We start from the raw sequence: 121,896 nt of genomic DNA, 5'->3' as shown, positions 1-121,896 counted from the left end.
ACCAATGTGCAGTTGCATGTGTGTGTGTGTGTGTGTGTGTGTGTGTGTGTGTGTGTGTGTGTGTGTGTTTGTGTGTGCTTGCACATTTGTGAGGCAATTGTTTGGCAGAGGCATTTCAGGCACATGGTTAGGCTGTGTGACAGAATCACAGAGAGCAGATAAAGACAGAGAGAGAGAGAGAGAGAGAGAGCAAGAGAGAAGAAGACAGAGAGAGCGAGAGAGAGAGAGAGAGAGAGAGAGAGTGGGGAGAGTCTTCCCAGTCAGTGTGAATCTCTCTCAGCCTACACAATCTCCCAACACAACCTCGGGCTCAGTAATGTGAATACGCTGCGAGAGAGAGCTCTGCCTTCTTCACGTTCTGCGCTTCCACCTGCTCGAGGACACACTCACACCACACACTCCTGGTGAGTAGACATCCGTATGTGACTGTTACTGTTAGCGTTTGCCTCTGCCACACTAATGTAGAAGATACTGTATATTTGAAGCTGAGGGCTTTCAGGGGGTAGATACTCCTGTTAGATGAAAGAGATTACCACTGTGTTGTCATCTCCTCTCGTACCATCAGTCCGTTATCCTGAGGTAACTTGTTGTCACAGAAGCTAAAATGAGCCATGAGGGTCTTTTGACTCTATAATCTCTTAATTCTTTTAAGCTGTAGACTTCTTGCAGCCTCCCAGCGGGGGTCTGGCTTTAACTAACAAGACTTTTACTCACACATGAACACACACACAAGCAAACAGCCGTCACTGCATGACATCTCATCATTTCCATGCTCTGCAGAAATCACAGTTAGAACACTAAAATCTGTCAAACTGACGAGCTCTCAGCATACTGATCTGCATGTATTTGGGTGTAAGTAATGTGCAAAGCAACACACTCACTACACATAACTGCTGTTGTTCTGGGCTGCCTGCAGAAACCCAGTCACCCTGTGTTCTTTCCTTCCCACTCATTCCAGTCATTTCCACATCTCCACACGTGCAAAAACTGGGAGGGAAGTATATAGAGAGCTCACTTTCACATATCTGTCTTCATATGAAGAACATTCAGCATAAATTGAAGTACTACTTACTTATTGTTTCATACAGAAAATGATTCATTTTGCTTCACATATTTAGTAGCATATTCCAGGATTTCCTTCTAGATAAAGGAAAAGCTACATGTTTGGAAATATGCTTAATTGCTTTCTCTCTATGAGTGCAATGTTGAGGCAGATATCAATCTCATGTCTGTTAAATCCAGAGATGGCCGAGCTTATCATAGAGACAGAAATCAGCTTGGTTCTGTCCAAAAGTTCCCCTACCAATACCTCCAAAGCTCATGAATGAACATCTTGCATGTAATTGTTTATGGTTTACAGTTAATGGTTTTGGAGTTCAGTGCTGGAACTATTTCTGGCACCAGTAGCTGAAGAGCCAGATCATTTTATCAGGAGTTGTTCAGGACCAAACAAGGCCTGACAGGAGAGTAAATATTGAAAGTTTGGACGATGGCAACAAAAACAACTCCAAATATAACGATGATGTCATGTATCTGGATATGTAAACAGACAACTGTTTGTTGATACATTACTAATATAATCACAAATAAAAGCCATATCAGAAAAATATGTCAATGTTGTTTTTCAGCTTGTTCTGCTGCCCCTGAGGGGCCAAAAACATGTCTTATGAGAAAGACATTAATCATTTAATTTCGCACACTAAAAAACTGAATATTTAAAAAAAAAATTAAATTCTTGAGCAAATACAAAAAGTATGTTGAGCTTGTGTTTGAAAAATTTGATTGTGGCTCATCAGGCGAAGTTATTGATGACTCTGCAATGACTGAAGATACTCGTAGTTTTTTGGCTTGGAAATAATAAAGCAAATGTGGCAATATCCCCAGGATGGCACAATAAAACTAGATGTCCATTTAAAGTTGATAACACTATATGGAAATCACCTGAGAGTTAATTAAATGCCAGTATCACCCTGATACTGGTGTTTAGCAGACCATGCTGTAGGCTAGTTAAGGCCTCTGTGTCTGTTAATCCATCAGAAATCAGATTAAGAAGGACGGAAGAGCAGGGATTAGGAGTGAGGAGGATGTTGGCTGAATGGCCAGACAGACAGCGAGGTATTGGGGTCATGTCATTGTGAGTCTAGCATGGATCATGGACAGAGCTCTGAGAGATAGACCTGAAGGGATTTTACTCCAACTCTGTCTGCACAAAAAGATTTTACTTGACTACAGTGAATCAGGAAATCTTTGAATGAAGAAGTGTCATTTTCCCAACTCTGGGTTCCACTGTGGGTAAAGTGATTTTTACAGAAATAACATATGTTGACAACAGTCAGGTTAAGAGCTGTTTATTACAACTCTGGAGTACGTTTTTGTTTTTTTCTTTTTGTCATGGTTGGTGAGCGATGACATTTGGATTTAAATGGAAACAATACAAGACATCTGGAAAACCCAATGTCTGCCTTTTCAAAACTACAGGGGTGGGCATCCTAACTAACACCTGCTAACTGAAGTGAGGTAGAGAGAGAGGTGCTAACAACTGTATCTATCTATTTCTGGAGCGCTATTACAGCCCCTCTGTGTTGAAGTAAAATAAAGTGACTTTGGGGAGCGCTTGAAAATATGAGCAGACAATATTTTGACCCTTTTATTTATCTAAAATATAGCTCTATTGGAGACACAAGGAGTAACCTATATATGTATATATATATATGTATATATAAGCCAGACAAACCAAAATTCAAAATAGCAGCAACTCGCAATGACAGAGGCACTCTGAACCAAAGACAGCTCACTGTAGGTTTAGCTCATCCAGATGGCATGACATTCTGATGGTCCTGAGACAGTCACAGTATGAAGTCACTGTTACTAAGCCATGCATAAAAAGGACAGATTGTCCTCAAGCACGTGCCCTAATTTGTTCAATTCATTATGTCAAGATAAAGAAATATGAAAAGAGGTCTTGGACAGAGATCAGGGGAGACAGTGGGATGTAGCCAGTAGAAGGCTGTTATAGCAGGATTTTTAAATTTGGCAACAGATAAGCAATAAACACTTTTTCCTTTACACATGGTCACACATATTGTACAAATTTGTTTCAAGAATACTGATCTCAAAGCTATGCCTCTGAATGTGACTAGTTAAATAGTTCACACCAAAATTAAAAAATGCATTTTTTTTTTCTTACCTGTAGTGCTAGATCAGTTTATATTGTTTTCTTATGAACTACTGAATTATTTCAGCCGTAGAGATACTTGCCTTTTCTCCAATATAATGGAGCAAGATGGCACTCAGCTTGAGGTGCTCAAAGCTAGTTACTGAAGATAATCCACAGACCTTCTTGTGAACAGTTTCATGGGAACTTTTTTTTTCTTGCAAACTATATTTAGCAGCTGTATCACTACGCAGAAGAAAGAGTGCATCTACGAATGGACAGGAGGCTCGTGCTCGTGACAGTGCGAGATGTAAACATGAATGGCGTTTTCAGCTGAGGTGTAACATGAGCGAGCTCAGTGGTGCTAGGTGAGCTAGCATTAGATGAACTGTAATGAGAGGTAGCTTTCCATGGGAACAGTTGAGAAGTTTGGGTCTATGACCCAAGAAGCGTTGGAAACTGCCCAAACAGCTTGTGTTGTACTGTGACTGTACCTTTGGCAAACCAGAGCACTGTAATTACTGTAGCTGTAATGGCCTCCACAGTCTGGTGTTGACTCCCTTGGCTTTGTCCTCCATTAGCATGTGCCTGTAGCATTTAGCCCTATCTCTTTTCTTCCTGGTGTCCCTGCTCGATCCGGCCATTGCATCAGTCTAGGTGCAGCTTCTCAGGTTTTCTAGCATAACATTAACTAGACAGCAGCTTTTCTTTAGCTCTTTTCAGTTGGCTCACTGGTTTATGTCTAAATGTGTGTCTTATGTGTTTGACTGCAGGTCACATCTGGCAACATGTCTGACCATATGTTTACCCAGTGTGACTGACAAGTGTTGAGGGTTTTCTTCCCACCACTTTTTTTAAGGATCAATGTGTCACCTGCTGCAAACACACATGCAGACTGTCAGATGCACACAGTGTCATGCTGCTCCAGCTGTGATCCAGGCAGCGGTTCTATTTTTAGCAGGCAGGGATCAAGCCTTCAGGGTGTCAACAGATGGACAGGTTGACCAGCAGCATTACCTTCAGCCTCTCTCTTACTTTCCTTCCTTACGGGCAAAAGCAATTCATACATTTCTGTTTTTTCTGCTTATTTAGTTTTCTTACTTAGAAATTACATCATTTTACAGTCAAACTACCCGAGAACCAAAGGACAACTCTCTATGATATGCTTGCAGCAGACACTTTGTAATGTCCAAAATTCCTCAGCATATGCCACTGCATGCTTGCTTGCTCCTTTACTGAGATCCAAAGATGAATATTATGTAACTCCTTGTGTCTCCAATAGAGAGACGGAAGGACAAATCCGAAATCTTATTGTCCAGTTAGAGGCTGGTCTGAACACAAGCATACACATTCCAATAAGCTAACAACAAGCTTACAGCTAGCATGCAGCTTGTACATTACAACAGTCCAGAGTTAGCCTTTACATTTGATGGTTGCAACAACCTACATATTTGACTAGTTGCTGATGTGCCATCTCTGCCATGTCTGGTTAGGATGAGGTCCAAAAAGTACTTCTTTGAGGTGAGGAAGTTTCCTATGCCAAAGACTCACTTTTTAACTTATCCACAGCTGACCATTCTACCTCAACAACACCACTACATCCACCTCTGTGACTGACCAAGAGTCATAACGTACACTGCAGGTTTGTTAAAGTTAAACATAGACACAGGGTATGGTAATACATTTTCAGAATCATAATAAAAAATACTTCATTTCTTAATGGGGAAGAGTATTTAAGATTCCTGACTTAGGTAAAAGCATAAATACAATACAGGCAAGTAGCCATACCACACAGTGTAAATACTCCACTAGTAAAAGTTACAAAATGACCATCTGACCATATGTCAATTAGTCATTCTATGTAACCTTTAATATGTGAAGAAAACTTTTGCTTTCTCAACGTGCTTTCTCCATGCCTCCACATGCCTCTCTGTGGATCTATCCTGCTCTCCTTAAAGCCAGACTGCATTACTGAAGTTTGAAATTTGAAGTTTTGCTTTTGTTTTTTTTTTTGTTTTTTTTTTAATTGGAAGTACTGAGTATCTGACTGGATAAATGAGACATGTTAAGAATGTATGGGCTCATTTATGCTCAATGTTACATATGGAAAGTCAGACAGAGATGTATGGAGCCTTGTGTCTGTTGTCTACCTCATTTCATCCATATTTGTGCATGTTTTCTGAAAGCTCACAGATTAGATAAAACAAAGCAGCACCACCATGAATGCAGTGTAGTATAGTATAAGCAAGATAGAAATTAATGAAAAGAATTCTTTGTCCACATGTCGGGATGTATATGATGGCAGCACAGACCTCTGCCATCTACAGTGAGGTTTGCAGCTTGAAACAGGCTTATCTGTTTTCGTGTGCAAGTATTATCAGCAAAATGAACATAAAGTATGAAAAGTAGAGGCAGTCATTAGTAAAATGTTGGTGTTTCAATATCATATATGTTTTTTTTTTTTAGATTCATTTTTTTTTGCATTAATGTGTACATTGCATTTTCTAGCTATAAATGTTTAAGGCTGTGCTCATTTAACACCTTCATATTCTGCTGGGTAGTTTAATCTACAGTAATGCATCACATTCTATAAGATATCTGTACGTTTGTAGCATGGCTGTCTAGTGAGAATCATGTATGTTTAAAAAGTCAGAAAGAGAGCCCTAAAGAATTTTCACAATTCATAAAGAAACACTTCATTCTTCAGTTCAGCCCTGTCTCCTAGAAAATATGATTGCATACAACTCATCTGACACAACAAATCTGTTTTTGAGGAGAGTGTAACGTGGAGTAAAATACGTTTTCTATGAACATAATGAACAATGTTGCTAATTAATGTACTGACAAGTAACAAAAATGAACATATCAGCAAAATGTTCTGTGATAAGGTATTTCATTTATTTTCCTCTAAAAAAGGCAATCTAGCAATATACTATCTACTCGTAGTCATTACTGCATTACTTATTTATTATTGTGTCAACATTTAACCAAAATCACAATCTTTTCCAAACATTATCAAACTGCTTTTGTTGCCTGAACTGGACAACAGACAGGAGTCAGGACACAAAGCCACCACTCTGATGTTAAAGTTCTGCACTGGTGATGTCCACTGTCCACACTGACCACCTCTCTGCGATTCCAGCATGATACATAAATATAGTTTATCATTAACTCAAAGTTGTATTGTTTGAACATATTCCAGGCAGGAACTATGGTGTCACCACAATGCATTCATGAAAGCAATTTCTTACAAACATAATTTGTAGAAATGTTATACAGTTTATCACCAACATTCATGATCAACATATCTGGAGAATCATGATTTTCACTGGACAGGAGGGGTTTTAAAAAAAAAAAAATGCAGTCTGTGACTGTAGCAAATAAAGTGGAGTAAAATGTACAGTATTTGCCTGTGCATTCCTCCACTGGACATTTGAATAAATGACTCATGCTGTCATTACCACTGACAACAGTCTTGTTGGACTGGCTTGTAATTGGTGTGATAGGAAAGTCCTGCTATATAACATATGGTGCTTTTCCACTACATAGTACCAGCTCTACTCTACTCTACTTGCCTTTTTTTGCATCATCAATGCACGACACGCACGGAACACCCTGAACAGCACAAACAGCTAAGCTATTGTAGCGGCTGCAGTTTTGTATAATTTTTTTTATTTCCCAAAATGGTAAACGGAACTGTGGTCGCTAGGGGAGGTGCAAACGTTCCTCACCTTGCTGGTGAGACTCTGCGGCCATCTGTGCGTGAAGCAGTGCTGCACTCAACTTCCTACATTTACGCAGTCACCTGAACTCCTTATCATCCGACAGAGAGAGAGAGGAAATGTTACCGGCGGGTATAATACATCCATGGTATTAGTAAAAACTTTTTCACAATAACCTTGTTATTGACCGCGCGCTGCCGCACACTTTATGAATGTTACGTGTTGAAATCATGGTGCACACCAGAAAATGGGCCTCCCCAAAGTGGGAGTGTCCCATGGCGTCGCTATGACGACCAGCTACACTAAGCTGGTACTATCTTCTAATGGAAAAAGGCGAGTAGTAAAATTAATTTAAAAAAGTCTTTGTCCAGCCTTTTTCTCTGAGACATTTAGCTCAGTATTACATCGAAATTTTGACCATTCACCATTATTTTTTCCTCTCTGTCTGCATCTTTATTTGTATGAAATAATCAGCTTGAGATAACAGTAAGTAAGATACAAACGAAAACTTAAACTGCCTCAACTCTGTTTTTATTATCTGTTCTCAGAGCTTTGAAACCTCAGAGAAGCCTATGAGCACAGCTATTTCCAAGTAAGAAGATTATCTATTTATCTATCTGTCTATTTATCTATCTATTTATCTATCCATCTGTCTATCTGTCTGCTTATTTATTTCTTTGAGATGGAGAAAAGTTATTGAAGCAGCAAATGTTTCCTCTGGAGATTCATGTAGATTTTGGTTTTACTTTGAAGATGTGACGCTTTCTTTAGGCGTTTACATACAAATAGCATAGTATACACAGTAATTATGGCAGATTTTACTCTTTGCAGAAAATGAGCATGAAGAAAACTCAGTTTTAAAACAGCCAGAGTTTCAATATGTGAACTGGGATTGGATAAAGACAACGTTGGTTGTGTGTTTCTGAACCTGTTTTGGATTCCCTGTGACCAAAATGTCGTGGTAATTGTATTTGATTATGTATTTTATAGCAGTACAGATTACATAATTCCCAACAGTTGTACTTAAGCAGTACTTTCTGACTACAGGCTGAAATGCATGCAGATGAGCATGTGTTCCCTGTGTGACATGACTCATGTGCCTGGGCTGTGTGTGGGTGGAGGGCTGATTTTAGTTGCTATGTGTGTGGGTGTGTGGAGGGCTGAGCATGAATGCGTAAAAATATAAGTGCCTATCTGAATACAATATGGTATTTACAACAGATGTGCAGTGACATGACTGGAGTTCATGTGATCCCCCTGCTCCTTCTTGGCTACAGTACTATATACAATGAGGACTGTCAAGGACATGTCCATTCACCCTGTCCGCATGTACTTATGGTATCTTTACCCTCAAGCAACAGGTGATCCCTTCTTAAACTAAATCCATATACTTAATATCTGATTAAGACAAAGCTATATTATGCAGGATTGTTGTTTATATTTTGGAATATTGCATGCCATATTTGGTTTTTTTTATGGCCTTTTGAGTCTTGAATGTCTGCTTCTTCTAGTCTGGTACCTTATTTCTCACCTTTTTTACAGTTTTTTTCAGTCGCTTTGGTACATTTCTTGAATCATCCTCGACATTTGCTAAACTGTAAGTGCATTTCTCAAAACAATTCATACAAATAGCAAAACACCATGGATTACCTGCAAAAGACAGTCTCTTGCTCAAAATCCTTAGCGCATCTCTCAAAAGTAAATATCTGTGTCTATGAACATGTCAGTGCCATCAGAATGACAAGTCCTTGTGTCATTGTGTTCGGATAAGATTTGCTTAGTCATGTTGTCAATATAATACTGTACTCTGGAGGGATGTTCTGATGTTAACTATGGCTAAAGTTTTGATGACAATTATCGTAAATTGTAAGTTACACCTCAGTGTATGTGGGAGATTGATTGCAAGAGACTGGACAAGATTTACATTTATGCTTTTACTGTTTATACTGTAATTTGTTGACAGACCATGTCATTGTGATACAGATAAGAAAAGACAGCACTGCATAGCAGAAAGAAAAAAAACAAAAAAACAAAAATAGAAATGTAAACATAGGACAATTTCCTTAGGGGAAAACTGGACATGCAGTGCTGTAGGAATTACAGAAAGTATACAGTATTACAGTACAGTGCCTATTGTTAGATTACATGTTCTGTCGACAAAAAGTCTGAATGATTGAGGGCACAGTTGCTCTTCCAACATTTGGCTGCACCCTTCGACCAGCCTCAGCCACTGTAAGCCCATAAATTGAGAACATGGTCTACAAGTATGGCTCTTATCTCATCAGCAACGTGCATATGTCCTCGGCCTCTTCTGCCTCTTCCCCTGTTTTGCCTCCCAACTCCTCCGCCACACAGCTTCACTCCTCTTCTTCTTCCTCTTCTCTCTGGCTCTTGACCCTGTCCAATTCTTTGTCCTTCCATTGTCAGACATTGTAACATTGTGTTGTGCTCCGGCTATATATATATATATTTGCCAGTTGATGGTTCATGAGATGCACCTTTGAGCTAATTCAGAAAACCGGTTGATCATTGGTTGATCTAATGCCTCACACATTCCCCTTCGTTAGAGAAAGTCAAGATTCACCTGGGAGCAATTTACCAATTCAGGACAGATTTAGAAAAAAAAGTCTAATGGAAATGTGTACAAATATGCTTGACATATTATGACAACTTGTTCAACCATTTTGCATGTAAAGACTTATGCGATGAACTAATGCCTAAATGTTGTGGGGGGTGAGACTATTCAACCCATTATAATACATTTTGATCAACATGACATGAGCAATTGAAAATGTAGGAAACAGCAGAGAATTGTACATAATCATTTGCATGAATGTACCAAAGCATTTGCAACTTGTTCAAAGAAATGAGAAACTGCTATTTTGATGTGCACAAGTGACACAATGATGTGAAGTTTTAACAAGAAGTTTTGAGAAATTCAGGTCTGATCTGAGAAATGTACCAAAGCAACTGAGAAAAGCTGTAAAGTCCAAACCTCACCACAACCTTGTGGGGGTACACACCCATAAACGTTTCAAACATAGCAAATAAAGAGAGTCTCTGCAGGAAAAGACACCGTCACTCACTGACAGCCAAAATGCCTGTGTCCCATGTGTCCCATGTATGTAGTCTGCCCGAATGTTTGCACCTGTACGGAAAGTCTGACCCATGTGTAGGCGTGTATTGCAAAGAGGGGAAACTGGCAACACAGATGGTGAGATGATGAATAGAATCCAGATTGTAGAAATGAACGTGCAATTTCACTTATATCACATGCTATTTAAAGATCCACTCTATTCAAGCCAGCAGTGTTATTTATGTGTGTGCTACGCCATGAGCACCTTTCAAATATATAAGCCAATTCAAATCTCAAAACAAAGTCCTATTATTATTTCATCAGCGGTGTCTCAACATCACATTTCCATCACAGTCTGGCCATTCTGGCCATTCTGGCTCCAGGGAGTGCTGAGGAGCAGGCCAGGCTGTACTGGCCCGCACGTACACTCATGGTCACTGGTGAAGCGTACTGCAGCTTTTAAATGCACACATCAAACAGCATAAAATAAATTCAAAGATATCTACTTATATGTACGTTATTGTGCATTTAACACCAGGTACGACTTTAAGTTTACCATGACAACACTTAAATATCATATAGCTTCAAGCTGTGATTTTGGGGTTTATGAGTCAATTGTGAAAACATTTTATGGACTTGCTTCAATATCTGATAAGACCATTCAAAGTAAACTCAGGACTGAAACCTGAGGAGAATTAATCCAAAATGCTGGGATCTATTTTCCCAACCAACGTCTGTATGTGGGGCCCATGTTGGTCGTAAATTGGCTGGAAAATGGGCCCTATATGCTTACAGGTTCCAAAATGGCCCTATGCTTATTGCCCGCATGGGTGTATTTACTGAGGTGGGCCCCACATGGGTTACGCAAGGGTAAGCTGGGTACTTTGGTGCCAAAATGTGCATGTTATCTCGGGCCCATGGGTAAACAATGAGACCATTTTGGAACCTGTGGACACTCCTATATGGGGCCCATTTTTTTAGCCGATTTACTACCCACATGGGCCCCAAATATAAACGTTGGCTGGGTTGTAACAGAACTTTTTTTTCCCCAGGACCTCAGATACAGATGACAGTTTTGATATTGGCCAGAGGTAGGGAGTGTAGTTGCATCCAGTTTTGGCCTTTTTTTTAATTTTTTTTATCATGATGACTTAAACACTTTTTTGTGATTATGTTCTAATGCATTTCCAGCGCTGATATTGGCATAAAATACATCAAATACTTAAAAAAAAAATCTTTCGGTCCAAAGTTTTCTTTGTCACATACATCAGAGCCAGTGAGGAGAATTTAGAAGGCCCTTACCTGGGGTGCAGGTTTTAACATTGTGATATGGCGCTCCTCACACGGACACTGAAATGGCTTGACTTGAAAGAGAGGGGCAAGATGTGGCTGCACAGGTCATTACTGCCTGTTCAAGGTGGGAATATCATGCTGTTATACTTTCGCCATTCTGTACATAACATCCGATCCAGAAAGGAGAGGCAGACTGGTCTCGCCTCTAAGCCGGGAATGGAAATAGTAACAGCGCAGAGGTCTGTGGAAAACGTAACACTGGAACGACGTGACCGTGGGAAGTATGTGTGTGATGTTTTTAGAGTGTGTTTATGCATGCGACCCACCACAGGAGATTTATAAAGCAGCCTTTAGCATAGCGGCTAATTCAAAGAAGAATTGCGGCCATAAATGTCCACTGTTAAAACATTGAGGTTCGGGAGCTCCTTACCCTCCGAGCAGAGAACGAGATCAGCTGTCATATAACAGAGAGGTTAAGTGTGTCACACTAGAGACAGATGTTTCTGTGTGTGTGTGTGTGTGTGTGTGTGTGTGTCTGTGTAAAGTCACACCTGTCATGCCTCTTTAGATCGCGGGTGTATAACCACACACTGGAGCAAAATCATGCCGCTGTCAGCTGCTTTTGTGTGAAAGTGCATATAAAGGGGGGTGGGGGGGGCTGCAAGACACAGGCTGCCATCTCTTCACCACAGCTTCATGCATTACATTTACCTTGACAAAGAGATGCTAAAAATGCCACAGATAGCGTTGATGTAGTCAGTGTGAACGCCACTACCTTGTAACTGCACATGAACTCGTGTATCCCCTGTGAGGAAGCAGGCAGCAGTGAACATGAACAGGATGACATTTAGCCACCTCAGGTGCTACGAGCAGCGTGAACACTGGCACCAAATAAATAAACATGTCCCTGCTGATTTATCACTGAGGATCATGTTGCCTCCTCCAGTATGTATTTCCAGGAGCCTGCCCTGTCCCTGCCAGTCAGCTGATCTCAATCTTCTCTAAGTGATAACAAGTTTATAACAGAATACAGTGAAATGGAGTTGATGGAGCAAACCAGAGGTGTGTACTCCCGCACATGGCCAGTCAAGCTAGAGATAACCTGTGTGTTAGCTGCGGATGTGTCAAGAGGTCAGAGAAAACAATAAGCCTTTTGCTGATTAATCAAGTCAAAGTTCATTGTTGCCCATTCACAAAGCACACCCCAAAGGGCTGAGTTCAGTTTCAGTTCAATTTCAGTATGAATTTGATCAAGTCCAATATCAAAAGTCTTAATTAGCCTCTGATTCGATCAACAAATCAATTATCCACCCCACAATGCAAACTCCACAAACTGCTGCTGAGGAAAAAAACTCATGAAGAGTTCCACCAGTGCTGTATTCAAAGGCCTGCAAAAACATCCGCATTTAGAGAGAGGAAAGAGGAGGATACAAAGGAACTGACATATCAGCCTGTTCTCGTTCCAAATTCATGAAATAGCACTGTGACTGTGCTTATGGTGTAAGACGCAAAAAGCCACTCTTCACGTGCACATAAAATGCTGCTGAATGGCTGGATGTTATCACTTCCTATCTTCAGGGCAGAGAAATTACAGTATAACAGAAGAAAACATATGGTTACAGAAACACACACAAACATTCTAATACACTGTATGAATGTCCCTAAAATGGAATTCAAACCATAGATCTGAGTTTGCAGTGAGATCAAAGTTGATGTCAGCAAGTTTGAGTGGATCACTGGCTCTTAGAGGCGACATAAGAGTTATGGCCAGTGTTGGGGGATATTTATCTAAGTGTTACATAAAGTTCACACTGGGGTGAGTTGGACTTTGAATCTGTGGCTCTTGAGATGTTGAGGGATCACAGGTGGTTTGGGTCAGTGGTCTGGTTTGGTGGCCACGGCTGAAAGAAGAGGTCTTCTTATTTGATCGTTGTTGTCTGCAGGCCATTGTAAATCTCTAAATGAGTCATTGGTCAGCATCCCTGGGGGGTCAAACGAAGAGCTGGTTCTTGTACCTTGATGGTTGTACTGCATCTGCATTCCCCTCCAACGCCCCTTATATTAGAAAAAAACCTGCTTATGGGGCAGCTGTGGCTTAGAGGTAGAGTGGGTCATCCACCAATCAGAGGGTTGGTTGTTCAATCCCAGGCTCCTCCACTCAACATGTTGACATACCCGTCCAAGATACTGGACCCGAAATTGCTTCTGATGCTGTGTGATTATGGGTGAATTGTTACTGAGTACCAGGTGGCACCTTGTACAGTAGCCTCAGACACCAATGTGTGAATGTGTGTGTGAATGGGTTAATGTCACATGTAGTATAAAAAAACTTCGAGTAATCAGAAGACTGGAGAAGCGCTTTACAAATGCAGTCCGTTTACTGCATTTTCAAGTGTTTGTTTGCATAGAGACACAGAGAGGGGACATAGAAAGGAGGAACAGATGAGGAAGGAGATGAGGGGAGGCAAGGAGAGGAAATTGTAGGCAAAGGGAGAAGGATAGGAGAGGGCAGGGAAAAGACAAAGCTTCCAACTTGAAAAACAATCTGTTTGTTACAAGTCAGCTTCTTTGGTTCCCTTTCTCTCTAATGCAATTTCAACCCCCAAAACTCCAGATTTTTTTTCAGGAGTCTGTTGTTCACTTCACGTCTGTTTGTGATGTTTTTTTCTACACTTTACCATGTGCCTCCTTCCCCTTATCCTAACCATCGGTGCCAGCATGTGCCTTTGTTGACGTCCTAGCATTAGCTGCTATGCTCTTGTGTTGTCTACACATAACAACAAGCAGTGTCATCCCACCATCTGCTTATGTTGACATCATGGTAGTGCCATCCCAGAAAATCAACCCCAGACGAATATCTAAAACGTAATGGGTAGGCGCAGAAGTCCGCTGCAAAGCAGCAACATGTGACGACTTGAAATGAGAACAAGTGGGTTCCCTTTCTGCCTCTCTGTTTTTTTCCAGCACTTCACTATTACTGCTTGCTTGGCTTGCTGAGTCCTCCTTCACGTGGCCCTAGATGTGTTTTCAGACAGCACCATGAGAGATTTCTGTCCCCCCTGTGCAGATAGTTAGCTGCATGTTAACCTTGAGTAATCATCAATACAGAACAGCACCACAGTCATAGTACATTCCTTACATTGTGTCATTGTGCCATTCCTCAGGCTTGGATCATGTGACACAGCCATGCTACTTCTCTTTCTGGCTCCCTAACTGTCAAGGCTGATATATGCACATCCATATTGTGTGTTAGAATGTACTCTGGTAATGACTGGTTGCACGAACACAAACTGTTCAGTTGAACTTTGACAAACTGGAAGTAAACATCCTGTCACAGTATGTTTGTGTCAATTTACTGTATAAAATACAAATCAATTATGCAATATCACATGAGAGAGAGTGCTGCTTTCTGAATATCAGGACATCTGTGATTCAGTCGTGGGCATGAGGCTGCAGGCAACTGGACTGGGCTGTTGCCAAACAACACATAAACGTTCTTGCACACTGCTTGCTACTTTGCGTGGATCGACACCTACACGTTACTGCAGGCCAGCCACTTTGTGTCCTGTTCATTTATCTGTATGTTTGTGAAACAAAAGTCTGTTGATAGTCGGTTTGGTGGCATTGTGTGATGCTGATGAGTTAACAGACAGCAAACAGTGAAACCTAGCATACCTGGATGTTTGCAGTGAAGTATCCAGGCTTCTTTTCTTCCCTTTTGTCCTCTGTCTGATAACTTTTTCTGCTCATCTTTGTGGTGCAAAGTTTGTGATGACAGTCCCTGATGTAAGATAATTAACGGTTCAGAACTCCTGTGAGGTGGAGTGATACATGCAGGATGATACAACAGTTAGTTCCAATCATGCAATTTGACTGGTCGAGAGGCATACCATGAGTGCTGATATAGGAGTACAACATCACTGGGACTGTTAACTTTTAACTCTGCATGTATCACTCTGCGTCACAACCATTCAAAAGCCGTTAATTAGTGTTAGAGTGAAAGTGGGATATGTTTATAGTATGGTGTAAGCATAGGTTGAAATAGCTAGTTGGCGCTGTTCACGTAGCTGTCAGTTGGTCAGGTTGAGGGAGGAGAGAAGAAAAGAGGAGAGGGAGGAGTTGGGGGCAAGCAACAAAGGATGGGGATTTTTAAGCGTGGTTTAAGCTGACTGTACATGCACTGAAGTTACTAAAAGTTATAAGGAATCCCAGGAGGGAGCAGCTTTGATGGGCGGGTTTTGGTAAACTGCTACTCACTGGGGGTAAACCAGCTGTTACAGATGTTACAAGGATGTGCAGTGAGACAGGGACACACCCATCTGATACTGTCAACAGCCTGAGACACACATACATACACACATGCTGGCTGATATGGGACTCGAGGTGACGGAGATCACGGCAGTGAGCGGACACACTGCAGTGACGAACTGTCTGATCAGACTAACTCATCTGAATCTCACAGTGTCTGTTACCAGACTCTGATTCCATTGAAAACACAGAGATAAATGTTCATGATACTAATCAGCTGCTTTGTGCATAAAATGCAGACTGAGCTAATACCGATTAGCAAGCAACACAAAATGTTTGTGTTGCTAGGCAACAGCTGTCTCCAGTGGTTGCGGAACTATTTGTGTTGGCAGAGCCAAAAAAATCATTAAATAAACAAACAAATCATAATCTGTTGTTGCTTATCTTATATCTATTATATTATTATATTATATCTAATATATTGTATCTTATATCTTCAGCAATTAGCCTGCGGCCTTGTGCCTACGACCGAATCACAGCCCTAATGATATACGAGCACAACATCACTCCCTCTGGTGTGATGTTGCTTAATTATACAACAGTTAGTTCCGACCAAGCAATTTGATTGGTCGAGAGGCATTCCATGCTAGCTGAAATAGCAGTACAACATCACTGGGACTGTTAACTTTTAACTCTGCAATGTATTAATCTGCGTCACAACCATTCGAAATCCGTTAATTAGTGTTAAAGTGGGATATGTTTTTAAAGTGGGATATGTTTATAGTATGGTGTAAGCACAGGTTCAAACAGCTAGTTGGCGCTGTTTACGTAGCATTGGGGTTACTAAAAGTTATGAGAAAGCCTAGGAGGGGGCAGCTGTGACGGACAGGTTTCAGTAAACCGCCGTTACATCGATGTGCAGTGAGACAGGGACACACTCGTCTGACACTAAACACAGCCTGAGACACTGACACACACACAAACGCTGTCTGATACAGTACTCTAGGTAATGGAGATCACGGCAGCGAGCGGACTCACAATCAATCTGATCAAACTAACTCATCTGAATCACACAGGCTGCCAAAGTGTCTGTTAACAGACTCTGATTTCACTGAAAACATAAAGATAAATGTTCATGATACTAAGCAGCTGCTCCGTGCATAAAATGAAGACTGAGCTAACACAGATTAGCGAGCACTGTTCAGGAAAATGTTTATGTGTTGCTAGGCAACAGCTGTTGCGTCCAGCAATTGCAGAACTATTTGTGGCGGCGGAGCCAAAAAAAATCATTAAATAAACAAACAAATCATAATCTGTTGTCGCTTGTTACTATTAACAAAGAAAAGACACTTGTAGAACTGTTGTATGAAAGCAATATCACACTCGATGTCGTGTGTTGTGCTGTATATCATCACGGCTGTGAATATCTCCAGTCTCGTGCCTATGAACAAATCACAGCCATGATGATACACGAGGACAACATCACTCCCTCTCGTGTGATATTGCTTAATTAAAAGTCCCTGTTATACTTTTATCAGCACTCACACAATGCTTCTTGTCCAATCAAACTACTTGGTTGGACCTGTTGTTTAGACTGAATTATATTGTTTAATTCTTCATCTACTCTCTGATAGAAAATCCTAACATCATGTACATAAAATGTAATGGTGCAGAGTTAACATAGCCTCAATTAGTTAGCTTTTAGTCACTTTACCAGTTTAAGCATACGCTATATTTACATTTCCATCACTTTACCTTTCTGTCAGACAGCCTTTTCCAAGGGAAACTGTAGCCAACATCAAAAACACCAGACTTCATCAACAAAAACAGTTATTAAACATAGCAGAACACTGAGTCGCTGGTCCTCCACATTGTTAGTGGATGTGAGGCAAAGCGATGCAAGTTCTCAAATACAGCGTATTTTTTATGTTTCTCACACCAACACTATCCACTAAGAAGTAGTGTGTGTGTGTGTGTGTGTATCAAAGGCTGATATATCTTCTTCCTCTGTGCCATAGGACTCCATTGTCTGGTGCACTCCCAACACATCAGTGAGCCACACTGTTGCACTGGCTGACATGTGCCTTCATTACCTCAAAACACAAACTGCAATTTATTTTGACTGGTGTGGCGCTGTATGGAAAAGAAAGAATCACATCAGAATCAGAATCACGATCTAAAAAGATTTATTGTCAAGCAGGTTTTCACTTGTAAGAGATTTGCTTAGGTTTTGGTGCAAACAATGAACATACAATGGGCACACTGAAAGGGATGAAAATGTTTGTGCAGAGATGTGCAAAAAATATTTAGCATGGACTATACAAAAGTTAACAGTCGAGCAAATATGCAATGTGCAAATTCAGGATGATTATAGGGGCTCTACAAAATATTAGAATATGAAGATTTTCTCTCTTTCAGTAGAAAATTAAAAGGCTCTCATCATTAAGTTTTTATTTAGAACATCCTAAATAATACCAACAATTTCTTTGTCTTTACTAACTGGCCAAAAAAAGTCTCTGTTGCCCCCTCCCCCATCTGTTTTCATGTAATGGTTTGGTTCTGTTATAATTTGTAATGTGAAGTCAATTTTAGATACTTTAAAAACTACTGTAGTGGCATGGCCTGTGGCGGTGGGGCCCAATGTGATATCTTTGACTGTCGTCTCTCAGTAGATTGGCTGATTTAATAAGCAGCATTTTTGGCGTTGGCTTTGGGATATATGTATACCACAGTGAGAGAGAGGTAAAACGGGCGGACTGACACCACCAGTAATTCAATGTCTGGAGTACATATTGTTTTTCTGAAGGTAATATTATTGCACCACTGCTTGTTGACATAGAGGCAAACCCCGCCTCCTTGTGATTTCCCTGTTACGTCATTCTCTCTGTCTGTGCGCACAGGAACCCTGAAACCATCAATCATTAAGTCCGTGTCACAGTCTTTGTTGGAAAGCCAGGTTTCAGTCAGGGCCAGGACACACTCATTTCTGTACTCACGTAGATGGAGCACGTTGGCTTGAAGCTCATCCGTTTTATTGCTGAGGGACTGCACATTCGCCAGAATGATAGTTGGTAGCGGGAGGTGGCTCATTTTCTGTCGCCGTAACCTCAGGCGAACCCCGCCTCTCCTGCCCCGCTTCCGTGTTTCAGCATGTTTCAGACTTTGATTATTTCTGTAGATTAAGTTATTTTCCAGTGTTTTTCTGTGTACATTGCGAGTTTTTACACAGCGGTTCATCGCTGCCTCACCTGGCTTAGAAACGGCTTAGAACGGCTGAGAAACGTTTGCCGTGATGAGAGTGGCCACAGAGGATACGGACACCCTGTAGCAGCTGAATTCAGCCAGAGCTAACCTGCTAACCCAGGCAGGGCTGTCACAGCAGGCAGCAGCGCTCGGCCTAACCTGGGGAGATGAGGTCTGCACTGGCTTTATTCAAACTGCTACTGCTGCTGACTGAGGGGCTGTCTCTACGGCTGCTAAGGGACTGTACTTTATTTATCAGAGGCCGGGGTGGCTGTGGTGTAATTTTTTTTCATCTTTCATCAGTAAACGTTTTTTATGGAGGGAGGGTGATTAATTAGGAAAAACATTTAGAGCTTTAGTGAGTGTCGAGATAAAAGAAAAATCACCCTAGCCACTGCCCTCCTCTGAAAAAAATAACCTACAGTTCCTTAGAGGGTTTGGGTCATGTTTAGGTAGGGGTAATACATGTGGACATGTGGATACAGTGGACGGGGTAACAATCTTAAACACAACAGGCTCCACACAGGGCTGTGTGGACACTAGAGGACAGTCACAGTGGGCATGGACCGCACAGACCCCTGGTCCTCTCTGCCTGGTTCTGTCCTATGGAGCCACAGTGAGCCACAGTGAGCCAGGCTTTGCTGTGCTCTGTCTCTTGTACTGCAGCCTGTGCTGAGAGACTCCTTCAGTCTACATGTCAAAGTAACCTTTTGACAAATAGCTCCCCCATATGTAGTATTAACATTAATAAATAGTCACAATAGCGTATTATTATTATTACTTTATATGACATGAACACGAACTGCTGCATTCACATGTTACTCACAGTCTCACAGTAAGTCTCCACGTGTCTTTCAGTCAAAGTCAAACTATGTAAAACGTTTGAAGTATTTTCTCATCTGTTGACATGGCAGGTTGTCATTGAAATTTTTCAGGTTCTTTTGGCTCCACTTCTGCTTAAGCTCCATTATTATTGTTACATTGTTGTTTGTCACTTGCTTGCGTGCTTTTACATTAAGGGTCTTGAGGTAGGAGCTCTTTGCCTATTTAAAATAAATATAGATTTTTTTTTAGATTTTGATGTGTCCTCTCACTTCCTCCTCGTCATTCATTCTCTGTCATTCTGTGTCTGTCCTGTAGGCATCATGGAGGAGGCTGACCTGCTAAAGGAAAGGCTGCAGGCCATCACGGTAAGGACTGGTCCTGTTCTTCTGGCACTAACAGGAGGAAGCAAGGATACAAATCATATTGGTGACACATGTAGAGGGATGCTTTGATTGGATGACTTCAGCTACTTGTTAAAGATAATCTCCACAGATTAACAAAATTTAAATAATTTTTTTAATCTTAAATGCAATCAACAGTAAAAAGTAAAAAGCTAAAAATTGGCTATAAAAGAATTACATCACAGTTGCATGACTTAACATAACTCTCTTAACCAAAACAAGGCTGTTAAACTGCTGCTTTTACTGAATCAGGTAAGCTGTTTTTGCACAAATAATGTAACTACTTTTAATTTTAATATCGAGTCATGCTGACAATAGAAAGTCATAACGTGCCCCATATCATACCTCATGAAAATATTGGATGAAATTTACTTGCTAACATGTCCTATGAAATGTACCTAAATTCACCTAAAATACACACCCAAAGTAAACTGAAATTTGTTCTTGTTCCACTTTTTATGTACATGCATGGTCTCATTTGAATGGCAACACTGAAATTTTTCCCCCAAAAGTCAGAATCACTGTGAGTGCCTCTGTTGATGAGTTATATCAGTTTCAACACACTAAATAATACTTTTTTGTTTGTTTCTTATCTTCAAAAATATTGAAGATAACTTCATAAATATTTCAAATCTTGAAAATCCCAACCCAGCACCCTCATGTCTGGTGTGATTTTTTTTTTTGGTTAATAATTTCCTGTAAGAGGCAAACTGCAAAGGCCTACTGTTAAAAGACTCATTGATGTCTAATAGGGTTGCAAATTGTAAGCACTTTCCATAATCGATTAATTGGTAAAATTAATGATCAATTAATCGTTATTTGAAGAAAAACATAAAAACTTTGCTCACGTCAAACAATACCAAATGCATTTTATCCTCAGTCAAAGATCATAGATCATATTGCATATATTTTGATGACATTTTATAGCCTATCAATCGATTTGATTAATAGTTATCATCTAGTGAATTGTTTTAACATAATGTTCTTAAATCCAATGGTAGAGATAGCTCAATCATGTTGACCCTAAGTTCAACATTTTTCTTTAAGATATAGTGACTCAAAATGTGATCTATCTAACAATTGAGCAGGATCTACCCTGTGTTTTTTCAGTATCTCATAACTTTCCCAGTTTTTTGTTGCCCTCGTCTTAGCTATTTACGAATGTGTTGCAGGCATCGAATTCTGAATATGTATATGTTTAAACCAAAAAACAAAAAACAATGAAGTTTATCAGTTTGAACATTAAATATCTTGTCTTTCTCCTGAATTCAATATGCGTCAAAAAAAAATTATTATGTTGTTATGTTTCTTCTCCCTTTCTTCCTTCTCCTTCCTCTTTCTCTTTTCCCTCTCTGCCATTTCTTTTTTCTGTCTTTTCAATTCCTCCCTCTTTCTTTTCTCATCTTCCTTTTTCTCTTTCTTCTTTCTCTCCTTCCTCTTCTCCCTCTCCTCCCTCAGCCTTTTTTCTTTCTGCATCTTTGCCTTCTCTTCCTCCTTCCTCATCATTGCCTTTTTCTTGGCAAGCTCCTGGAGGTTCATGTTGTCCTGCGTCACGAGCTTGATTTCCTCATCCATTTGACCAGTTTTCTGGTGCAACTCCTCCTCCTTCTTACTGCTGATCTTCAGCAGCTCCTGGAGGCTTTCTCAGTCAGGAGTTTGATAACCTTCACCTGGCTTTCTCTAGCTCCTGGAGACTGACTTGACACTCCTGGAGGTTGGTGTCTTGCTATATCAGGTGCTTGATGATGTCTTCCATTTGGCAGACTATGTTGTGCCAACCTTCTCTGACAAAGCTCTCCTCCTTTGCAGCCGGCTCAGGCCTCATACGAGCTTCCACAGCAGTAAGTCTTACTGTCCACTCTGCTTAGCTGTGAATGATCTATGTCTTTTTCTTGAAACTTGGTCTCGCAGTCTAAGATTTTGGCCTCAAGAGCATTCTTTTTGGTGGTTAATTGTGCAACCAGATTGTCCTTTTCCAGGCGAACTTGGCGCAACTCTCTTTTGTGGTCGTCTTGCAGAGTTTTGACTTTGGAGTTTACCTCCTCCACCTTTGCTGATCACATGTTGTCCCATTCTGCTTGTTAGGCCATTAAGTTGGCTGAGGCAGGTTTGAGGTCACTGACTTCCTTCTCCCAGCTCTCTCATACTGCTGCTCTTTCCAGAGCTCAGAGACCCAGTTAAACTCAACACTCCAGTGGTGTTTGACTTCCACTGTGTCTTTCTGTGCTTTACACTGTTGTTGCTAAAGTGAGCAGATCAGTTCATCCTTTTCCTTCAGCAGAGAATGGGTCTCTTTCAGTGCTTCAGGCAGACTTTGCTGAAGTGAGCGAATCACTTCATCCTTTTTTCTTGCCAACTTCTTCTTTTCACATTCTGCCTCTTTCCTGATGGCCCTTTCTGACTTAAGAGCCTTCAAGATTTTCTGTTTTTCTAGTTCCTTGAAGGCCATCTGTTGCTGCAGAATAGCAATGTCCATGGGCAGCTTGCAGAAATCCCTTTGAGATTCCTCAAGGGATTTGTGTGCCAGGAGTGGGAATGAAGGGTTCTCTCACTTGCACCTCCTGAGCTGTCTTGGTTTTGCATTTTGTGGTCCAGGTTGCTCAAAGTCACAAACGTAATGTGAAAAAAGGTCTAGTCAAGGTGTATGTTAGACTGTGTGTGAGGATCCTAGGTGGCAGCAACCGCCCCAGGGCGTCGGGTCAGGACACTTTTTATGTTCAGGTGTGCTTTAAGGAGAGGCAGAGTCCATAATAAAGTTCAACTGTTTATCTGAATTTTGAGGATGTACAGTATCTTGTGTAGAGTGGTTTACAGTGCGTGGTTTCTGAAACACAATCACAACAATACAGATTGATTAGAAATAAAATACCTAGCTAGATAACAACTGAAATGCAGCTACTGCAGATTAGCAATGATTTCAGATCAACATTAATGAAATTAAATGAATGAGAAGGAATAAGCATGAATCAGCAGTACTCCACATTCTTATATACAAATTAGAAGGACGTACTTTACTGATCAATTAACATTCACCATGAGATATTTAATCAACAGAGATTAGCAATACAGCAACATAAACTTCACTGATAGATGCTAGTTTGCAGTTAGCTCCGCTTAATTAGCTATCAGCTATTTATGCAAATTAAACATTCACAACAGAGAAAAACCACTCTTTAACGACCTAAATACACTCTTAATAACTCTAACAGAGTGCAACGTAAAGTAAAACATCACCATTCACAGTTCAATGGAGGCATGGCAGATAATTCAGATGATGGTCACTCTGCAGAGCGGTCTGTGTATGGTGCGTTCAATGACTTCACAGCTGTGGTAATTTACAGTTGCGGCAACAATAACAAGGAAAAGGGGCATGCACAGAGATAACCTTTTGTACACAAGGTCAACCTGTTAAGGCAGGCTGGACTAGATCAGTGGAGGAATGGTTGCTAACAAGTGGCTTAATGACACTTCAAAATGTCATCACACCAACCCGTGCTGAACACAGTTTAACAACCTTGTAGTGGCAGCGATGTTACGTTACTATAAAAAAAATAAATAAATAAAAAAATCCAAAAGGCATCAATGGCTTGTGGAGTTTTTGTCATAGCTGGATAATCCCAAATATAGAATGGTACAGCAACAGTTAAATCATTTCTTTACTTGTCAAAATCAAATAAACAAGAAAAGAAATGGAAGCCTCTAATGCCTATGAAAATTCACAACATCCATACACACGTATCAAATGGGAAGTCAACTAGGAAAAGATGGATACACTCCTAAGTTTCTAAATGTTTTTCAAAAGAAACCATCTCACTTTTACTTTATCTGCATCATAATTTTATACAGAAGCAATCTATGCACTGCAGACAGCCATCATATCATTGTTGCCCAAATATGTGATAGACCATATGGAGCTAAATTGTAGGCCTTTGAGTTTGCTTAACAATGATAATAAACCTTTTTGTAAGAAATAGAATTAAAAACACTTAAAATAACTTGTATGCCAGATAACCCACCTGGATACAGACAGTTTTTAGTCTCTGTGAGGGTCTAAGGACAGAGGGATGCAGTATACTGTAAAGCCCTCTGAGGCAAATTGTTATTTGTGATAATGGGCTTTATGATTAAAATTGACTTAACTTAATCTAAGTGCAGCTTTTATCTAATAATATGAGGAGGCTTCTGAAAATTATGGATAAGTCCTGCTCCCTCCAACATCAAATAGTTTCAGCATTGATGGATGCTGTGAGTATGCTGCTGTGGGTACCTAGCTGTGATTACTCTGCCATTGAAACTTAGCTGTGGTTACCCTGCAGTAGGTACTTAGCTGTGGGTACGCTGCTTTGGTGACCCTGTTGTGGGTACTTAGCTGTGGTTACCTTGTGGGTATCTAGCTTTGGTTACCCTTGCAGTGGGTACCCAGCTGTGCATACAATGCTTTGGGTACCCTGCAGTTCAACACTGTGTCTAACCTGCTGTGAATACGCAGATGTGTGTGTCCTGCTGTGGGTACCCTGCAGTGGGAACCTAGCTGTGGTTACCCTGCAGTGGGTATTTAGCTTTGGTTACCCCGCAGTAGGTACCCAAGCTATGCATACCCTGCTGTGTGTACCCTGTAATGGATACCTTGTGTAGCCTTCTTAAAGGGAGTTTTTCAAATTCATCAATCAGAGGGTGTGGAGGTTCATGAATTATGAATGTAGCATTCCTGCTGGTCTGTGTGGTGTACAGCTTCAGTTGTCTCTGGAGGTTCCCTTTAGTCTTGCTGGCAGTGTTAACTATTTTTGTGAGCTTGTAGCCCCTAAATTTCCACACCAACATATGATCTACCCTTTTTACTACACTGTAATTAACCATCTTCAGGACTTCTTTGCACACATCAGCACCATTTCTATTACTTTTCACTATTAATTTTTGTAGAAAGCAGTTGTCAGTGTTGTGTCAGAAATAAGGTATAAGGTGAAGAGGCAAGGGCCCCGAGCTGCTCAGGATTTTCTGGTTATCATACTGTGATCTGCAGGTTGAGATGAGTGCTCCACCTGCATACCCCTCATCTTGCATAACCCTCACCATAGTGCCAGGTGTATCCAGGTGTGTCCAGGTGTGCGTGGACCTGCAGCATGTAGGCATCATCCACTCCAGTGTTGAGCTGGTAAGCACACTGCAGAGGATCTTTGTTTGTGAGCACACTGGGCCTGATATGATCAAGGATTAGTCTCTCGAGTGTTTTCATGATGTGTCAAGTTGGCAGTGGCCTTGAAGTCATGTGAGTCAGTGCAGTGTCTCTTTTTGGGAACCGTGACAATACAGGATGTGTTCCACAGTGCAGGGATCCTCTGGAGACGCAGGCTCATATTAAATAAAAGTGGGTGAGGATTCCACACAGCTGTATGGAGCAGGTCTTCAGTAGTCTAGGGCTGATTCCATCCGGTCCGTCTGCTGTCCCTGCTTCAGTCTGTCCAACTGTCTCTTGACCTGCCATAAGTTTTTCCTTAGATGATGTAAGGGTCAAAGGGCGGAGGGATGTCATATGATGTAAAGCTCTCTGAGATAAACTGTGTTTTGAGATAATAGGCTTTATAGAGAAAATTGAAAATTGAAATTGGTGAGGTGTTCAGGGCACGTCCCCCTGGTAGGAGGCCCCGGGGAAGACCCAGGACACGCTGGAGAGACTATGTCTCCCAGCTGGCCTGGGAACTGCTCGGGATCCCCTGGGAAGAGCTGGACGAAGTGAGAAGGGAGAGGGGGGGGCTTCCCTTCCTAAGCTGCTGCCCCCGCGACCCGACCCTGGTTAGGCGGTAGACAATGGATGGATGCATGAATGGAAATTGAATTGAATTTTGTGAGTGAAATTACACGACTGACACATCTGTAGGATTAAAACTTAGGTGGGGGGTTAGATGAACAATTCACCAACATGTTTTTTTCCCAATTTTGAGCTGGGAAAAATGATTGGAGGCTTAACTGGTCCACTGTCCTTTCTTCCCTTTTTGAAGGAAATGGCGTTCAAAATCTGTGTGTTTGTTTTTTTTAATTCAGTGTGTGAGCTGAAAACGTGCTGTGTGAACTGACAAAAAAGGGAAGCTTTTTTTAAATAAGTGGTGAAACAGGTGTTGATGTAGCAGTGAGCTTCTGTCAGCATGCCTGTGCTAATGCTCTCATTATCATTAATAACCTGCATGTTCATTTCAGAGGTCATGGGCCAAAGTGAACCACGGTTGTGCATTTTGTGTGTTCATGAAGTTGTGAAAGTCTCAGAGATTTTTTGTCAGTGAATGTCCTTGTAAAATTGTCCCCTCTGTTGAAATGTATTGAAAGAACAGCTTAGAGGGATCCATTCCAATCTCCTGCTAAAACAGTCCAACAAACAGCGAGGCCAAACTGGGACACATCTTAGAGCCCATGCTGACTCCAGACACCTGCAGAGAGTCACTGCCACAGTAGCTTATAAAGAACATGGTCTCAGTCAGCTCCAAAATACACACTGTGCCATGCAAGCTTATTTTAGGAGAGCTTTGATCTTGCATATGGAAAATACAAACCCTGAGCTGCCCTCAGCCCCTGTTCTATGGAGCTAATATCCATGGTCAGCAACAGAGTGCTGTGCTAGGTCTGAAAGCTTGTATTGGTATAATGAAGTCCTCAGAGTTTTTGGCAAGGATGTGACTTTGGGCAGAAAGACATAGTCTACATATACAGATACTAGATCTGTTAAGGAGCCTTGGGCAGCTACAATTATTTTGCCAGGCCGGCTATCATTAGTACAACTGCAGCCTTTATAGATTTACATGAAAAGCTGGTGTTATGGCTGCAATTACCAGCATGAAAGGATGTCCTGTTGAGTGATTTTTAAGGGTATTTAAAAGCATGCATGTACTTTAATTTTTAAATCTTTTTTTGTGTCATTCCTTGTGTCATTCCTAAGTTGTCTCACAGTTTCCCAACCCAACACAATCAGAGTGCTGGAACCCCACCAGGACTAAAACAGCAAGATCACCTGTGATAATCAGTGCTCACCTTTGGTCAAAGAACTGTCCACTGCATGGACCCTGCCCTTACAGGACACCAGGACAACCCACCACAGATCATTTTAAAAGACCCCTAATGTCACAAACATGGACTGTTCATGGACAGAAATTGTCCATCTAACCCCCACCTAGTTTCTGAGTCCTACCAAACTGGTAGCTGTCAACAGTGTAAAAAAACGAGACGCTCCATCACCCACACGAGGAATGTGTTCACTGTAAAAGCTGTCGTCTCACTGAAAACTAACACTGAGATGTGCATGCTCAACACCTCTATGAGGCGGGGTGTAGGCACTTATTCTGGGTGCACTTTGTCACCCAAGGGCCTCGATGAGGAAATGGACATTAACTCTATATATATATATATATATATATATATATATATATGTATATATATATATATTTATATATTTATAATTATAATTATATATGTGTGTGGGTGTGATAGAGTGTGTGTTTGTGTGTGTGTGTGTGGAGGAGAGAAGAAGAGGAGTGAGAGAGGTGTCGGGTGTCGGGGGCGAGAAAGAAAGGACGGGGATTTTAAGCGTGACTTGAGCTGACTGTACATGCATTGCTGTTACTGAAAGTCATGAGGAAGCCCAACAGAAGGGGGCAGCTGCAGTGGCGGTTCTAGACCAATTTTACTGGGGGGGCCAAACTGGGGCCAAGGGTTTTGTCAAAGGGACACATTCAACCTGGACAAAAGAGACAAAGACAAGCATTCAAGCATTCAAAATCGAAAATCTAATCTTACTAGTTTTAATCTAATCCAAAAAGTTTAAATAATAATAAAGTAATATAAAGTACTGGTGCACAGTAACATTATTCCAGTTACAGCTAAGCCTTGTTTGAATATGTTAGTTACAATTTTCTACAATATTGCAAAAAAATAAATAAATAAAAAAAACAAAATAAACCATTCTCGTTGGCTTCAGCAACAAACACTGGTGACAGATAGAGACATTCATATTTTCACATTGGCCATTGTAGTGATTTTCAATTTTTAAAGTGATACTGCTTTATTGAGTGTTTTTACTGGTTTTAATGACAGGGTCAGTTTGATTTAGAAAGGAAGATGACTCTGTGAATAATCAAGGTAAAATCCCCCTGAATGTTTGGATCTGTGAAGAGGTGAGAACACATTTGCTGGTGCATGGTGAGTGGCCAGTTTCCAACGAGCTAAACTGCATCAGAGAAACACTGATTTGTACTTTGAAACTGCTTTATTCAGTATTCTCGCTGGTCTAAATCAGTTGTTTTGAAAAGGAAGAGAACTCTGTGGATAATTCAGCTCTTGGTAAAAACCTCCTGAACAATGGGAACAATGGGCACTGAGATAATTCTAACCAGGAGAAGTTTCAGCTGGTTGAAATCCTCAATACCATAAAATTCCCCTAAATCTTCCACACAAATCTTCCTTTAAGTCCGGAGACAAAGTCTTTCTCAGGTGATTCATGCTCTTCTGAATTGGCATAATTGAAACATCTGCAAATAATTAATTTAAAATATGTTTGTTTCAAGCAATATAACTAGCTGCATGTGTGTGATTTAGCGCTGTATATTTAGTCTGAGCAGGATGCCATGATGCAGCACTGAAGCAGAAGACATTTCCAAGCAGAACTTGGACTGTGGGTGAGTAACTGCAGGATGACAGAGCTGCAGAGGCAAACCTTCAGAGTTGTGGCAGTGGGTGTTGAGGTGTTCCACTGACATTGAGCTGACCTGAGAGAACAACAGAGGTCTCGCTCTCTCTCTCTCTCTCTCTTTCTCATTTGTTCTAATATTATCATATGTGCTACAGCAGGGGTGCCAATAAAACGCAGATCATGATCGACTGGTCAATCTCAAAGGTAGTGTGGGTAGATCTCATGGCATTACAAAAAAAAATAGATGTTAGCCTATCATCCATCCTCACCATGGAATTTGGCCCTTGATTGACCTGCAGGGCAGTCAGTCTGAAATCTCATCTTTTCTAACACACGGGTCACCACGCATGCGCGGTCAACTGTGCGATTTACTGCAAAACTCCTGCGAGCTAATTACCTAGTTCACCTTCCAGTTTATTTATACTAAAGAAAGGGTATAAAAAATAGTGGGGGAGCTGGACCAAGTAAGATATCAAAAACTTACCACTTCCATCCGGAATGGGAGGAGGACTTTTTTTTCACAATGTCATTTTCGAAGTGCATTTGTCTGATCTGCCGATCTACCATCGCTATTCTGAAGAAGGGAAATGTTGAGTGGCACTTTGAGACTGTTGATAAAAATGATGACACTTCCATCCAAAAAGCAAACTGAGAAGGGGAAAGGTGAAGGACCTAAAATCACAGTTGTCTGGACAGCAGTCATTTTTCTCATGGCTGGCCTCAAAAGCGAAGGCGACCACTGAAGCATCGTTGCGGGTGAGTCACTAAATCATTAAGCACAAGAGGTCCTTCAAAGATGGAGAGATGATAAAAGAGACATTCATTGAAACAGCTGACTCGATGTTTTGGGACTTTAGAAACAAAACGGAAATATTATCTTCAATCAAAGCTCTCCAGCTATCAAGAAGTATAGTTACACAGTGCTGTGAAGTCATAGCCGAGGGACAGTTCTGGAACTTACTCACAGAGGAAAAGTACCCAGACATGAGAAAATGTGCCACCTCCTTGACTGCATTATTTGGCTCCACTTATTTATGTGAGTCAGTCTTTTCCCACATGAAGATTATTAAGTCCAAATACCGTTCCACCATGACTGATGATCATTTGGAAATCTGCTTGAGGCTGGTTATCAGCAGCTACTGTCCAGGCTATGCAACCCTGGCTGATTCCATTCAGTGTAAGTCATCGGTAATGATCAAAAATGTGCGGAGTTGTATTGTGCCATACAGGTTCATGCAGTTATGCAAGGTACACCAACCTAAATTGTATATATAAAGTATACTCAGTATATATATGAATAAATATATGTTTAGCATTTATAATCATTTCGACTTTGTCATTTTAAAATTAGCTCCCCTGTGCTACAGTGTAGCAGGAAATGTGTCTCTGTCTCCATCTCTCTCTGTGGACAGAGCTGACACAGCCTGTCTTCACTGGGCAGCCAGGTCTTTCTGTGTCTGCTGCTCTCTATAGCCAAGCTGTGACCACTGAGTCTGTACATAGTCAATGTCTTTCTCATTTTCTGATCAGTCACGCTGCTCAGATAGTTGGCCATTGTGTATTGTCTGTTTAGAGTCAAATAGCATGGAAGTTTGCCTTGAGTATTTGTTATGGATATCCAATAGTTAATGTAATGTTCTTTTTCTTTAGCTATAATTTGGTTGAGCCAGATTGTGTGAGGGCTGTCCTGAGGCCTTGTGCTGTTAGAGGAGGTGAGCCTGACTCTTCTCTATGTTCTCCTCTTGGCAGTGAAGAGCTTTGTAGTGGTAGGAGTTGAGGTCGCTTGCTTTTAGGTGTTTGTGGAATTTAATGGCTCTTTTTTAAATCTTAATTAAAAGGGGAAACTGTCCTAGTTCAGCCCTGCAGCCATTGTTGGGCGTGTTCCTGTGGACTTTGAGGATGCTCTTACAGAACTCAGTGTGTACGGTTTCAATTGGGTGTTTGTCCCATTTTTTCTTGTCCCATCAAGTTCGGATTTACAAAAGGACCCAATACATCACTACCATACAGTACTATTGGTTTGATTATGGATTGGAATATTTTGAGCCAGATTCTGATGGGTATATAAATGTTTGAAGACTTTTTTTAAAGACCTTTCTCCCCTTGTCTCTGAGATCATTCAGGGCCAGATTGAAATGTCCTGTAGAGGTAATGTTTAGTCCCAAATATGTGTAGATGTGTGTCTGTTATATGTCGCTTCAGCCCAGCAAAAACCTAGTTGGGTTTCCCTGACATCTGGGTCATTTCTGGAAGACCATAATCCTAGTCTTCTCCAGATTAACTGTCAGGGCCCAGGACTGACAGAAGTTTTGCAGATGATCCAGTTGCTGTTGTAAGGCCTCTTAAATGGAGCCAGCAGAGTCAGAAAGGGTGAGGCCGGGAATATCTGATTGTTTTGCCAGATCATCAACATAAATGTATATACATATATATATATATATATATATATATATATATATATATATATATATATATATATATATATATATATATATATATATTGTATATATTCTCTATCTCTTCCTTTTGTAAATACAATTACATGTCTATGTCTGTCTATATATATTATTTCCCTCCCCTGTACTGTGAGCATTGCCAACCCGGAAAAAATTCCTTGTTCCTTATTTGTTGAACTTGGCCAATAAATGTGATTCTGATTCTGATTCTGATTCTGAAATATTAAACAGGGTGGGGCTGAGACTGCAACCCTGTTTCACCCCTCTACTTTAGGGGAAGAAATCTGTTTCCGTATTACCGATTTTCACAGCACATTTATTATTTGTATACATTGTTTTAATTATATTATAGATTTCCCCCCTACACCTTTTTCAATTAATTTCAGGAACAGACCATTATGCCAAATTGAGTCAAATGCTTTTTTGAAATCGACAAAACAAGATTCTTCTTGTTTTGGTGGACATGTTTATTAACAAGGATGTGGAAGGTATAGATATGGTCTGTAGTTCTATGTTGTGGTGTAAATCCAATCTGACTCTTTCTCAGGGCAATATGATCTCTGAAGTCGGAAGTCGGAAGTCTTGCAGTTGGCAGTTGAGGATGATGCAGAATAACTTCCCCAGGTTGCTGCTCACACATACCGTATGACTTGATAATTGTTCGGGTCCAATTTGTTTCCATTTTTAAGGGGCAGGGGTTGGGTTGGTGATGGTTGGGCCTGCAGGTCTCTTCACTGCCTGAGCATAGCTCAGTGGGCGGAGGTTGTTGGGATTTGGGTGGAGCTCGAGGAGGATCATAGTTGCCCTGGTGGGGTCTTTGTGGGGCATGATGAGGAAGATGAGGATAATCTGGTCTCCAATGGGGTTGTCTGGATGAGGGACCAGTGGGATGCCTTGTTAGTCTAAGGGGGCTGTGGGTTAAGCTGCTCCTTCTACGGGGTGTGGACTGGTCCCTATTGAGACCGACGTCTTTCAGCGTCTGGGCGAAGATGGGGACTGTGTTTTTAGATAGGTGGGCGTGATCGTAGAGTCAGCTGATATCTAGAGTTGGGTGGTGGGCAGGTGGGCAAGGTGGACGTTGGGTCTCAGGACACAGTCTTTGGGCATGCTGCTGTTGATCCAGTGGATGGTGTCGGGGTGGAAGTCTTTCCTTGGGAGCAGGGTTGACATGACCACTCTGCCGTTGGGGAAGGTGGTGAAGGCTTTCTCTATCACTCTCCAGAGTGACTACGACACTCTCTCCTGCTGGTTCCTCAGGTTGTTGGTGCCAGTGTGGATGATTATGTGGCTTGGAGACACTCCTCTGACAGCAGTTCCATGGCATGTTTGGACACCAGATTTTAGCCACTTTGTGGGTGGGGAAGTGTTTTTTGCCATTTAGGAATTTGCCATTGGAGTCTATGTCCTGTTGGGCCCTTTCCTTTATAAGGAGAAAGTCCCACTCAAATTGTTTGATGTTCCCCCGCACCATGACAGTTCCATTCTTATAGATATTGACTGTCATCATGACAGTTTCTGGGTCTTCCTTCTCTTCGAATTTGAGTTTCCAGCTATTGCAGATCCACACTTTCTTCACAGAGGCGTAGTGGGCACTGGTAGTTGAGTGCCATGCTAGTGGTTGGTCTGTGAGGAAGATCAGATTGCTGACGCCTCCACTCTTGTATAGATCAGAAAAGAGTGTCTCAGCATTTATCCTCAGTATTTTCTGCTTGCAGTTTCAACACTAAGCTAGCTTGATGCTTAATAGTTATTGTTGTAGTATGTATAAATCCCTTTGTAGCATATATGACAATCTCACTTACTTGAGTCTGGGGTCCTCTTCTCAGCTTGGTTTTAGTTCACCAGCAGGACAGTGGAGTTAGCTGTCAGTTGGCTGTTGGTTCTGCTGAGCCTCTCAGAAGTTTTTTACCCCAGTTTTGCTGTTTTCGCGCTTCCAGGAAGGAAATTCTTCTCAATAATTATTTCCTCTTCTTTCTTCTTTTAATTTTGTCAGGAAACTTGAAGTTTATCTCATTTTAAGACTGAAAAGAGTGAATATCTTTAGGAGCTCTTGAAGATAGCAGCTTTCTCTCTCAGAATGTCAGAATGTCTCTCTCTCTCTCTCTCTCTCTCTCTCTCTCTCTCTCTCTCTCTCTTTCTCTCTCTCTTTCTCTCTCAGTGAGTCTCTCTCTCTCTCTTAGTTTAACCCTTTGAAACCTGGAACAATATCAGTTGGCTTGTGCTGCATTCAGACAACTTTTACATGCATTAAAATCTTTGAAACTTGAGTAAACTTGGGTAAATTGTTTGTTTTTTTAAACACTGTTAATAAGGCAATTGGCAGCTTGCCAAGAGATGCCCCACACATGATTATAAGTTTTAAAAACAAAGTAGGCAAGCAAAATTATTGAAAGCGGCAGAATCTGAAAAATGTAAATGAATGTGCTCTCCAGAATGATTATCTGTACTTATATGTAACCTCTGGTATTCCCTTTAAGATATTAGGAAAAATACACAGTATTATCACTAGATTCCTGTGAAATGGCAGACGTCTAAAAATAAAACTGGTCACTTTACAACGAAAGAGGGAGTTTGATGGACTATCAGCATCCAATTTATTTCTAGGCTCTTACCTCTCTTCCACTGACAAATTGGTTCAGCGGAAACACCTCCACTCCATGGCTTAATATTGAGAGGAATTTGGTGGAACCAGTTCACTTGAATGACATTTTATGTTTAGGCCTCTCTGTTAGAAAATGTAGAGCGAGGTGCGGTCAAATAATGGCCTACACAATTCTATTTTTTTAAATTGATAAGATATATAACTGCAATTCACAATGGCATACACCAATATTTCATTATAACTCATTCTGGATATTTTACCCCTCCCTAATAGTATACTTCAGGTAAACCAACACATTTTCATCCATACTTGTCACATGGTGCCGCTCTGTGAGTGAGCCTCTGCCTCTACTTATGACGTTTAAGGTATTCGTCTGTATCAGCTGTTTATGCTCCGAGATGCTGTTATCCTTATGTCAACAATTGCACATGGTGGGATGTTGTGGCATGTTGTTATGTTTACACAAAAGCATATGGCAACCAACATGGACTGTCACAATGGTTAGGCAATAATGTCACGGATGGTTAGGTTTAGGCAAAAGAGGCACATGGTAAGGTGTAGAAAAGCAACCTTACATCCACGCTGGAAGCAAACACCAGACTCCTGCATGAAAGTTAGGTGTTGTCTGTTTTTTTTTTTTTGTTGGTCTATCCACATCCCCACCCGCCTGCCCTATAAGTGCACTCACACACCTTACATTACATGGTAACAGGCAGCGTTATTTTTCGACGCTTTCCTTCAGCATTTCATACGCATGCAACAGTTGCCATCCGGTCCATGTTCTCAAGTGCCTGTGTGCCTTGCATCTGGCCATCCACCAGTGTGTAATAACAATGCCAACAAGATGTCTTTTCTGGACATCATGTAGGTGTCTTTTCTGGACGTCAGAGATGTCATATACATGCCTTTTTTGGACCTACTAGTCAAGTCAAGTCAGTTTTATTCATAAAGCCCATTATAACAAATCACAATTTGCCTCAGAGGCCTTTACAGCATACAACATCCATCTGCCCTCAGACCCTTACATCTACCAAGGAAAAACTACCCCCCAAAAAGACTATAACAGGGAAAAAAAATGGTAGAGCAACTGAGGAGGGACCCCTCTTCCAGGAGGGACAGACAAGCAATCAGTGTCATAAAAAACAATGAAATTACAGTAATGACATAAAGGAAAGAGACAGAGAGAGAGAGAAAGAGAGAGAGAGAGAGAGAGAGAGAGAGAGAGAGAGACGGGGGGTCTTTTCTGGATGTAGTACACATGTCTTTTCTGGATGTCATATAGATGTCTTTTCAGGACGTAGTATACATGTCTTATCTGGATATAGTATACATGTCTTTTCTGGACATCATATAGATTTATTTTCTGGACATTTGCAGGACATCACATTTGTAGTAGGCAACTGCCATTACGTTTGTGTGATATTTAATATGTCTGTGGGTTTATTACATTAAACGCTTCAGATTTGTTTTAACTTCATGATTTATTACATTTGTGGGATTATTACATCAAAAGCTTCAGATTTGTATTACCTTTGTCGTTAATTACGTTTGTGGGTTGTTAATTTGTTTGCAGATGTTACAATACGTGCTTCAAATCTCTTAAGAGACATTCTACTTGTTATTTATGCAGTAATGAATCTAATCAGGAAATTATCTGGGTTAATTAAAGGACAGGTCTCATCAGTTTATAATACTTTGTTAGAACACACACAAACTTTGATTGATGTATTGAAGATTTAGAATAAGAAGTGCTCGGAATCATCAGTAGACTGGACCTGAGTTTGAGGAAATGTTTCAATTTCTTCACAAAAACTAAATCATAAATTAATAAACCTGAATTTCACATATCAGACTTATTTGACACTAAACAACATTGAATGATCATTATATCTTCAAACTGCTTCTGTGATGTGATAAAAGTTAACTGGGACAATGTTTATCTAGAATTGTGGGTGTAAGAATAGGCTGCTCAACAGCATGTATGCCAGTTAATGATGATTCAAGGCAGAGCTTTTACTCTACTCAAAGGCTGCTGTTACTATCAGCATGTACTGTAGCTATAAAACAGACTACACACCACACACTCTTTCTATTCAACAGTGGGTTTATTCTTTGATTGACCTTTTTATCTGTGGAGCTCTCTGTTGCTGGGATGAACGCTGCAGGACATGTTATGCTTGAAGCAGGGGAGGACTTAACATGAAATATGACATGAATTTGTACAATGGAATTTAGAGAAATGAGGAGGCAGGTCAGATGGTGCAGGTTTATATTTTTTTGTTATTCTTCTACCTATCTGTTACTGTCTTTGTCATGATAGTAAGGATGTCTGGGCTGTTATTGATTGATTGATTGATTGATTGATTGTCAAATATGTATTTTATTTGTTGTTATGTTCTGTTGTTGTTTTTTCTCTATTGTCCTAATATTTATGTGTTGTGATACTGACAGCAGTTATTGGTCAAAAAAAGAGACAAATTATTAAAAATGAATAGTATTTCTAAAAGTATATTGATTGTTATTGTTTATTGATTATTGATTATTGATTATTATTATTATTATTATTATTATTATTATTATTATTATTATTATTATTATTATTATTATGTTTTATTTTTTTAATTTTTTTTTTTTTTTTACCTATTAACCTTTTTTTTCTCTAAATTTCAGGTAATTTTCTTGTTACTGTCCCACCTCAGACTGCTGAATTTGTGATCAAACAGCACTGAGGAAAAAGTGACCAGATCACAGCTTGTCAGCTGTGGCAAACTGAACATTAAAAAATGCACCAACAACTGACATCACCATAAATAAAGTTTGAATGCAAATGGCATTGTCCTTAATTTTTACACCACTGTGTATATCCCTCAAGAAGAAGGTGTAAACATGGTGTAAACACAGTTGTCAGTTTACTGCTACGTGTAGGGCAACTATAGCTACAGTTTGTGATTTGACTGCCCATTCACAGGCTCTAAGGGTTAAATATTTTTCATTGTTTCTTTAAAGAATTGTTTTCTTTCTAATGGTGATAATAGAATGTCTCACATTAGTCGCTTTGACATGATTGCTGCTGCAAAAAGTTAAGTTAAGTTAAGTTTTAAAAGGAGAAACATTATTTTGTTAGAGGTAAATGGTTGCGGTAGGATCGAAGTAACATTGTGAAAAATTCTAGAGGCCCTGAAAATACCAGACTGCACCTGTGTGGCCTGGATGTTCTTCTTCAGAACACCGTCATTTGAACTCTGCATACCTGAGCATACCTGAGGAAAACAGCCATGTTGAGTGTCTGAGTTTGACAGTCAGACACAGACAAAGATAGGACTATAGATACCAGCAGAGGTAATCAGGGAGATCCCCTTTCACTGGAGCTTAGAGCCAGTCTGATCCAAGATCCTTGAGCTAACTTTAGCCCACAGTGACCCCTGTCACTCTGACATCCAGGAACACAGGACTTGTGTTTTGTTTTTTTTGGGGGGGGGGGTTTTGTTTGTTTTTTTCATGCTGAGGTAATCGGATACTTTTGTAGCAAAGTAGGTAGTATGTGTGATAAACTATGGTAAACTTCCCCCTATCTTGCCAGCACTGTTGCTCAGCTCAAATCTGTTGGATAAAGCAAAACCTTTCACTAGCTCTAGGACTGTTGCTCAAATACAGATTACACTTCCACACCACGGACACACAGTGTCTCGGAAAGAGAGCCATCTCTCTCTCTCTCTCTTAAACTTGGGCCAAACTCTGATGAAACTGTAAAACTAGGCAGTGCTGATTCTGTTAAGACTGTTAATCAAGATTCTGTTACAGTACTGCCTAGTTCACAAACATAATTTTAGTGTACTAATTAGCTGTAACATGAGAGTTTGTCAACAGGCTTTAGGCACCATACTGTTTCCTAGAGGCAAGATCATACTCTGTTACTGCATTGTGGATTTGTCACCTAAAATGTTTTCAGAATCATTGAGGTTACTGTTTAAGTGTCAAATAAGATTGTTTGCTACCAGCTGGCTTTATGTGTCACAAGAGATGAACTTGCAGTACATCAGGGGATCATTGGTTGGGTACAGCGCAGTGCATTCTGGCAGTTGATGGTTTTCCTCATCTTGAGCTAAAGTGAATGTCATAGTCTTTTTCCTTTGTTTTAACTGCTCGAGCAGTTCCAACTTTCCAGTAGTTTCTGTGTTTCTGTACTGCTGAGACAGCCTAGTTTTTTTAAAAGACCATCTTTCCAGCCATAAAATACTTAATCAAAGCCGTCTGAGCAATGTGTTTTTCTGCGATTATCCAGTCAGGACAAATATGTGTCCATTATTAAAAAGTAACCAAACCCCCAACCACTTTTTCAGTTAAAAGCAATATTCATGGGTATTTAGTGGTTTTGCTGATTGATTCAGGTCCAACTGTTGACATTTGAGAGCAAAGCATTAACATTGTGTATAAATATCCATAGTGACTGCCCTCTAAAGGTTGAAACCTGCTGTTGCAGCTGAATTTTGCTATCAGCTGATCCTGGTAGCAGGAGCTGCTTTCAACACCAACCAGCACCCTGTCATTGCCTCGTCACCACCCTCTCACCAACAACTAAGAACTTTGTGTGTGTGCAGTTGATTGGGTTGGTGATTGGATGTGTCTTAACCCCCCCTCCTAGCCCTGCCTATTTTTGAGAACTGTTCACAGTTCAGGGAGAAGGCACTCATGCCAAAAGTGGGGAGATTGCTTACTCATTCAGTTACTTTTAAATGTCCAGATAAACAAACTTTATTTATGATGAGTTATCTTTTCAGTATTAAGTGTTTATTAGAAGGGAATGTTCCAGCAGTTGTCGTGAACAAGTGGAGACATACATACACACATGCACTCACAAACACAAACACACACAGGTAAGGTCAGGTCATAAAGGTTGTGTTGCTCCTAGCTATTTATGACTGTCCAGCTGTCAGCTCAAGGTTGAAGTGTCAGCATAAGGAACAACAGGTGGAATAGTTTCCATGCAGTGACATGATGTAAACATGTTTGATTTGTCCCCATAGGACAAAAGAAGAATCCAGGAGAACATCGCCAAGAAAAGGAGACAGATTGAAGAGGAGAAATTAAAACTCCAGTACATAAAGGTACTTTTAACAGCAGGGATAAAATGTACTGCAAGGGCTGTGTGAAAGGTGGTTTTCATGTAGAGCTGCATCCTAATGAAGAACACTACAGAGTAGAATGTGTCTCCAGCAGACACTGAACACAGACTGTAACATATCCTTGGATGAACTCTGGGATGAAGGTTTTGTGATTTAATTTACTTATGTATGAGTGTAAGTAATAAACTCTGCAACATTCTCTGTTTTGTTTCTGTAAGAACTCAGACACAATGTAAAGCAAGGCCAGACCTTCATTTCAATAACAATAACTGGAGTCCCTCTTCATCAACATTATATTATAACTTTATTGTTCCTATTCTACCCAGAGCGATCTCAATCTTACATTAGTGCCACAGTCAATCTCAGCTGGCCCACAGTCTTTTTTTCTAAAACAGTTCTCTCATTTTCAGTTGAAGAGGAGTAAGGCCCATTTCACACATGCAGTGTTGCAATGTCACCGCTGCATCACTGCTGCGTCGAGTACTGTATTTCCACATTAATAAGCATAAATTCCACTCATGTATGAAATCATGCAAGTTCCTGCATTGCCGACAACACAGTTCTGCAAATCTTTCAAAAATAAAATGCATTGTACCAGCAGCTGATGGGATTCTGTCCACAGAGATGTTGTCAGAGGACTTTTATTTTGAAAAGGTAGCAGGAAAGTTGGAGCAAAACAGACAACATCTTTTCTATTTCCTCATCTCTGTAACAGAGAGAGACTTTTAAACCAAGGTTAAAGGTGGTATAAAGTCAGTATAATCATCAAAACATCATTTTCACTGTTTGTTTCTGCTCACAAACACGTGCTGCAAGTGTGGAAAATCAGCGAGCCAACATTTCTCTAGATTTGCTGCAGCTGACAAGCTCCTGATGAGTGCTGGCGAGCAGTGTGCATGCTCTTGATAACGTCGAAATAATGAACAACACGTTCGGCACTGCTCACACACTGCTGACATGTGCAGTGTGAAACAGGCCTAAGAGACATCGAGATGCTTCACATTGATCATAGTACTGATGATGTGTTTCAAACAAGTGACAAGAAAATGCAGTTCCTCTGACAGCCACTAGAGGCTGAAAAGACCATACTGGAATGCCCAACTGAAATAAACATGTTTACCCCCTGGCACATAAAACAGTTTTGGCCTGTGCTGCTAATTTCAACACTCATGATTCATGATTCATAATTCACGAGTTACGTATAACTAAGGCTGGGGCTGCTTGAGTGGCTTGCTGTCTGTGAGGCATGAGCCTCTCGTTCCTCCACAGCTTCAACCCCTCATCCAAATATGATCACTTTTGGCTCCAAAAAGGAGGTTCAAAGAGAGAGAGGTTATGGTCTTAAACGACATCACACCACTTGGCTACAGCACATGCACAATGAAATCTGGTCTGCATTTACAGAAAGGCTCTATCTGTTTTATTTAGTAAATTACCCTTGTCGGCAGTGTAGGTGAGCACTTGTCACTTACAACTTCTGAAATATGAATGGACCTCTAATGTTGGCAGGTAAAAGTGAGATGGCTGTGTGTCGGTGTGTTTGATTGACAGAAGAAAGCCCTGAGGGAGCAGTGGCTGATGGATGGCCTGAGTCAGCAGTCGGAGGAGGAACAGGAAGCCATGAGGCTCCAGGCTCAGGACATACAGCAGCAGAGTGATGAGCTGCAGAGCAACATCCTCAGGTACCTGCAGTAAATCCCACAATGCAGCCCACACTGGACACAGCAGGCAGAGAGCTGACACAGACAGCATATCATGTGGGTGAAGCATTTATATTTGGTTCAGCTGCACTGAATCATTTACAGACAGAGTGAAACTTAACTCATCCCAGTGGAGACAATCCATTGGTGCAGAAACAAATAACAGACTCTGGAGTTCCATGGGTCAAACAACATTTCACACTGGCTGAAAATTACTTAGAAAATTCCACTCAGTTGCAAAGCACAGCACTTCAGCAACCAGCCACTTGTTCTGTCTGGACCAGGGCTCTTAGTTTGTTTAAAAAGCTTTGCAACTGTGGCAACATCAGTATTAAAAGAAGTGGTGTGCTTGTCGAGTTAGCAAATGTTAATGGTTTTTCATAAAAATTATACCTCAAATAAACACAATTTAATTTATTTGCCAGCTGAACAGCATAACATCTAAAGTAAAACCATTCACGGAGACAGTATTATTGCTTTTACATAGACCTGTCATCAGTTTTAGGCCATCCCACACAGATTTGAGGTTGGTCTTATTAAATTTGGATTGTTATTTTGTTTGTTTTTTTCCCTTATATTTTAGTTTTGCCTTTGCAATTTCAACCCAAACAGCTTTTTTAATTTCAGCATAAGCAATTTTATCCCATTTTTAAAAAACAGCCCTTTTCTTCTGAAGCAGACTTTGCAGTGTCTTTGGAGATCCAAGGCTTGTTATCACATTATCCACACAGAAAGACATATAGCAGCATACTGAATCTGTCAATTCATCCATGCTGTTAGATGTTTTCTGTCCCAGAGGGCCAGAGTTCTCTCCTTGCTCCACACCTGGACTTCACTCATCTGCCCTGTTGACCCTATGTAGCAAAGTCCTGTATGAGGGAAGCAGATGTACCATGATGTGGTCAGAAGATCCAAGAGGACAGCCAGCGACAGACTTATAGGGCCCCCTTGAAGAGCTATAACACAAGATGACTGTGGTAGCAGTTTTGGGATGAATACATAAAGTTACACAGTGAATGTAAAGTTCCCATTCCATAACCCTGTCAGGCGACCTCTCTTCACTCACAGTCCCAAAGCATCTCCAAACATTCCTCTTGCCTGTGGCCAAGAAAATCATTTTACTCAATTGGAAAGAACAAAAGAGACAGAAATAAAGTTAAGAGAAAAACATGGCGAGGATGTACCTTAAAATTCACATGGGGGCCATATAAATTTCAGCAGGGAACTGGAAAAATCACCTGTATTAACATCTCATGCCAACAGCAATGAATGTGATTATGTGCACAGAGGGACCAAATAGACTTTTTCCCATTTGAGTTATTCAGTGTCAAGGATTTAATTGCTTAAGATCATCAGAAAGTATCTGCTTTAAAGTTTTTCTTGTCAACAGAAAAAACTCAGATGGCATAGCTACCTGACAGCAGACAAAATTTCCCAATAGGAACAAAAAGATGAGAAGTGTTTTGTTCTCATCTTTTACTCAGTACTCATCTCATGATCCCTTAGATTTACTGCGGTGGGTACCGTCACTTTAGGTTGGGAACCACTGCAACCAGACCAACACTGAAAGATGCCCTCTCAGTAAAAGTAATACATGTACTCTTATGCCATTATATTATCATTTTATTTGACAGTAAATGAAAAACACAACACACCTTAAACCCAAATGACTATAATATGTCTGGTATTTCTTTATTTAATTGTTCTTTGGCTTATAAGAGGTGCAGATTAAAACGTTGCAGTTGGCAGTTCCTCCTGCAGCTGTGTGAAGATTCCTAAAGACTCCTAAATTACAATATCTATAACAAAAGGCTGATGTAAGAAGCTGCCTGACATTAGTTTCATCAACATATTATCCCTGAGATGCTCTCTGACAGCAGATGTGCAGGAGTAGGGAACACTGACAGGCATAGGTTGGCAAGGTGCCTGTGTGATGTGAGTGAGGTCCACTGTGGGAAGCAGTGAGGGATCAGGACGAGACAGTTTAACCTGAACTACCTGTCAGCAGCATGTGTGTCAGTCAGAGCATAGACGGTTAACCTTTTCTTCATTACATAATAGCACAAATGAGCCCTAGCTTTAGAGTCTGTACACAACAACAAGACATGCAAGCTTCACAGCCTCTACACTCATGCAGTCCTCTGTGCTGCTGGAAGGAACTCTGGTTAACAGTGTGCTGTACAGCATCAAGTAAGGATGTGCAACATTTACAAATTTGATCCATTTCATCCTTGTAACTTATAACTACATATTTCTTCATTATTATTATTTAGTGATCACAGCATACTACATAATTTTTTTTATATCAAAACAAGTCTTTGAATGATAGTGCTTTATATGATGAGTATTGCATAAACATGAAGAAAAGCATTATTAACATGTTTACTTATGAGACCTATTGTCCAATTGATGCGGACCATTTCAAGGTATAACCACCAGCACATTCAGTAAACCCACTAGTCAAGCAAATAAACAGCTATATCTCACATAGGAAGCATAATTTTAATCCACAGATCAATATCATCCAGACAGAAACAGTCCCTCTACAATTCTCACACACTTCCAGACGATCTAAATCCAGCAAACTAATTTATCCAAGCCCATTATTACATCCATAGATATCCACGAACTGCAATGGCATCATTTCAAGGGTTCATATTTCTCCACATATTGTCCATAATTTCTCTTGTCCCACATGTAAAACAAGCAACTCCAGTACAGATGACAAAACGGAGGCCAACTCCTGACCTTTTGATAGACGCCTTGATGTAGCCAATAGGATCTTTCAGTGCTGGAGCTTTAGCCTCCATAGCCAGCAAGGGCCTGAATTGAAATGATGTGATGATGGATTCCTCACATTTTCTGGTTTATAGCCCATCAATACCCTGCATTGGCCTGATGGCTTATGATGATGGCTTGTAGTCACTGAGACTCCTGACCTCCAGAGCAGGTTTGACCTCCTTCCTACCACAGACTTATACATGTACATTAAAGATTATCAAACAGCTACTATGCTGGTTTTATGGGAAAACAGAAAACAGACATCTGGCTATATTAGTTTTTCACTCGATGCATTGTTTTATCCTCATAAAAATCCATACAAAGTGTACCTGGCCCCTGTCAAAAAAGACACTTGTCCACCAGGCCCCTGTCAAGAGATGCTTGACAGGGGCTGCCTAACCACTTTTGTGGGGGAAACCTGCATTGAAGAAAGTCACACATATTCTATGTGAAAATGTAGCTAGCTAGCTAACGTTATCTGTGTTAATTTTTCATATGTAATGTTAATCTTTGATGTTATGATGATTATTTATATCTCGGTTATATAGGCTTTGTTTTTAGTCTCCGAGCTGCTCATCAAAACAAATGCTTTTTTTTTTCATTATTTTGCACTGTACCACATAAAAAATGAGTGGTACTTTGAGTAATTTCTTAACCAGGATAGCTTCTCTTTTACTTTTATTTGAGAAGGTTTTTTTGAAATAGTGATTTTCATGTGAGTTATTGGGCTAATAAGTTATAGAAACATTGTGTCCAATAGTTCATCTTCCACCTTCTCTTCCTCTCTCTCTCTTTGTCTCTTTCTGTCTCATCCCAATAAAACTGAGCAGGTATAGCTGTGGCTGGAGCAGCTACGTGACCTGTCCACTGTCAGTTCGCAATCAGTCCCCTGCGCACCTTGGTTCCAAAGTAGAAGCCCATAGTTAACCCTTAGCTAGTATGAAGTGAAGTGCAAGGAATTTAACTGTCATCTTAGTGAGTTTGTCTTGCACTGGTTGTGGGTACGGTTTGAAGGGGGCATGTCATGTACACCACGAATGTAATGTGGACGTAGCTTAGTCTCATTAGAACAAACACACACACACACACACACACACACACACACACACACACACTAAACACCTTTAAATCACCTCAACACTGCTAGTCTCTATCCACAACCCATGTCTTGTGTTGCTTTCATTAGCTGTAGCTTGCAGACAAGGTCCCACAGAGGTCCATAGATTTAACATGTTAGATATCTTGAGAGAATCTGCAATGAAAGGGAAAAAAATTCCAGCTAAAATAAGCAACCAATGGTGAGTTCAAGCACATAGTCTGTGAGACAGAAAACACATTCTCATCCCAAGTTGTCACATGTTGCTGCTTTGCAGTCGACTTCCATGTATCTTTCTGCATCTGCTGTTGACAATCTGGGCTGCTTCTACCATGATGTCAGCAAATGCACACAGGGGGATGACGCTGCATATGGTTATGTTAAGGCAGCAACAGCACATGGCAACCAATACCAGGACATCAACAAACGCTCATGCTGGCATGGACGGTTAGGTTTGAGGCACATGGTAAGGTGTAGAAAAAAAACCCATCACATTCAGACAGGATACAAACACCAGACTCCCACATTTAAGTCAGGGATTTGTTGGTGTCTTTCACTTCTCCCCTCTATAGGCACCCTCATGCTCCTAATATTATATCTTTATATTACCGGCAGCATTTGAGCCTGGCGCCGTTCAGCGGTATAACATGCAGACACAGCATGATACATCATGACTGGTTCTGTCCAGCTGTGTTGCCACCCGAAACCATCCAGCCTTTTGGGCAAGGTGCCTTGTCGTCACAAACTTACATCAAAAGCACTCTCAAAGCGGGTTTTTTTTACAAGTTCATAATGAGTGTGGGCTGAGACCAACTTCACATTACATGAACTAATATTAAGTCATCACTTCAAAGCAGAACCTTTAACATTCATAACCACAAGGTCATTTTTTTTATTAGAAAATTGTGTATTAAAATACATTACAAAAAAACGCTGCATTACTACCTGCAATGCTATATTTAATAGAAAAAAAAACCTACAGCAAGTGTGTGTTGCTTGCTTTAATAAACTTCACTCCAACATATGCTGCTGTAAGTACAGAACTGCTGAGAGTTCTTGTTGCAGTAACACAGCTCTTTGCTCTACAGAATCGAGGAGGAGATAGAGACCTTGGAAACACAGGAGCTTGTCATCTCTGCCAATGAAGAAGTGGTTCTGAAACAGTTAAAAGAGGTGGAGAGGACTGCTGAGGACATTATCAAGGTAGGCTCAAACAGACATCTCTCTCATGGTGTGTGCCTGTACTGCCCTTAACACGGCTGTGAGCTGCTCACTGATTCATGCTACTGCCACAAACAACTCCTCCCCTCTCAGAAATCAGTCATCATGATCTCTAATAATCCTTTAGCTTTAAACAAACTTCATTTACTGATTTCTGATGTGAAGTCAAGACATGGGTGTATGTATCTGAAGCTCCTCACAGACATGCTGAAAAAGAAGTGAAGCTGTAGCAGACACTGAGGGAGAAACACTGTGCACTCACAGGCTGCTTGATTTGTGCTCCTCTGCTGGAAAATATGGTCCCTCTCAATGATAAAAGTCCCATCACTGCTTTAAGCAAATTCTTTGTGTCATCACAATTAATAAACAGCTGATTCATTTAGACTGAAAACAGCACTGCAGGTCAAAAATGGATGTGACCAAATTGTTTCGGGTACAGAGAGGATTTTTAGTTTCAGTAACAAAATCGAAATCACTGAACAGTCATTTATAATACTTCAAGACACTTCAATCATTTCATCCTCCATCTTCATAAAACACAATCCTAGTGTAGGTTTAATGCTGCATCATTATCAGACCCAAGCTTCACGTTCAGAACCCAATTATTTCCCAAACACACAAAAAAATATTGCAATTATGGAGTTTTTTTTCTTAATGCACTCATAGATCATTAGCAAGTATTATTATTATTATAATGATTAGAATACTTTGGGTTTTTTTTTTTCTTAACACAGAAATGGTCATATAGTAAAATTGACAGTAAATGTTCTTAACAGATATTTTTTGATGAACTTTTCTTTTTCTACAGTATTTCTTTTTCATGAATAATTAATACACATGTATGAAAAACATGACATTTTAAACCCAATTACATATACTTTGTTTAGCATTTTTGTACTTTTGATTTAAACATCCTCAATTACTTGAGTCTCTCCTGAAAACCATTTGTGGCAAACCTCCAGAGATGAATACTCTGTAAATATAATTAATAATATGCATTATAATCCAATTGTATCATTAAAACAACAAATCAGAGCCATATTTTCCTACCTATATATTATTAATTTTGCAGTGAATTTTTTTTTACTCTCAAGTAAACACTGTAAATCTTTTAGATGATATTTTAGCATGTATTAGTAATATAACATCCCATGTTTGAAATGTGCTGTGCTTCCTCCTTTCCTCTTGGTCAGCCACATTTGTTAAAAAAGCGGTATGGCTTTGTTGAAGTGTGGAACATTCTGATTGGCATAAAGATGTCCCATCTAATAAGTCTGAGCATCAAGGTGGTGCATAGACTTTAATCAAAGCTAGACACTGAACCAAAGATGGTGCCTTTTCATTCCAGTGGAGTAGTACCATTCCTCCTGCAAGCCCCGCCCATGAGTGACCACCCAGCTCATAGACTTTAAATCATGATGACATCACAGATTTTTAAATAGCTTTTCTTGGCTCCAGGAAAGGCTTACAAATATATAACCAAGATTAAAAAATTCAGAAGAGAAAGAGTCATAGGTAAGCTTGTTTGCAGATGGAGGTGTCCTGTCAACAGTTTGACAGATGTCTCTTTTATAATGGAGGTCTATGAGGAACATGCTTTCTGGGCTGCAGGGGATTTTTTGCTGTAATATTGTGAGTGGCCAGCAATGAAAAATTTGCTGCAAGGATGAGTAGCTTTCCTGGGGGTCTAGGTGTCAGATGACACGAATTATAGATCTCGTATTCCTAAAAAAATGTATGTCCATTGGAATGGATGGATGATGTCAATGTTATTATGTGGTCTAAACATTGTGTGCACCTTTTAGTATCTAATTTGTATCAAATATGGAATTGCGAAACAGCAACAACTAGCCCTTGTTTCCATATAAGGATTTGTTGTTTCAAATGTAAACTCTCAAATGTAAAAGTTGTCCTAATAATCAATGTACAGACTTGTCACTGTCAGTGTGGTGGTCCATCTGTCTGCAGAGACCCTGCCCTCTGCCTGGATATGATAATTTCCTTTCATATGGCTGTGTTGGGGACATCCCTAGGTACAGTGTGCAGGTGAGGTTGGAAAGTTGGGATAATTTTGGACACAGTGCTAAAAAAACAGTTCCTACATAGTATACCTTAAAATCATACATTGTAAAAAACGATGTCAACTCTATTAGTAGCCTAGTTTGTTGCAGCTCAAGTGTGTGGTTGGTCAGTATGACATTACTGCAGCTGCCTGTGCAGCCTCAGATCATTACCAGCCTCAGGTCCAATCACAGCACAGCTCAGTGCACAGTGTAGCTTCAACCTTACAGTGTCTCTTGGAGGTTCTAGAAAGCTGTGACTCTGTCTCCTGTGTGGGTTATAAGAATTGGGATATTCAACAGAATCTAGCACTTTCTTTGATTCTCCTCTCTGCTAAATCCACTCAGCCCTGCTGCCTGTTGCTCCTCTCTAATCTGTGCTTGTTGCTAACAAGATGCAGTCATTGAGGACTGTGTGGGTGTGCTTTGCTTCACAAGAGGCTGCTTTGAGTGAAGGTTGTAGGTAAATGCGCTGCTCACATGGTGGGCGTGCAGTGTGCAGTGCGCAGGGACTAATCTGCATGATGTGCTCTCTGGTTGCTGTTTGTATCGTGACTGAAAGATCCAGTGAAATAACTGTGACTCTGATAGGATTAAGGAACAACTTCAATTTCATTTCTTCTTAAACCACATTAAGAGGAAATGACAATGAATCTGCCTTGCACCTTGTACCTTGATGTGACTGTCATGCACTGCTGATGCACCATGAATGTGTAGCACTGCTGTGATGTTCACTTCCTGCTATTCTGGACACTTTGACCCTCAACTGCTCTATCTTCACACATAGGAGATAAATGCAGACTTCCACACAGGTAAACACTTTTATGGCATTTTGTGTTGCAATCTGTTACAGCTTTTCTTTCAGTTCTATTTCTGGTCAAAAATTAAATGATTTGTGAGACAAGGTTTGATTTGCAGCAGTATTAATAGAGCTGACATTATTGTTATTAACTAACAAAAAATGATTTAAATAGTCATCATGTCATAATGTATTTTTGATATAAGCTACTAATCTATTTAACCTCTGTTGTTTATCATTCAGGCACAGACAGCAATGACTGCTCATTTTAAGGTCTCGTTTTATGATCATAATTAGATGTATTTTATTATGTAATGCTTATAATGTAATGTTCGCAACAGTAATTCACCCCCTTGGTGTTTTTCCTGTTTTGTTGCATTACAACCTATGATTTTAATGCATTTGGATTTTTTTTCTAAAACATCTACAAAGAATAGTCAAAATTGGTAAAGTGGACTGAGAAAAAACGTATTTCAGAAAAAAATAGAAATATTTCTAATAAACTCAAAATTGATGTGTACATATGTATATACCCCTATTCGCTATCAAATCCCTAAATAAGACCTGGTGTAACCAGTTACCTTCAAAAGTGACATGTTTAGTTAAATTAAGTCCACCTGTGTTCAGTCTCACAGTCACATGATCTCAGGGTATATACAGCTGTTGTGAAAGGACACAGAGTGTGCAGCAGCACAATGTAAGGTTTATCACTGAGCAAGCAGCACCACTAAGGCCAAGAAGCTCTCCAAAACCAGGTCAGGGACAAAGAAATAGAGAAGTACAGCTCAGAGATTGATTCTAACAAACATCTGAAACTATTAGCATCCCACTGAGCACCATCAAATTCATTTCAATAACATGGGGAAAAAAATGACACATTATTTTCTGATCGTGTAGAACTTTGTCCCTGAGCTGTTTGGAGAGATTCTTGGTCTTCCAAATTGTCCCCTTTCACATTACTGCTCATGTACAAGACATCATGTGTAAGTCAGTGACCTAAGTGTTAGTAGTGTATTTGTGAAGCTGTGTCCTCCTGCTTTCAGCCAGACCACATCCTGACCTCAGACGTGTACTGAACCCAAACAGATTATTTCCATCTGAATGTTTTCCTCTCAGACAAAAAACAAAAACATATTATTCAAACATGTCAAACTGTCCCTTTAAATTCTAACCTTGTGATAATAGGCTTAAGACATATAACACAGACACCACTGTTTTCTTGTGAGCTATCAGGACATAATCCAACCCATGATAATGCTCTGACATATCAGTATTAGGAGATCCTTAAATGGTGATCCTATAAATCTTGCTAAGCATGGCCTTCCTTAGTGTTTTCTTGTATTTCACTGGTGACATTTTTCTCCTCAGATTTGATACATCATGAACCCTTGTCACTCCCAGATATCCCATCACTCATCCCACTGACAACAAAAAAACCTCCCATACATGAGCTCACTAATGAAGCACCAAAGAAAGGTATAGATGTCACTCTGTGTATGTGTGTGTGTGTGTGTGTGTGTGTGTGTGTGTGTGTGTGCATGAACATCATTTTGTCCTTTGATGATGGATCACAATGTTGTCAGCATCAGGTGTTTGAAATATGACAGGTCACAAGAGGTACACAGTGGGACAGAAAAGAAGTATCATTTACACTGTGGACAGATTTTGATGCTCACCAGTAATTTCACATTGTCTCTCTCAGGTTCTATAATGCTGTTTCAAAAGCTGTCATTTAATTTCACCAGGATTCCAGATATGAAGCAATTAGATTCATTGTGAGGAGAACTGAACATTTCCCTTCCCACTAGTTTTAAACTTTTCATCAGAGACAGCAATGTTTCCATCAGGAGGAAAAGACTGGAGCCCCTTCACTGAGCTGCAGCCTTCAGCATGTGTTGATGCCTCTGCGTTTTCATCAGAGTCCAGACGCACAAAGACATGAGGCAGATATACATGCACCCGCCTAGAATATGTCATAAAAGAAAAGGTTGAACAGGATTTCAAATCTATTTGATAATGGATCCAAGGGTGAGACGTGCCACACCTCATGCACTATAATCACAACAGAACCCACATGCACAGTTACCTTCTATTTACATCAATATGAGCAAAATATCAGCAACTCATCTAAGGTTAATATGGTCAGTTTTCTATGGGAAAATATAAGCATATCAGTGTAAACACACAGTCCTAACAAAAGACAGCAGAACTTTCTGTGCAGCACTATCCAAATGGCTCACTGCTCATGCTCCAGACATTTTTTTGCTGAATGGTTGCTTAACAAAGCAATTTTGAGTTATCCTTCTGTTGGAGAGTTTGCTGTGCTCATGTGTACAAAACAAATTCCTGCACAGGAAATGCTTTGTTTTTCGGGTGCTGTGCTCTCCCTGTCACCATTTGATGGAAAACGTTTTCTGGAACAGTAGAGTCCAGGGAGGTGAGTTCTACATACAGTTTACACTGTTTTTTTTGGAAAACTGGAAGGATGATCCAGTATGCCTCTTTGTGAAGCCGTGACCTATGTCAGCACCTTAAAGGAGATGATGAGATTTTTTGTAATTCCTAAAATGTTAGATCCACTTTTGAAAAGCTTTTTGAGGTGAAGAAAAGTGTCATTTTTTTTTTTGAATAGAGGGTTGAAAAAATTTGAAAAATATGCGCTTGCTGCAGAGCTTTTCCATGATTTCCTGCAAAAACATAACCCTTGTTTCCTGTACATGTTGCAGTGTTGTGTCTCATCTTATCTAATCTTATAGAACTTTTTTTGATGTCCCATCTAGACCATGTCACAAATACTTTTCAGCATTTACTGTATGCAACCTGTGTGCTGCTCAAACATCAACACCCAAGGCTGAAAAAAGGGCACAAGTGCCAAAAACTGCAGTTTCTCTACCGGCCCCTAGAAACTGGCTCCAAAAAAACAGTCAATCCACATAGTCAATCCACATAGACCCCCATGTTAAAATGCCCAATGTTACTGAAGAAATAAACATGTTTACAGGCTGATACAAAAAAAAAAAAGAAGAAAAAAAAAATGTTTTGGTCTCTATAGCTGATTTCACTGCTTATGATAGCTGGACCGGGACAAGATTTTTATATGACTTACCTTAACATAGCTTACCTACCTAAAATACATTAAGGCTTAAAGTTATGCATAAATTAGGGCATGGACACAGTGAATATCAGCTGGGTGCTGCCACCAACCACTAGCTGTTTGCAAGCCTGCGTCATCTCAGCTTAGTCACTGACGTTGACCTCCTGAACGTGTGTATGATTTTGATGCCTTTTGGTTTTTTTTTTTCTTCTTTAATATCAAAAAATAATATTGCTTGGCTCTTTTACTAGATAATTGTCTTGCTCATGAATTATCCTTGGATGAACCCAGCAATGTTAATGATGCAAATGGGAGCATATGCTAGCCAAAGCATCAAAGAATTTAGGTTGATAATGAACTCCTTTCAAAATAAAGGTCCAATGCATAAGTAAGCTAATGTTATGCAATGGCCACACAAAACTGTCAATACTAATGCTAACATAACATTAAAGTTACACTGGGCTATGTATGAGGCAGAGCTGAGCACCTGTCAGTTGTGGTAGTGTTTTTGTCAAGTTGTAGTGTTGGTGAATACAGAAAGGGGAGCTGTCCAGTGTCCCAAATTTTCATATATTTGTTTGTAGTCTTTACTTATTTCTTGCAAATTTTAGGGTCAGTTCTTCAAAAGTTGCTCTTTTCCTTCTTCTTCATGTGATTTTAAAAGAAATCAAGCCAATTTGCTCAGGTTTCAAAGTCATGAAAGTCAGTGATCAAGGATAACAGCCAAATTATACAACATTTATAGAAACTGTTCAGATGAATGGTTAACAGTGAATTTAGTGACTCAAGAAGGAAATCTGAGAACTTTGGCTGGACTTTGTAATATTATGTTTGTCGCATGCCTGTTTCAAAGCTTTATTGTTTTGTTCATTAACTCTAATAACACAGTGACTGTAAAAAGTAGAACAATACTCAATCTGACATCAGCAACTTTGCTTAAAAGTATGTGTCAAACACAAATTGTACTTGAAAATAATTATTTCCAAAATGTGTTAGATTGTTTTGTTGTTGTTAAACCTGTTCTTCACTGTCTGCTTCACAGTCTAACATTTGCAAAGGCCCTGGTAGCCTTTCTTGCAGCCACAGCTAAAGAGTTCAAAGATGGACTGGGTAGTCTGTGCAGGCTTAATGTTGCCCACAATAGGTCTCAATTAGATGAGTCCAACCAGCCCAGTCTGATGGAGATGGCACATTTGGTGCCATTCGGAGCCTTTTTTTTATTATAATTTAAAATTTGAAATTATTTAATTAATTTAAAATGAATTATTAATTATTAAATTAATTAAATTAATTATTTAATTTAAAAAAATTTATTGTGAATTGCAGTGTGAACAAAACAAGTGAAAACAGTAAACAAGTAAATAACGGAAACAGTTAAGGGAGACAAACAATGACACATACCGATAGTGAAGAAGATACCTTACAAATCAAAATGGATGCAACACATGTTTTAGCAAATGTGTATCAGAAATGTGGTAAAACCAAGACAAAAACAAAAAACAAAAAAAAAGTTTAAAAAAAAGTTAAAAAGAAAATAAACAAATAAACAAACAAAAGAAAATAAGCACAGATAGGGCTCTGTGTGTGTGTGTGTGTGTGTGTGCGTGTGTGCACATTATGCCAGTGAGGCAGGAGCACAACTGAATGCTGAAGAATGATTAAATAAATACAGTGGTCCCTCGCTATAACGCGGTTCACCTTTCGCGGCCTCGCAGTTTCGCGGATTTTTTTTAGTTCAATTTTGCATGCTTTTTTTTTTTTTTACAACGCATTGTGTTTTGCGTCCTGATTGGCTAAGGGACTGTAGACCATTGTCAATCAATCTCCTCCGTGCCGTGTCTCCTGTACAGTACAGAATGCGTTCAGCTTGCCAAATTTCCATAAATCTTCGATCGCTCGGCACGGTCGGAGGAACTGTGAAATACTCGTGAGTCACTATTAATAATTTCTTATGTGACCAACCTCGTAGGATGATCGTTAAAATTAAATTTGTTAGTTCTAAAAGCCATCATAATTATTTATAGGAAAACGTTTATATTTTTATTTCTCAAACAAATGTTTGGGTTTTGATCTTTGGTTTCATTCTATAATACTGGACTTATTGTTCTAAGAAGGTTTGAACTTTGTGTTTGTGTTGATGTGTTATGTTATGATGATAATGCCTGTCCTAGAAAAGTGTATAAAGTGTGTAGTGAGGGGTTTTACAGCCTTAAAACATCTATAATAAAAAAAAATGTAAATTGTATTATTGTATTATTGTAAAAAAATAAAGCTGACTACTTCATGAATTTCACCTATGGCGGGTTATTTTTAGAAAGTAACTCCCGCGATAAACGAGGGACCACTGTACACAATGATGGGACATATGTATGCTGTACAGTGAGATAAGATTTGACAACAGAGATGCATATCCAATTAAAAAAAAACAAAAGTAATGATAATGGAAGCAGCAGTAGCAATAGTACCAATAATCAATGCTATAATAGTAAAAATAATGGAGCATTTGGAGCCTTTAACAGAGCCATGAAGGCCTCTGTTAACATGTCATCACTATTACGTGTATTCCATGCTGTCTTCTTTCCCTAGTGGCAGATGCTGTACCACAGCTGGCACACAGCAAGAGCGTTGGTTTGCCAGAGGCTGTGATTAAAGTCTTTGCCAGTCCCACATGTCACCACTCATTTCCACTCATGCACGCAGTGGTCTGTTATCTCATCCAGAAGAAAACCAGATCAGATTGCACATGTAAGAGGCAGATACGAGAGTGACATTCCAGACAGTGGATGCAAGACAAGGATTTAAAAATATTACCCTCCACAGTGGACCCAGATATTATGGACTTAACCATGTTTCACAATTGATATTATGGAGGTTAAAATAGAATTGACAAGAACCTCAGACACATCAAGATTACCCTTACCTTGTTCCATGTCTTCACCGGCTGTGATACAGTTGGCAACCAGGGAAAAGTAAAGAAGACAGCCTGAGATACCTGCAAAGCTAATGATATGGCAACAGAGGCCTTCATTACTCTGACTAAGGTTCCAAAAAGCATTCCAGAGGAGGTCAATTCTATTGTGGAGCACTTTGCAACTCTCTTCTATGATCTCGCCAACAGCCAACTCAGCATCAATTTAGCTCATTTTGAGTTGCCTCATAAAATGAAAGAGAAATGGAACAAATCCCCCACCTCAGGTTGCACAGGTGCAACAGTGTGCCAAAGAAGATACTGTTGGGGACACGAACTTGAGGTTGCACCAAAGATGTACCATATGCACCATGTATGCAACAGATATGACATTATAAAATCAAGCGTAGGTTGTCAGATACCGTGATTTTCTTCTTATTTTGCTGAATTCACCATTAACTTTTCATCCAGATGAGTATGTTTCAGCAATCAGGCTTCATCCTGTCTGGCTCAGCTCCACCCCTGCTCCATTTCTTTGCACAGTTTTGGATCAGCAGGTAGTTAGGCTGAAGCCTCCCACTGAGCTTCAGATACACTCTGTGCTGCTGCAGTTCATCAGGGATTTTAAATGTATATTTTTCCATCGGTACGTATGCGATAAGTATAGTTAGTGGATCAGTTAATCTGTAGATATGAAATTCTGTTCAGCCTTCTATCCTTTGACATTTTAATCATTGTGCTCCAGTCATTCCTCTCTGATATTTATTATCCTTAAGAAGCACCTGAGCTCGACTGAGCTGCTCACTGCTGAACGTCTTCTCACCAGGAGAGTTTTGCAGACTACATGCTTTTTTGATGTAGGGCTGCAACTAATGATTATGTTTCTATTATCAGTTAGTCCACCAATTATTTTCTCAAATAATCAGTTTATTTTTGTGTCTAAAAAATGTCAAAATAGTTTAAATGCCTGTCAACAATTCCCTAAAGCCCAAGATGACATCTTCAAATCAAACAGTCCCAAACCCCACAATATTCAGTTTAGTATCTCGGATAACAAAGAAAAACAAAAACCCTTATAACCGAGAAGCTGGCATTGATGGCTGTTTAACATTTATGCTAGAAAACAAACAACATTTCAAGAGTAATCTTATGTTAAGCTCTGTAAAGCTCTGCTCTAAGCTGATGCAGGATATAATATCATGTATAAATTATGCAGCATGTTCTCATCCCAAGTCATCACATAATGCCTCTTTGCAGTGGACCTTCATGTCTACATATTATGTTTTGGGTATCCTTCTTCGTCTGCTCTTTACATTCCGGGATGCCACTACTGTGATGTCAGCAAATGCACACGGTGGGATGACGCTGTATGTGGTTACATTTAGACAACACAAGCACATGGCAGCCAGTGTTGGGACGTGAACAAATGCACATACTGATGGGAGTAGGGGAAGGAGGAGGTGAGAAGTGAACACCTGGCTCCTGCATGAAAGTAAAAGGTTTGTTAGGTACATCCAGCACCCCTCCCAACCACCCTATAGGCACCCTCACGTTCCTTGTATCATGGCGTTACCAGCAGCTTTTCAAGCTAATGCGTATAAAGCCCATGTGACAGGTTCCATCTGCAGATCAGGCTGACATGGCATGTGTTTGGCAGCATGTAATAATGACATGACAGGTTTGGTCCAGCTGTGTTCTCAGCTGATACCATCAAGAGGCGCATCATGTGGAAGCAAAAGGTGCCACTTGGCATTGGACTTGTATGCCAAAAGCACTGTCAAAGTGGCGATATTTGACTATTCGGAATGAGAACAGGCTGAATGATGATGTAATTTACAGCCCAGTGCAACACTCTGATCCCAAAAGTTTTTAGCATGATGCCAGTTTTCCAAGCATGCATCTTTTTTTTTTTTTTTTTTTTACATCTTTGTAGATAAGAATATAACATCACAACAGTTTCGAGACATGTCACTGAACAGCATGTTTTCTAGTCTTTGTCCAGAGACCTTCATATAAGTTTTTTTCTCAATTGCAGCTACATTTGCGATGGAGATTAGTGTGGAGCATGATAAAAAAACAGGCAAAAGTCAGGTGGTCTCTACAGCGACCATCACCCCAGACACCATCGAGGAGAGGGGATATAAGGTGTATGATGATGGGCACAAGTCAGTATATGCACTGCACCCAGATGGAGGCAAACTGCACAATGGAGCAGTTGGAGAGATGACACTCACAGAGGTAGAAGAGCTGCTGCATCAGGCCACAGAGACCAATGTGCCCACTGAGGTGCAGTACCATCAGCCGGTCTACTCTGTACCCTATACAGGCAGCAGCAGACCTTCAACACCCAGGACACCAAACAAATCACAAACACCCAGCCCCAGCCCATTTCAGGGCTCAGTCCAATCCATAAATGGTGCTCAAATCCTCAGAAAGGAAAAGCAGCTCAGCCAAGACTTGGACGGATGGAAAACCCCGAGCAAAACACCCAGTCCCAGTCTCATCCAACAGGACTCCACATCCAGAGTGCAAAGACCAAGAGAAGAAACCAAGCTGCCCTCTTTACCCTTTCCAGGACAAACAAAGAGTGAAGGACATTTAATGTCACAGCTTCACTTTGGTGATAAAACTCCACCAAGACTCAGCATCAGCAAGGTGGATGTGAGCAGTCCAAACCCAGTAGCTCTCGTCTCAGTCAGAGCCAGTACTACAGGAATGCCAGCACCCCTACAGCCTGTCTACAGGGGGATAGACAGCTGTAGTCCTTCACTACACAACCACAAGTCTGATCCTGATGCCTTCATAGAGAACTCAGGTGATTTAAACAGACATTCACCCTTCTGTGCCTCCCTGAACCTCGTCAACGCTCTGCCAGAGGAGGTTGAGTCAGAGCAAGTCACCATGATTTTTATGGGCTACGAGAACGCTGATGATGAGGAAGAAGAAGACATTCAGGCTGAGCTGGTGATCATAGGGAACAGTGATGAGGATGATGATAATGATGAGGCCCAGTGTGGTGAATCTGAAAGAGAGCATCTCTCATACCACCCAGAGGGATACAAGAGCAAAGTCTTCCGACCCAAGGTGGGTCTAGCCAAGGTCACAGGCTGCAGAAACATTACCGAAGACACCTACACAAACTGGAAAGATTTAGGACTCCACAAGCCAACATTCATCCACAAGACTGGAAAGCACAGTCACTGCCTGCAGGGACAGAGGGCGGATGAGTCTGCAAACCCAGGCAGCTGAGATATGGAGGAGATGAAGCCCTGTTCAACGGGAAGATGGACTGTCACCACTTCCTAAGAATGTGGGGCGTTGAAAAAGAAAGGACTAGGCTATTTATTCAGTGATTCTTTGTTCCTTGTTTTGCCATGGCTCATTGGTTTGAACACACAGTATCTGGTGTGTAAATGTCTAACATACATTGCTCCTCAGCCTTACTGTGGATGCCTTTATATGGAACAGGAGGGCAACAACCTTATTCTCCTTGTTACATTTGCTGCAGAAAGCCTTGTCTTGTCCTGGCTGTGATTTGTCCTTATTGAGAAAAACAACTGTCACCCACTGACACTGTGTCCTATCCTTCTGCCAAGGTCATTCAGAAAGCTTAATTGCCACCTGCTGGCTAATTATATTCATTAGAAAGACACATAAACATCAGCACAGAGACTGTTACAGCCTGACCACAGCAATTTGATTGTTTTTGGTTTCATTGTTCAAAATGTTAAACTTCATAAATGATTTATAAGTTGTGTAAAATAGATGTATTAATGGTAAATTAATGGCTTTTATTAATGCCTTTTAAATTAGCATCAAGCTATTTTTATGTATTTTAAGTTACCAGAGATAAAGTCCATTTTCACTGCTTTATAACCTCTATTATGGACATCCTAAAGTTTTGGATTAGGTGTTCCTCCCACTCTGATCTCCCCTCCCACACCCACAACTCTCCTTATACAGAATGATCAGCAATAGCTGCTAATAGATCTTTGCTTTTGCATTCCCTCTTCTCACACTCATCCTCAACAAAGTGCTTTATTGCACTGAAGTTGTAGTCAGTTATTCAAATCCAATGCACTTTTTTTTTTGTCAAATTCAGTGAATATCAGCTAGCTGTACATTCTCTGTGTGCACAAAAAAAATCCAGTGTTGATCCTCAGCCTTGGCTCTTGAGTATGAAACAAACAACACGATGTTGGCTAATCGCCCTCCTCTGCTACCTTGTCCACGAGGAGCGGAGTTATACCATGATATATAACAGTGGAATATTACCAGAGCTTCTGAAAGAGCACTGATGGGAGGTTTATTTGGGTGTTTAGTTCAGATATCGCTGTAATTCATTAGAAAGACTCCATAGGCCTGAACCACAAAGCCAGATCAACAGAGCCAGGCTCTCTTTCTCTGAGCTGCTGGACAGACCTGCAATCTCATTCAGAGAGAACAGCTACCACCAAGATGGTTATCACCTGTTTCTGCTCACTCTTTCTGCCTCAGGCTTTAATGTGGTTCACATGAAGATGCGTTCAGGGCGTCACTTTTAAATCATCAATCACATGCAGCCTACTTTTCCCTTCGAAGACAATTTTTAAAGTGTCACAGTAAAAACTGTCACTTCAGTTAAGGTGAGAAAGAAATGATGGCTGAAAATTGTGTGAATGCACAAGTTCATGTAGCTGATTTCTTTATTCACAGTTATTTCCAACATGACAGCTGCTTATTCTGCAGCTGTGACTGAAACTTAAAACTTGATGCAGTAGATTAAAACATTACAATCATATTTAGGTCTGACTGTGTCCTGTAATGAAGCAGATGTATTAATCATTTTAGTATTAGTGAAAATCAAAGGGAAATTCATTTTACTGAATGAATATTATGTGTGATAAATATTAACAAACTATATGAGCTGTAACACAGCAGCAGTGTAAAACAGGCTGCAGCAAATCAGAACCAAATATATAAACATAAATATAGAAACATAACCTACAGTGGAAATACTACGGTATGATGTGAAGGAATTATTCCACATTTCATATGCAAGTGAAGGTCATCCTGATAAAAATATAATGCTGTGTTAAATTATAATGCTGCCTGTGAGTTTATATTAGCTTCTTGTTGAGTCACTGTGGACCAGAACACTACAGACACACCCAGTGGTTCACTAAGAGCAACAACAACCATGTAAATAAAATAAACTGTATTCCTGCTCAAGTTTTCTTCATCACTGATAGCCAATATCTACTGTAGGTTCCTGTATAAAAGAAAAAAAACGCAGTGCAGTGCATATAATAAGTGCTACTGTGACTATTCAACTTGTTGAGCCATAATGTTACATAAATGTCACCAAACTGTGTAAAGTGCATTTATAACATCTTCCCTCAGCTAAGAATCTGTATGGCTCATTAACTGACACTGATCATAGAGTGGCTACTCAAAGGAGCTGATTAAGGAGCTTTTCAGCTGATTCAAGTCGAAAATCGAAACATAACCTGCTCCTGACCAGGTTAGCTGTTACAATGATACCATCAGTGACCATGGCGATCGAGCCAGGTTACAAGAGAGTTGCCTTCTTAAGATGGAAAACCCAGGCTTTAGACTCACAATACTTCGCTGAGACACTGATCTGTCTTTGTGGTACAGCGCTGTTTACAAAGGACAAATGGACCATCCTGAGGCACATAACATTAGACCTGATGGCTCCTTACTGTAGACAGTGAGAGAGTTATGGCCCTTTAACTGCACAACTTAAAGTTCAATTCCTGATCATTCTTGGCTGACTCACTGTAATTCTAAGTGTTGATAAATTGTTAATAGATTTTGATGCAACTGGAGCACTTTGACAGATAAAGTTATGCTGCATACAAATCAGTGAAAAGCGGACATCATATATATGGATGCCTTGTTACTGAGCTACACAATATGGTCAAAAGTATGTGGACATTAATTTTGATCTGGGTCTGTTTTTCCTAGTTTGCTCTTGGCCCCTTGGCTCAGATGAAGGGAAATTTTAACACTATAGCATACAGTGATATTTTAGGTAATACTGTTCTTACAGCTTTGTATCAATAGTTTGGATTTGTTGCCTTCCTGTTTCAACACCACCCCTGTGCTCAAAATCAGAAAGAGAAATAGTGCCCCAGTTTGGTGTGAAAGAACTGGAGTGTCCTGCACAGAGCTCTGACCTCAAGCCATCCAGCAGCTTTGGGAGGAAGTGGACTCCCAGCTGTGAGCCCGGCCTTATCACTCAAAAACGGCACTGGACCTGACTACTGCTCCTATTTATGAGTGGTAGACAATCTCTGAGGTCAGCTTCCAAAAACAGGTGGAAGCCTGAAATCAGAAGAATGATTCATTAATGCCCCTTGTGTCAAAATCACATGTAAGAGGGATGCTTATGTGCCCACAGTACTTTGTTCTAGTATAAAAAGCATTAGTATATCATGTATTCATTATTAATAAAGCCATGTGTGTGGCTTTGTCTAAAGGGTGCCTTTTATTCAACTGACAGCGCAGATCACGCATGGTTTTGTTTTAATTTCTACTTTGTAGAACTGGCTTATGTGCTGTTATTTTCTCTGTGATTAAAAAAATATTTATCCATCAACTAACTGTGATGCTGTTGTTTTTGGCACTGGGACATGACTGTTTAATTAAACTTCTTTAAACAACACAGCACATGAAAAGACTTTCTTCCATGTTAACACAACTTACTGCTTTAAAGTGTTTTTAATTTAAAGTGAGCTCTATTAAACTGTATTACCCACCAACCCAGTTCACATATACGAATGAGATATGACAAGATTTTTTTTTAACTGTATTTGTTTAATCCACATGACAGTAGCTTGTTTCACACTGAGACTTCGTTGTGACAATAGATGTAACACCAGTGTCATAGCAAATATATATGATAAATGGAAAATGAGAAAGATTTGCATGTTCTCTCTGTGTCAGTGTGGGTTTTCCCTGGGTTCTCCACCTTCCTCCCACAATCCAAAGACACGTAGGTTATTTGGTGACTCTGAATTGCCCGTAGGTGTGAATTGAGTGTGAATGGGTGTCTTTCTCTATATTTGAGCCCTGAGATAGTCTGGCCATCTGTCTAGGGTGAACTAATGACAGCAGGGATAGGCTACAGCCCCTCAGCGACAGGACAAGAGGTTATTGACAATAAATGAATGAATGAATGGAATAGAAAAGTATTTACACAGGATATCATAGCAACATATAATAACAGTAATTACTATTGGGAGAGCACATGCATACTGCAGACCAAGAAATATCCAAAAGTGGTCCCTCTTATTAAAATATGACAGCCTGTACGGGGGCTCTGTAAGGTGATTTCTAATGATTAGGTTACGAAAACACCTGCGGTATTTATTGTCAATGAAGTGATATAGTCATACAGCATGTTGTTCCAGAGCTACGCTTCTCATGGTGCTATTAATGCTGACAATTTCAAGATACAATCATCACATCAGGCTCCATAAACACCTCTGTCAGAAGTGCCTTTACAAGGCACAGCGCCAAGCTCTTAGTTAAAAACTTTCAATCCAAGCTAATCGAACTCACAGCTCAAAAATTAGCAAGTTTTGTTGTGTCCCGATCTTTTTTGGTATGTCAGAGAAGAGATCCTAATGTAAGCCTCACCATATGCTGTGGAATAGAAATCTTCATCAGGGCCAGATGGTTCAGACATTTTCCACATGATTTGCAGATGCAAAAAAAACTTAAACAGTCTTCAGAGTTGAATGTAGAATAGATTTTACTAAAGCAGAACTGAGCATAATGTAACAGAACAGGTCCCATGACTTCAATGAGAACATGTAGAGAATCTGAAAACATGAGCTTGTATAGTATCTTCAGCTCATCTTCATTCAGGCTTTGTCACGGTTTGAAGCAGGATGAGGACCCAAAATGCAGAACACATAAACAGACTGGTGTGCAAATGAAAGGTGAGCTTTAATGCCGAATACTGAAGACCAAAAAACAAGCAGGTGTCAAAAACACAAGATACAAATAAAATACGAAACAAAACTAAACCAAAACAAATCAGGATGATACTGAAGATCACAGGTGAAGACACGAGGAAACACTGAGGATCACAGGGAAGGTAATAAGGCAGGATCACCGCAGAGTAAGAAGAAGCACGGATAACAGCAGAGAGAACAAAAGCAGGGTGAACAGACGGACTGACAAGGGAAAAAAGGAAACACACAGGTATACACACGGGAAACTAATCAGTACAATGACACACAGCTGGGGGAGGTGGACACAGGGAAGATGAGAGAAACACAGGGATTGGCTAACAAATAATGGTGTGGCTGGGAACACTAGGGTAGAGCAAACGAGACTTAAGCAGAACAGGAGGCTAACAAGGAAGGACAAACAAGCCTGATAGGACAGGTGAACCAAATCAGGGAAACACAGAGACGGGACGAAAAACCACAGATGACACGAGGAGTGAAAATACAAAATCAAACAGGAAACAGAATATGAAAAACAAGAAACATGGAACACAAACAGAAAACAACCAAAACAAAGTCCACACTATAAACCTAAAACCATGACAGGCTTTGACAAAGAATCCCTCTCTGACAACTTTCCATACCATTACAATTCTTTCATGCTGGTGTTCTATGAGCTGTTATTATAAATATGATGATCTCTACCAACATCTATGATCTGCAGAATACTGTGCTTTGCTGTGCTTTGTATGACAACTTGACCACTGAGCTATTAAACACACGCACACACACACACACACACACACACTGGAACTTAGATGAGAGCAACGTCTCTGTAACTCATTTCTGTGGCTAATGTCAAAATGCCAAATGATGATTATACTGAATACTTACTAGTTAAAAAGGGAAACATTGTAAAGATTTGCCACATTTTGGCTTTGTTATTTATAATATAATGGTCAAGTAATGTACTATTCAGTTGTCAAGCATCTCCTCGTTGCCCAATATATTTTTTTGTTTGTTTATTTGTATTTTGCAGTATATATATATATATATATATATATATATATATATATATCATCCCAGTTACTGCAAAATACATATATCCTTTATTTAACCAGGTAAAAGACTCACTGAGATTTAAAATCTCTTTTCCAAGAGTGACCTGGCCAAGAGGGCAGCTTAAAACAAAGTTACAACAATAAATACAGACAGACAAATACAACTGTCAAACAAATTTATTTATCACACAATCCAGTTAAAAAGCGAAAAGTGCAATCATCAAATTTCAGTTGTCACATTGACAAATAATGCTATTTTCTCGACTTTTAAAAGTGACTTAAATTCCCACATAGTGATCATTTCAGACAGCTTTAAGTCCTTCTGTAAGTTATTCCAAGTGGAGGGGGCAGCAAATTTAAAAACTTTTTTGCGAAGTTCTGCATGAACCTTGGGGAACGACATCAAAAGAGTACTGTGCGAGTGCAGACCATATTGATTCTGGTTTTTACACATATAAGTACATAAATAAGAGGGAACGAGCCCAAGTAGACTCTTGTATATAAAAAATCAACTAGTGTGAGAGTCTGCGGACAGACAGAGAAGGCCAATTAGCAGCAGTGTACAATGTACAGAGGTGTACGGAGTACCTACAGCCAGTAATGAAACGTAAAGCACAATGGTAAACAGTGTCTAATTTCTTTAGGCAATGATCAGGTGCATTCATAAAAAGCAGAGAGCTGGTGGCTTTAATGCAGTGAAGTGTGAGGGGTCGAAGGTCATGGGCATTTAATGTTGGTTTTCAGCCTTATTCCTTATGTGCAGAGATGTCTCCAGAATCTCTTAATCTTTTGTTAAATTATGGATTGCAGATGGTGAAATCCAAAATGTCTTGCTATCATTCATCTATTAATGCTGTTCTTAAATTGTCAGACTATTTCACCTGGTGGTGTCCTTGCTTGTGAATAACTAAACCTTTTGAAGATGCCCCTTTCATACCCAGTCATGAAATGTTCTCAGTCTTATGTTGCTCTTGTTCCAACTTTTTGAAATGTTTTCAGTTCAATTCAGTTCAATTCAATTTTATTTATAAAGCCCATTATCACAAAACACAGTTTGCCTCAGAGGGCTTTACATCCCACTGACCTCAGACTCTTACATCGTCTAAGGAAAAACTCCCCCAAAAAACCCTGTAATGGAGGGAAAAAATGGTAGAAACCTTAGGAAGAGTGACTGAGGAGGGATCCCTCTTCCAGGACGGATAGACGTGTAATAGATGTTGTAAATAACAATTAAATTACAGTAATGACAAAAAGGAAAGACAAAGAGAGAGAAACAGAGAGAGAAATAGATAGGGGGGGAGAGATGCACAGCAATAATTGTAACAATAATATATCATATAACAATAGTGATGGATGTAAAATTATGTGATGTTACATGCCGTGGAGGCATGGCTCAATAATGACAGTAGAGGGTCGCGTCAAGCAGGATCACAGCATCAGTGCAACCAAGTCCCACGACACAAGCACAGCTTCAGATAGGACCACAGCAACAGCACAACCAAGACCACGATCCAGATGAGCCAGAGGTACAGCATCAGTGCAGTCACAGCATGAGCACAACCAAAGGCATGGTCACAGCATCAGCACAGCCATCACCACGATCCAGGCACAGCCAAGATTGCAGCCAAGGTCTAGGAAAACTACTAAACAAGGGAGCACAAATGATTCGGAGAGGTAACTGAGTTAGTGTAATGCAATAAAAAGACATGGGCATTTGCAGATGGAAGGATGAAGAGGAGGAAAAAGGAGGTCAGTGTATCATAGTCTCGCTGCAGACTAAACCTATGATAGCCTTACCAGGGGCTGGTCCAGGCAACCCAAGCCAGCCCTAATTATAAGCTTTATCAAAGAGGAAAGTTTAGTCTACCCTTAAAAGTGGAGACAGTGTCTGCCTCCCTGACGGAAACTGGAAGATAGTTCCATAAAAGAGGAGCATGGTAACTGAAGGCTCTGGCTCCCATTCTACATTTGGAGATTTTGGGAACCACAAGTAACCCTGCGTTTTCAGAGCGCAGTGCTCTTGAGGGTTGATAAGGAACTATGAGCTGTGACAGATAAGACAAAGCCTGTCCATTCAGTGCTTTGTAGGTAAGAAGGAGGATTTTAAAGTCAAGTCTGGATTTTACAGGGAGCCAGTGCAAAGAAGCTAAAACAGGAGAAATATGAAAGCTTTTTTTGGTTCCTGTTTGTATACATACAGCAGCATTCTGCACCAGTTAGAGAAACTTCAGAGACTTGCTGGGGCAACGGGATAATAGGGAGAAACAAATGAATGCATTAATTTTTTGGCATCTGTTTGAGACAGGGCATGCCTAATTTTTGCAATGTTACACAAGTGAAAGAAGGCACTCCTTGAAGTTTGTTTTATATGGGAGCAAAAGATAGAGCTTGATCGAATATAACACAGAGGTTCCTTACAGTTGTACTAGAGGCCAAGACAATGCCATCTAAAGAAATTATATCCCTAGAAAATGAGTTTCTGGGGTGTTTGGGGCCAAGAACAATAACTTCAGTTTTGTCAGAATTTAACATCAGCAAATTGTGGCCCATCCAGGCTTTTATGTTCTTAAGACATGCTTGTAATTTCAATAACTGATCTGTTTCATCTGGCTTCATAGATAGATACAATTGCGTATAATCCGCATAACAATGGGAATTTACAGAGTGATTTCTAATAATGTTGCCTAGGGGAAGCATATATAAAGTGAAAAGGATTGATCCAAACACAGAACCTTGTGGTACTCCAAAACAGACTATGGTATGCATGCAGGATCAGTCGTTAATATTAACAAACTAGGAACGATCTGAAAAGTATGATTTAAACCAGCTTAGTGCTGTTACTTTAAGGCCAATGACGTGTTCCAGCTGGTATAGTAAGACTTGATGTTCAGTGGTGTCAAATGCGGCACTGAGATCAAATAGCATTAATGCAGAGACCAGTCCTTTATCAGAGGCAATCAATAAGTCATTAATAAATTTTATTGGTGCCGTCTCTGTGCAGTGATCAACTCTGAATCCTGACTGAAAATCCTTGAGTAAACTATTATCTTGGAGAAAGTGACAAAGCTCATTAGCAACTACTTTCTCAAGAATTTTAGAAATAAAGGGGAGATTAGATATCAGTCTATAGTTAGCTAAAACCTCTGGATTGAGAGTGGGTTTTTTTAGAGGAGGTTTAATGGCAGCTACTTTAAAGGACTGTGGTACATAGCCTGTTAATAGAGACACACTGATTATATCTAACAAAGAGTTGTCATTTAAGGGTAAAACTTCCTTAAGCAGCCTTGTTGGGATGGGGTTTAACAGGTATGTTGATGGCTTGGATGCATAAATCAGTGTAGGGAGTTGGTGAAGGTCAATGGGGGAAAAACTAAGTCTAAAAAACTTCAGGCCTTACTGCCATATCCAAGCTACCCGTGTCTGAGGTCAGGTCCATTGAGGGCAAGAGGTGATGGATTTTATCAGATCAGCTGATCAGGTCCTTCACAGCCCGAGATGCGCTTGTGGTCATAAAATTGTAATAATTCATCAAATCATAACTCCTCAACGGATCTCAACCAAAACGCCAGAGATGATAAATATTCATGTGAGGAAAAATTCACACAAAAATTCAGAGCTGCGCAACTTTCCTGTGCAGAGACATGCACACATCTTACTGTACATATTACTGTAAATTGTGCACAAATGCATCGGCTTCAAACTGTCAGCATGTGTTCCTCTCCTTTATAGGCGTTCACAATAAATATATATAGATCTCTGCTCACTTCCCTTAAAGAGTTATGAATTATGATTCTGAAATTCATATACTTACGGCCTATAATGACATGGCGTGGTCTGATCAACACCAAACCTGCAGCGAGTCTTCTTACTGACAAGCATGAGTTACTCTGAAAAAAATCAGGTCTCAAAGAGCTGTCCTGCCTGAGTTACCACGTATCACATGGGTAAAAAAATTAAAAAGTAATAAATTCATTAGGCCCCAGCGTATCTATCTATCTGTCTATCAGGTTTATTTCCCTGGGCTTTTATTTCAACATCGTTACTTTTACTTCCGCGTCACGTGACCGTCCCCATTCATTTTTTCACTATTTTCCATTAAATCACAAAAAGAAATTAACATAAACAAACTTCGACCATTATTTTGAAATTCGTTTTCTCGATTGTGGTTTAAAACCAAACATTGGATCATGGAAAAACGGCTCTTAACTTTCTCGTTTAATGGTTTAAAATGAGTAAACATTTTTCATGTAGTTCAATCCCCTCTGAAAATGAATTATACTTTCATACCCTGACCCTGATAAACTTAATTGTTTATTTAAATATTAATTTATTACGGATTTAATTCCTGTAAAACTGATTGTCTTGTTGATAGTGCTACTGGCTCACTGCAATCAGCTCTTGACTCCGTTGCACCTTTTAGGAAGAAAATTATGAAACAAAGAAAATTAGCTTCATGGTTTAACCCCCAGACCCGGGAACAAAAAAAATTGCAAATGTGTGAAAGAAACTGGCGTTCAACCAACCTGGAAGAGTCTCGTTAGTCTGGCAGGATAGTCTTAAAACGTATAGAAAGGCCCGAGCAATGCCAGAGCAAACTACTACTCATCATTAATCAAGGCAAATAAAAACAGTCCCAGCCACACACCATACACTGTATATCTAAGGTAAAAATAGTGAATCATGCTTTAATGAAATGATAAGATCATGTACTTTTAATTTCAATAGGAATGATATTAACCTGTCTCATGTTGTTCTTTAATAACTTTATTATCATTATTATGAGGCTGTCCAAGTGACAACCTAATAATATTGATAATGATAATTGTATAATAATAATTGCAATATAATAACAAAAACAACAATAACAACAATAATAATAATAATAATAATAATTATTATTATTATTAGTAGTAGTAGTAGTAGTAGTAGTAGTTGTTGTAGTAGTAGTAGTAGTAGTAGTAGTATTGTTGGACATACCATACAATAACATACCATATGTTATTAAAAGTAAATGGGTATGATCTGACTTTATGTTTTATCAGTGACATAAGAGCCATACATACATGCAAAACATTCCGACACAAGGCCTGCTGTGTGTTTATGGTTGGCTCTGGGTGCTGTCATGGATGCACTATATACAAACCAGCATGCCAAGGTTTAGAGAGCTGTGGTGGAGATGCTGTAGGAAAGCCCTCATTTCTAGCCTGACGGAGAAACACACCTGTTTTGAACTTTATGAAAGATTTGGATATGAACAGGTGTTTCTATGTACACAAATGTCACAACACTGACCCATGAAAGAGCTGAGCTCACATGGTCCAAGACATCCAACACCGTCCTATTTGATGCATTCAGCAATTTGACAAGCGGCCTCAGACTTCCCACCTTCCTTTATTTTGAAGTGATAAATGACATCTTAGGGCATATTAATCAGAATATGCTCAACTGTATGTAACCAAGAGTATAAGTGGAATATTCATTTTCATTTACTATGTAAACAGCTTTGTAGGAATATTGTCTCTCTCAGAAAAGGACCAAAATCCATACTATTTTGTGAATGTGAACATAGTCATGACCAGGGCTAAATTTGTGCAGGATCCTGCTGGAACAGGATCCTGCACCTCCCACATTGGACCCGGCACCTCCTGTGTCACTGTGAAATATTTAAATTCATTTTTGTCAAATATTTTATGTTATCTGTCTTGTTACTCTTTATTTCTTGAAATCACACAAAAATACTCCCTTTTTCAAAAGCATTTCAAATTAGATTTAAAAGAGAGGAAAAGAGAGAGAGAGAGAGAGAGAGAGACAACACTTCAGGTCATGCAGTGCGTGGAGTTTGGGAATTTTGTGCTCCTACATGAGCTGATGTTGTGATCTGAATCTGCAGTTTGAATTAAGAACTGTCTGAGACATGAGGAGTTAAAAAAAAAACAAGCAGGGAAAGGAAGCCAAGGGCTCTATGAATGTTTTATTGGCTGTTTTGGACAAATTAGCATGAAGGCAGGATTAGGCAGTATTTTTATTGTTATTCTCTGCTGTGTCTGTGCTGATCATTGATTTAGAGGGTGTTGATAACATAATTAATGCAATGTATATGCTGTTATGTGGTTAGAATTTTTTTTATGTCTACATATTTTTAGCATATATTACTGTAAGCCCCACAAGCAGGTAGGCATTTTTGCTGTTAGATGGTGAATGATGACACACACTTGTGGCTTTATTAGAGGATGGGAATGTTGGTGCAGCGTTGTCCGTAGTGCTGAAACAGAAAGGAGGCACAGATGTCATTTAGCCTGCTTCTTTGTGGTTCTAAATAGGAAATTCGACCCTGATGCCAATGTCTCCCATTGTAGAAACCTGGCCGAAGGTATAAGTTTATAATTTATGAGAGAGAGTAAGCACTGCAAAACCGTTTCTTCGTAGTGGATTAGGCTTCTCATCCTGCTGACTTTGAATGAGCTGAGTACTCTGATTAATAAATCTATATACTTCTGTTTGTGAGCATCCCTCTGTCTTTGTTCCAGGACCTCCTACTGTGGAAATGAAGCACTGGTCATGATGCACACCTGTGTTGGAGCAAAGTATTGGTCATTTCAAATACAAACTGCCAAGTAAAATAAAGGCATTTTAATTTTGCACAAATTCCCACAGTGTGCTTTGGATTTTTGAAGGACACAGAATGTTTCGTCAGGGTTAACCAAGCTGACTTTCCAAGAACATCTTTAAATTGTTGTGTTGGGGCAGATTACAGAATGTTTTAAAAAGCAACATTATGTATTAACAAAAATAGAGTGTTCTCATGTCAACATTCGAAGACATTGTCTAGAGCATAGGTTAACAATGTGTTTACAGAATGTTACTGCAACATTGCATGTTGACTGAAGAAGGGAATTCTGACTTCAACATTCTGAGAATGTTTTGTGAATGTTGTCCAGAGTAAAGGTAACTTACGGTCTTTCACAGAAACTGTCTTTAACTTTACATGTTAACAAAGCTAAGAACACTTTAAAAATGAACTTTCAAAGGTAACATTTGCATAACCTAATAGAAATATTTGGGGAACATTCTTCGAATGTGTTGACAGTTCGGGCAACAGGGATAGTCGGAGTCCTTCCCATTTGATCCCACGTTTTTCTCTGGCAGCTCTCAGTAAATCTAATTAGTAGTACTCTCAGTGGCTGATCCTCACTGGACATCAGGGCTTATACATGGTGTGCTCTGTTTATTTAAAATTCATCTCCCACATCAATTCCAAGTCCCTCACTCAAAACTTTCCTCACACACCTCTCCAGTGTACCCTTGTTCTGTTGGTTTCTTTAAGCTCAACTAATCTATATTATTTTCTTTATTATTTCTTAGGCTGTGTTTTTTAAGCACTTAAATGCAATCCTGTACAGCTTTTTGCCCTGTCCTCTATTGTTATCAAGCCACTCAGCAGTGTAGTGCTTTTGCTCTGCCTCTTTTCAGTCTTTCTTGTACAAAGTGTTGTTTAGTTCAGAGCTTGTGTCTTTGATGGTTTTGTGTGCTGCCAGGAAGGTAATTTTTCCAAATAGTGGGGAGTAACACCTAAATTAACGTTAATCTTAGTGGGTGAGCAGAACCCATCCACTGTACTGTCATCTTACTCAGAGTTTCCACTAGACTCTCATTTCAATTATTTCTCAATAACAAACTCAATAATACTTTTAGGGAAGCAACCTCAAGCTGGAGTTAACAGAAGAACACAGCTTTTATTTACAGTGGGGAAAAAAAAACATGGATCTGCTTATATGGAGGTGTTCCGGTGTATGTGTAAGTAACTGTGTATAAAGCCAAGGGAGCTGGTTTGTTCTGCATTTTGTCTGCATGGAGACACACACTGACGGCTGACTTCAGTTAATTACACATCACACTAAAAGGATACAGTTATATAACAGAAATTTCATGTACAACAAAAATGTGGACACAGTTATTTCTACCACTGATATTCTGTGTGTACTTGGCCACTGTGTGAATCCATTCCACTGTGCTCCTCTAACAGGAACAGTGTGTCTTGTTGACTGAGAAATCTTTTTTTTTTTTTTTTTTTATTGTTGCTTGATAAGATGACTCACGTTCTACTCATCGTGGATTGATTTGTGTCAGTAACACAGAGTTCTCTTCTGAACAGCCTTGAAAGGAGAAAAACAAATCCAGGGGAAAGTGTAACTTTCACTGCTGAAGTATGAGGGACAAAATTAGGAAAACTAAGATTAGAACCTTGCTGTTGCTGGCTACATATCTGGCCAATGATAGGCCAGCGCTGGTGGCTGAGAGGCTGGCGGAGGGAAATGTGAAGCTGACTATTCATTCGACTAAAATGATAACTCGTGTTTAACCTGGCAACCCAGTGGAGCGGCTGGTCTTTTGCTTCCAGTTCTGATGGGGACTTCGGTCCATTCAGGTGCACCTCATATACTCAAAAATGTCAAGTCAAGTCAAGTCAATTTTATTTATAAAGCCCATTATCACAAAATATGGTTTGCCTCAGAGGGCTGTACAGTTTACGACATCCCTCTGCCTTTGAACCCTCACATCACCCAAGGAAAAGAACCCCCATAACAGGAAAAAAAAAAGGAAGAAACCTCAGGAAGAGCGGTAGAGGATGATTGGCACAACCAGGACCAAACCACAATCAGGGCAAACAGGGGGTACAGTATCAGTGCAGCCACAGCACGAGCACAACCAAAGGCAGGGTCACAGCGCCAGCACAGCTATCACCACGATCAGGCACAGCCAAGGTTACGGCCAGGATCCAGGGAAACTAGGAAACAAGGTAACAGGAATGCTCCAGAGAGGTGATGGGATTAGCATAGTGCAGTTCAACAGACCCAGGCCCTGTAATCATGAGCCCAGGTAGTGACAGTACCACATGGCTACCACAAATTCAAAGCTAAGCTAAACTAATGAGGCTAAGCTAAGCTTACAAACGGCTGTCACATATACAAGGCTGAGCTTAGCAGCAAGGGTAATGCCGTAAACAGACATGCATGATTTTCCGATGGCAGCATTGAGAGAAGGAAAAGGAGCTCAGTGTATCATAGGAAGTCCCCCGGCAGATTAAACCTATGTCAGCCTAACTATGGGCTGCTCCAGGCAGGCTGAGCCAACCCTAATTATAAGCTTCATCAAAGAAGAAGGTCTTAAGTCTACCCTTAAAGTGGAAACGGTGTCTGTCTCCTTCCCTGAGAAACTGGAAGATGGTTCCATAGTCAAGTCAAGTCAAGTCAATTTTATTTATAGAGCCCATTATCACAAAACATGGTTTGCCTCAGAGGGCTTTACAGTGTACGACATCCCTCACATCACCCAAGGAAAACTCCTGAAAAAGAACCCCTGTAACAGGGAAAAAAATGAAGAAACCTCAGGAAGAGCGGTAGAGGATGATACGGGATCCCTCTTCCAGGATGGACAGACGTGCAATAGATGTCGAAAATAACAAATGAAATACAATCATGGCAAAAAGGAAAGAGAAAGAGAGAGGGGAGGAGAGGGGGAGAGAGGGGGGAAAGAGACACAGCAATAATAGAAACAGATGCATGTCATATTAAAATAGGTAGGTGTGAAATTATTAATTGTACTCTATGATGATGTTGAGAGTGATGATAAGAGTCTCATGTGTATATTGATAGGGAGGTGTCCAAAGGCAAGATCACAGCATCGGCGCAACCAGGACCAGAGCATGATCAGGGCAAGCGGGGGGTACAGTATTAGTACAGCCACAGCATGAGCACAACCAAAGGCAGGGTCACAGCGCCAGCACAGCTATCACCACGATCAGGCACAGCCAAGGTTACGGCCAGGATCTGGGAAAACTAGGAAACAAGGGAGCAGGATGCTCCCGAGAGGCAATGGGATTAACATAGTGCAGTTCAACAGACCCAGGCTTCATAATCGCGAGCCCCAGGTAATGAGAGTACCACATGGATATCACAGATGTAAGGCTAAGCTAAATTACTAAGGCTAAGCTGAGCTTGCAAACTGCAATGCAGTAAACAGACATGCATGATTTTCCGATGGCGGCATTGAGAGAAGGAAAAGGAGCTCAACATATCATAGGAAGTCCCCTGGCAGGTTAAACCTATGTCAGCCTGTCTATGGGCTGGTCCAGGCAACCTGAGCCAGCCCTAATTATAAGCTTTATCAAAGAGGAAGGTCTTTAGTCTACCCTTAAAAGTTGAAACAGTGTCTGCCTCCCTAACCGAAATTGCAAGATGGTTTCATAGGAGAGGAGCATGGTAGCTGAAGGCTCTGGTTCCTATCCTACTTTTGGAAACTTTGGGAACTACAAGTAACCCTGCATTTTCAGAGCGCAGTGATCTTGAGGGTTGATAAGGAACTATAAGCTGCAACAGATAGGATGGAGCCTGACATTTAGAGTTTTGTAAGTAAAGAGGAAGATTTTAAATTCAATCCTGGATATCACAGGAAGCCAGTGCAAAGAAGCTAAAACAGGACAAATATGATCCCTTTTCTTGCTTCCCATGAGAACGCAGCGGCGTTCTGCACCAGTTGGAGATACCTATGAGCTTTGTTGGGGCAACCAAATAATAGGGAGTTACAGTAATCCAGCCTAAAGGTGAAAAATGCATGTACTAATTTTTCAGCATCTGTTTGGGACAGGATATGTCTAATTTTTTTTGGCATGTTATGCAAGTGAAAGAAAGCTGTTCTTGAAGTTTGTTTCATATGGGAGGCAAAAGATAAATCTTGATTAAATGAGGTTCCTTACAGTTGTGCTAGAGGCCAAGTTAATGCCATCTAGAGAAATTACATTGTTGGAAAAGGAGCTTCTGAGGTGTTTGGGGCCAAGAACAATAACTTCAGTTTTGTCTGAATTCAACATCAGGAAATTACGGCTCATCCAGGTTTGAAGTCTAGATAGCTGATCAGCTTCATCTGGTTTCATAGATGGATATAATTGTGTATCATCAGCATAACAATGGACATTTATAGAGTGTTTTCTAATTATGTTTCCTAGAGGAAGCATACATAAAGTAAAAAGGATTGGTCCAAGCACCGAACCTTGTGGCACTGCAAAGCAGACCTTTGTATGTGCGGAGGGTTGATCGTTGATGTGAACAAATTGGGAACGATCTGATAAGATAAGATGACTTAAACCAGGCTAGTGACATTCCTTTAAGGCCAATAAAGTTTTCCAGTCTGTGCAGTAAGATTTGATGGTGAATGGTGTCAAATGCAGCACTGAGATCTAATAGGATTAAAATAGAGACCGGACCTGTGTCAGAAGTAAATAAGTCGTTATTACTTTTGCAAGTGCCGTCTCTGTACTATGATGAACTCTGAAACCTGACTGAAACTGAAACTATTATCTTGGAGAAAGTTACAGAGTTGATGAGCAACCACTCTCTCAAGGATTTTAGAAATAAAGGGGAGATTAGATATTGGTCTATAGTTAGCTAAAATCTCAGGATCGAGAGTGGGCTTCTTTAAAAGAGGTTTAATGACAGCTACTTTAAAGGACTGAGGTACATAGCCTGTTAAAAAAGACGCATTGATTATATCTAATAAAGAGTTGTCTAATAAGGGCAAAACTTCCTTAAGGAGCTTAGTTGGGATGGGGTCTAACAGGCATGTTGATGGCTTAGATGCAGAAATCAAAGTGTAGAGTCGATTAAAGTCAATGGGGGAGAAATGGTCCAAATAAATTTTAGGCCTTGCTGCCATAGCCGGGCTATCTGTGTCCGGGGTCAGGTCAGGTAAGGGCAAGAGGTGATCAATTTTTTATAGTTATAATTTTATCATTAAAGAAACTCATAAAGCCGTCATTGCTTAGGGCTGAAGGAATACAAGGCTCTATGGAGCTGTGACTCTGAGTCAGCCTGGCTACAGTGTTGAAAAGAAACCTGGGACTGTTTTTGTTTTACTCAATTAATGATGAGTAATAGTTTGCCCTGGCATGGTGGAGGGCCTTCTTATACACCTTAAGACTGTCCAGCCAGATTAAACGGGACTCTTCCAGGTTGGTTGAACGCCAATGTCTTTCAAATTTGTGCAATGTTTGTTTCAATTTGCGGATCTGGAGGTTAAACCATGGAACTAATTTTCTTTGTTTAGTTATTTTCTTCTTGAAGGGTGCAACAGAATCAAGAGCTGATCGCAGTGAGCCAGTAGCATTATCAATGAGACAGTCAATTTGAGAATGACTTAAGTTAGTAGGAGTATTCTCAGTCGCTGTAAGGACGTAATGATGTCAAAGTTTCTTAAATTTAGCCACTGCAGAATCAGATAGACATCTAGAATAGTAACTCTTCCTGAGAGGCTCGTAGTCGAGTAATAAAAAATTGAAAGTTATTAAATAATGGTCTAACAGAGCAGGAATCTCAGGAAAGACTAATAAATCTTCAATATCGATGCCGTATGCAAGGACTAGATCGAGGGTGTGATTGTAGCGGTGGGTGGGTTTATGTACACACTGACTGAAGCCAATTGAATCCAAAAGTGTGGAGAAAGCAGAACTAAGGCTATCACTGTTAATATCCATGTGAATATTAAAATTCCCTACGATAATAATTTTGTCTGATTTAAACACTAAACTTGATATAAGCTCAGAGAAATCAGATAGAAATTCAGAGTATGGGCCGGGGGCGTGGTACACTATAACAAATAGAACTGGCTGTAGAGTTTTCCAGGATGGGTGAGAAAGACTAAGAAAAAGGCGTTCAAAGTTTAGCAATAGTTTAGCTTAGCCTTAGTGTGAATTGCTAAGCTTGAATCAAAAATAGCAGGAACTCCTCCTCCTCGGCCAGTGTCTCCTCTTCCATAGGAGAGGAGCGTGGTAGCTGAAGGCTCTGGTTCCTATCCTACTTTTGGAAACTTTGGGAGTCACAAGTAACCCTGCATTTTCAGAGGAAAAATATGGTCCCTTTTCTTGGTTCCCGTTAGAACACGAGCAGCAGCGTTCTGCACCTGTTGGAGAGACCTAAGAGATTTGTTGCTGTTAGTATGCACGGTGGATTGATCATTGATGTGACGAAATTGGTAATGATCTGATTAGTATGATTTAAACCAGGCTAGTGCAGTTCCTTTAAGGCCAATAAACAGTTCCAGTCTGTGCAGTAAGATTTGATGTTGTCATTGCCGCCAACGTGAATAACTATCATACTGTATTCCTGAGCAGTTTCAGCAGTGTGGCAGGGTGCGTTTTCCTGACCAACAGGGAGTGCCTTTGCCATGAGGAGGAAGTACTTGGTACACAATTGTGTTTGGATGGGTGGAACACATCAAACAGAATCCACATGAATGCTAGGACCATGAGTGTCCCAACTGAGCATTGTATTAAAGGAAATAATCAATGTCATTCACTTCACCTGTCGGTGGTTTGAAGGTTTTTTGGTGTAATCTAATTGGTGTACATGATATAAGGATCCAATATACAGTGTTTTAACAGTCCATCAGGAGAAGCACCATTGGATCTTATGGTGCAACACTGCATCTGCAGTCATACCTGAGGATGGGTGTGTAATCAGTCTGAGTTATTGTAGTGGGTTTGTGGGGTGAGGGTGGGGGATATGGGGGGTGAGGGGGCCATAGCTCAGGGGCAGAAGCTGTTCCTCAGTATATTTGTGTAGGATCTTATTGTTCTGAACCGTTTAGCAGAGTGCAGTGGTTCAAACAGTGGGTGACTGGGGTGAGTAGTGTTTGTGGGGATGCTGCTGGTCATCTTCCTCAGGTGGTTGGTGCAGACACGTCTAGGTGTGGGAGCTCCATCCCCACAACGCACTGAGCAATCTTCACCACATGGTGCAGGTCCTCCTGCTTTGCAGCTGTGCAGCTTGCACCACACAGTTATGCAGTTTGTGAGGATGCTCTCAGTGATGGTCCTGTAGAAGTTCAACAGCAGTTGGTGGGGGAGCAGGGCTTGTTTCAGCTTCCTCAAGATAAACAGTCACTGTTGGGCTTTGAAATATCATCTTCTTGGTCTTCGAGGTGTTGAGGAGCAGGTTAATGCCCTACACCATCTGCCCAAATGTGCCACTTCAAGCCTGTAGACTGTCTCATTATTTGTTTATTCTCATTGACCTGAGAATCCTCTCACCTGCCCAGATTCTTTGACTACCATCATGTGTGTATCCTTAACTGCTGGATGCGTAAACAAGCAACTGTTTGCCAGTAAGTTTATCAGCTCAAGAGATGATGATAGCTGAGTTTTGTGCTGACAACTTGTTTCTGCCCCCAGGTAGACATAAAACTAGTTGATGCAGGTCTGAGTGTTAGAATAAGTTTAGCAATAAAAGGGTTAGTCCAGACTAAAGCATGACTTTAAAACATGATTGGTTTGTAAAATTCTTGCCGAATTACCCCAAAAAGTGTTGTCAAACAGGGTCTTCCATGAGACAGACACAATGTGTGGTTTCAGAAAAAAATTACCACTCGAGCATTTTCCTCCTACTGGAGAAGAGTAAGCTGGCTCAAATCAATCTCACTATGGGATATAGTGTGTGTATGAGCACAAGATGAGCTCCTCTCTCTGAGTGTGGGTTAATCAGAGAAAGCGCAAGTATTGGCTGTTTCCTGTACACCCCCCTTCCACCAGCCGTCCAATCAGAGGCGGCATCAGCCAGGCAGAGCTGCCAGTGTGAGGTTGCACACAGAGACAGAGCAGAGCCCTGTGTGTGAACACACCACACTGTCTCGGGTAGGTCCATCATCACACACACACACACACACACGCACACACACAAACACACATCTGAAAGTTTGCAAATGTTTTCCTTTGTGTCAGAGTATAGACCCACGCTGCATTATCTGCTGCAGCGACTAAAATGGAAATAAGTCATGTGTTGTGTATTGACGTGGAGGGATGCCGCATGCCTCGCGGCAGAGCAGAATTATTGGGTTGATAATATGTTGTGCATCGACTAGCTGCAGTAGCCTTTGTGTATGTGTATGTGTGTGTGTGTGTGTGTGTGTGTGTGTGTGTTGGAGGCTTAGAGTGTGAATAGGCTGTGAGGTTGGACTGTCCTTGTATGGAGTGGAGAAATGCTTTGCGTTTTTGAAGATGCTGTCATTAGCCGATCATACTGACTTTTAAAGCATTCGTTGACGCAAATGTAAATATATTATCTTGGTAGTGGCATCTAGCCGTATAGGTAGCTTTGGCTGGATTTGTCCAGGTTGGAGACATCTGTCTGTGAGAATTTCACAGACACCGCATGTGTAAATTATTATGCACCAAACAAACTCCAGCAAGTATTTTTTCCAGTATATCCAGTCCTTAAGTGCTCACTTCAGCAATCAAGTCTCCCATATGCAAAGATATGCCTAATGAGCAACATTATATCTATCAAACTTATAAGGCATTTCTGTTCTGTGCTGCTGGTGAAACTATACATCATCATCATGATCATCATCATCATCTGTTACATGACCATCTCAGTTGTCTCACTGTAGTGTAAGCCCATCTTGTATCACTCTAGATGTCAATGAAAACTTGTTATTATTTGTTTGATTGTAGATTACTGTCCATTGTTCCTTCTTAAATAAAACTTAAGCATCTAGGCAGGGCACTGTGGCTCGCAATCAGTCAGTCGAATGTTGTGCGTTAAGAGCAAGACAAAGTTTGTTCTATTTTTTTGTATTGTCAGTGTTTCCCATGAAAAGAAACAAACCAACATAGTGTTAGACCTCTCAATATTTTATGACTTGCCAGCACTCTCTGTAACCCTCAACCCCATTTTTTTTAACAAACATTATCCAAAGGAAAAGCAGCCTGTTCTCATTCAGGAGTTGTCAAATTCTACTGCTTTTACAGTGATTTCAGCACACAATTCCAACACTGAAAGCCACCTTCTGCAGCTGTATCATACACCACTATACGGCACCTTTTGCAGCAGCATGATACGTGATATGTCGTGATAGCATGACATCCAGATTCAGTCGAGGACGTGGCTGAACAGAACTTATCATGGCTGGGAGACAGTGTTAGGCTGCTGGTAACGACATAATTTAAGGAGCATGAAGTTCTCTATAAGGCGGGTGGAAGGGGCAGTCGATGTACCAAACAAACCGTGGAGTGTGATGTTCATTTCCTGTCTGAATTTGAGGTTTTTTTTCGACACCTCACCATGTACCTTTTTTTGCCTAAATCTAATCCCCTGTGCCTATGCAGCATAATCATAACCATGTCCTTTGCTGATGTTGCAGGCATGGGTTGCCATGTGCTTTTATTGCGTAAACATAACCATGTGTTTTTGTTGACATCCCAGTGTCAGTAGTAGCATCCTGGAACGTCAACAGCAGATGGATACCTAGAACGTAATATGTAGCCGCAAAAGTCCACTGATAAAGCAGCAATATGTGATGATTTGGGATGAGAATGAGTTAGGAATTAGTGCATTTGTTGGGGGCTGTTTTCAGCAGCTGATCTACAGTTAACAATAATATTAAATAAAATTAAACTACTGTGTGTGTTCATGGTTCACATGTCAATCAGTGACACCATGTTGCTCACTGATGCGGTTTTAGTAGTTCTGGACTACAATGGAGCTCTAAGGCACAGAGGAAAATATAGATTATTGACATTCTTCTTTTTAAATACCTAATGAATTGCTCAACATTAATTCAAGTGATGCTTATTTATTAACAGACAGTATAAAATTATAGATTTATATTTGCAGTAGCCTGCAGCTGTCTTACTCAGTCCACTGCAATGATTGCATTCAAATTGTTTGTGCAGAGGGGGAGCCTGGGTTTTCAAGGTTTTCACAAACAGAAACGTGTCGTGCCTGTGTGTAGCTGCGACAAACACTTACACGTGAGCTCACACACAGAGCATCTGGATCCCTCTGACAGATTTGTATTCCTTTAGACAAACTACCAGTGCTGTCTCTATCATTTTTGTCTCATCTGTTGGACTGAAGTAAGTGAATGCGCTTAGTGAGTGTGTGTGTGTGCGTGTGTGTGTGTCGTTTGGAAGACAAAGAAAGCCCAAACAGCCCTCATCTTTATCTTTCATATTGACAGGTTGATATATATTTAGGAAGAGGCATGCAGTGTTTTAATGGAGGGCAAACACACTCAGTGACTTCACTGCAATGCATTTTGTCTCTTTATGATGACAGACTGGATTGTCTTTTATTTCCTTGGGGAAAGGATTTTCACATACAGTCTATATAAGAACAATGAAAGAAGCCTTTTCATGTGTAATCAAACATGCACACACACTCCACACCGCTGATAGAAGAGGCACTTTGAAAGGTTTATGAGAAAAAAGTGCCTCTTCTATCAGTTTGTAGCTGGCACGTGTCCAACCTCACAACTTCAACGTGACATTCAATGAAGGCTTAAATGTCTGGACTGCTCTTCACTCAGCTTGCAGATTTTTTTTTAAAGATGCATTCATGTGAAAATTCAAAAGGTTAGTTTTCTTTCTTTATGTCTGTGACATCCTTCCTCCCCTGTCTTTCATTTGATGTACATGTAACAAAGTCAATTATACAGCAGCAACATGTGTAACAGCATCACGTTTTCATGCCAACTCATCACGTTGCCACTTTGCAGTGAGCTTCTGCGTCTATTAAATCGTTTTTTTGCATCTGTTGTTTAAATTTTGGGATAGCGCTTTCATAATGTCACACAAGACATGGCAGGATGATGCAGCATGTGGTTATTTTGATGAAAGATGGAAAAAGTGTAACATTGATATCAGCAACACAAATGGATGAATGCATGTCAGTCTTTGACGCTGGAGGCCACTGTTGGCATCTCTTACAGACGGTTAAAGTTGTTTTAACCATGACCACTCTTTTTTTCTAATCCTAACCTTCTAGTCTTTATTAACCATGATTTAACAACAGCGTGTTCAATGGGTCATTAAGACTACATCCACATTAACCCAGTCTCATTTGTGAGCACATCTTCCTCTCTTTGTTTCAACTCTCTCCTCACTAAAATAATATTCATCTCACCCAACAACTTCTTAAAAAAAACAGTCTCAGAATGTATGAATCTTAATGCCACCTGTGTGTTTCCGTTTCTACAGCGTCAACACACAGCAGCAGGTAATAAAATGTTCTGCCGCATTAACAGACCAACTCAGACATGTAGAAGTTTAGCTAAGTTTTGAATCATTTTAAATACAAGGAAACATTGCTCTGGAATGCTCTCTGTCTCTATCCAGTCACTGAGAAGTTTCTGTCTCTATCTGCAGTCTTTGCAATGCAGCTGCATACTTTTAAAAAAAACTGTTTAGAATCCTGTTTTACGTACACATGGCAGAGCATTCACTGATCTCCAGGAGAAATTTACCTGGGGAAATCAGGTTTCCCTGATCCCCTACCCCGATTCTGGAAACTAGGTCTCTCGTTTACATTATGTTTAAAAAATGTGCCTACTGTAGCCCATTTTCTTAAATTCACTGCCTGTAATTGCTGTTTTAACATCACAACATGGTGCATTGTGGGTACCTACTTAAGCCAAGTCAGCAGAGTTGCAGACAAGTTGCAACAACTCTTTAGTGTCTTTAGTGTGTGTCGGGGTGTCTGAGTGTGTGTGGGTGGATGGAGGAACAGAAACTATCTCTCTCTGCTCTGATTTAACTCGCCTTTTGTTTTGGTTGTGTTAGGCTTTAGCTTCATTGCTCTTTAGTTCCATCAAATACAGCTAATGTTGGGCTATGGCTCAGAGGTAAAGTGGGTCATCCTCCAATCAGAAGGTCAGCCGTTTGGACCCAGCTCCTCCAGTTCTTGTTGAAGTATACTTGGTGAAGATACTAAACCCCAAATTGCTCCTGATGCTGCGTTGTCGGAGTGTGCCTGCCTGTGAATGGTTACTGAGTAGCAGGTGGCACCATAAATGGTAGCCTTGGCCACCAGTGTGTGAATGGGTGAATGTGACATGTAATGTGAAAGTGCTTTGAGTGGTCAAAAAAGAAAGCTCTATACGAGTGTAGTCAATTTACAATTCACCATGTTTGGTCTCCCCTCTTTGTCCAAACTTTAGTTCTGAAACCCTACTGAAGCTAAGGTATGGGGGTGGCACAATACTGTGATATGAGTTATTATTGTAATGATTTGAAAATTTAAGGAGGCAGTGATAAATGACATGTTGCTGCTTTGCAGTGGACTTCCACATCTACACATTACGCTCTAGGTATCTTCCTGCATGCTGCATGTGGTTATTTTTAGCAAAACAAGCATCTGGCAACCAATGCTGGGAATTCCACAAACACACATGCTGGCATGGAAGGTTAGGATCAGAGGAAGGAGGCACATAGTAAGGTGTAGAACATTACATTCAGATGGTCAGTGAACACCAGACTCCTGTATGAAAGTTTGGGGTTTTATGGACACATATACTACACCACCCACCCACTCCACCCAATAAGGACCTTCGTCCTTCTACCTTTTTTTTTTTTTAAGATTTTTATTCTTGGGGCTTTTTGCCTTTATTAGATAGAACAGTGTAAGCAGGAAAGAGAGAGAGAGAGAGGGGATGACATGCAGCAAAAGGCTAAGGTTGGAGTCAAACCTGCAGCTGCTGCAGTTAGGACATAACTTCTGCACATGGGGCACCCGCTCAAACAACTGTGCTACTGGGCGCCCCACCTTTGCCCTTCTTATATAACGTTGTTGCCGGCAGTGTTTAAACGTGACACTGTTCTGTGGCGTATCATTCAAGCACGGCAGGTTCTGTCTGTGTGCTGCTGCAGCAGGTCCAGTCCATCCGTCCAGCAGCGTGTCAAAAACACTGTGCTATATTACCATGTCACACTACCATTTGAGCCTCTGTTAGTTTGAAATCATGACATATATGACCCGTTTATGAAGCTTATTCTGGTTATGATGATATTCTGGATATTCTGTTTACATGAGCAGATAAATCTGGTTATTCACATTCTGTGTTTACGCCCCAGTTTCATTCAGAACTCTTCCGCTAGCATATTCAGGCTTCACATAGACATAATATTCTGTTTACATGCTCGAACAACCTAAACGGACTACTCCAAAAACCTGATCATAAAGGAGTTATTCATGTCCATGTAAACACACATGTTGACCATGTAGGACGACACACCGAGTGGAACAGTTACAGTTATTTTTCTTCAGCAACTTATTAACACAATCACAAGAGTTCTCTCTCTCTCTCTCTCTCTCTCTCTCTCTCTCTCTCTCTCTCTCTCTGTGTGTGTGTGTGTGTGTGTGTGTGTGTGTGTGTGTGTCAATAGGAAACAGCCTAAGGGAGCCTCATCTCCAATCTCAACTTCATCTTAATGACAGTTCAACCAATACTCGTGTGTGTCCATGCATGTACGTGTTAAACGCAACTGTCCAGACTTTGATTTTCCTCAGTTATCACTCTAACAGTCCTTACCAAATGGGCAGTGTAGAGGAGTAGCAGTGCTTGTGTCATTTGTCTCATTTGTGTGTGTTATCTGGAAGCTGTTCCCTGGATATGATTTCTCTGTGGATGATCTCCTACTTGTTAACGGTAGGTTAGCTTTATGGTATGTACACTTTGCAACAGTGTGGCTCAATGATGTTGTTTGAATTGTCCTTGGATAATAATCGAGCTCTATGGCATGAAGAAGATACATCAGACCTTGGATACACACGCATGTGTAGGATACATAACATAACAACTTTTTTTGTTAAAAAAAAAAGAGTTCTGGACAATGAATATATGCCATTAAAAAGACAATTGTCAATTTGTAAAGATGTTAGACAGTGTCAAATATCTGCAGTTTGAGTTTTAAGCCTTACTCCCAATGTATATCATTACAATGAATACAGTGATAATGACCAAGCTCACAGGACTAGTTCTGGGACTTGATACTGAAATATTTGGTGTTGAATCATTCGTTTATTATGCTCTTAGTCTTATGAGAAGAACTCATTGCTTCATATTTTCATATTTTACAGCAAAGCAAAATAACGTCACAAACTAAAGGCACACAGTAAAGTCTAGTCAAGTTATTTGGTAGAAGTGATTAAAGTAATAAAACAAACAGGGAATAAAAAGATAACAATAAATTATTATTAAATGTAATAAAAGGATTACAATCTCTGTCTTTTCTCTGTAGTAAAAGGAACACTCACCTGCAGCAGATCTACAGATTCAGCATGTTTGCCGCTTTTTTCTATACACACACAGTTTGCAGCAAAAACAGCTAAAATGATCTGTTGTTATTGATATTAATATCATAGCAGCAGCATTGCACCTTTTATTACATTTGTATATATATATATATATGCTTTAGCGTTTCCGTGAACAGAATCCCCTCATTTGTTAACAGAACCATAATGAAGGCAAACTCAGCGTAGAAAGATTCACTGGCAAGCAGTAACACTGTTTATGGTCAATCCAGTGGCTCAAACATATGGCAAAGATTTTTCTGATGTGACATTGTGAACTTTTTAAAGTAGGGTATTTGAATTTACCTTTTGTCCCACACTGCACAAACACAGCACTGCTTCCCATCACATTTAACAGTCTGCCAATGAGGTGGTGAGGGGGAGGTGGAGGCGGTGACAGCTGAGCAGTGGACTAAGTGTCAGGCCTGTTGATGGTTACCATGGCACTCAGTCTGTTGCATGTATGTGTCCTTGTGTGTGTGTGTGTGTGTGTGTGTGTGTGTGTGTGTGTGTGTGTTAGTGAAAACTTCCACTGGCAAACAAGGATGTGTGGATGAAAAGAGACAAAGAAAAAAGTTTGACTGGTGTCATGGTGTGAACAGGAAACAATGTGGTCTAACGCAGCTCTAAATAAAAAAGCGTGATCATTTCATCGTGACCAACTATCAAGCAAAACAGGTTTCTGAACATTTGAGAAACGCCATTCAGATACTTAGTCATGTTTAATCATATATCCATGACGACCAGCTGTAACATTCCTTATGACGCAGTTAGATGTGATCATTCAAGGGTTCAAAGATTTGTTGGCACATCGAGCTTTGCTTAAAGGGATACTTTGCTGATTTTCAACCAGTTTGTATCAAAAAAATGTGGGTAGTATGTGTAGATGAACTGTGGTAAACGTCCCTCCATCTAACCAGCACCTAGATATTCCTCCTTCACCCATGAAGAAACTCCGCCAGATGACATATTTTACCTTGTCCAACAGAGATTCGATGGCTCTTGCTCAAACTACAGGCTGTACTTCTGCATTTTTATATGCCTGTCACCTATGCCACCACCACGGAGACAAAGTATAGAGCTGGATAAAGAAGTAAGCACCATACTGCTTCTGGAACAGTGAAAACGGATTCTGGGGGTGCTTTCACACCTACTCTGTTTGATTCAATTAAAATGAACCTGGACTGAGCCCGCATTAGTGCACTTTTACATGAATGTGCTGCTTTATTTTTAGACCTTCCAAAGGCCTTTTTTTTTTATTAGAAGTCAATTTTTCTTTTAAATATCATATATCAGAGTCTCTTGCCAAAAAGCTCAGGGTAAAGTTAGGTTTGTATTACAGACAGAAACACTGTCTCTCTTTTAGTGCAAGAAATCCAAGCGACACTTATGTTTGCAATTGATTATTGAGACATTTTATACATGCATGCTCATACATCTTGCTTGAAAATGTTGAATTTGGTGTATCATGCTGCATTGTGATTTGTAACTGAATCAGGTTTCTGCACTCACCACTGCATATTGTATGAGAAAGTTGGTTTGTCTTCTGAAGTCCAACACTGGTAAGGCCATTTTACAGGAACTGCCTTCTTATTTATGTTCTCTACTGACTCCTAAAACTGTCAGTAGATGCAACCTTCAGTTGCACGGACAACTTTTGTATGTTGTCCCTCAAGCCCGCACTGTCTTTGGTGAAAGTGCTTTTAGGTCATTTTCACAACTGATAGTCTGGGGGCTCGGTTTGATTGGGGGGGTGAAATTGTAACATTGTGGCAATTCAAGTTAGTTTGGTTTGCATTCACACTGCACTTTGTCAACTGAACTAAGAGGAATAAACATGAGGATCTGCTGACTGACAGGTGACTGTTGATTGGCCAGTTTTTGCGTTTGTCATCCTGGACTCACGTGGGGAAATCAAATGATGTGACTGACAGAAGTTCATGCAGCACTTTAATGTTTATAGAGAGTTTATTTTTATGTTCTTTGGTGTCGCAAAGAGCTCATAAAGAAATCATGAATCTGATTGTAAGCAATATTAGGCAGCCATTTTTAGACTGCACATCGATCACGTTATCAGGGCTGCTGTGGGTGCGTGATCATAATTGCTTCATTGTTCTACATATACATTATAGAAGACAAATCACAAAACTTTATGAACTCTGCATGTATGTTCCACTACAGAAGACATGCATTTTTCAGCAGCTGCTGGAGGCTCTACAGAGACACACGTCTGCATCACCTGCTGAGAGACTGTTAATCAGGTCTTTATATGACGGCTTCTGAGTGAGTTCTGTAGTGACAGAGAGGCCAGTTTGACATTCCTGTCCTTTTGTTTTAATAAGCTTAACTTTTGAAAAACATCGCTCAGCAGAGGCATCTGGCTGTTTTAATAACTGATAATAACACAAAAGCATGCCTGCGCTGCTGTGCTGCTGCACGTGCCCTTTGCGGCAGTGCTGGCCTTTGTCAGAATCAACTGTGAGAATGCAAATCTTGGTGTCAGCTGCAGAGTAACTGTAAATTGGTCTCTTTTATCAGCCTGGGAGATTTTAAAAACAGGATTAAGAACCATTTGGACAATGAATGCTCATGTTCGGTTACCGAACATTGCTAATTGAATTGTTGAATTGTTATGCTGTTTGGTTAAAATTGCTGTCGTGTTTTAGTCTGCTTGTTCTTTTATTTGAAATTCTTTGTGCTGCTATCTAGTACAGTAGTAGGAAAAGAGGTTCTGAATCTCAAGGGGACTCTTCCTGGTTAAATAAATAAATAAATGTACAGTCAGTTATGCAGTCAGTTGCTGCGCGAAGTTTTTCAAAACTTCAGCTTTTTAAAACGTACCTGCAATTCACTAATGAGACAGGAACATTTAAATCAGTATCACTGCAGAAGTTCATGTCATGTATTCAGTCAAGCTGTATTCGAAACCGTCCCCTCATTCACTCACTCGCTCACTATTTACCATGTAGTGTGTGTTAAATAGTGAACTATATAGGAAATAATCCAACGAGGTTTCGGACACTACACTGAATGTCATTGCGTCAGCGGATCGCCGGATATTTGTGTGAAGCAGCAGGCGAGCCCAGCTCACATAAACAATCAAGCACTAAGGAGGACAGATGAGCGGAGGTTATATCCATGCCACATGTTAAGTTTTCTGTTAAATCCCAAATAAACTGGTGAAATTCTGAGGATGTGGAAGTGTGATTTTGTCAAAAATGGTCCGCTGTCCTGATTGCCAGTTGCAATAGCCCTCAGTCTATATAGCTTGCGAGCAAACTAGAGTTACGCACGTGAGCCAAGTAACTGAAAATAACTGTAGTTAGCTTGCAAACTACTGGTTAACAACTCTTTCCAGAAAAAAACTGTTGACTTTACACAAAGAAAATGGTTCCTGTAATTGTTTGTCTGCTGTTAGCACAACTGCTGCTTCTAAGAAACAGACGGAGGTGAAGGCAAGCTCGCCTAAGACATTTTTTTGTTTTTTTGATGTCGCCGACATCGTCAGATGGTAAATAGACCAACCAATCTTAGCTAACATGATAGCTAACTTCAACACCTAACTTTACTTGGAATATAACAGTAATAGATATTGTGCAGAGTCAGATTTATAATTTAGGACCCCGTAAAAGCCACTAAGGACAAAAATGTCAAATGACAAAAACTTCCAAAAACTGCTATAAAAATATTATGGATAAATATTTTTTTTCCACTTTTTGGGGTTAAATCTTTTGATCATCTTTAGTCCTGATCAATATTACCAAACATTTATTTATTTTCAGGATTTTCTTTAAATGCCAGTCTGATTGCATGATTTCACTGCTTTTCATGAAAAATACACACAAAAAAATGAGTTATTTTCAATATAATAAATGAGGGGAGGCTGGTGGGATTTTTTTTTTTTTATAAAGTCACAGTCTTGGATATGTCACAGTCTTGGATATGTGATTATACAACAGTTCGTTCCGATCAAGTAATTTGATTGGTCGAGAGCCATTCCATGAGTGCTGATATAGGAGAACAATATCACTGGGACTGTTAACTATTAATTCTGCATGTATCACTCCGCTTCACGGCTGTTCAAAATTAAACACGTTAATTAGTGTAGGAGTGAAAATGGGATATGTTTTAAAAGTGGGATATGTTATAGTATGGCGTAAGCATAGGTTCAAACAGCTAGTTGCTGCGCAGTTCACATAGCTGTCAGTTGGTCAGGTTGAGGGAGGAGAGAAGAAGAGAGGAGAGAGAGGAGGGGTGGGGTGCGACAAGCAAGAAAGGACGAGGATTTTGAAGTGTGGCTTGAGCTTACTGTACATGAATTGGAGTTACTAAAAGTTATGAGGAAGCCCAGGAGAAAGGCAGCTGTGACGGGCGGGCTTTGGTAAACCACCGTTCACTGGGAGTAAACCAGGTGTTACAGATGTTACAAAGATGTGCAGTGAGACAGAGACACACTCGTCTGACACTTTATCCCTGGCGTTCTCAAAGGTAGTGGGCAGTATTGATGGTTGCTGAATCCACATGACCCACCCCCCTCGTAGATGCCCAGTGTTACATAAACTGCAAACTGTTTCCATTAATCCAGCTTCAGGCAGTATGTGACCACCAGGGAATGTATATTGATATTTTCACTGGCTACCCAGGGTCTGTCTATGACTCAAGAGTCCTGAAAAACAGCCCAGTGTACACCAGGCAGCTGTACAAACCCCAAGGTTTTTATTTCCCTGGGGATGATGGGTACCCTTGTCTCTCTGCCCCCATTGCTATCATCACTCCCTACAAGGAGACAGTGCGCATGGCTGTTGCCACCACGCCAAGGCCAGATAAATTATTGAGCGCTCCTTTGGCATCATGAAATCTTGCTGGAAAGCGATTTTCTTAAAGCCACCTTTCACACCATAAGTTATTGCCTGCTGTGACATACTGCACAACATCTACATGTCCAACGGAGACATTATGGAACCAGCAGAGGAGGTCTTCAGGCCTGATGATAATGCTGATTAGCCTTATCGCCACCAGGATCAAGAGAGTGGGGACCAAATCAGGGAGAACATTGCAGCAGCTGTCACTGCTCCTGAAGGTCTAGTGGCAGCTCTGGAGGTCCACGATTACCTGTACTTTTTTCTTTTCATTTTTCTTTTGTTTTTTTTAATCTCTTCGTATATCATATTTAATTTGTGTGGCAGGTATTGCAATACATTGTTAGACAGAGGGTCATTGTAGATGAGGTTCACTGGTGGTTCAGGTGTGCTTGGTTTAGGTTTGACTATGTTGGAGAATAGTTTATGTCACTAAAGAGTGACTGAGTTCGGATGGAGAACCGGAAAACATAATTCCTCCTGCCTTGGCCATCACCAGCACTGAGGCATAAAAATACATAATTAGCTAAAATTAAAATAAAATAACATAAAATCTATATACACCCCATACACCTTTCAATGATACAGATAGTGTGTCTCAGCCCGTTCTCACCTGTTTATTGGTGAAACTTCATGTTTACTCGTCTTGTTTCATTCGTTAAAAGTCTCTGTGAACAGGAACCAAACCAGAAGTGCAAATACATTCACTCATTCATTCATTCATTCATTCAAACCTCTATTCAAGAGTCAGGAGATCATTTGAGGGAGACCCAAAAAAATGAATTCATTCATTCATTTTCCGTAACTGCTTTGTCCTCACAAGGGTCGTGGGGGGCAATCCCAGCTGTCATGGGGCGGAAGGTGGGGTACACCCTGGACAGGTCGCCAGACTAGCGCAGGGCCGACATATATAGACAGACAACCTTTCATGCTCACAGTCACCAATCAACCTGACCTGCATGTCTTTGGAATGTGGGTGGAGAGAACCCACACAGACACGGGGAGAACATGCAAACTCCACACAGAACGGCCCCCGCCCACAGACTGGACCCCGTTCCAACCCAAGTTCGAACTAGAGACCCTTTTGCTGTGAGGCAACAGTGCTAACGACAACACCACCGTGCCACCACCCAAAGAAATTAAGACATTTTAAATGATTAACAAGCAAACAAATAAGAGTTGAAATATAAATAAAATTAGACAAAAAACAGTAATAGCAATGTAAATAGTTGCAAAATAAAAACACAAGATAGCAATCATGTCATGGTGTAGAAGTATAATTAGTAACATTTACACTCAATTAAAGAAAGATCTGAAATAAGGCATTTGAACAATTGTAATGGTGGCAAAGTGTCCAAGTTAAAGTTCTTCTCCAGATTATTCCATGAATAAAGCGAACTGTAAGAAAATATTTTTTTTTTGTACAGTTCTGATTTGGGGAATGTAGAGCAACAAGCTATTCTGCGACCAGGTACCAAGATTATGTGCATTTAGAGGTAAGAGGGATGGAATATGGGGAGAAAGCATCTGTTTCAAAGCCTTATAGATGAATAAGAACCAATGCTGATCCCCCCTCACAGCCAAATGTGGCCAGCCGGCCTTTTGATAAATATGGTAGTTGTGGGTGCTGTAAGGACCACTGGTTATGAACCTTAGGCGTGATAAAAGGCATCCAGTGCCTTTAATGAAGAGGCGGCAGCTTTTCCATGAATGACATCACCATAATCTTAAACAGATAAATAAAAAGGATTCAACTATTCCTTTTCTATGTCAAAATGGAAATAATTCTTGTTTCTGTATAAAACCAAATTAAAGTTCTCAATTTATGAGTAAGGAAGTCAATATGGTGCTTAAAGTTTAGTTTATCATCCAGCCAGGTACCAAGGTATTTGTATTGTGTTGCTCACTCTATAGAGGTGCCATTTGTAGAATGAATATTTAGAGATTCTGAATGATTAGCTTTGGGGACCAGCATCTATTTGTTTTTTTCTGAGTGTAAAAATAATATGTTATGTAATCAGTGTTGCAGGGAGTCAAATGACAACTGCAGGTAACTAGTGGCTGAATGTGCACATTTTGCTGACCAATATAAAACTGTGTCATCTGCATAAAGATGAAATTAACAGGATTTAGAGGTAGTGACAATATCATTCATATGAACTGAGAACAATGTGGGTCATAAAACTGAGTCCTGTGGAACCCCTTTAGTGATATTTAAAAAATTAGAATTAACATCATCAATCTTTACATATTGTCTTCTGTTAGAGAGGTAGTTTGCAAACCACAGGCAACTGAGGGAATCAAAACCAATACAAGAAAGTTTCTTCAGAAGTAATGAACAGTCAACCGGGTCAAATGGGAGAGAATACCGAAAAGAAGGAGAGACAGGATCTGAGCTGATTATTTACCAGGGATTCCAAGATTTTAGCCAGACAACACAATTTGGAGATGGGATGATAGTTATTTATATCAGTTTTGTTACCACCTTTATGTATGGGTCATGAAGAACATGAGCTGTTTTCCACACTGTAGGAATTATTCCAGTGGAGATAGTTAATTTGAATATATGAGTTATGCATTCTGCAATTAGTGGCACTGAGAGTTAAAGAAAAAAAGCTTCTAAACAATCAGCACCAGTTGATTTCTTATTATCAATAGCAAGTAACACATCAGTAACTTCCCTAAGACTAAAAGCAGACATACTGAAGCTTTGTGGAGTAGTATCATCCAGTTCATCTTGTGGTTTGTGGATATGATTCACTTGACTTGTGATGTTCTCAAAAAGAAGTCCAGAGGAAGCAAAAGGACTGTTAAAGGCAGTGCAAATTCCCTTACAGTCTGTTTAAAGAGTGTGCCCATTATCAATGCTAATTGGAAAAGGGCTAGTTGGAAATAAATCATGTATCATGTTTTCCCGTGGTACGGACCACATATACCCAGATATGAAAAACCCTAAGTGTTTTTACACTTGGTCTGTTTCAGCCCTCCAAGTGGACTCAGACCAATGACTCAGCATTTTTTGCACATATGTGAACACTCTAAATGAATTTAGACCCCTCTGAAGCGTGCCAAGCTCAGACCAGCTTTGGACAACCCGAAAACAAAACGCCTCTGGCCTCGGCTATTGCCGGCACAGAGGCTTGAAAATACAAAATTAGCTCAAATAAAAATTAAATAGGATCAAATCTATATACACTATAAACACATTTCACTGATCTAGATACTGTATGTCCATGATTGATAGTTACACAATGATGATGTGATGTGACAAACAGTTGGGTGAAGTTAAAGTTTGAGCCTGAAGCAAAAGGTGCAGTGATAAGATTCACTGATTCACAATACTGTGCAAGAATGTTGTTCTAACAGGCAAACATTGAGGATAAGAATATACTCAGCTATATTTCCATTTGATGCACTGGATCTCAAAAGGACATAGAGGAGAAAATCAATGTGCTTTTATTTTTGCATTTGTCATTTCCTGTATGGGGATTCCAGCAGTAACTGCAATGACCATAGCTATATATCTGGGCAATGAATGTGAATCAGGCCTTAGAATTAGTAAAGAACAAGATGATCCAGTCATTTTTACATTCAAATATTGTCCAGTGCTGCTTCAGAGCTGTTATCCTGAGCACAGAGCGGTACATTCTGTGCTGTTTCACCCTGCTGCAGAAACTCACACACCATCATTGATCTGTGGGAGATTGAGGCATCATCATAACTACCACTGCAGCACCAACACTGATGTCAGACTGTGGTTAGACTCTGCTTAATCCCATGATGCAAGAGTTGGCTTGATGAAAGGAATGTGCCCACTGTGACTGATTCAAACAGAGATGGAGAGAAAGGGGAAAGCAGAAGGATTAGAAAGTTGGTGGAGATTGGACTGGTGCTGGTGGCATTTGATGTTTGGAGTCAGCAGCTGTGGGGATCCTTTAAATACTCACAGCTTTGGAGTGAATAGAGGCCACAGGCCCTGGTTCGCTGCTGCCCTGACACTTGACAGCAGGGGTACATGACCTCAGCTGCAGGGGGAGGTGGATTTTGCCAGAGCCTTTCATAGAGTGAGACGGTAACTCAGGCATAAAATACCAATATTCAATTAAAGCTGCAAGCTGCACTCATCGTTTGTTTTTGAATTGACAGGAAAGAAAACATTTGATGTGGCTTATGATCTTCAGTGACAGTGTGTTTTGTTAGACTACATTTGCATAGAATTTTTATTTCAGAAGATTTTGAATGCATCCCATTTATTTTAATCTATACATAAGTGCTATAATGTGAAAAGTGTTCAAAGTTATCATAAAAATGCAAAAATTTAGACAGCCTGCAAGATGGCAAGAGCAGGATTTGAACGCCTAACTTGCATTACATGTCAACCACCTTACCACTGAACTGATGAACCAAGGACCTGAGCAATGTCTTCTGCAACAGTCAAAAATACCCAGGGTGCAGGTAGTTTCCTGATGATCTCTTCAACCCTGCCATACAGGTGATAAAAAGGATAAGTCAGAAGCAGAAGGCAGAGAGAGAGGGGACCCACAACTTAAAATATTTGCAACAATTTAACTTTTGGGGACACAATCCTTAAAAAAAATAAAAATAAAGAATTAACCTGCTGGTTTCTGGCTTTTCTCATCTGGAGGTTTGATCCTTCAGAGTCTGTATCCACAGAGCAGGTGACTCACTGTGCCACCAGAAGGACATCACCTCTCTAACACTTTCTGACAGCTTGTGGCAACAGTGTTACATATGCAAAACTGGGGAATGTATTGTTTTTTTAAGCTTAAAGCACTGAAAATAGTCAGAGCATTAGTGACAAAATGCCAAAAAAAAATCTCACATCATGCTGCTGGCTTCAGATGTGTTGTCAAATATTTTTGTTGACCTTTGGTTAAAAATTTGATGAAATAGAAAACGTTTTGCATACAATTCAATTTACAAGTCAATAAACCTATTAAAAACCATTGAGTAAAATGGTCATTCCTGTCACTGTGTGTGTGACAGGCACAGCTGCAGTAGCGTATCACAAACACTGAAATCACATTTGTCCTCTGCCAAAAAAAAGGAAAAAAAAGAATGTCCGAATGCTTGTTTAATGCTTTATGTTTCTCTGTATATAAACTCTTGGCTCTGTTTTCTGTAAGCTCTATTAGCATTAACTCTGCCAAAATTAACTTAGGCAAACACCACAAACAGAACTCAGCTGCCAGCAGCTAACAGCTAACTAGCTCTCCCTCTGCTGATAACAGCATGAGGATATGTGCTGCTGAAGCTGCTTGCATTTGATAATTTCACACCTATTATTATTGTAATATGACATGTGTCTGTTTCCACTGTTGCTGTGCCCCCCCCCCCCCAATTGTATTTCATTTGTTATTTACAACATCTATTGCACGTCTGTCTGTCCTGGAAGAGGGATCCTTCATCATTCTCTGCCACTCTTCCTGAGGTTTCTTCCTTTTTTGTTCCAGTTTACAGGGGTTCTTTTTAGGGAGTTTTTCCTTGGGTGATGTGAGGGTCTAAGGGCAGAGGGATGTCGTACACTGTAAAGCCCTCTGAGGCAAACCATGTTTTGTGATAATGGGCTCTATAAATAAAATTGATTTGACTTGATTACTTTGTGATTTTCTACGTGATAGTTATATATACGAAAACCCCTTTGTCTTTGTTCCAAACACTTTTTCTATTGTCCCTGGGGATGAGGGGACACCACTAATCCCTAGCGTAGCTAGCCGGCGACAAGTAGGTTACTGTTACCTGTTTTCATAGAAATTTGAATGTAGAGGTGCCAATGAATCATGAACTGTAATGTTGCCTTGTCAAAGGGTTTTAGTATGGGGATTTTTTACATTTTTTTATTTAGACAGGTAATCTAATTAAAACATGCTAATTCTCAAGAGAACTTGATCAAACTGAACTATGTGGCCACAGGGGACTCTGAGGGGATATTTAGTGGCTGTGGCTCATAAGGAAGAGCAGGATGTCTGTTAGTTCCATCTGTGTGTAAATGTGTAGGATTACTGAGTAGCAGGTAGCATCTTACAGTGGCCTCGGCCATGAGCGTGTGTGTGTGTGTGTGTGTGTGTGTGTGTGTGTGTGAATGGGTGAATGTGACTCGTAGTGTAGTATTTTGAGTGCTCAAAATGACAAGAAAAGCTCTATACAAGTGCAGGTCCAGCGAAACAGTATTACAATTGGCAGACTTCACTGTAGTATTCAAAGTGCCAATCATCAGAATAAGCACTCCTAGCTCTTTCACCATTAAAGTATGTCTTAACTTCATTTTAACAAATATGTGCGTACAATACAAGTAATTGTGAATCACATAGGCTATTTGTGTACTGTTTATGTTAGTGAGGATTTAAGGCAATTGAAAGGTCGCTGGTCTTTGCAGATTACATGTAAAAAGTGTCCATAGACGAGATACTGAATTTTGAATTGCTTCCAAAGGCTGGGTCATCTGAGAATGACTGTGTATGGATGTTTCTTTAAAATGTATCAATCTGATTTCACAGATCAGTATTGAAGTGCCGATGTCATGCACAGTAATGCAACCAGTGCAGCCGTCATCAACTCTCCTCCACTCCGCTGAGTTCCATGTGTGTCCACAGCAAAACACTGCACGCCATAAACAATAGACTAATCATTCCGGTTATTTACAGAAACTGTGATCATAATCCAAGTCAGTACCAAGTCCCAATACAATACTTCTATTTTCCCATATAATAAAGCTTCACAGTGCACACTTGAAGTACTTCATTTCAAGCACTCCAGGGATTGCATGGTCAAATGCAGCACTGCAATCTTGAAGAATTATGATAGATCATTTACCAGCATCTGCAGCACAGATGAAATCGTTTGTCACTCTTAGGAGAGCTGTCACTTTGCACTGGTGTTACTGGAAACCTGACTGCAATTTCTCAACAAAATGTTTTTTTGTTATAACATGGATGGAATCTGGTTGGATAAGAAGGAAAACTTTAGAACTGGCCTTTAATTATATGGAAAACTTCGGTCAACACCAGCTTTCTGGCTTGTGGAACTTTACTGTTAAAACTTGTCAGTAGTCTATGCCAGGACCAATTGCTTCAAATGGATGTTTCAGGAGCTTGATTGGAATTATATTAAACTGATAGCTAGCAGGCTTCATGTCTGTAATGTGTCCAAAGCTAAGAGACTGGGCAGCCAGAGGGTTCTCAATAACCAGTGAGAAATCTCTGTTGGGGTGTGGAATGCTTGATCTAGTGCTGTCCATTTTGTTTAAAATATATATATTTAAAGCTCACAGCTGATTGGGGACAAAATCAGTTGTGACGGCTTTTGGTGGTGATATTTGAAAGGTATTTTGCTTTTGAATGTTAAACGGAGGACTATTAGACATTTCTTAGGAGACAGTTTGTCTTTTATACACTTATGTTCTGTTTTCCAGCAGTCCCAGGGGCCTGCAGTGGTTTCCTTGTTTGCTGTGAGGGCCCAAGGACAGAGGGTGTCATATGTTGTAAAGCCCTCTTAGGCAATTTGTGGTTTGTGATTTTGGGCTATCTAAATAAAAATGTGTCTTACTGAATCGTCCTACCAGCTCTAGTTTTAAAGGAGGCAATGGAGTCTAGGAAAGACAGACAGTGTGGAAGAGGTCTTATAATACATCAGTTATGTTGGTGGAGGACGATTTAATAACAGAGGTGTAGTGTAGCTGATTATGTAGGACCAAGTTAGGGCAGGCAGTTTTGGTATAAATACATTCTCGTCCTTCACACCAATGTCACGTAGAACAAAATTGCAAAGCATTCATTTATTTATTTCAGACTTCTAACCAAAAACCCCATTCAAAAACCCACTGATCTTGAGATAATATAAGTCATTAAATAAGTATTCTTGTGTATTATTGTATTGTATGTATAGAGTTTGATTTAAACCATTGGGCCAATGCCGGCTTTAAGGGACTGTATCTTGAAATTGAAATGTCAAGGAATGAGATTGTTCTCACAATGAAAAGTAATAGTAATTTAAATGTCTGAGTATGTGCGTACAAGTGTGAACACTGGGATTGTGGGGCTCAGCCAATCATCTTGCAAGGGCACTCTACTGTGTAAAGGAGGCAGACCCGGCATACGTAAGAACAGCTATAATGTCATTTAATTCAGCTGCTTTTCACTAGCTTTCTCTCTTTGTGCACATAACCCACTTGACTTAGCAATGGCAAGCATTGATGAGAGATCCGTCCCCCCCGACACACAGACACACACACACCCCACAACTTACAACCACCCCCCCTCCCCTTCTGCAGATACATCAGACAGAGTTTGTCCACCAGACACAGAACATGTAAGTGGTGTCCATGGACAACCCTTATAACACTTCAAGAGTCTTGCTGAGGAGGATCTGCCACATTGTGATGATTACAGTCACAATAACATACAAGTGTTATTGAGTCATTCCAGTGTTCTCGTCTGTGTTGTTACTGATGATTAGCTCTGTATTGACATAAAAATAATTTGGGGTTTTATTTGTCAAAGTCAATTTCAAAGAATGGACATGTCAATAGAGAAATTTAAAAATATTTTGGTAACACTTTCTGTAAATGATATGTCTAGAATGCATTATAAGCACATTTGTATGCTATTATAGTGGTAATAATCATGTATGACAACTTAGAATGTTTTTCATAAAGTATTATAATTCCTTGACATAATGTGTTAGAAGTTCAGCATTCGGGGTGAAGCAAGGCAACTGTGAAAATGCTGATGATGTTTTGCAACTCAATTTATGCATTTGCCAAAGGTACAATTCTCGTTCTCCCTCCCAGAGAATGAAAGTCTATTCTCCTTTTTCCTTTTTTTTTCAGAAAGCTACCTCTGTGGATAGAGAGGCAGATGGAAAAGACCTGAACGAAGGTTGCAGCACAACTGAGAATCACAACTCCTTCTCTGTCACCATGGAAACCACTGAGCAATCAGAGCTGGCGATAGACTGTGTAGAGAAGGTCGCTGTGGTTGATTCACCTGAGCAGGGAAAGGACTTCAGTGCAGATGATGAGCAAGTTTGTTTTGAGACAGACATATTAGATTTCCCAGGGAAAACAGCAATGCTTGGCAAATTATTAACTGACCTGCCAGCCAGCACAAGTGAGATTGACAAGCCTGACTGCTCTGAGACCACTGTTTGCACTGAAATACCTTGTCAGGATCAAATGGAAGCTTTGATATTAGAATCAGGGCATGAAGAGCTGAACAGGAATGAGTCAATCACCTCATCTGTGTCAGACACGCCCTCCAGTGCTGACAGTGTTTATGAGAATGATGCTCATCGTAAGAGGCAGGACATGCCTGATCCTGAGCAAAAACAAGACACTGAACCAGACCAGTGTCCTGAGCCAGAGCAAGACCCTGAACCAGACCAGTGTCCTGAGCCAAAGCAAGACCCTGAACCAGACCAGTGTCCTAAGCCAGAGCAAAAACCTGAACCAGACCAGTGCCCTGAGCCAGAGCAATACCCTGAACCAGACCAGTGCCCTGAGCCAGAACAAAACCCCAAACTAGAGCAGTGTCCTGAGCCAGAGCAATACCGTGAACCAGAACAATACCCCGAGCCAGGAAAATACCCCAAGCAAGAGGAAGACCTTGAGCTGGGGCACTACCCTGAGCCAGAACAAGACCTTGAAGCAGAGCAGTACCCTGAGCCAGAGCAATATCCTGACCTAGAGTTACACCATGAGCCAGATTCTGAGGATAATGAGCTTAATCTCGGAGATGATTATCAAAATGTGGCAATAGACACAGAGGAAGACCAAGACATCCTATTTGAACCACCCATTACAGAGGAGTCGATATTAGAGCAGTGTATTCGGGAAGATGCATTGTCAGATGTTTCCAATGAATCCTGCCATGATCTTGAGCCTGATGAAATGGAAGAATGCCTTAGAGTTGAGATTGCAGCAGCTTCCTCAGACAGTGAGGCAGATGAAAAATGGAGAACAATATTCTCTTCTTCAATAAATAAAGAAGATGATGACTCATATTTGGACAGTCTTCAGCTGAGTGCCCAGGAGCTCTTTGTGCAGAGGGTTGAGGTGACAGACCTTGAGGAACCAGACAACAACAATTTTGAAGAGGTACGTTTTGAGGTTCCACAAGTGGAGCAAGTTCTTGAACAACCTGAGGATATCATTTCCTTTCCTACCCCTCTACAAGAGGTTAAATACAACCCTTTAGGCCTCCAAGGTTTGTCTAAAATCTCTGAAGATGAGAGCGAAAATGGGAGAGATGCCAGTCATAACCACGCCAACCATAAGCACATCACTGCAGATTCTAACAAGAAGCTTCCGAAAGACTTCTGTGTGATACAAGAGACTATGAGCGAGAATGTTAGCACAGAGCATGTGGACTTCCAGCTGGCTCGCAAACAGTGGCGGGAAATGGAAGAGCAAACCATGAACAAGATTGTCTTACCTACAACCAAGCAGCCCAGCTTTCATGGCAGCCACAGCTTCATGTACACACCTGTCCGTAACATCGAAAGAACTCACAAGAAAGCACATGATCTGGAGAACTTGAATCTGGCTAGCGATTATCCTCAAACCCAATTCAGCCCTTGCTCAGAGGATTCTGGCCTGGACGATTCCAGTTACAGGTCCCCTTACGATGACCCAGAAACACCAGTAGAAAGGGAGATTCGCATATCAATGGAGAGAGAAGAAAACTTCAAGAGAGAGAGGGGCTTTTCCAGGATGGGCAAATCAACTGATTGTGCTCCATCACGAAGTATGCCTAGATCCATAAGCACTCCATTGACACCATCATTCATCATCACCTCCTCACCCACGAAGGAACCACTGAAACATGAAGTATCAGCAAACAATGTCATCATTCTCGACCCTAGCAATGACTTTACCTCCGGCCCCAGACGTGACAAAGACAATATGACAGCTCAGTCCCATGAGTGGTGCTCTGAGGACAGCAGCTCCAATGTCATCATCCTAGAGACATCCAATCTGATTATTCGCAGTACCTCTGAGTTCTCACTCAATAAAGCCAGCGAGCAACCCCAGGAAAAAGTGTTCCTTAACAATCCCTTTTTCAAACTGCGTTCAAGAAGCACAATATCACTGGTGGATGAAGAGATAAAGATGGTGAAGCAGAGGGAGGATGAGCTAAGGAAGGAGAGGGCCAATCTATATGGCAAAGACAGGTTCAATACAGAAAGGATAATGTCAAATCACATGGACACTTTGTCATTTGGCCATTCAGGTATGTCAGCAAAATACTTACCACAGAACAATAGATTATTTACAGTATTCTGCACACATTCTTTTTTCTTGTTTCTACCTTTGTGTTTAAGCTAATGATGATCTTTGGTCTTTATTAGTTGATGTACCAGTGAAGTGCAAGTCCTCTCCATCATCACCAATGAAAACAGCCTACAGGATGGATCGCTCTGCTTTATCCTGTGATCACAGAGTAAGCTCTAACTCAAATATATACTTTTTACTATTTATACTTATGTAACAGACTTTTTAATGGAAATTATCTTAAATCATTTTTATACACATTTCTCCTAATAAAACTATTCATTCAAATTCATCATTTAAATTTGTAAGCATCAATTGAGTGCATCCTGTCTTAGTCTACAAAAAAAGACATAATTGTAGCAAAGTGTTGCTAGGTAACCCTGAACAGCAATTACCATACCATTAGCATTACATGACAGTGATTTACTTGTTCCACCTTCAGTCTAATAACCTGAGAGAGAGGGAGAAAGTAAAGGAGGAGGAGGTGGATGCTGCACTTTGAGAGCAGGTAAACAATCAGCTGTCTTTCTCAGTTTCCAGAGGTCTACACAGGAGGAAGACGCAAGAGTGCCATGGCTCTGCGTTGGGAGGCAGGCGAGTTTACAAAAAACGACTGAAGAGGATCAAGTCAACATTTTGCCATCTAAAAGCATCAATTGTCAGTGTTTTACCCTGTCAGGTTAAATGCAGTGTTGCAGTTGTTTGTTTCATCTTGACATCGTGACATAAACTAAACGCTTCTGTGATGCTTTGGGCAAAACTAAGACAATGAGAATGTTTGTGGCCACATTTCTTTAGGTTAAGTTAATAGAGAACCAAACAGTATTATGCTGTACCATCAACAAGATAACCCTTGATTCTGGTCTGAGATCATGCACTATTTTCAGATCCCCACATGGCACTAAATTGTCCTCATCCCTTTTTAATCAACTCTCAGAGCTGCTGGTTTTATCTCCAGTTAGACCAAAACTTCTATAACTTGCTGTTTTTATGAAGTAAGGTTTATTACAATACTGACAAGGATGGTGCCAATACACAGTTTCCATTTAAAACTAATTATTTTGTTGTTGTTTTTTCAAGTGGTGATGATATAAATGAGAGGCAAACCCTAGTTATAAGCTTTTGTGTCATGCAATAATTTTCTATAACTGTATGCCTTCTCGTGGGTTACCACTTGCCTATTGAAGTGTTTAGGTCCAATACACAAGCTCAGAATCTCAAAAAAATCTCAAAGAAAAGAAAAAAACTGCCTTGTGTTTGAGGATAGTAAAGGCTGAGACTATCTTAATACAGAATAACATGCCATATGTACATTAAAAGAATTACTGGTCACTGTAAAGAGAGTTCAACTGAAACTAGTATGAGGCTTCAGCACTGAGTTTTACAAATCCAGTGCTCATCAATTGCAGACTTATGGTATAATGCTGCCTGTAGTGTTGTATATTGGTCTTGTGTTGAAGTATTTTCCTCCTTTGTGTTTTCTGTAGACCTGCCCTCTAAGGTTGAACATAGGGCATAATTTATGTTGTTGCTAGGATGAGGTTTGATACCACAAAGGTGAGCTGTTGGAATTTGGGCTAAAGGCCATGTCACACCAAGCCGATGGTCCATCAGTCAAAGTTGGTTGGTGGTTCAGCACAGTACACAAGAAGACAAGTGGAATTGAAAAATGTAAACAAGGTCGAGGGAGTTGGGTCAAAACAAATTTATTCTATAGGGTAAGACTGTTTTTCTTTTGACATGGGCTCTGAAAAGAAACGTTTCCTGATGGTTTGTTTTGTTGGTAAATCTGCTTTGTTCTTTCAACATTAGATTGTGTTGCTAATGTGCTAACTGGCAAACTAGCATCAAAACGGTCTCCCGGTTTCCCTGTTTGAAAGATTATAACAGATGACTGTCGGTATGGAGGGGTATCTGCTCTCATGCACGTGCATTGCATACATGCTGGTTGGTCATTGCTATATAAATAAAGTCATTTGCTTTATTTATATAGCACATTTCATACAATGTCGGCTCAATGTGCTTCACATAACAAATATGCACAAAATAAAATAAATTAGGGTGTAAAGCATACTTATTAGTAATATTAATAAAGGAATACAGATTGTTTAGTCCTCACCCAGCTGCCAACATAGAGTACTCACCCATACACAGCAAGAGAGAGAGAGAGATGGAAGGAACGTGTGTTTATGCGCAATTCTTTGGCTGAGACACGGCAGTGTTGCAACACGGGGCTTTCATCACTGCTAGTTCTCTGATGTCGGTTTGAAGTGTCTGGACCTTTACATTTTCTTTAGATTAATTGATTTATTGGGGGCAGCATTAACAAGCTATAAGCAAAACACTGACATTATTAAAACATTAACCAGCCGCCAGGCAAAAATGTTGGCTTTGAACCAAACCACAGATATGTTCTATTTGTACATTTCAAGGGTATCATATCAACCTTTCTGAAGAGGTGTTGCTCAGATTATTGTCGACCACTGTTCAGCACAAGCAAATAACAAAAGCAGTTGTGTCTTAGCAACACCTCGGTGGCATTTCCAGTGGCATAGTTTGACACCAAAGGAACAGGACATTTTAAGGTATTTTTTTTAAGGTCCAACACTACATATTAGGCAAGGCAAGGGGGCTTGACAAGCCAGAACAATAAAATAGAAAACCATATTAAAGGATCGAGACTTACAGTAAAAGAGTAAAATGAAAATATATAAAAGGTAAAATTAATTACTAAATCATTTACAATAAATTTAAAAAAAAATGTAAAATAGCACAAGTGCAGGCAAGGTGCGCCAAGATAAAATTATTATTTTAAATTATTTAGAGTCCAGTTTAAAAATAAGTCCCAGTCATTACTGGGTGGAGTAGGCAGTGCTAAAATGGAACATGGTCTAAGTTTGTCTAACATCTTCTGGGAGGTTATTCCAGGTGTGTGCTACGTGATAACACAATACTGCCTCACCATGTTTAGTTCTGATTCACTGGGTGGTCAGCAGGCCGACCCCTGATGTCCTGAGGGTCTTAGAAGGTGTATATGTCATAAACATGTCAGAGATATATTTAGGTGCTGAGTCACAGAGTAATTTATAGACAAGCAGCAAGATTTTGAAGTTAGATCAGTTCTCTGAGTAGCCAGTGTAAGGACTTTAGAACTGGAGTAATGTGGTCATATTTCTTATTTTTTTCAGGATTCTCGCAGCAGCATTCTGAATAAGCTGAAGTTGCTTGATAACAGCATATTTTGAAAGGCCTTTGAACAGACTGTTGCAATAATCTAATCTGGGTGCGCCTTTCAAGGTCTCGCTTTGACATTAGTCCTCTGACTCTGGCAATGTTTAATAAATGGTAGAAGGCAGATGAACTTACTGATTTGAAGTGGCTGTGGAAATTCAAACCTGAGTCCAAGATAACCCTGAGGTTTGTGGCTTGGCTCTGAGTTATGAGAGAGAGGAATTCAAGGTGAGAGCTGACACTGTCACACTGTCTTTCTTTCAGTGGCCAATGACAATGATGTTGGTCTTATCTCTGTTGAGCTGGAGAAAATTTTGATGCATCTAATCACTGGTTTGCTCAATACAACAACACAGACATTCAGTGGGTTTATATTCACCTGGTGAAAGCAATATGTATATTTGCGTGTCATCTGCATAATTATGGAAGACTAGCTTATTACTTTGTATGATTTGGCCAAACAGAAACATACAGATATGAAACAAGAGGGATCCTAAAATGGAAGCCTGTGATAAGGTACAAATGTTACATCTCCATGGTTTGCAAAGGCCTGTATTGCCAACATATATCCTGGCAATTTGGGTGGCAGAACAGTGTCATTCATTTGAAGTCTTGTCCAATATTCACTCTCTTTTAAGCTTTTGTCTGGTCTCCACTAACATGTAAGAAACACATATGGCTCTTGTTAGCTAGTATTTTACTTTGTCTGTCTGCTGATTGGTGCTTTGCAGGAGGTTTATTTTGTGAGTTAATCAGAGTTTTTTTTCATACAAAACAGCTGCCTGCAGCTTCTGGATATTGGGTTAATGACTGCACAGAAACTGAAAAAAAAATAAAAATAATAAGTCGATAAACCAGTCAGTACATTTACATGCACAGTTAAGTGGAGCAACGGTTATAGCTAGATCAGGCCATTTAATTGGACTACCCTGTCCCAGTATACGAGCACTGGGGGAGAATTCATTAATCAATGTGAGTATGTCCTACTCCGCCACAGTAGATGGAGATATGGCCCCTTTTAGCTAGCTGCTATTGGACCTGCTTCCAGTTGATGTATTACATCACATACCAAGTTAGCAAGCAGCAAACGTGTTGCATGTCGAACGGTGAATCTTTTCAGCGCTGTGCAATTCATCTTGTTTTGTTTTCTTCCCTTCTTCTTTTGCTTTTCTTGGCTTTCTTCTCCAGATTTATGATGTTGGACTTCTTGGTCAAAGTCCGGTTAGGGGACCATTGAGCATGCACTGAACACCTAGGCCACTTCAGGTCCGACTGAGGCGTATACATGAAAAATTCAAATCGACCCTCAACCGCATTATCTGGGTGTGTTAGTCTGACTTCCTAGAAATTTGTCTCAGTACAATTTCAGTCAGACTGGAATGTTTACATGTGTTGTAAAAGTCCAGTTTTAGTTGGACTAACACAATAATACAACTTTTGTAACGCTTTCTATGAAGCCCATGTCTCTTATTTATTATAATGCATTATAAACATACTTATAATGTGTTAGAATGCCTCTATATTGCTGTATAATGAGAGTTAAATGCAGCCATGGTTATTTATAATGCTTTATAAAAAAAAATCATCACTCATTATGATGCCAATGTCTATAATGAATTATGAACATACTTATTATGTGTTGCAATGTGCATAAATCATAAGTGGTCCTTGTTTGCCTTAAGTAAAGTGACAAAGAAAAAGAACAGCACATAATATGCTGTAAAACGTAGTTTTGAACAGATATGTACATACAGTACAAACTTTGTGATGATGAACATTCAAAACAACACAGAGATAATGATACAGATATGAGCATGAAGATGGAAGATTGTCTTCTGTATTATTCAGCTATGATTTAGAGGTATAACTCTTCCTCAGCTCAACAAGGGAGATAGAGAAAGACAAGGGGGCAAGGGAGCAGCAGAATTTATGAATGAATGTGAATGCGAATGGCCGTAACGTCAGTTAAGCAGTCAATTAGAAGAACAAAACAGTGTTTTCTGGTTGTCACAAAAGTAAAACCCTAAAGCACAAAATCAGTCCTGTATGAAGCTGCCGTACTGAGCTGGGGTGAAATTCATCACCCAGAAACCCTGCATCATTTCACATTAGAAAGAGTTTTCAGAATAAAACCTTGAATTTTTGGGATTTGGAGACATAACAAACACGACTTTTATGTTACAGAATGATGACTGTTGTTCTAAAGTATTCTGTATATTTAGAAATGCTTACAACTATATGCACACTATAACACATTATAAGTGTGTTCATAATTCATTATAGACATTGGCATCATAATGAGTTATGATATTTTTATAAAGCATTATAAATAACCATGAGTGCTTATAACTATAATTATACAGCATTATAGGAGTATTATAATGAATTTTAAGTATGTTCATAATGTGTTATAATGCATTATAGAGCTATAATCATAGAAAGTGTTACCTCGACATTTTCTAACATCATGTAAATGTAGTGACTGTGAGCAACAATTTTAGCATTACTTTAAGTCATTAGATCTATTGGAATTATGAAAATAATGGTCATAATGCCGCTTTCATCAGGAGCCAAACTGGGGAGGGGGCAGCATCCCAACAGTAACTCTGCATCCAATGACTTTAGAAGTATTCCTCTGCTGCAGTTCAACAAGGAGACACAGAACAGCAGAGACTGACTCATACAGTATTAGTTTCAGATGAACATAAGAATGTATTTTTGCAGAGAGGGACTGAGGGACATCTTTTACAGTGTATTACCTCTATGAAGAGATTGCTTCAAGGCAGATATGGATATGAGGAATGATTACAGTGAAGTCTTTAAACATATATATGACATTTGAATATTTTATTGAGACAGAGACAAAAACTTTTTTTTTTTTAATCTGAAACTTTCCTTTATTTACAAGACAACAATCTGCCGACAGTAAACTAAAGGATGCCTGAATGTTAGACAAATGTATCATTGAGTCTTCTCTTTGCTAAGCTTTTCTGGACATTGTAAATGTAATTCAGATTTGAAAGCATATTTTGATGTTATTGTATGTCTTGATAAAGCAAATGCTACATTGCTGAGTGTATATTAATTGTATTTTCGTACTTTGCTTTTTTGCCGCTAATTAATACTTAAAGGTGAGCTGGATGGACATAAATCAGCACAATATAGAAACTATAATACACCCATACCTTGCACACATAATAATAACATGATTTCAGTAGGGAATGTCAACATTTTAGAAGGAGTAAATATAAAGCTGTGGTTGCTCTCTGAGTGACTGGGATAATTCAGGACACAAAATCCTTGGAATTCACCCTTAACTAGCGTCACATTATTCTGACTGATCTATAGTAGGACAATCCAATAAGTACAGGTATTTCTCAACAGTACTGTCAAAGTGCTCAGAACTAAAGGACCAGTGGCACAATATGAGCAGTGGACATCAACTATCCTAAATCTCAGTGCTTTGGAAAATTTCATAAATGAAAGTGTTGTATTTTTTATGCAATAGAATTATAAAATGAATGTTTGCTTACTGTGAAACTACAGTATACTCACATGAACTTCTTGTTGATGTTAAATCAAATTCTGACTATCTTCAAACATCCAGCACTTCTTTCAAATTCAATGTAACAGGGGAATCGTGCAGAATTCATTTTTAAGCACTTTTTTTGTGGCTTCCTTTACTGGTATTTAAAGGTTTTAATATTTGCAAAGCTTTAATATTTCCAGCTACTCTGAAAGCAGCTTTGAAGAGCTTGGTACTTTCTTGACCTTTGATTCAACTGACCTTAAACAGCATTGTTTTACATTTTATGTTTGTATGCTTCATTGTTAAATTATAGCTTACAAATCTCAAGGATTGCTTGCTAATGTTTAAACATTCTGTGAAAAAGTCCCTCCCATGGTTTCCTGGGTTTATTGGGCTATTTATGACTAAATATGCGGGGGCTTTTTACTTTGTATTCCTCGTGCAAGTATTTAAAAGATTAGTGCGACAATAAAAGATATATATAATGAATGTTGGTCAGTGTTATGTGTTTAGGTACATGAGCGTGTTCTGCCAATGATAAGAGATTATCAGGCCATTGTCAGAGAGAGACAAAGTTCAGACATTGTGTTGCTTTTTTTTCCAGAAATTTCTCCGAAATAACTGCACCTTTTTAAAAATAAGTGTTATCATTAAAAACTTTGACCTTCATATAAGTTAAATGGTATACTTGACACCACATTTTTTTCCATTTTTGGTGACCAGCTATGAATTGAGATAGATGGACTCTAACAACCGCTTAGATAATAATTTCAACCTTCACCCTTGTTTTCTCTACATAAAAAATTCACTCATGTTTGATTTTTGACCAGCTGGACTTATTTTCAATGTGTCAAACCCATCAAAGCTATGTCTGATATTATATTACTGATTGGAATGATGGACAAAACTTCTAAATAAGACCCAGGTTCCCTCCATCAAGTCAAGTCAAGTCAATTTTATTTATAGAGCCCATTATCACAAAACATGGTTTGCCTCAGTGGGCCGTACAGTTTACGACATCCTTCTGTCCTTAGACCCTCACATCACCCAAGGAAAAATTCCCGAAAAAGAACCCCTGAAACGGGGAAAAAAAAGGAAGAAACCTCAGGAAGAGCGGTAGAGGATGATGTGGGATCCCTCTTCCAGGACGGACAGACGTGCAATAGATGTCATAAATAACAAATGAAATACAATCATGGCAAAAAGGAAAGAGAAAGGGGGGGGGGGTTGAGTTGAATTTTGATATTAATGATGAATATATTTTTTAATGTTGGCATGAAGTCACATGACCTGGGTAGCTGACCCATCTCCCCCTTCAGTCTCTCTCATTATTATGACATTTGCCCTCTTAATGCCCCTTTCTCCACAGCCTGTCAAATAAATGTATCCCCCAGGATTCCAGCAGGAAAATGAAACTGTTAAATCGCTCCCTTCAAAGCCAGACTCCACTGAGAAAAACAGTGATTTAACATCAGTGAACACAAGAGCTGCTTGTCTATAGCGGCCTCCATCAGTTAACCTGTTTGTGTTTTTGTGTGACTTTGGTGTTTGAAAAGGTTAGTTCAGAAACACCAAAGTTACACAATAGCACTAACTATACTGATGGAGGCAGCAGTATATGGAATGCTAAAGCAGTGAAAATACTGTCAATATAGCTTACATTTAAACTGATATTGATTTTTTAAAATTGGGACTGTTTTTAGGTTGTTAAAACACATTTTGTTGCTGGTCTCTTCATAGCAGTATTGCTTCTGTGTGGGACTCCAGCCTGGGGCATGTTGACTGACATCTGAATGTAACACCCTGACTATGAGTAAGTACCTCAAACAAGCCAACATCAAAAAGTCCAAACAATCCCTTTACTGGGCAAAGCATTTGAATTTGCCATACAGTATAGTATCATACACCAGGGCTAACAGAGTTATTATTCTGGAAATTAACTATCTGCACCAAGTAATATGATAACTGATAAAAGGTGTCCCTGAAAAGCATAAATGTAAGCATTTCAAGGCATAATCACAGATAATCATCTATGACATTCACATACTTGCTATAGCTTTGAAAAACACAGCATGGGACCCTGTCTTCCCCATAAGGAATACCACAAACACCAGCGTCTTGACTTTGGACTCCTGAAAGAAAGAAATTACTTTGCAGAATCAATAAAGCGAGGAAGAGCAATTACAATAACATGAATTTAACACATAAAAAGAGAAGTGTGGTGTCAGTCTCAGCTCTCCATGCTGCTGCTTCTCTAACTGAGCAAACTAAATATTATCACTGTTCTTGTTGATACATATGCAATATTGAGTCATGTATGTTTGACTCAATGTAAACATACCAAACAACACACAAAGTTTTAGAGCAAATCATTTTTTTCACTGCATAGTGAAAGCACACAGTTTTCCCTCTAATGTTCCTCTGAAATGATGGCAGGGTTATTAGACCTGCCATTAAAAGAGATTTGACATTTCCAAGCTACTTAGCATTCACACATACCCACATAAATACACCCACCTCTGACACACATACACACACAAATACACACACAAATACACGCCATAATCATTTTTGGCTTCATAATGCGTTGGATGAGAACAACAGACTTCTCAGTGCAGGCAGCAGCAGCACTCACCACTAATTGAAACACACAAGTAATACCAACTGTGAGTTCCAGTAAATAATAACAAATCCAAAGCTGACGGGAGAGAACATTAAAAGCACATTTGCTGAAGAGTTGCCTGGTGCAGTGTTGTCTTAGGCTTTAGACAAAAATTGCTTATTACTTTTAGTCACATTTTAGTCATTTTTACCATTCATAGTTTTAGTCCAGTTTTAGTTAACAAACACTAAAAATGTCTGAGAAGGTTAAACCTTTAGACATTACTCAACCTAGTCAACCTTTAGACATTACTACTTGACAGGTTGTATCAATTGTTGAAATTCCATTTAGACATACCTTTTACCAGAAATAATTTCTATACATTTACAAACCTGCATTTCTCAAGAGTTGTTTTTGACAGCTTTAAAGCACACACTCAGTGATCACTGTTAGAAAAGCTCAAAAACAAATAACTCTTTGACAACTAGACAACGAGGATTTCTACTAGGGATCATACTACTGCACCAGCAGGTCCATCTGATCAGGGTGTTTGCAAAGAGTGAACAGATCTGCACACTGTGAACATCATCATGTGTTTAAAGCCCAGGCACTAGGCACTATTCATAAGGCACAACAACATTTGGGACATGATTTCAATTTATGTTAATCTCCACGATCAGTAATTTGCTCCAGGGGATAAAGTAAGTCCTCACAAAGTTTTCACAGTTTATCTTAGACTTTTTATAAAAGTCAAAATTCGGGCTGCACGATATGAAAAAATCCTGTTGAGATTGTTTTTAATAGATTTTGCAGTTGTGTTATGAGTGGTGACTTTATTGGGAGTGGCTGTTTTGTTTTTCATTTTCACTGAAAAAAAAAATTAAAATGAGATGATGATGATGATGATGATGATGATGATGATGATGATGATGATGTTGTTGTTGTCTCTGCTGGGGTCTGTACCAAACAAGCATATTCCCTGAAATCTGGAATGTGATTTGCGGGCCAGGATGTGTCTATAGCACAACTAGGCTTCTTTTTTATCTTTTTTTTTTTTGGTTTGATATTTTGTGGAGTAGAAGCAGAAAGTGGCATGAGATGTGGCATGATAAGTATAGTAGTCAGCATAGTCAGCAGAGTAGCTGAAATGAAAAGAAAATGCTTTTAAAAGCAGCACTCTTGGCTGTCTGAAACAGATGATCAGTCCTTCCTGGGTCTGATCCTAAGTGTGTTAACTGTGGAAGGACTTAATTCGAATCAATAGGCCGATTTCCTTAGTCTACAAATTTAATAATCCAATCATTGTTATTTATTACCATAAACATATAAAAATGTAAATTTGAGGATATATGTTCACAGATTTATCCCAAATTCAAAACTTGTTGTTGCTTGCATTGGACAAACAATTTAAGGATTATGAAATCATGTTTTTCTCTTGTGTCTGTAGTGTTGAAAACACAAAGCAAACCCCCAGATACAGATGGTCCCGTGAAAAGAGGGTTCATTTTACCACAAGGAAAGATGAAAATGTTGGAAGGAGGATTGGGGTTCAGGGTCCGTGTGGAGGAGGCTGAGATGAAGCAGGCGTGGGCAGGCATGGGCAGGTGTGGGCAGACGGTGAAGGCAGCATGGTAATCAGGTGAGTTGACAGGCAGGTGGGTGATGATCCACAAAGGTTGGACAACAATCTGGCGGTAAGCGGTTGGAGGGCCAGGGTAGAAACACTGATGAGCTGATGAGAAGCAGGTGCGCTTGATGAGCAGAGACAGGAACCAGAGAGACCAGGGAGGGGGATCACGCTCACGCCAACACACACACACACACACACACACACACATGCACGCACACACACCCACACACACACACACACACACACCTTAAATAATGGAAGTATTTAGCAACAAAAAGACTTCTGGTAAGTTAAATGTGAGGATTTTTAAGGGGATTAGGGTCAAAATCTTAACTAATAGATACCTCCGTGACTGGCTCTCATTTGTAAAAAACAAACACTGTGTTTTGTAGAAAATCAGAGTCCTCTGTGTAATTACAATATCCAGTGTAAGCTAACTATAATATTTAAGATTGTGGGTGATTAGTGTCATGTTGTGCAATAAAGATTCATTTGCCAAACGCATGTGATGTGGTTGATATAAATAATCATCTATCCATCCATCCATCTTCTTCCGCTTATCCGGAGTCGGGTCGCAGGGGCAGCAGCCTAAGCATGGAAGCCCAGACTTCCCTCTCCTGGGCCACTTCATCCAGTTCTTCCCGGGGATCCGAAGGCATTCCCAGGCCAGCTGAGAGACATATTCTCTCCAGCATGTTCTGGGTCTTCCCCAGGGTCTCCTACCGGTGGGACGTGCCCTGAACACCTCACCAGGGAGGCGTCCGGGAGGCATCCTAATTAGATGCCCAAGCCTTTCTCCGAAGTAAGCCCACAATCAAGCTGTGATGTCTCCCAACCTCCTGTCCTCTCCACCACTCAGCCTCCAACATTCACCCTGTGCCACACTCCCCAGCTTCAAATGTCCACCACCGCTTGTCACATTCGATGCTAGAATGGATCACTCAGAGGGAGATGGGCGGGATCACCGCTGCATGTCATCAAATTCTCACAGCGGAGCCAACCAATCACACCAGCATGTAGTTTCTGGCAGATTTTTTTTTAACATTGAGGACCTAAAGCTTTCTCTAACTGTGAGATTCATATAGTAACTATTTAGATTCATATAGTAACTACATGGACTGCACTCGTGCTAATTAAATGTTTAAAGATTCAGCCTGAATGTCCAGACCTCTTTTTAAATCAGCTCAAAAGCGGTTACAACATGAACGTGTCACAAAACGTAAATTTGTTTTGTTCAGTTGAAGCTGAAAGAGAAATGATATTTAGAGTTGAATGAGGAGTTACTCAGAGCACAATGATGAGTGTCTTGTAAATTATTGATACTGGTTGATATTTACTCAGGTAATCTAGCTTGTTACAATTTGAGGTAGCCTTAGTTGAGTAACTCCATTGGACTACTTTATACTTGTATTTTTTACATTATTCACTTTTAATGGAGATTTAACTCGGCAGAGTTATAAAATTACTGAAAGAGAGTGCAGTTACCCGGGTTATATCTAATGTTAGCTAGCAAGAAATCAACTGTTCACTGTTAATTTCTTCACTTTTGTCACTGTAATGCCGCTCCATACAGTGAGTAGTAAACTCCTTCCCCACTTCTTTGAGAAAATAATCTAACTTTGATGTTGCAGACGGATCATAGACTGTATGTAAAGACACAGATATTATATACAGTCTATGGGACGGATAAACTGACAAAATCTGCCAGAAACTACATGCTCCTGTGACTGGTTGATTTCACTGTGAGCATTTGATGATCTTCTGCGGAGATACTGTTCACCTCCCTCCGGACAATCCATTCTTACATCAACCTCTATGCGGCAAGTAGCGGACCTTGCGGAAAGGGACACCTGTATGTAGCATGTGTGTGTGTTTAACATCACTCTGCACTCAACGTTATATCATACCTCCAGCATGTAAACAATATTTTTAAAAGGCTACGTTGTACACCAGGAGTGGGGTCACCAATACTAAGAAATAATTCTGAGAGTAAAACTATGTCAAATAATTACTAGAGTACGTTAGGCTCCTGCATGATCAGTAGGCATCAGAAGCTCATTAAGAGCATTTCATGACTCAATTTCATGAATGAAATTCATGATGGAATTTTATAATGGGTCTATTCATGTCCTCTGTTATTTGTTATTATTATAATTTTATTTTTTTTAATGTTATTTTTATCCATTTTCTGCATATCCCACACGTATGGCCTATAAGGCGGTCTATTGCAAATTTCTTTTATATATATTTTTTTAACAATCTATTTAGGCCTATTAAATTAGCCTTTGATTATGTTCTGGCCCGCCATCTAATTGCTTAGAAAAAAATTGGCCTGAGGCCAAATTTAGTAGCCGACCCCTGCTGTAGTCTATATGTCAATTTCCACTGGCTCTTCTGCGTTGTGGATCAACTCCGTCTCAGCTACAGCAGTGTGGACTCTTGCAGATCAGATAGGCTCCTATTTTTGCCGGACACCAGAGCACTTCACATCAGTTCAACTAAAATTCACACAGAGCAGAAAGGAAGTCAGACAGCAATACAACATTATAACATCCGGTTAATTTTCAGAATAAAACACTCCGCTGATTGCATATTTCAGTTAACTGCATCAACAAAACGTCAAAATGATCGGATCCAGGCCTGGAGTCAACAGGTCAGAGGTTTTCAGAGGTGCCTACCGACAACATGGACAAAGAGAAGCTAGTTATGGAAATGGAAATTCACAAAATTATTTATGACACCACACATCCGGTTTTATAGGGATAAACATAAAAAGGAAATGGTGTAGAACAACTTACTGGGAATTATGGGAGTAAATGGAGTTATTAGGCTACTTCTTCTTCTGTACTGATGTAATGTGTGTGATTCTGTAATTATCACAGGAACTGCTGGGTCTCCAGTAGTGCTGCGCCGTGCCAGACTCAAACCGCAATCAGTGGGAATTGACTGATGAGGGAGCACAGAGCAAAACTGCAGCAGAGCCATAACACAACGCACATGCAAGCAGTGGAAGTCCCGGGTAAGGATTTAAAAAGAATATAATTTTATTTCTAACAATAAATTATGTTTTTTACAGATTTCACACCAAGGACAATATTACTTATATTACATATCACCACCTTTATAATCAGAACAAAATAGCATTCTACAAAAAACTGGAACAGACTTTCAATGCAAATGGATATAATTTTCCAAATGACAAAATAAGGAAGAAAGCTGGTAACACACTGACAACATACAAAAGGACAAAGGCAACAGGAGAGGGCAAAATCACTTGGAAATGCTAGTCAATACGTGTTGCTTTGTACATATATCTTCAGTGTTAGTGGGACTTACTGAAGTGTATCAAGCTTCCATTTTTTTCCTGTTTAGTATTTTGCCACACACAATTTATGAGGCTTCATCAGGGCCCCATAGTTACAACATTGAAGAGGGGGAAGCAGCAGACAAGTGGGAAAAATTCCACTGTGGGCTTTATTTTGACTGATATTTCTCTCTTTTACAGCAAATGGATGAAATATTTGGTAGCTTTGGGGTCGGGAGTGATCCACCAGGCACCATAATCTCCACACCACTGTTCCCCAGTCACACCCCATCATCCAAGGGGACAAGGTGGAGGAGGCTGAAAGAGAAAAGAAGCCTTTGAAAGGAAAATGACAACATGCATGGGTGAGATCCTGGATCAATTGAAGGAGATGGAAAAGCAGCAACAACAAATTATTGATTTTCTAAAAGAGAACAATAAAAAATAAAAATGTGAAATGATATTTAAGTGTCTGTCTTTTCAATATGTTGTCAAGAAACAGAAAACTGAAGACTGTTTTGTAAATTGAAACTCACAAGCTAGACACATGAACCTCTAGAGCCACTGATACTCCGAGATCCCCTGCGGATTTTGCTTGAGTTCTTACAACCCAGTCACCATGAACTGCCACTTGGAGGCACAGCAGAAGTCTTGATGATATAGAGGCACTTCAATGAAAAGGTTATTCACTTAATTCCTTAAAACACTGTAATACGTAGTATTTGATTTTAAACTTGCCATTTGATTTGAGGTGAGTCCTATCAACCTGTGGCACACTGCATACTAGTTCACAAAGATCTGAATAGAAAAGAAAACTAATGAAAAGGAATGAGTATGATGGGTGTATCCTGTCCTTCAATGTGGGCACAAATCCTGTCTCTGTAATGAAATGCATCCTGGTTGTTGAGCTGTGGTGGGCGTGGATCCTCAATATCATCTTGAAGTTCATGGGCCAGACCCTGTTTTTCTGCATTGAGTTGGTCAACTGAATCCAAGCAGATGTAAAGAATGCAGCATGCTGTGACAGTTGCACTGATGTCTGGCTCTGTTTTTATGTACAGACATTTGAGCCTCCTAGACTTCGACTTCAAGATTCCAAATGCATGCTCAATGGCCACACAAGCTGCATTCAGTTTCCTGAATGGGCACCTCTGCCTGGCGGTTAGGTGCCCATTATCCCTGAAGGGCTTCTTCCCTGTAGATGCCTCACGAGAGGGTAGGCTGAGTCACCAATGATGTGCACTCCCTGTGGGACCGGGGCCTGGGGATCTACTTCCAGCAGTCATCCATCTTCAGTGTTTCTAAATGCTCTAGAGTCATGCCATCTTCCAGAGTGACCTCTAATTAAATGACAGAAGTGCCGCTCACTGTCACAGAAGCCGGTGAGGATGACAGAATAGAATAGTTTGCGGTTGTAATAGGCTCTGGGGTTATTGCAGTGTGGTTTGATATGTGACATCCATCCACTACACACTGGATTTGGAAATCCAGCTATCTGAAACTGTAACTGGGATGTTTAAATAGCTTCTTCGCTGGGCTATTAGATGTGATAAGACATGTGTGTTGACCAGGGAACAAAAATGATGGAGATGTGTTAAGACTGTGGATTTGGATATACCGAATCTGTCTGCTACACCCCTATATGACTCCTGGTTAGACAGAGTCCACAATCAGCACTGCTGGACACTGGTGATGTGGATGGCTGTGTGTTGTTGTAAAATTGTCCCGACGTGGTCATAAGGTCCCAGTTAGCAGAGAAGATAAAAATCATTCAACTGACATGAGGTAATCTGTGATAATACTTTGGTCTTGAAATGCTTTAGATTAGCCTACATCCACTTGTCCTCTTGAAAGTCTATAACAATTGTGTAGCACTCACATAAATATTGTGAATGACAGTTCTGATAAAATCAATGGAAACACATAGATATGGATTCAACATGTAGTATTCTTATTTTTCTAGGTCTACACACAGCATTGATCATGAAGAGATAAGAGCAGTGTTGTTTGAAGTGTACATGAGCTTTTTTTATCTTAGCTGTTATATTTTCAGACTGGTGTGAATATCATTAAAAGCAGCCTAAGGCCATAGTGCAGCAGAAACCTTTGCAGACCTACTAAGTTCAAAAGGCTCTGTGAGGAGCAGGAGGAGATGCAGCAGGTGGTCTGTGAACATTTCAGAGTCACAGCAGAATCACAGACAAGGCATGAATGAGAAGTAGTTAATCAACAAATCTGCCACAGCACACTGCTGCAGCCATACACACTTTAAGGGATACTTTGCCAATTCTCAACTAGCTTTGTGTCATAACAACATAGTCCATGAGCCAAGACCCCAGAATTACGGCAATTGAACGAGTGGGCAATTTCTAGTTTATTTTTTTGACTTACTAGACATCCCTCATCTACAGTTTGGCATTATATCCATTGCAGACAGGTAGCTTATAGTGGTAGTTATCATAATTAAATATGTGGACCCCTATAGCGGATTGTGTACGATGCCTGTTCGGTACTATAAACAATTCCAAGGGCTTTTTGACTACTCAGGGTGCCTAAATCAATTCAATGTTATTTTTTTCCTTGTATCAAGAGCCCTACTGTGATACTAATGATAATAAGCCCTACTGTAACAATAATGATACATTTCATACTGTAACGGGTGTGGTGAGGACCCAGATGCAGTACAACCGTAACCAGGATTAGTTGGTAATAACTTTTATTCAGAACAACACGATTCAGACACGAAGCAGGATGAGGTAAGTCAGCATACAGTTAAGTTCTTGGTCGAACCCACAACACAGTCTCTGGAGGAGATCGGAAGCAGTGACGAAGCTGAGCGTCACTTTCGGCGTGGATGTGGAGAGAAACCCGTAGCCCAACAGCTCGACAGCACGTGTGGAGTTACCGTCGAGAGAAAGGCGGAGCGTGGTTAGGGGCAGGCGGAGGTTCGAGCGAGTAAGCAGTCCCGATGATGCAGCGGTACCCGATGGGGATGGACCAGGAGGATCGTCGGGGCCAGGCGGAGAGGTCTTTACCAGCGAAGCAGATCAGAGCACGCCAAAACAGAGCTCGGTAATTGAGGACAGAAGGCAGGTAGGTTTACGGGGATCAGGCGAAGAGCAGGTCGAGGGACAGGCAGGGTCATTCGGAGATCTGGCAGGAGAATGCTGGAGAGTCTTGCATAATGCGTAGAACAATCTGGCAATGAGAGTGTGTGTGTGGCAGGCTTATATACTGGGTTGATTACTGATGAGATGCAGCTGGAGGTGAGTAGAGCAGGCAGAGTGGGCGTGGCCCGCAGGTAGAGTGAGCAGAGGAAGAGTGAATGGAAAAGTACTGAGGAGGGGGAGAGGAGCAGGAATCGTGACAGAACCCCCCAAAGGGGACGGCCCACGGCGTCCCACCACAGACCTGAAGCAGAGGCGGTGGCGGGGGCCCGGAGGAGGGTCAGAACTCCTCCGAGGCCCCAGACACTCCCCGTCGACCTCACCGGAGTCGAGGCAGAACCCACGTCGTCATCCCGGGCGGTGCAGACACAGGAGCAGGACGGAAGCAGAACAGGACCCCCACGTGCGAAGCGGATCCGGAGGGCTGGTCGGGATGTTGCCGATGGAACTCCTCCAACAGGTTGTCATCCAGGATCTGGCGTGCGGAACCCACGATCGCTCCTCCGGACCGTACCCCTCCCAGTCGGCCAAGTGTACTGAAGGCCCCTACCACGACGGCGCAGAGGCGCAGCAGGCGTGCAGTATAGGCAGGGGTCCCATCTATGATGCGGGGAGGAGGAGGAGGTCGGGACGGAGGTTGCAGAGGGCTCTCCGGGCAGCTTGATTCGGGGAGACATGAAAGGTGGCATGGACCCTCATGGACTGGGGTAATCTCAATCGGACCGCCACTGGGTTGATCACCTTGTCGATGGGGAAAGCGGACCGATGAACTTGGGGAGCCAACTTCTTGGAATCCTCCTTCATGGGAGATCCCGTGTCGACAGCCAAACCTTCTGCCCCACTTGGTAGGCTGGAGCCGGGGAGCAGCGCCGATTAGCGGCCGTGGCGTAACGTTCTCACGGACCCCAGTAGAGCAGGTCGGGCCCGGGTCCAACCTGGCGGCAGCGGCGGATGAAGGCCTCCACAGAAGGGAAGGCGGTCTCCCTCTCTTGGTCGGGAAACAAGGGAGGTTGGAACCCATCGCACATTGGAATGGGGACATGCGGTTGCAGAGCTGGTGAGGGTGTTATGAGCGTATTCTACCCACATGAGATCGAAGACCAGGAAGGCGGGATGTCTGGATGCCATACAGCGGAGTGCTGTTTCCATCTGCTGATTCTTACGTTCAGTCTGGCCGTTAGACTGAGGGTGGTAACGGAGGACAGGCTGACCGAGGCACCCAGGAAGGCTGACAGAATTCTCTCCAGAATGAGGAGGTGAACTGGGGACCCCGGTCCGAAACCACATCAGTAGGGAGACCATGGAGGCAACACGTGTTCCCAGGAACAACTCAGCAGTCTCTTTAGCAGATGGAAGTTTAGGCAGAGGCACGAAGTGAGCCATCTTACTAAACCGGTCTACCACTGTCAGGATAGTGGTGTTGCCTCCGACAGCGGCAGACCGGTTACAAAGTCCGCGGAGATGTGTGGGACCAGGGACGATGAGGCACAGGCAGGGGCTGAAGGTGACCAGCAGGAGCCCTCCGGGGAGCCTTATTCTGGCTGCAGACTGGGCAGGCGTTGTGACGAAGCCGAGATGTCCTCGTCCATGGTGGCCCACCAGAACCGTCGTTGCACCACCCCTTAGTACGGGCAATGCCTGGGTGACAGGTGAGCCGAGAACTGTGTGCCCACTGCAGAACCTCGGGACCTCAGGTCTTGTGGAGCGAAGAGCCGACCTGGCGGACAGGAACTGGGCCCGGCTGGTCCTCCACTGCGCTTTGACCCGCTCCTCGATGGCCCAGGTGAGGCGGCCAGGAGACAGGAAGCAGGAATAATACTGTCCGAGTTGGAGGAGTCTCCTCTCCAACCAGAAACTGGCCGGGACAGGCGTCAGGCTTAATGTTTCAGGAACCAGGTCGGTATGACAGGGTAAAGGTGAATCTGGCAAAAACAGAGCCCACCGGGCTTGACCGGGAGTTCAGTCTTTTTGCAGGCGGATGTACTCGAGGTTCTTGTGATCAGTCCAGGCGAGGAAGGGGACCTTGGTTCCCTCAGCCAAGTGTCTCCACTCCTCTAAGGCCAACAACTGCCAGCAGCTCACGGTTACCAATGTCGTAGTTCTTCTCAGCAGGGGACAAGCAGCCCGAGAAAGAAAGCACAGGGATGGAGCTTCTGGTCCTTGGCAGATCGTTGAGAGAGAACGCCCCCACACCCACATCGGGCGTCCACCTCCACCACGAATTGACGGTCAGGGTCCGGAATCAGGAGGATAGGAGCCGAGCTGAAGCGTTCCTTGAGTGTCGGCGCTCCCTCCGCGACGGAGACCAACGGAAGGGGATGTTGCAGGAGGTGAGGGCCGTGAGAGGAGCCGCCACAGCACTGTAGCCCCGGATGAACCGCCTGTAGTTAAGCGAAACCCAGAAGCGTTGAAGCTGCTTGCGGGAATCAGGAACAGGCCAAGAGGGTGACTGCAGAGACCTTAGCGGATCCATCTCCATATATGGTTATGGCTTATGATGTAGCCCAGGAAGGAGACTGTCGTGGCGTGAAACTCGCACTTCTCGGCCTTCACAAAGAGGAGTTGCTCAGCAGGCGTTGCAGAGACGGTCTGGGCGTGAGTGAGCGTGCTCTTGCTTACGTGGGAGAAGATCAGGATGTCGTCCAAGTACACGAACACGAATTTGTTGAGCAGGTCCCTGAGCACGTCATTGATCAGAGCCTGGAAAAGCGGCGGGGCATTGGTTAACCCAAACGGCATCACCAGGTATTCATAATGTCCTGTTGGGCGTGTTGAAGGCCGTCTTCCACTCGTCCCCTCACGGATCCAGAACCAGGTGGTGGCGTTTCGTAGATCCAACTTGGTGTAGATAGTGGACCCTTGTAGGAGCTTTCGAACGCCGGCGATGAGAGGGAGAGGGTAACGGTTCTTTACGGTGATGTCGTTGAGACCCCGGTAATCAATACAGGGTCGTGAGGGAGCCATCTTTCTTGCCTCACGAAGAAGAACCCTGCGCCAGCGAGAGGAGGAGGACGGATGATCCCAGATGCCAAGGCCTCCTTAATGTAAGTGTCCATGGCCTCTCTTTCCGGTGCCGACAGGGAATACAGAAGGCGTCCCTTGGGGGAACAGAGCCAGGAAGGAGGTCAATGGCACAGTCGTGGGGAGCGATGTGGAGGCAGTGGCGTGGCCCTCATCTTGCTGAAGACCTCCGGAAGTCATGATACTCTGGGGTACCATAGAGATCTGGCAAGGAGCAGGAACTGGAACAGGGAGCTGGCACTGGGCGTGACCGTCTGTTGAAGAGCAGACCTGATGGCACGAAGGACTCCACCCAAAATGGACCCCGTAGACCAGTCGATGTGGGGGTTATGCCGGCGCAGCCAGGGGTACCCAAGGATCAGGGAAGATCAGGAGACCTCAGCACATGAAAACGGATGGTCTCCAGGTGTGTGCCTAGCAGGAGCATGGAGATGGGCGTGGTCTGGTGGGTGACCCTTCCCAGGAGGTGGCCGTCTAGTGCGCTGGCCGAACAGGGCGGGGCAGAGGGTCCAGCTCGATCTCCAGCTGCCGAAGCGAGTTCCTCATCGATGAGGTTAACATCAGCTCAGAGTCTATGAAGGAGGCGAGAGTGGGACCCCTCACCCAACAGAAGCTGGACATGGAACAGAATTAGATTGATAGGGGGCAG

General features: G+C 40.7%; 1 protein-coding gene, 1 long non-coding RNA gene and 1 pseudogene across 4 annotated transcripts; 2 read left to right on the top strand and 1 right to left on the bottom strand.

Annotated features, from left to right (window-relative positions):
* The first annotated feature begins 203 nt into the window (after positions 1–203).
* Positions 204–107,073, top strand: palmdb (palmdelphin b). 3 transcript variants are annotated; one of them, XM_088071811.1, is made up of 8 exons: positions 204–404; positions 19,877–19,926; positions 38,716–38,796; positions 40,366–40,496; positions 45,480–45,594; positions 98,322–100,722; positions 100,841–100,932; positions 101,297–107,073. In XM_088071811.1, exons 2-8 carry the CDS (start codon positions 19,882–19,884, stop codon positions 101,378–101,380), a joined length of 2,949 nt encoding a protein of 982 aa, XP_087927937.1. In that variant the 5' UTR covers positions 204–404; positions 19,877–19,881; the 3' UTR covers positions 101,381–107,073. The 3 variants fall into 3 exon arrangements, with proteins under 3 accessions (XP_087927937.1, XP_087927938.1, XP_042365964.1); XM_088071812.1 differs by lacking the exons at positions 204–404; positions 19,877–19,926; positions 38,716–38,796; positions 40,366–40,496 and adding an exon at positions 49,840–49,947 and having other exon boundaries at positions 45,488–45,594; XM_042510030.2 differs by lacking the exons at positions 204–404; positions 19,877–19,926; positions 38,716–38,796; positions 40,366–40,496; positions 45,480–45,594 and adding an exon at positions 78,117–78,178.
* Positions 25,013–36,968, bottom strand: LOC148185969 (uncharacterized; annotated as a pseudogene).
* Positions 107,074–108,816: 1,743 nt separating the features above from the next.
* LOC148185968 (uncharacterized) lies at positions 108,817–115,646 on the top strand. Its single transcript, XR_015775343.1, has 3 exons — positions 108,817–112,557; positions 114,638–114,774; positions 115,261–115,646. It is a non-coding gene; the product is annotated as an uncharacterized LOC148185968 (long non-coding RNA).
* The last annotated feature ends 6,250 nt before the right edge of the window (positions 115,647–121,896 follow it).

The sequence above is a fragment of the Plectropomus leopardus genome, chromosome 21 (genome assembly GCF_026936395.1).
Source record: "Plectropomus leopardus strain MGB_pleo_1.0 chromosome 21, ASM2693639v1, whole genome shotgun sequence".
Lineage (NCBI taxonomy): Eukaryota > Metazoa > Chordata > Actinopteri > Perciformes > Serranidae > Plectropomus > Plectropomus leopardus.
This window is presented reverse-complemented; position numbering and strand designations above follow the sequence as displayed.

What these genes read in the sequence shown, in the direction of transcription:
- palmdb (XM_088071811.1), top strand. Translation starts at nt 19,882, where the DNA reads ATGGAGGAGGCTGACCTGCTAAAGGAAAGGCTGCAGGCCATCACG. An exon ending in TTTGTCATTTGGCCATTCAG is followed by an intron (nt 100,723 to 100,840) that starts GTATGTCAGCAA and finishes GGTCTTTATTAG; the next exon opens with TTGATGTACCAGTGAAGTGC. An exon ending in CTTTATCCTGTGATCACAGA is followed by an intron (nt 100,933 to 101,296) that starts GTAAGCTCTAAC and finishes TGTCTTTCTCAG; the next exon opens with TTTCCAGAGGTCTACACAGG.